Below are 134,291 nucleotides of genomic sequence, written 5' to 3'. Positions count from 1 at the left end.
TCGTCGTCGAAATGTCAAATTGAATCTTTAAAGGATTAGCTAATTTTATGGCACTCTAGTGGTGATTAGACAAAATATCATATCAGATCTAAAACACTAAATCAGGTAGGTGATCTTCGCTGTTGAAAAGCCTATATTAGTATGTACTTTGATTTTCATTGATTATTATTTCATATTATTGATTCAAGTTATTTGATTTTAAGCGCACGTAAAATAAAATGCATTTTTTTATTATTAATATGTAAAATTAATTCAATTGATTATTGCCACATTCTTTTAAATATGATTAAGTTATGGTTACTTTGCATGCCCTAGAAAGGATTATGTTGTTATGGGTGCTCTACCCTAGAAAGGATCATGTTGTTATGGGTGCTTTGTTGAAAATTAATGGTTTTTCAAAATAAAAAATTTAAAATTCAAAATTTTCAAAATTTCAGGATTTTCCCTTCAAAACGTTTTTTGAAATTTTTTAAATTAAAAGTGCGGTGTATGCTTTGTCCCACATCGGAAATGCTTGAAATCCTTTTGTGGTTTATATGAGATATTGTGAAGAGTATTTTTACGTGGAGCTTTTGGAGGAGGTGATACACGGGTTGTACACACTGGAGCATATGCACGCATGCGCGCGCTCGCACTCGGGCACGAGCGTGAGCATGGGCAGTGAGGCAGTGTGGCTGTAGTAGCGCCAGATGGCGCACTTTGCACTTCGCACCTGTGCATCGTGTCGCAGAGTGGTCGGTCCCTCGCGACCTTACCCAAACCGGCGCGAGACGGTGCGACCTCGGTGTGATCGCGGTGCGATGGGTCTAGTGCGATGAGTCTGGTCAACGCCTTAAGGCGGTGTGGATCTGAAATAGCATGGGTCTTTATAAGTGACTGAGAACGGTCGGATCTTAAATCCGAAATGTTCTGCAGTTTCAAAAAACGGCTCTATTCCTTGAAAGCCAAACGATCCGAAAACGGATGGATCATGATGATCCAACGGTCAAATCCTTTGATCCGATGACCAGAAATGTCTGTGATTAATGGACAACGGCCAGAAACGTTTTTCAAACGTTCTAGACCATTGATAGCAGTCCTAGTAAAGGTCCACTACCTGATGCATATATAAACTGGACCATTACAGTCCGATTCAATCATCTCAACTCACCCCTCTCTTTCATCAAATCAGATACAATCCATAAGCTCCATTCTAAAATATTTAGAATATCTCCACCGTCTAAGTTTGCCAGAAGAAATCTACTGCGTTAAAATTGTTCCCAGTGGACTTATCGTGATTGCTGCACGCTGGATCTAGAAGGCTCTTGTCTTATCCTGGAAGCAATTCGCCTGTAACCCATCAGCAGTTGACAAGGGGGCGAATCACACTTTAAGGACAGCGTATTTATACGTGATTCAGCCTAGTGAAACATTTGATTTTTGAATTAATTTTTTATATTTTCGGTGTATCCAAACTCACAGGATAACATGCTCTGCTCGGGTTATTCTCAAAAAGGATGTTTATTTTGTGCTGAATTTTAAATTTTAACAATTGTGGACATTCGGCCCCTGGCGCATGTTCCAGGATGTGTCATATCTAAATATTCAATCCCTGATCCGTGTTCCAAGAATTGTTATATCTAAATATTCAATCCCTGACCTGTGTTATAGGTTGAAAGTTGTATTTTCGTTATTTAAGATTAAGTGAATGTACACGTAGGTGCTCTGCCCGGACTCCCAAAAATGTTGAATGCACGATACCCTGCCCTGGGAGGTCCAAAATGGTCACGGTGCTCTGCCTTGGATTAATCCCTAAAATGGGTGCATAGGTGCTCTGTCCTGGTAAAGTCCAAAAATAGATCAAAAGCTATTTTGTTTTATTTGAATTTATTTTCAGAATTTTATTTATTATTTGTGGACTATTTATGTCCTGTTATATTCAAGTTGTGGATGCATAAATATAATTTTGTTGCATACATTCGTGAGCCATGATCCCCAATAGGTACGAGACTATTCGGGATCAGGAGTCTATCATCCTGGAATTAATTCTCACGTTAAGTATGGGACTAATGTGAGTTATGACCCTTGGTGCGAGGTCCCAACCAGCATGCGATATTATGCACTACGACTTGAATTTTTATTCTCTATTCTTCATTATATGCTGATGTAGAAATTTTAAATTTGGGAATGATGTGACCCTATGAGCTGTCACGCTCACATCCTTATATATCGTTTTGCAGGATCTTAGTATGAAGAACCAATTGGACAAGATCAATGTGCTAATTGTTTATTTGAATATTAATTAAAATTCAATGTATTTTGTTATTATTTATTTTTCAATATTAATGTAAGTAAAATTTCAAAGATTGATTAATAGTATTCTTTTAGTTGTTCTGATTGCCTTGAAAATAAATGATTATAACATGGGTTGCGATGTATATTTTATTTAAATACAACTCACAATCCCAAAATTCGGATTCGGGCCTAGCCAACTCGGGTTCCGAATTTTGGGGCGTGACAAATAGAGGTTTGATTTTTTTTTTTTTTTTTGAGTGGCACTGACTTCTACTTACATTTGACATAGACAGAATAATAGATATGGCTACCTTACGAACCTATACACTGACACTTCTTTAAGTGGATGAAAATGTATGGGCGTTTAAAACTGGATATCAGACATGGCTTCCTTGGGAACCTAGACTTTGAGACTTCGTAATATAGTATGCCTCATGCGTAAAAATGTATTGACATGTATTCAAATCTCTCTCTCTGTCTCTCTCTCTTCATTAAATAGTGTGACATGGCCACTTCTACCATTCCGGCTTTTGCCGTGCCAGCACTTGGCGATGCTTGAACACTACCACCTTTTGAGTGCTGGCACTTTGGAACACTTCAAAGTCTGTACAGCATCTCTCACTACCACCTTTTGAGTGCTGGCAATTTGGAACACTTCAAAGTCTGTACAGCATCTCTCTCTCTCTCTCTCTCTCTCTCTCTCTCTCTCTATATATATATATATATATATATATATGTAAGGGCTGAAAGTTGGGCAGGTTCAACCCGACTGACCCGTGAGCCGACCGACCCGACATTGGATTTGGATCGGGCTGGATGTATCGAGTTTCGTCACAGGCTTGGGCTATATAAACACCAACTTGATAAAACTTGGGTCAAGCTCGGGGTTCAGGTATCGGGTTGCTTGACTCAACCCGAACATTATCAATCTTCGCGGTATCGATAAAACTTGGGTCGAGCTCGGGGTTCCCGGGGTGGATTTCTCACAAACATCACAATGGGTCCCATCTGAATTCCCAGCAGAGGAACTTCCTGCCAGAGGCTTTCTCAGAAATCCACACCCGAAGCAAACGCCCCTCCCAATAAATCTTCGCCCCTCTCTCCCAATAAATGCCCAGCTAGTTGGACCAAAATGCACGGTCCAACTAGTTGTGTGTGAGCATCTCTCTCTCTCTCTCTCTCTCTCTCTCTCTCTCTCACACACACACACACACACACACACACGAGTGTGGTAACCTTTTAAAAAAGGATGGACGGTATGGATTAGGGCTGAAAGTTGGGCGGGTTCAACCCGATTGACCGGTGACTGACCCAACATTGGGTTGGGCTCGGGCAAGATATATCAGGTCCAATCTTAAGCTTTGGCTATACAAACACCAACTCGACAAAACTTGGGTTGGGCTTGGGTTGAGGTCTCAGGTTGCCCAACCTAACCCCAACCCGATCAATATATAAGTTACTTATAAATTATAATTGAGTGTGGATCGTTTGTGTCGAAGGCACACTAGTGATGTCGAGTCTCATTTGTCCACGTCATTTCCAAAGACTCAAGCTAACAAGATATGCCAGATTTCTCTCTCGCAAATAGACTTCGTGCCATGCTACATGACTTTCAAAGGAGTGGTTGTCTTATATTTTAGCTTGTAATTTTTAAAGGAAAAAAATAAAGTTCTTTATAATGAATAATCTCTCTCTCTCTCTCACACACACATATATATATATATAAAATAAAATTATAAATGCAAAAAATAAGTCCTATATTAAAATATAATAAACTAAAAATATTAACACGTATATACTTGATCAACCCGGTCAACCAGACCGAGCCCCGCTTGGGTTGTGCGGTTCGGTTGGGTTGGGGTTGGGGTTAGGGTTTACCAGCAACCTGGCCCAACCCCCCAACTTTCCGCCCTAGTGTGGATATAAGGCGCATACATCAAAGTGGGGCCCACAGTCCGGGATCCACCCACCTCGGTGATCCGGCGATCCACCGAAGCCGCCCCCAATCTCGGTGGTTCCCTGGATCCACCGAAGCCACGTCGGATTAGAGCTTTCTGGTGCAATTCTAGTTTAGTCACCAACCACATGAGTAGGTGGGCCTGGGACAAGTGAAATCACAGCCACAGACCCCTTCTGGGTGTTTTTATCAGGAAAAATACTCACATCCAACCAGATAGACAGTAAGTTATCTCATCCGTCGAGTAGATAACTTTCTCAATGCCTTGTGCCTGAAAGATCCAACCCGTCTAATATGTTGACCCCATCATAACAGTCATATCCTTAAAAAATGAACCCCATCCACTCATCAGGTTAGATAAATAACGAGATACAAGTAATGAGTGGATGTAAATGATTTGTTATTTATCACAGCTCTACTTGTATCATATTTCAATTGGTATTCATCAAGTGGTCCACTTGTATCTAGTTATTCATTAATGGCCATACATTATTTTCTATGATGTGGCCCACCTGCTAAGTAAATGTAGCTAATTTTTACAGAAGCTAATCCTCATTATACAGAAAACCTAATGGACGGTTGGATTCTGCAGAGACATTAAATACTGGAAGTTAACAACTGGGTGGACGGTGCTTATGGTCCAACAGGTTGGACGTGAGACCTTCCTTTCATCATCATCTCCTCTGTTTCAGATGACGTTGTAAGAAATTCGAAACAAAATGCTGAGGGAGATGCTTGCCTGTTGCAAGCTCTACATCTCAGAAACCCGCAACGCTGCAGCGCTGGAATCGATCGAGCGAGCTTCCAAGCTCTTCCCAGAAGCACCCATCATCAACAAATTCCAAGACGAATCCTACAACCGAGTCGGGTACACGCTCGTCTCCCGTTTCCCCCCAGACCCGTCGGGTCCTTCTTCACTGAGAAATGCCGTGTTTTCTATGGTCGAAGCGGCTCTCGATGCCATCGATCTTGAATTGCACTCTGGGACTCATCCACGGCTAGGAGTCGTTGATCACATCTGCTTCCACCCTCTCTCTCAGGCTTCGCTGGACCAAACGGCCCACCTTGCTAAGTACGTCGCAGCTGATATAGGACATAAGCTTCGAGGTATGTGTTTGGTGTTGGGATTGAAATTCAAATTGAATTGCACTTCTCAAATTTCTGATAATGGGTTTGTTTGGATGCACTATCTAATTGGATTGGAGTTTTTATTTTTCCCTGAAAAGTGAAATTACCATGTTTTTATTTATTTGAATGGGATACATATCAAAGAGCTAAAAGGACTAGAAAATTGCCATTTGAGGGATACTTCATATTATGAATATTAGGAAATGTGAGAGTTTCACAATTCATGTCACTTGTGCATCCAAGCACTGTTTTGATGTTTGGGATGTTGTGGAAAACAGAACCTGCCAAAAATCACAAGCGAAAAGAAAAGGGCCTGAAAATGAGTAATTTGCAGGTGTAAATCATTTACAGCTTATCCTGTTTAGCTTTAAGCTGTAATTTGTTTATAATTAAATAATTCTCTATGTGAGGATAGCCTGTAAATTGTTTAGAGGGATTTCATTTGCAGCTAAAAGTTCAAAATCAGCAGTTGTTAGTCTGTAAATGAAATCACAGCTTTCGGAAGGATTTCATTAGTAGCTAAAAGCTGTAAATGATTTACAAGCATTTTTCAGCATCCAAACACTGCCCATAAATCATTTACCTGTGTTTCCTTTACAGGTAGCCCTATTTACAAGCATCCAAGCGACCCCAATGTAATTGTGTATTAGGGATCATATTTATTTTTTGGTAAGGATTAAGATTAGTCTTGATAACCAACAACAGTCATCTCTTATATGTACTTATGATTAGCTAAAATGAGATGAACTCATTTTTTTACTGGCACCCAAATGGGCCCTTGAAATGAAAGTTGAAATTCAGTTCTGAAATTTTTATACGTTGTTACTTTTGGCAGTTTTTGGGAATATGGTGAAATCTTGGTTGGCCTTCTTAGTACATTTGGTTTGTTTGGATGCACTATCCAATTGAATTGAGTTATTATTCCAGGAAAGTGGAATGACCATATTGTTATTTCTTTGAATAGCATATATATCAAGGACTGGGCTCCAATTTGCAATTAAGTGAAATGACCATATTGTTATTTTGTTGAATAGCATATATATCAAGGACTGGGATTCAATTTGCAATTAAGTATGACTCAAAAATTGCAATTTGAGGTTACTGACACATTATGAATACTAGGACACCTATTAATTCCTGCTATTTTTTCTTGATTAAATAGATTGTTTGCAATTCAATTCACTTGTGCATCCAAACACGACTTTGATGTTTGGGTATGTCAGGAAAACAAAACCCACCAAAATTCCCAAGCAAGATAAGAAGAGGAAGTTCCTGTTTTTATCTTAACAATTGTGTGGCGGTAGCAATGCATCCTATCAGCCTTGTGATTGAGAAACACCTAAACATTTAAAATGTCTGTAACCATTTGTTTTTAATATATTATACAATGCTCGGCCAAGGGATTGTACAAGTGAGGCCCATTGTTCAGTTATCTGAACTGTTGATAACATAGGCCAAACTGTGTTGGTCCATGCACCAAAAGTCTGCTGGATGGAAAATCTTATTGCTGTTTTGATTGGTAAGATTTTCAAAGAAGTGGTTGAGTGGCCTTTGTAGTTGAAGATCCCAGGTATAATACCCTTGTAGCTGAAGATCTTATCCTCCTAAAATTCAAGGGCATGTTTGGTAGACACCTGAAAAAATGAGTTAATCTCGTTTCGGTTAATCATAATTATGCATTAGAGATCATGATCTCTAATACATAATTCCATGTAGTTACTTATAATTGTGCATTATAGATCATGAGCTCTCTAACACATATTTATGATTAACTAAAATGAGATGAACCATTTTCAGGCTTCTACCAAACAGGCCCTAAATGTTAACTTGCACAATGTGTCAGCACTATTGTCAAAATAAGGAATTATTGGGTGCAGATGCATCAGTATATGGATGGTGTCCTTGGCCCTTGGGAAAGCCCCAAAAAATCTTCCTAGCCATCTGATCTCCTACTGGCCTCTGGAACTGTTGCTGAAACAATTTTAACTGTATATTTATCTTCCAATCTGGACAGATCAGGCACTATTCGTGTACCGATACATAGGATCTGATAATTCCTCCAAAATGATTAGATCAATATAACAACAGAGCCATAGGCAATGGGCCTCCCTTTCGGGAAATCTCCAATTCTTCTGTTTCTGTGCTCTCCAGAGCTGAAGGGTTAATTTTTGAATGGGCCTCCCTTATGGAAGTCATGTCTGAGACTGATCTGTTGTTTCTTGTTTCTTAGCTTTGGCTGCTATCTCAGCAGTCTCGGCCTCTGTTTTCCTGTTTTCTTCTTTTTAATGATATTTCCGTTATCTTTCAAAAAAAACAAAAAAACAGAGCCATAGGCAATGAACTGTCAAACAACGTTAAAAGAAAAAAAAAAAATACAATAGCTTTGCAAGATTCTGAATATCCAAGAGCTTAACGTTGCCAATCTTTTCAATAAAAATCAGCTGCATTTTGCAAAATATCAATGCTTTTTTTCTTTTTTTTTGTTTTTTTAATTGTTTCTTTCCAAATCTTGAAATGTTGCATTCTTGATTTTCTGATTTTGCATGCTATGATTGAGACATTCTGAATCCTGTTTTACTACCAATTTCTTTAGATCTTTTTTCCACTTGCTAATGTTCCTTACACAAAAGCATGCAGTCCTTACATTTCTATATGGAGCAGCACATGAGCAAGGGAGGACCCTTGATTTAATCCAAAGAGGGGTTACTTCAAGACCAATGCCATTGGAAACCAATGGTCAGGTGGGGCCCAACCCAATATAGGCAATGAACTGCCATGCAATGTTAAAAGAAAAAGAAAAAGAAAATACAATAGCTTTGCAAGATTCTGAATATCCAAGAGCTTAACATTGTCAATCTTTTCAATAAAAATCAGCTGCATTTTGCAAAATACCAATGCTTTTGTTTTTTAAATTGTTTCTTTCCAAATCTTGAAATGTTGCATTCTTGATTTTCTGATTTGTCATGCTATGATTGAGATATTCTGAATCCTGTTTTCCTACTCAGTTTCTTTAGACCTTTTTTCCACTTGCTAATGTTCCTTGATACAAAAGCGCGCAGTCCCTACATTTCTATATGGAGCAGCCCATGAGCAAGGGAGGACCCTTGATTCAATCAGAAGAGAATTGGGTTACTTCAAGCCCAATGCCATTGGAAACCAATGGTCAGGTGGGCCCCAACCTAAGTCCTTGCAGCTGAAGCCAGATGCAGGCCCCTCTCAAGCCACTCAATCCACAGGTGTTGTGGTAGTTGGTGCAACACGATGGGTTGACAATTACAATGTGCCTGTTTCATCGACTGACATTTCTGGTGTCCGTAGGATTGCGAGACGGGTGAGTGGTCGGGGAGGAGGGCTTGCGTCAGTGCAAGCCATGGCACTCACCCACGGTGAGGACACGATTGAGGTGGCGTGTAATCTGTTGGATCCAAGTCAAGTGGGAGCTGATCAAGTTCAGCTTGAAGTTGAGCGGCTCGCAAGGGAAGAGAGAATGAATGTAGGGAAGGGTTATTTTACTGATCTATCACAGGAAGAGATCATTGAAAATTATTTGAAATTGGGCTTTGTTGATTAAGCAACATGGCAATTGGAGAAATTCAATTGAGGATTTTATTTTTATTTTTATTTTATTGTGAGAAGATTTTTCACATACTTCTGTCATTTGATTAGAGTATACATTTAGTAGGTAACATTTGGTTTCCATGGTAGTTATGGTACTCTAATTTAGATTGTCTGACATCGAACATCTCCACCATACACATGACATGGCACCAATTTGCCCCAATTCAGACCGTTTTCTTTGATGGGCCATCATGTGGCTTGCCATGGCGCAAAACTTTAGGTGACCGTTCTGTGGTACTCATCCTGTTAGTGGCCATGCAAAGTAAATTTTAGCTAAAATGAGCAACAGCCGCATTCAGTAGACAGCATTGACAAAAGGACCATGCAATCACTGAAATTTTTAGTCTATGAACCATTTACAAGGTGTCCCAATCAACAATCCAACCAAATGTACCAACAGCATCTCTTTGACGAAAGGCAGATATCTATCTCTAAAATGTGAATGCTTGCGTTGTTTACCAAATCCAGGATTGATACAGCTTTTTACACTTGAAATTGAGGTAGCATTTGCAAGCACCTCCAAGTCGACTCTTGGTTGAATTTTTTGTTGTGGAGGCTTCATTTCAACTGAGTATGCATTTGGGGTGGTACTGAAACAAGACCTGAATGGACTCAGTTCTCATGGTTATGCTTTTCTGTGCTCGAAATGATATTTTGTTTGTTTAAAGTAGTTGAAAAAAACAATTATTTCCATGGAAAAGCATTCTGCTTGAAATTTTTTAAACAAGTCTCTTCCATAAATATAGCTTTAGTACAAATTTTAGAAAAGCTGGTATGTCTTTGTCATTTTATTAAAATGACATCTATCTGAATGCATGGAATTAGGTATTTCAATCATTTTACTTGTTTTCCTTTCAGCAATCTGTATGCCACCAATGTTCATTAGGTGGCCACAAGCTAAAAATGCTTTGATCCCATGATTTGGAAGGTTTATGTGAGTTACATGAATGACAAGTGAACGGTATTTAAATCCGTCTGTATGAATCATCACACTCTGCCAGAACATCAAAGGAGTCCTCTTTTCTTCTTCTTCTTCTTTTTTTTCGTTTTGTTTTTCAGTCTATGTGAATGGTTTTTCACATTCTTTACATGTAACCAGAGTAGATTTTGGGTATTTTTGCCCCTCCAATTAGTTTTAAGAGGACGCCAGACGTTGAATAAAGTTAAGGGTATTTCAGGAATTTGAAAATGTGGTCATTGTCCAATCAATGGCTCAGATTTTATCCGCAAATTGCAGGCTTAGATTTTACCTGTAAATAGCTAGTGGCTGCCTGTTTTTTCTCCCTCCTTTCTTATTCATTTCTCCCGTATTTCTTCCTCCTTGGCACAATTTCTCCCTGATTTCGTGGAGCCTGCTTCCTACCATCTCTTCCCCACCCAGACTGCTCTCTCCATGTGTTTTGCACGTGCTATGCCCCATAGTACAAGATAAAATGAGAAGATTGTATTTGTTTCTATATTCATTTGATCTGTCATATCCATACCAATCAAGAAAGAGCATCCATCTTGTCCCAAATTTTGTTTTTGATTTGTTTATTTTATTGTATTTTCATTTTGTTTGTATGTGGTTATTACAACCTAATTCGCATTCCCTTCTTAAGAGATAAGCAACTGTAGTTATAATAATAATTATTAATTTTCTCTCTTAAGAGAGCTGCTCTCCGTTTTTGTTTTTGGCAATGGTAAGTTGTGGCAACGCATCCCCCATACATGGGGCATACTGCATGTTACTTGCCAATCCGGTCTGTAATTGTGGGTCCCGATATGCATGTGGAATGGCCCAAAAATCACAACCATAGGATAGCGTTAAGTGTTTGACTTTGCCTTCTGAATTTGGACCTCCGGACATGTTATTTTAACATGGTGAACATTAGATAGTAGGTCATACAATCAATTCAATTTTCAGGATGTGCTCAATCATCAATGGGGCCCATAGTTTGGATGGGCTGGATCAGCATGCGTTTACACCACATTGAACCCATTGGTTTTAGCTAATTTTTGTTTGGATAGAAAATGGAAGTGCTTCTGCATTTCTTTCTTTATTCATATGGGCTGTTTCGCTCGTGACAATCTCAGAATTAGAGAAATAACTTGTGATTTTTGAATGTGTACTCTTAGCAAAATTTTTTGAAACAGTATAATACGGCTCTCTTGTTTCACATTGGAAGAAAAAGCTCTTTCACATCCATACGAGCACTGTTTCATGAATTTTGAGAATTATACTATAGAAAATTCCAAAAACCACATTGTTTTCCTCGCGGTGGCTGGGCCAAACGCTCTTTGTAAAGTGACCCGAATTATTTAGAAGTAAAAATATGAATAAATAATTACTGTTCTCCACCAATCACATGTGATTCTTCTTGGTTCAATAATATGAGCATCCATTAGTTGGTCCTAATTATGCAAGGTCCACAAAAAGAAATAATAACACTGCTTTTTCCTGTTGAATGTCCATGTATGAATGCATTTATGTACTTGCCCAAAACGACCGGTAACACATCTAATGGCACCATCAGGGCTTCCGCTATCTCATGGTTTGGAATGTATTGTCTCTAGATTAATGAAATCCTCGAAAGAGATTTTTGGGTAGAACTTACCTCATTTACAAAGAAAACAAAATAAAACAAACTGAAGACAATTTTGTAAAACAATAGATTAGCTCTTGCATACAAAAACCTTGATTATAACTTGCATTGTATTCTAATGATGCAAATTCCTTAATAGTCATATTTGCGCACCATCAGACCTTTGTGGAAGCAGAGAAGTGAGCCCTTGAGGTCAATTGCTAGTTCAAATCATAGGCCAATGGTTTCAAATCAAATTGTCGATAGCAAACATGGCCAGTATGCATTTTGTCACATTACAATAGGATATATCGGGACTATACCTTCAATCGGAGTCCTTTGCAATGACAATCCATTTATACGACATGCCTCAATGGGCCTCATCAACGGGGTATACCCAAAAGAATCAGTGATCTAATCAAAGCATCTTATTAGTATGGTTTGAGAAGTAGCAGTGGAAGTATGTTGAATAAAGAATAGACAGCAAGCATTTTTATTATGATTGTTATGAACTGCATGAAATTGGCTTCTACTAATCAAGAAAAATGATAATAGATGTGCAAGAAGAAAAGGGACTGAATGTAATGCTGTGGATTATGAACATTTTTAGCGTTAGTACATCACATTCATTCCAGTATCTTCAATTACAAGGGGTAAAAAGAAGAAGAAGAAAAAAACTGTAAAATACAATTCAAATGGGGGAAAAAAACTAAATGAAAACTGACAATTTACATCACTTAAGACAATAATCTACAACATTATATTTATCAAATCTTACCTCTGAGCTGAACAGCTCTTGCTACGAAATTCTTCAGACATTACCTTTTGAAATAGTTCTCGAAGCCTCTCAGTGCCCGGACCAGGTCGGAATACTGTATCGTCCCCTCTTGAGGAACAAGGGTCGGAACCATCATCCGAGCTCCCAACACACCATGCACCGGGAGCAAACCTACCTACAGATCGACCCAAGAGTTCTCGGTCAATCTTGTCTAATACTGGGTCATCCTTCTCGAATTTCCGAGCAAAGGGAGCTCCGCTTTTGACCATTTCATCAAAGTTCTTGATGGACAATATAAGGGGGTGTTGCTTGGGAGGACTGTCCCAAGCGATGTAGTGTAGGTCATGGCTAACAGTGGAGTTGCGGAAGCCATCAGAGTTGCAGATGACGGTGTGGAAGTAGCCTTCGGGTGAGGACACGAAGTTGGTGTAGTACATAAGAAGAGTCCGGGGGAGGTTATCCCACCCCCATATACAGTACTCAAGGAATGACCGAGTCAGCATAACCCATGCTGATCCTGTAAATGGGGAAAAAAAGTGAGATCCGAAATCATCAATTGAAGCATGTCAGTGATTAGACCGGTTCCATGTTTGGAAGAACAATCAGAATCAGAAAACAGAAGGAGAGAACTAATATGGGACACGAAGTGTCCAGAAACACATTGAACTGTTTACCTACACATGAACACCTACTAACAGAAAAAAGGAAGCGAGGAACAATCATACAGGTATTATGAAGGGGTCAAACCAATCAACTAGTGTGGAAAATGGGCTGGGACTTGATCAAGAAAAGTCAATTGTTTTAGTAATCAAGAGAAATCAATTTTTTTAGTAGAGTCAGTTCCATCAATTCAAAATTCAGGACCAAAACAACTCTGGCCAGCCTGTTTGCAACCCTAAAATCAATACATCTGAAGCGAGAATATGGAACAAATGTGGGCTTGAAAAAGAATTTTTCTGAGTCACATTGATTTGACCAAGATGAGTTTAGGGTATTAGCTTAGATTTTATGACTCTGGAAAACTCAACCAAGAATCAAGCTTTTAAACCTTGAACTGTTGTGAACCGCTATGATGAATAATTCGCACTTCCAAAGACTCGTATGAGATGGACCACCATAAAAAGAGATGAAAATTGTTAAGCATCCCTATGTAATGCTGCCAAAAAAGTGGCATACATCCATATATTGAAAAAAAAAAAAAAACGAAAAAGGAAAAAAGAACAGAAATAAAATGAGGTACCACAAAAAGCAACGTTCTGAGCATTTCATTATGCTTACTTCTGATCTGTTTAGATTGAGGTTTCAAATTTCAAGACATTTTGCATCACAAAAATGTTTGGAGATCTTCTCTGAGAAACCTAAACCAATATAACTAACCATAATAGATTGATGTACAACTAGAAGTTACTAATATATCATGAAAAAAGTGACATTACGTAGTAAATAGAGCATACCTGTGAATAACTTGAAAGATGTTGGCAGTGATCGACGTGCAGTAGTCCAGAAAACATCACACTTTTTAGACAAGTAAAGACCAGGATCGACAATGATTGGTTTTGCTCTCTGGTTCCTGCGTAATATGTGGCGTGACCTTTAGAAGTAGTAAACCAAAACAGAAAACTTGTGCATGTTGCATATTCATGACACAATGAACTTACACTTTCCACCCAACAACACGTGTATGTTCAATGAAATTGAGATCCCTTGGCAAATGCAAAAGACTGTGGAGAAGATCTGCAGATAAACTCAAATTTAGATTCTTCCACAGGCAGAAAAATCCCAAATAAAAATACTTTATGTAAAAAAATAATAATCATTCTTCGATGTATTATAAATGATATACAAGTAGATAGGAATATGACAACAGTCAAATAACAAATTGTGCAATGGATATGCTTGGAAATGGGACAGGTCTTTGTATACCAGGCAGAGGGAGTCACAGGGTCCACCGGAATTTGTATGATCATATGGGGGACCACATAAGATGATGCATTTGCATGGCTTGTGAGGAGCATAGTCCTTAGGGTGACAACTTGAAAAAGAGGCACATGATTATTCCGAATGTATGTATTATGTATATGAGGAATGCATGTTGGTTGATCATTTCTTTATGCATTAACCTTTCGCCAAAACAGGCTGGGACTGGGAGTGTTTTTTTTTTCGATCTCTTTCAACGTTTCTGGGTGATGCCAGATTCAATCAGCTCCTTTGTTCTAGCATGACATAGGCTGTTGTTGGCCAAAAAGGAAAGAATTTGTGGAAGTTATCCCTTCTAGCAGGGTTGTGGTCCATTTGGGCAACGAGAAATGATAGATGCTTTCAAAACCAACATAGGTTGCTAGATGAGGTGTTTAGAAAGGCAAATTTGGTATAGATTGTGATGTAGGACAATTAACCACTTGCTCTAAAAGCTCGAACTGATAGAGCATGGCGAATTAATCCCTTTATCTCATAGTCTAGGCCCCACGTTCATGGGTTAGGTCCTCGGCCGAACCCTCCTCGTGGGCCCCAAATCCATGGGTTCCGCCTCACACGAGCCACTTGCCTCACACGGGCCCCAAATCCATGGGTTATGTGGGCTGCCCACTCCGAGTGTGCCCCTGCATCCCACGGGTCACCCCGCTCAAGCCTGGTGTGAAAATGCCCTCACATTAGATTGGGCATCCTATATTAAGGTTCTAGCAACTTGGGCATTGGATTCTTTGTTGCTTTGGTCTTTGGCTATGTAATTCTGGTGTAGAGGTCTATGCTTTCTTTATTAATTTTTTTTTGTTTTTGAGGGATTTTTTTTTTTTTTTTTTGAAGATTGGAGAGATAAAATGCTTTCTTTATTAATAAAATCGTTACCTTTCAAAAGGAAAGGAAAAAAAAAAATACAATGATGCAGAAACAAAAACAGAGGTAGCTGAAACGGTTGAAAGTAACAGGAGTATTCTCAAGTTCAAACCGCGGAAAAACAGTTGTTAATCTATGCATGTTAGAAATCAATGCCTAACTGCCTCCATTGTCCAAAGAAAGTTTGCCTAACTGACTCCATCGTCCAAAGTAAATTTTCCTAACAAAGATGCAAATGATGGATACAAATTACTAGAGTTAGACCTTTCCCATGATGATGCCCAAAAGGCAGTAGTGCGCGCAGAACAAAAGGAGAATTAAGTATAAGGTCATGGCTCTAAATGAAAAAAGATGCAGGAAAATTCAACTTCTCACTTTGTCATCTCTCCTATGCAAGGGAACCAAAAGAAAGCTTATCCTACAAAGCATCATGCCAGAATCACGGAAAAAGGTAAAGACTTATCCTACAAAGCATCATGCCAGAATCACGGAAAAAGGTAAAGAACCTCTCTCCAGCACTAAGAGATGAGTAGTGTAAGGATAATTCATCACAGGGCTACATTAATTGTAATCTTACCGCAAGATTTTGAATTGCCATGCTTGGTAAACCATGGTGGAGGATCCCTAGTTTCAACTCTGAGCTTAGGTGTTGGTCCTCATTCAACTCTGAGCTTAGTTAGGTGTTGGTCCTCAAAGCTCACAACTAGAACTTATGCACTTTCCCGTGGAAAGAGGTTCGAAGATCTGTTTTAGCTACTAAAAGCATAGAGGTTTGTAATTAAAATGGATGTTGGTTCCTTTTCAAGCTAGATAATGCAGGTGGAAGACACCCGTCTCTCATTCCATGTCCTAATTTAGAAGGGGCCCGGTGACCAAAGCTATGTCAGGAGAGTTGGATGTGGTAAAACCAGTGTTCGAATTATCTCCGATATTATCTTTATCTCTAGCTCAGCAATACCGATAATGCTGGTAGTATCAGAAATTCTAGGTATTAGCAATCTATCGCTAAGTATCGCCAGTGTATCAATATTGCTAATGTAATCGCCAATATTTTCAACTATGTAAATTCTAGGTGTCACTTGTATTGCCAATGCATCAATATCGCCAATATTTTCGACTATGTAAATTCTAGGTAATGCTTGTATCATAAGTGTATCGACGATATTTCAATAGTAAATTTTTATTTCATTTTTTTATCATGGGTACATGGTTGTATGTAATGTTCAATTTGTCATTGAGAATATCTTGATATTATTAATATCGCAACATGCACGATATTGAGACCACAATCTTTCATTTCCTTTATAATTATTAATGATTTCTTGGTGAAATATCATGTGTTGTTGATATTTTGCAATATCAATGGATGTTTGGATGGAAGGTTGGATAGTTAAATAGGCCAGATGGGATGGTTGGACTGATTTCTTACCAAAACACATACTTTTAAGGCTCCATTAAATGGAAACTTGTTATGTATGCATTCTTTTTGCAATTTTTTTTTTCTTCTAAATATGCAAATATGCACATTTTAACATATCCTAAACTTTCGCTGAAAATTCTACCATTTTCCCCATGTTTCTCCGCATTTCCGGTTATCAGCGATATTATTGGCGATATCGATATTGTTTCTGTATCCTTGGCTAGCGAAACTTGTAGCGATACCGATACTTCGAACACTGGGTAAAACATGCTCTGAAATGTCTCGTCTTTCCAACAACACATGCAGTATCTTGGTTCTACACAAAGGGAAATGTGGTGATGCAGTCTAAGGCAGAGAGCATAGCAGAATCTCAACCTTGAACCCAGGCCTCTTTTGGCATGTTTCGGTCATTCTGAAGATAGTCTGCCAAATTGAAGCTCCTAAAGGAAAATCTTAAACAATGGAAAAAAGACCACCGTGGAAGAGTGAAGAAGAAAGTATTCTTTAGAACATCCATATGATTGATATGAAAAATAAAGTGGAGATTTTGATCGAGGAAAAGAAAAGGCAGTCCAATTTCATTTTTGAGTATAAAACAAACTAAAGTAAGAGGGAATTCTTCATCGCTATTTGCCTGGCAAGTAGTTGTGGAGGTTTAGGTTGGAAGGAAGGTTATGGAGAGAGGTTATTGTATGCAAATATGGAATTCGGGATGGGGGGTGAGTCAGGGTTGTGGAGGGGGGTCATGGGTCTAGCGATAAGTTTAAAGAGGGGATCCATTTCTTATGTGATGGTAGGAAAAGGATTCACTTTTGGAAGGATCTGTGGCTTCGGGAGAGCTCATTCCTCTCCACTCTTCTAAGGTGAGCCAGGGTTGCATGAAACATGGAGGTGACCATTGACCATTGTTTCTCACTCATGGGTGATGGGGTTGTTCAGTCTGCCCCTTGCCAAAGGAATTTATCAGAAGTAGAGGTGAAGGACTACGCTTGGCTATTGGAGCATCTTCGTTGCCTTAACCGCCTAGTGGTAGGAAAGATTCTATGGTGTGGGCCTAGGAGAAATTGGGCAATCCTCGGTCCGTTCTTTCTATAAACTGTTGAACTTCTTTACAAAGGAAGAAAATAGTGGGCAGCCATCCTTCATTCGGTCAGTTGGTGCTCCTCCCAAAGTGGTGGCGTTCCTTTGATTAGCGGGTAGCAACAGAATCCTCACAATTGATAACCTTCAGAAATGATTGCTTGCAATTCCCAATTGCTATGGGATTTGTTTAAGGGGGGCGGAGACAGTGGATTACTTATTCATCCATTGCCCATTTGTTCGAAGGGTGTGAGGGAAATTCTTTGCAGTCTTTGTTGTGCCTTGGGTGATGCTGAGGTCCATTGTTGGCCTCTTTCTAGCATTGCATGGGGGTGGATATGAGAAAAAAGAAAATGTAGTGTGGAGGCTAGTTTTGAAGGCTGCTATTTGGACTGCTTAGAGGGAGAAAAATGGTTGGTGTCTTCAAAATATCAGCGGGTCAGAGGTGGATTTTTTTTTTTAATTTTTTTTTTTGAAAGATAAGGATTTTATTGATAAACAAAATACAGGGAAAACAACTAGAGAAGAAAACAAACTGACTACAAAAAGACCAGCGCGCACAAAAACTGTCCCACAACAGAGCACCCCTCGAAAACCCGACAAGCTCCTAAGGAGCCTAGTCCCTGAAAAGGACAAGAACACGCAAGAACACCCCTGCTACAGAAACACTAGAATTTCTAAAACATCGATTATTCCTTTCCACCCAAATCGCCCACAAGACATCCAGGAACAAGATTCTCCACTTTCTTTTCCCCATCGTCCCTCTCGAATCTACATGCCACCCACAAAGGAGATAGTCCATTGATTTAGGCATGACCCACACTACCCTGGACATTCTAAGAATGCTCCACCAGATATTAGAAGAGAAAGGACAGTGGATGAAGAGGTGGCCTACTATTTCTTCGAAGCGGTAGCACAGAAGGCAGATGAATCATGAATGTAATAAGATAGGTTTCTTGCTCCAAGGCATTCTACCAAATTGATTGGTCTTTCCTATCTGGGATTGTAGCTTTGTTGTTTTGAGTCTTTCATGCTTGTTTTAATAAAGTATTGTTACCTTTAAAAAAGAGAGTAAAAAAGAGGAATTCAAATAAAGGCAATGGTATAGCATGGTTTGGCTCAAAGAAGGGAAAGATAAAAGTAATCACTTAATGGTTTGGCTGCAGTATACGGGCCATATTGGCTGATACGATCCCCATGTTAGCCAATATGGCTTAGTTCTTTGGGAAAAAAAAAATCTCAATTTTTATTGGTAAAATTCTAAAAAAATGTGAGGATCCTAAATATGTATATTTTGGTTTTGTGCATAGATTTGATGGTGTAATTGACTGTTCTATGCTAAGAATGTTGTCTGTTTGGAAGTTTTAGCTTGAACTGCTGAATGTCGAACACAAATTAAGCATGATTTGTTGATTGGGGTCTGTTAGATATAAATCCAACAAAAAGGAGATGGAAAAAATGAAAGGACACGATGGTTTAACTTTGCTTCCAATATTTCCCAAGATGGTCCAATTAAACTTCACTTCAACTCACTCAATCCTACTCAAAATTTGTGTTTTGATCCTCAAAATAAGCTTAGATCTGGTTTAAAATTAGTTTCAGACGTTCCTTCATGGTTGAAATGAATAAAGAAGTAGAAAAAAAAAAAAAAATATATATATATATATATATATATATATATATATATATAAAATAAAAATAAAAATATTCAAAATGAGCAATTTATGGACGTATCAGTCTGTAATAGCCGTATCTGCCCTCATAAGGTGTCAATACGGGGTGCATAAGCTCATATTGGCCAATATGGGTCAATATGGCCCTTGTTTTTTCATAGTGCATAATTTGCCCCATATCTCGTAATGGGGTGACCATTTCCCTTATGTATCGGGCAATACGTGACCGTTTTTTAATACCATGACAAGAATAAGAAATTCTTCCACGGTATTGCTAGTGCTAGGCTTAGAAACAACAACATTCACAACTTAATGGTAGAAGAGGAAAGGCTAGAGGATAAAGAACAACTTCAGCGGGATCCTTACTCTTGCTCCGATGGTAGACTCTATGGAGTTTCAACACCCGGTCAAGGGTTCAAGTATCAATAGGTGGTGAAATCCCACTATGGCATGAGTGTCGGGGGGTGTGTGTGTGTGTTAAAAAATTTATATAAAAAAAAAGAAAAAAAAGAAAAAAAAAAAAAAAAAAACTTCAGCGATGCAGTTGTGAAGTTCTATGCAGATATTCTTGGGGAAGAGGGTGGAAGCATCGAAAGTTAGATAATTTACTTTTATTTTTTTATTTTTTTATCAATGTTTAAATGCAAATGTAGATAGCCTAGAAAAGCTGATTGATGAAGCGGAAGTTAAAGAGGCAATAAACTCTTTGGGTAGGGATAAGGCCTCAAGGCTCAAGGTTGGATGCATATCCTATTGCTTTCTTTCGGACATTTTGGGGGGAAGTGAAGAACGACTTGATCGCATTTATATCGGAGTATGTCAATAAATGGTGACTATCAGAGCTGACGGGAGACTAATTTATTGCTCTTATCTGATTATCAGAACAACTTTGGCGATGCAGTCGTGAAGTTCTATGCAAATCTTCTTAGGGAATAGGGTGGAAGCATCCAAAGTTAGATAATTTACTCTTCTCTTTTTTTTATTTTTTTTTAAATCAACGTTTAAATGCAGATGTAGATAGCCTAGAAAAGCTGATTGATGAAGCAGAAGTTAAAGAGGCAATAAACTCTTTGGGTAGGGCTAAGGCCTCAAGGTTGGATGCATATCCTATTGCTTTCTTTCGGACATTTTGGGGGGAAGTGAAGAACGACTTGATCGCATTTATATCGGAGTATGTCAATAAATGGTGACTATCAGAGCTGACGGGAGACTAATTCATTGCTCTCGTCTGACAAAAAGAAGGGACCAAATGCATGAAGGATTTTAGGCCAACTAGTTTAATCTGGCCTACAAAATTTTGGCGTTTAGGTTTTGGAAAGTGGTAAGGATTATTTTCTCTGAGGCACAAGGAGCTTTCGTGTTCAGCAGGCAAATTCCTTATGGTGCATTAATAGCACATGAATGCATCAACTTGCGGTTGATTGTCTCTCATCGAAGGAAGTGGGAATCTCGGCAAAAGTCTTTGGTTGCAAAGTTGGTTGTCTCTCATCCAGATACCTAGGTCTCCCATTAGGTATTGGTAAACCAACGAAGCACTTATGGCACAAGCTGATAGAAAGAATTGAAAGGAAACTATTGAGATGGAAGAGTAAACATCTTTCATTAGGGGGAAGAACAACCAGAATTAACAGGTTCGGCAGACAGAGTGTATTTCAACATTGTGGTCATGGGTTCGAGCCACGTTGCCTTTCAAAAAAAAAAAAAAACGAGTTAAGGCGACAATGTCAAATATGCCGTTGTATCGCATGTCACTATTCCCTTGCCCAGCTTCACTGTTTAACAGTTGGGTGTGAGTTTCTATGGCGTGGGATGGGGGAAAAAATAGATTTCACCTCGTGCCTTGAAACGACGTGTACAAGTAGGTAAGAGAAGGAGAAGATAAAGGGGCTGAGATCAATGAATTTAGCTCTTTTAATAAATGGTTGTGGATATTCGATTAGGAAGAAAATGGCCTGTGGAAAGAGGTGGTTGCTGCAACTATAGAGCCAAGTAGGGTGTGTGGTACGAAATGGAGTAAACCTTTAATGGAGCTTCGTCATTTTGAAGGTGATAATGAGGGTTGTAGCACGTTTAAGAATGTAAGAGGATTCTCATTGGGTGTTGGGTGTATTCACTTCTGGGAGGATGCTTGGGGTGGTGATAGCTTGTAGCATGAATTTTTCTAGCTTGGCTAGATTAGCTCTTGAGCTAGGCATCCTTGTCTCTTGAGGCATCATGGTCTCCTTCCTGTTATAGGAATCTTTTGGAGGAGATGGAAGATATGATCCGCTTGCATCAGCCACTTTCTATCCATGGCCAAGAGCAATTATTGGGTGAGGAAGTGGGATAGGTCTACAAGGTCTTTTGTCAAGTCCTTCTACAAGGCTATCCACAATTCTGGGTGAGAACATCGATAGTTCCAATCGAGTTTATTTTGTCTTATTGGGGCCGCCTAACATCATAGCCTTCGCTTGGATGGCAAGTAGGAACATGATCCTTGTGGTAGACAACTTACAGAAAAGGCACATGATCATCCACATCAACCACCTATTTACACATCACGCATTTGCCTAGGATGTCTTGGATCACTTTTTCAAATTATTCCAATATCATTGGGTGGGGCAGAATCAATTGGGAACTTGTTTCTTACATGGCACGGGGGTGGTAACATGGTTCTGAATATCGGTATCGGGGGGCATATCGGCTCGGCCAAAAAAGGATACGATATGGGCGTAGAGTATTGATATCGGTCCGTATCAGACAATATCGGCCTGTATCGGTAAAAAATATTAAGTCGAAGAATTAAGGAAAATAAGATATTCAAGATTTTTTATTTTTTATTTTTATTTTTTACATGCATATGATGGTGCATCGGACCATTCTTTGATGAAAGTGTTGTATGTAGGTTTGTCTTGTTGAAGGTTAACTAAATGGGTCCTAATTGAACACAAAGTAGGCACGATTTGGTGAACTAAGGCCCATTACATTGAACTACAACAAAAAGAAGATGAAAATATCAAAAAGAATGTGAGGGTTTACCGTTCTTTCCGATTTTTCCCATAATGGTCCACTTCACTTTGATTTGTCAAATCCCATTCAAATCATTTATTTTGATTCCAAAATAGGTCTAGATCTAGATCTAGCCTAAAATGAGTTTTTAAGCTTCTTCTATGGTTTAAATGAAAAATAAAGGAAGAGGAGGAGAAATGAGCAAAAAAAAAAAGAAAAAAGAGGCTTTTATGGGCGTATCAGCTTGTATTGGCGTTGTATCGGTGCCGATGCACCCCGTATCAGCCGATACAGGCCGTTACATGTTAGTTTTTTCATATCGGGCTGATACAACCTTGTATCATATATCGTCTCGTGCTGATACGGATACGATATGGCCGTATCAGCCAATATGATATCGATATTCATATCTATGGGTGGTAATAGTCATAAAGAAAGCTATGGAAGCTCTTTCCGTTTGTCAGTCTTTGTCCTATTTGTGAGAAAAGGAATGATAAATGTTTTAGAAACCAGTGGAAGGCACTGGTCGAGCTGTTTATAATGGTGAAGTTCGATGTGGTATTGGGCCAAATCTATCAATTTGCCTGCCAACTGTGCTTTAGCCTCTTCAGCTGTTTGGTCTTGACCCTTGAGTTTTGTATTCATAGTGTACACATCTCATATATGCCTTTTTATCAATTATAAAAACATGGTAGAAAACAATTCAGCCACATCTGGATTGTGGCAATAACGACAACAAAGACTCAAAGATATCATGTGATTTACATCTATCATTTAATTTCCATCTAAACATATCAGTGCCATAACCCCATAACTATAATCTTGCATCATCCACTACAATTTTTGCATTGATACAGTGTGACTGATTTGATGAGTGGTAGACTCACAAGAGTGCATCTACCTAACAAGAAATTCTGATAGCAGCACATGCGATGAGGAAAAGTTTTAGAACTGTTAAATGAAATCACATTGAACCATTTCCTAAAGAAAATTAGATAACTGCAACAACCAGAAAGATAACCAAGCAGTGTGTGTGTGTGTGTGTGTGTGTGTGTGTGTGTGTAAGAAAGGTGAAAGGTGTTACTGACCATCTTGCGTAACAAGAGGATAATCAGAAGCACTAAGGTTTATAAACCAGTCCCAGTTCGCACTCTCCTTTAGCAAAATTGCCACAGCTTGAAGCGTACAAGCAATCATTGTAGGGCCCTTATAAGTCACCAGGTTGGCTTGCGCCATTACGTGCACATTCTCCACCTCACGAAACGTGGGATCATTCTTCACAAACATGGTCAGCTCTATCCTTTCCCTTGGAGGAGCCTCAAGATCCATATGCAGAATATACCGATTTCTAGGATGATAAACAGCCTGCAATGTCCGCCTCATTCTTTGGCTATCACCCTTCGTCCCCGAAATGAGATAAGCCAGTCGAGGTGGGCCTTTCAGTTGGGAAACCCCAGGTGGGTTGAGAGGCATCTTGAGATCCGATTCAACAAAGTACCCGCTAGAGTCTTCCCTTCGAGAAAAGGAGATAAAATCAAAGGACAATGAATCTCCGCCATAAGGAGAAGAAAAAATCCCGAGAATGGTTGCCAAAAACAGAGTAACAGATACGAGCAAACTTGCTAAAAAGGGAAGAAGCCACCCTCTGTCACTGAATGAGGCCCGCCCCGAGTGAGAATTCCCATTTTTCCTCATACTCACAGCTCTGAATCTCTAAATGGGCTGTCACAGTCTTCCGAAGAAACAAAAGAAATCCAGAAAGAGGCCGATAGCAGAATGAAAAGAAGCAAGGAGCTTCGGTAACAATACCAAAGCTGCAGTCTCTTCCGAATGACGAATAATAGCATTTAACCCACCCAAAGACTGCGTCTTTCAGATAATCATCGATCTTCCGATAAAAATCAACAGATTTGAAGTAAATGCAAACTTCACATCACATTACAAGCTGTTTCCATCGAAATTCAATAACAATGGCAGTAAAATTCAGCAAGATCATCAAAACGATAAAAATCATTCATTTCAGTTCGATCACTAGATTTTGAGTTCGAATCCAAAGCTTACAATGAGAAAAAGAAAATAGAAAAAAAAAAAAAAAAAAAAAACCCCGCAAATCTATACATATGAAGTCTTTAAATCTTTCTCACGATTGTGAATTCTCCTTCTTCCATGAAAAAGAAGGAAAAGAAGAAATTCGTGGTTTCTTTTTTCTTATTTTTTGCAGAAAAAACATCGGCGAAAAGCAGTGAAAGGGAGAAATTTCGCAGAAATGCACAAAGATTGGATCTTGCTTTCGTTTCAAGCTGCCGATCCACCGATTAGATCAATTACTTCCAATGAAAATATTCAGATCTTTCAGATTCAAAGCGGAATGACGAAATCTTATTATGAAATTCTTCAAAATGGACGAAAATAAAGACGATCAAAATGGGAGAGAAATTCAAATAAAATGAGCTCCAGATCTTGTTTAAAAGAAAACAAAAGAAGAGAAAATGAAAAAAGCCGAAGAAGAAATGATTACCGGAGAAATATCGATTCCCACAGAAATTGCTTGCAATGGAATAATAATCCTTCAATATTTCAAGCTCTGAAGACTGAAATCGTCGGTTTCCTTCTTCTTCTTCTCAGAGATTACGATTCCTCTAGATGGAATTTAGGGCAATAAACCGATGCTTGAAGCGGAAGAAAATCGAAGAAGTGAGGAACAGTCCATCAGTACAGATGGTTGCAAGTACAGTCGCGAGCGTCTGATACACGTGCAGATGTGTCAAAGAACACGTGCTGAATGTACATCAACTGTACAGCTGAATGTACATAAATAAATAAAAAAAAAAAAACAGTGGGCATGATCCCAGAAACGAAGCTGGCTCAAATCTTAGGTGGACCATACCACACGGAACAGTCCTGGTTGAATCGACACCATTAAAAACTTCATGGTTCCAAATGGAATGTTTATTTGCCATCCAACCTGTTGATAAGGTCACAAACACCTGAAAGAAGAGACCACACAAGTATCACCTTGATCCAAATCTCTTGCAGCCCATAAAAAAATTTTAATGGTCAATCACCACTGTTTCTGTACTATGGAATGGAACTGCTTCAATTTTTTAGATCATGCTCTAAAATAAGTTTTTAATATAGATGAACGGTGTGGATGTAGTCACATGCATCACAATGGCCCCACAGTCTGAGTTCTACCCACCTCGGTGGTGGACGGTGCGTCTGTTCCTAAAGTCACGTAAAATTGGATGAAGGGAAAACATAAAATCAAGTTGATCTAAAACTTATGTGGTTTGGTTCACTTGAGCCCATGCCTTAAAATCAGCTGTCAAAATGAATATACATTATGGTGAGCCTTGCAGAGCTTCAACCAATACAGACCAGTACCCAGCTTGCTAGTGGAGGAGTAAATACACAATCCATGTCCTCACCCACCCACTAACACCAAATGAGCACTGGATCCTTGGTTTCAATGTTGAAACAAAGTCCATCTACCATTGAGCCATGGAGCCACTTCAATGGGGCATGAACTAAAATTCAAATTGATTAGGCCATTGAGCCTTCTACTAATGAATTTTCATGAGCCAAATCCCTGTCTTCTCTTGGCACCCTTGCTACTAATGTTATCAATCTCTGTGACAAAATGTGAATAATTTTCAGTCCAAGAAATTTATATTGCATTTGGTTGCACTATTTATTTGAATGGCAGTAATGAGTTTGATATGGGAAATGACAAAACTATTTTAAATTCTCAATGAGGTGATCCTCAAAATTGAATTCATTTTAGGTCTACTTGAAAGTAAAAATATTATGTTTTGAAGTATGGTTTTTCGACTCGGTGAATCATTGCGGTTCATTTGGGTTTGAGTCAAGTCACAACTCATTCGCCAAGTTGGGAGCGAATTGGCCTGAATCGTCCAATTAGTCAGGAGTGAACGTGCAAACTACAAATGGTGTCCAACGAAATTGGTTTGGACCGAATTTGAGTTGACTTAGGCAAGTCGAATTTGACTCATCTGAGTCCTCAAGATTTATTTTGGACCTACTCCCTTGCCATGGATGCTAAGGAAAGCCATTGCAATTTGGTTATTAATTCAAAGCAATGTTGCATCTGAAGTCAATTTTAACAAGGCAGCCGATTGTTACTGGCTTTCCTGCCTGGCTAATAGCTTCAATCGCCATCTCTTGTAATGATTCAATAAAAATATAAGAACCCTTCTAGCTAATAGCTTCAATCGCCATCTCTTGTAATAATTCAATAAAAATATAAGAACCCTTCTGTTGTTGGAGATTAACTGCAAATGGTCAAGTTGATCCCTCGACTCAACCTGTCCCAACTGCACATCAAGTTGACTATCAGAGTTTTTAAACAGAAAACAGTTCAAGGCAACGCGGTTTTGGAGTGCGCCACTCACCAGGGACCAAAATTGGTAGGATTAATCTTTGCGTGTGTCTGTTTATTTCTGATTTGTTATGGTGATTTGCTTCGTTTGAACTGAAATGGATAAGATTAGGATGGTATTGAGTCATATCAGACAAGAATAAACCCATGCTTCAAGGTCAGGTCTTCTTTGCCACCACATAGCAGACTACAACGTCCATCCTCCAAATGCACATACATGAAGAGGGCAGTAGCTCATGAAAGATGTGTTTTATTCACAAACGAATCAGGCCCATCACTCTTCAAGAACAAACCATGGCTTCCATTGACATGGTCGACCTGAACATGCTTGGGCCCATTTGTCATCAAGTTGTGTTAACCACGAGAGACTATATGTAGAAACCGTAATACACATTTATTCCATTAACAACGGCAAGAATATATAGAGAGATGCTAAGTTCTGGCAGACATTTGTGGAAATCTTAAGAGATATCTTAATAAAATAAAAAAGGAAATGCCTTAATCTAGAAGGTTACCCCAAACAACTCTAACAAATCAAAACCATAACTTTAGGTCCACAACATAGATGGTTAACTTTAAATGGTACTACTTGAGGATCCATCCGTGTACCTGCCACAAAGTAAAAGAAAAGAATAATTAAATTGTAGAATTTACCAAAAAGCTGTCCTAAAACTCTATCAAATGGAAGTTCCCAGCTATGGAATATGTTCCTTTTTATGGCACTTGCTGAATTATCTTGTAAAAATTTATTTCTATGATACTAATCAGAGGGTTAGGATCTTCCATCCTGAGAGATTAGTGTTGGAATCTCCATCCACAATTTGTCCATTTGTTCATCTAGTTAGGACACCATTCATCAAAGCCATGGTTAAAAGATTCTATGACTCGGATCGACTCATTTGGCCCTGATTGACCCGAATGAGAGGTGACTTGGTGGGTGATTCACATTTATTGGGAGTTCCCAAGTCTGAGTTGTGAGTCTTAAAACTATGATCAAGACCAGTAACCTCACATCCTCTTACATTTCCTTTTGTTGAATGCAACTTTTTCATACATTTGGCGCATTGGAATGGTATGGCAAAAGTACTAATCTAGAAGCAACAATAGGAGTACTGGTCCATAAATGATTTTTATTTTTATTTATTGTTTTGTTTATGTAAATATCATTTCTCAACAACAACAACAACAACAACAAGAATGATGATGATAAATAGTAGTAACTTTAAGCATTTAATATTAATACTCTAAATCTATATTACAATGCAAGTAGTGGAGAACATTTTTGCCCCTGCATTTAGTTTCCAACAGTGAATAACTCTGTGCATTCAAAGGAAACGGAGAGAAATTTTATAAAGTCATGAGCATATTAGAAATTCAAAAATGTGTGTTGTACAATATGCAGTTAATATTTCACCTGCAAATGCCACTAGAGTGTTTGTATTTTCTGAAAAAAAAGCTAAAAACCTTGATGAGCCTCAACTTCTCTCTAGCCAATAGTTGGTAACCCATAGCTAAGTGCCACGCAGGTGAACTTTTATGAGATCCATGTTGTCCATCAGGTCACTGTTGCATTCTAACCATTAAACCCAAAAATCGTGATAATCCAAAACTTAGGCAGTCCACACCATTGGAAACATTTAGAAAGGAACTCTCACCATTAGTTTTGCGCCTAGCTTAGTGTTAGTGTGTCATCCAATCCATTCATCTGGTGTTCCTTGTCATGATAAAAGAATTATGCAATAGTTACAGTACTAAAAGATTTGGGTTATACCACATAAATTTAGAGGTTTTAGGTGTGAGTTTACAAAGTGGCCCATTTGACGGTTGAATCAGCCTGATTTTTCAAATCATGACAACCAAGGTAAACAAACAGTTAAATCAGCCTAATTTTTCAAATCATAACAACCAAGGTATGTTTACCTAATAAACAGCGTAGATTTTAAGCACATTAGGTTGTAGGTCCTTAAAAGTACCCAAGTGTTTTGGACCTTCCAATCCATCTCTCTTCATTTTCATCCAGCGTGTGTGTGTGTCTATAATATATATATATATATATAAGAATGGATCAATTGAAACTGTTGAATGAAATATATCTACACATGTATATATGTATGCATATGTATATGTACATGTGCATATGTATACGTGTATCTATACACACATGTGCATAATAATAAGAGGTCGAGTTTCCTTGTTGTGACTTGCATGGAATTTTCTTATCATCCACCTAGTTTGTAACATGGGTGGCCCACGGGTTTTTAAATCCAAGCCATTGATCTGTGGACGTGTGCAGAAAACAAATCTCCAAAAGGGGAAGATCCTAACCATCGACTCTTTGGTCTTTCTGTGGATTTCTTCTCAACAATACATTGCATGCCAACAATGGAAAGGTTAGAGCTGACCAATTGCAAATACTTCATCGATCGATCCATTATAGGTACGATCAGATCAATGGCTTGGATGAAAGAGCCATGGCCTCACGTACACAAACTAAGTGCACATCAGGAAAATTCATGGTCCATCACAAACCGCAGATTTGGCCTCATCTGATAACATTAACAAAACCCTAATTGGATAAATAAGATCGAATTGACCTGAGCATTTCATCCGACAGGCAGACTCTTCTGTCTATGTCATGTATATCCCTAGCACGAAAAAAAGCACACACGCCGTTGAATGGTCTGAGCCATCTGATTGCTAGACTTTTCCCCTTCAAACATCACTCCATCTCGCATAACCTTCTTATTTTGCCATCTGTTCATTTGTCAGCCATGAAAGAGAAGAATAAGCAGGATTGTCCAAACCTTTAATTTTTATTTTAAGTAAGAAAGGCCCATGCAACTCACAGGGCAAAACGTGTGAAGATCGAGATTGTCGATCCGGAGGGCCAATGCTTCAATCAAAATAGGCAGTTATTAGAGAACTTTGAGCATCCAGTCCTAGTGCCATTTTCTAATTGAATGTGCACCATTTCTCTATCTTGATCTAACCACTCGGGCCCTACTTGATAGAGACTATCAAAGTGGTGTCCCACCAGTCGACAGTCCTGATCAGCATGCATGTTTGTCATGTTTACTACGTACCAGGGGCTACAGTAGTATGCTAGCCATAGGAATTTATATTGGTAGCACTCACGGAAATATAAATGAGAAATGATCCAACATTAATAAAGTACTGTAAATTATTGTGTGGGATGACACTTGAATGGTCTATTTAATTGGTTCAACATGCATTTTAAGGGAAAAAAGAATATTGATGAGAGCGAAAAAATAATATTGAGAAGAGCGATCGGCATGGATGGGATGTTTAGGATTACTTGGAAAATGTAAATATTTTAGAACCATACGTAATGCCCAATGGCCCTGCAAATAGATTATTCAAATTATTCATAGGACCTATTTTTTTGTAAGAGATTTTGACTATCCATTTATATGATGTTTAGGATCACTTGATCACTGTGACGCTTGCATGGCAGCCTATGGAATGTGTACAGGACCTAATGAATAGTTGAGATTGATTAATTAGATTATTAGAACTCATCCCAATGTAGGTAAGATAAATAGTTTATAATGTGTTTTTTTTTTTTTTTTTTCGGTTGGATCATTTCCAAAATATAAATAAAAGAAATGGCAGCAGCCATGTAAGAGAGTGGAATCTATATAAGAATAGGGTGGGGATATGACACCTTCTATTTTGTTGAAATGGTTGATTCTTCTTTCTCATATTCAACATCATCATCAGATTCTTCCTTTTCATATGCTTCATCATCATCATTAGATTCTTCATCATCCTCATCATGGTCGTGGTCGTCTCCTTCTCCTTCTCCTTCTCCTTCTTCTACATCATTATCATCGATGTCGGTATCATCTTCATCATCATCATCATTGTTGTTGTTGTTATTGTCCTTGTCATTATCATCAGCATCATCGTTTCCTTTCACTTCTTTGAAAAGGGGGAGGAGGAGAGGTTTAGTGGCAGGATCGTCCCATTGCAATTTATCCCACCACTTTCCTGTTCCCCTAATCTCTCCTTTAAAAGCCACAGATGAAGTGCCGATGGAGAAAGGGATCTTCTGCAGCTTAGGACAACCTTTGATTGTAATGAAGACCGTAGAAGTGGACACAAGTACCTTGCCACAAATCTTCTTCAATTTATTTACATTTGAAACACAGAGATTCTTTAACATAGGCAATGTGATGGGAATGTCATTATTGCTGCTGTATGCTGCTGCAGTTATCTCTTCTTCTTTCTCCTCGGCCACCAACTCTTCCATCGCATTGCATTCTTCGATGTAAATTATTTCAAGGTTCTGGAGGTTCTTCAACCACCCAGCTGAAAAGAGACTCTTCAGCCTGTGGCATTCACCGATGATTATGGTCTTCAAGCTTTGAAAGGTGCCAGGTGTTGCAACTCCTTGACAAACAGTTCTCAGATTTGGTAGTTCTCCAAGGAGTAAGTGCTCTAAGGTGGTGAGGAAAGAGACATTATCTTTGGCTGACAAAACAGACTTCACGCAGCTGCACTCATTAATGACGCAATACTTCAATCCCCCAACATTCGATAAGGAGAGAAGCGAGAGTCGAGAGAAATTTGTGCATTTGAAAATGATCAATTCCACTGTGTTGGCAGGCAGAAAGAGAGGACTTCTTTTAGTGCCAACTGGCAGCTTTCTGAGCATTACCACACGCTCCAACTCATATAAATAGTTGATTTCATCTATTTCATGGTAAGAACGCATCAAATCCAATGACTCGGGCACAACTCCTACCGTGAAAGTGAATTTCTTCAACTTTCGCCACTGCCTAGATTGGACATAGTGTGAGAAGGCGACTAGGTTAGGAAAGGAGAGTTTAAGATGAACCAACTGAGTTAGACTTGCCATCTCATCTAATACCTTTCTTTCTTGGGGCTTTAATGCCTGAATAAATTTGTTGTGCAATGCCATAAACTGTTCAAGATGAAGAAGCTTAGATATTACTCCTGCCTCAATCCGTACCAAATATTCCATTTTCGATATGTCAAGGAATCTTAAGTTTGCTAACCCTTCCAATCCGTGCGGAAGTACCTTGATTTCTGTGGAAGAGAGGTCCAACAGCCTCAGCTCTTTCAGTTTTGCTAGTGAAGGAACTGTGGATAAATTGCTACAGTCTCTTAGTACCAACACACGAAGGCTCACCGAATCAAAAAGTGAGTCAGGCAGGCACTCTATGTAAGAATCGGATAGATCAAGAACTCTGAGGCTACACATATGCTGAAACAAAGATGGAATGATATGACCATCAAGAGGATTACCTTGCAAAAACAAGGTAGTGAGTTTATAGCAGTTGGGCGTTGCTGAGAGGCTGTGGATTCTATTCCTCATCAATGAAACCCTTTCAACATCTCCTAACCATTCCTCATCTTTCAAAGGCTCTTCCATTCCATTTCCAGCCTTGACTATGAAGCGATGGTTATGCTTGGTTATACCAATTGCCATATCTCTAAGTAAATCGTGCATCTTTACAAACTTAAAGCCATCATTGATGTCCCTTTCTAGCATGCAAGCACGTATGAATCTGTTCACTATGGAATGCCCGTGGTCAATTTCGGCTTCAATATCCCCCACTTCATTTATCAACCCCTCACAAATCCAGTATTTAATCACCTCTTCTACAGAGATCTTGGAATCTTCTGCATACAATGAGCAGTACAAGAAACAAACACGACTCTCGACACTCAAGCGATCGTAACTGAACTTTAGCCGCCCAAAGACTTCGTCCTGCATGCCTTCGATTTCAGCCGTTGAGCCTTTCAATTGATACAATGCATCCCTCCATTCATGCACATCCTTAATTTCTCTAAGAGCCCCAGCAACTGTGATGAGCGCCAGTGGTAGACCTCCACATTCTTTAGCCACAAGCATTGCTTTTTCTTGTACATCTGAAGCCAATACCACGTCACTCCCAATATGTTCTTTGAATAGACCCCATGCTTCCTCTTCAGAAAGCACTTCTACTCTAATGGCTTTGTCCGTCTTCATCCCACGACAAACATCCCATGACCGAGTCGTCAATGCTATCTTGCAACCATTTTCTTCATTAGGTTTAGGAATTCCAACTTTTTCTAGCGAAAAAGCCTTCCACATATCATCTAGGATGAGCAAAAACTTCTGCCTCTTCATTAACGCTTCATATAATGCTGCTGCTCTGCTCACTTCATCATCACCCTCTTGCAAGTCCAATTCAACTTTCTTGGCAATATTTGCTTGTAGCCTATTCAAATTAAGATCTTAGGATACAGTCACCCAGATAATACTATGAAAAAGCTTGGCATCCTTGAGACGATTGTTAATGTTCATCATGATGGTCGTCAACCGACCCCTCCCATTCCATATACACCAATCATTCCTATCTTTGAATCCTTAATTCAATCCAAAATCTGCTCTAAAGTTTCTTCCGCTGATGTTTTACCTTCTAGAGATGTTGTGGGTAAAGTATGTACTGTTGCTGGTAGCTGATCGACTGCAACTCCACCCTCAAATAAACTTTTTTGCTTGAGCTCGTGCACATCAGAAGCTTTTTCCAAAGCTCTTTTGCTTAGTTTTCGACTTGTGTAACAATTGGGCACACATCCATTGTAGCATCTCTCAAGTTCATCAAATTCTTTCTCAATGACCGTCACTTCGTTTTTAACATTTTCGACATCTTTCAACCAGTTGTTCACTTCTTCCAGGGGAACCCTCCCTTGCAACTTAGCCCTCTCAATTTCATTAGTTACATAATTTTCTTTACTAGTTAGTTCATCCATCTTCTTTCTCAAATCCTCCACATTTTTATTCAGATTCTTCACATAAATTATTTGCCGAGCAAGAGGATCCCACAAAAACTTCATGACTTCAAGAACAACCTTAAAACAATCCATAGTCACTGCAACACACAATAGAGGTGGACATATCATACCTTGAAAGTTGGAACAACTCAGAATAAATGAAAGAAAAAAAAGCCCAACAATTCAAATTAGAAAGAAAAAGACAAAGATAAAAGAAATGAGTTTGATTGTAAGTTATTTGTAGCAATTGACATAATAAGTTATCAAATAGAATCATTTTCATTTCATATAGACATAAATTTATCATAATGCATATATATACTGTCAGGCCGTGTTTTGAGTCCAACTAAAAATGAGTTCATCTCATTTTATTTGACATTAATTTCATATTAATTAGAGATTATAATTTATATAAATTGTTGGTTATATTTTTAATCCCTGTAACATTATCTTTAATACATAACTAGCACTAAATAAAATCAGACGAACTCATTTTTAAGTGGAATCCGAACAGGCCCATAGGCCCTTAATTCTTAATTTTTAAAATAATAATTTTATTGATTAAAATTTCATTTTGTTTTTATGAAATTACGAAAGCCAACAACATGTTTAGAATATTGTCCACTCTTTACCATCTTAGGTACTTGCCTGCATCTTCATGTCTAAATGAACAAGAGTATAGGCCATGGATAGAATGATTAGGGTTATCAAATCAGAATGATTCTTTAGAGGAATGGAGGACAGAGGTGGGGCCTAGAAGATGAACTATCTGGATCCATGATTTAGATGTTTTCATAAACTATTAGAGCATCCGTTTTGTTGGCTGTTGATCTAATGGCTAACGATCATCATATTGAAGTGATTCTTGAGACAAACAATGGAATTAGAGGTGGGGCCATAAGATTAATGGTCTAATCCCAGCATTTGGTAGTGTTGAGCTCATACTGGTCAAAGCTCCGCGGACCAATATGTTTTTTTTTTTTTTTCAAGTCCATCCATTTTTCTAGATCATTTTAGGGCATGGCCAAAAAGGAAGCAGATCCAAAGCTCTTTTGGATCACACCACAGGAAGTAGTAGAGATTCAACACCCACTGTTGAAAACTTGTGAACTATAAAGGTTTTTGATCAAGCTGATTTTTGGGTGTTCCCCTTCATCCAAGTTTATGTGATTTTATGAACAGGTTAGATGTCAAATAAACATCACGGTGGGCCCTACGAAGTTTCAGTAGTGGGACTCATCATCGCCACTTACTATGGTGAGGTCCATGAAGTTTCAGTGGTGGGACTCATCATTGCCACTTGCTATGGTGAGGTCCACTTGAGCTTTGGATCTGCCACTTTTTTAGGTTCATGTTGTAAAATGAGATGGAAAAATAAATGGATGGCATAGATAAAACACATATATCATGGTGAGGCTCACAGAGCTTTTCTAGTACTGACCAGTATGGAACTCGGTACTAGGGGTCACTACCAAATACGAGCCCCTATTCAACACTCAAATGACTTTTTATCGTAAATGATTGGGAATTTAAAAAAACTACCTACTTAATGTAGAATTTATGTTCTGGAATACTTTTGGGAAAGGTTTTCAACTAGCTACACCATTAATTAATGTAATTAACATTGGTCTAGTTTCCATTAGATTTTGTTTCTGGAAGTTGGCAAGGGGTTGGCAGCTCAGGTGGTCCCCAACCATAATGTTTATGTAAAATCCACTTGGACCACCAGTTATCTCACCCCATATTTTACGTACGTCCCAAAATCCAGCCCCAACCATGATTTAAGTGGATGGCATGATTGGAAAAAGTGTATAGGGCAACACTCACCCTCCAAACTGTTTCCTTCCGTAGGCCACACCTAAATCATGGATGGGTATGATTTTTAGGCCTCATGCCTAAGTTTTGATGTGGCATCTAATGGCTGGAATGGACTTTATATAATCATCACAGTGAGCCCTTTAAAAAGTAATGGTGGATGTTGTTGTCACTGGTCATCCTGATATTTTAGCCCTACGCCTAATGTGTGATATTATAAATCTAATGGTTACTTACTGCATTTTAGGCCCAAAAAATAAAAATAAAAATCAAGTGTGGGCTTCCCTACCCAACTTCTAAGAGATCACCACTAATATAGTAAAAACATTATAGGATATGCACTTGGGATTTTTGAGGAGGCCCACCATTATGCATGTGAGATCCATCCTGACAAATAGATGTGTGTAATCACATGTTAGGCCTAGGGCCGAAAAATCAGGCTGGCCTGTGATTTAGGTAGGCCACACCATAGAAAGCAGTTGGGAGAGAGACGTCCACCCTTGATTTTTATCCGGCCCACCATGACGATTATAAAAAATCCAACCCAACCATTATATGCCATACCAAAATTTAGGCTTGGGGTCCAAAAATCAGGCCCATCTGTAGTTCAAGTTATACATTGTTTCTAATTGTATGGTCTAATTGAATCACCGGTGGGGCTGATATTTGAGGCCTGAACCTGACACAGGGTGACACACTTGGTGGTTGAGGTGAATTTCACATAAACATCATGATGAACCTTACCAAAGCCACCCAAGCTGCCGACCCCTTTGATAGAAGTACCCCATTGACAACTATATAATTTAATGGGATAGATTATTGAGAACCCTTGAAAAAGGTAATTGAACTTAAATTATATATTAAATAGGCAGTATTTTATTATTATTTTTTTTTTTCTTGTAAAATTCCCTAAATGCTTTGTTCATTTTGCAGGGCAATTGATTCAAGGGCTAAGAACATCAAATCAATGTTTAAATATTTTCTTATAAATGATATATATGGACCATTCATTTTGATGGCCATTGATTGTATGACTAGGATAAGCAGGTTAAAGTGATTCTTGGGAGGAATGGGAAGTAGAGGTAGGGCCCATATGATTAATACTCAAATACATGATAAGACACTAGGGCCCGTAGGATTAATAGTGGAATCCATGATCAGACACTATTTATCATGATTGATCTGGACCATCCACTTTGTTAGCCACTGATCAGATGTTTAGATCATCGGATTGATGTTATTCTTGAGAGGAAAGGGAACTATAGATTAGCCCACAAGCAGGATCCTCGAAATCCAAGAACAGAGCTTTTTTGTAATGCTTTGGACCGTCCATTTTGTTGGAGATTGACCATGGCTTGCATGGTCATATCAAAATGATTCTTTAGAGCTGCCTAGTGGATGGGCCACATCCATGTTCGAACCATTTTTTGCCAAAAGTGGTCTGAGCCATCCATTTCATTGGCCATTGATTAGATAAATAGGATCAACAAATCATAGCAATCATTGGGAGGTAGGAGGAAGTAGAGGTGCACTCACATGATTGACGACCTAGATCCATATTTGTCATGGGTAGGAAGACTTCTACTTTCCTAACAAACGTGGTGAGTTTAAAACTCTGTCCCCTTTTTAACTTATATTTAGAAAGAATAGTTGAACTATGTAAGTGATTGGGCTCATGTAACCAAGAGTTACATTGAATGGGCTCAACAAACCTTCCTTAAGAGCGCCTTTTTCTAATGACTTGGCCGAATTACGAAATCTCTTATTACTTGGCTAAATTATGAATTATGAAACGTGTCAGAGAATTTTACAGCTATTTTGTGGAGCATGAAATGTTTCACATTTTTTTTCTTGAGAAAGGTAGGATTTTTTATTTTTTTTTCTTTGGATAATGTCCTACAAATAGAAAGTTTTTTTTTTTTAATAGTTAATTTACGTTATTGTTTGAACGCTAGCAACTCCTAATCAGAGTTCCTATTTAAATTGTCAAAGGAAATATCAATCTACACAGCAGATTTACAACTTTACAGATTTACAGATTTACAGCTTTACAGATTTACAGATTTACAGATTTACAGCTAATATCTACAGCTTTGACTGATATGACAGTTATACAGATTTATTCCTTCCTTAATTAGTGATATGACAGTTATACAGATTTATTCCTTCCTTAATTAGGATATATTAGCTGTACAGTATATTTAGATAGATGTATATATGGTAGGGGCTGAAGATCAGCTTGTATTTCTTCCCTAAATAGCTTGTAATCTACCTATATAATGGGCAATTGTCAATAAAGAAAGGCAGACTTTTTCAAAAGGACTCTAAACTGTCATAAATGATCTACTACAAAGTAACATTCAACACCGAAAGTTACAAAACAATTTTAACGACAATCCACATGTAACACGCTCGAAACATTATTCAATATGCAGTGCTATCCAAATGTTGAACATGCTTCATTGAATTAGTTTTAGGTCTACCTCAACTTCCTGTAGGCTGTAGCAGAGCACTGGCAGGGGCGTCGTTGACTGTTGATGTGAAAATTTGTAACACCCCGGGTTTTCAGGGGCCGTGTAAGAACTCGGCTCCCAAATTCCCGGGTGTCATGGGTGCCCTAATGGGCTTCATATTTTAATTACATTTGGATGATCTCATAGGCAATGAATGGATTTAGCAAGGCATGAAGCAGAAGTACGTCATAAGCAGTATCAATTGCTACTAATTATAAAAATATGCAGACAATGAATCCAAAGTCATCTAAATAGGGAATTAGTCCCACCCATACACGACCCAAAGTGACTAGGGCCTTGGTCCATACCCTGCGGTAGCCCGAACTCAACTAAATGAACCCGTCGAAAGTCTGGAAGCAGAGAAGCTCTTCTTCCCTATCCTTGCTCACCTCGCTCGGATCATCGAGCTCCGCCTCACCTGCATCTAGAAAAGGGTCTGGTTGGTATTTTAAAACACCGTCCCAGAGTGGGAGTGAGTGATCAACTCAGTGGGTGCTATTAATCTTAAGTTATCACAGGCATCAATTATAATATGACCTTAATGAAAAGCGGTCAGGCATAAACATCTAACTAATCTTATTAATGCGCATGCATGCAGGATGATATGATGCATGCCCTCGCTATAACGCTCCCTCGAGCGACTTCATCTAACAATCACGTATGACAACACTCCCTTAGTGCGTCCTCGACTGCCGAGTCGCCACCCTAACTAGTGCGATGCAATGCAATCGTGTTAGCCGAGTTATTAGTTAGGTCCATTCATCCAGCAGATTGGGGAATCGGGTATACCCCATGTATTAATGCCCTAAACTGGGTGTGAGGCCAAGACCCCCCAATGCATGAGGCCGAGACCCCACTGTCCGTGATCTCGTCGGGTTCCTCATCCCCGACTTCAAATACATGAGAAGTGCCAAGAGAAAGGGATCGCTCACGGTCACTACGGGGAGACACAGTACCCCAGCGTAGGCCGATAGCTCGGACACAGTATCTCATTCCACCATGCCTGGCTCACGAGGTTGTGGACCAATTTTAAGTGAGTTATTGATGAGCTACAACGGTCGTAAGGTGTTCCAGGTTTCATACATGTGTAGCAAACAGGGTTAACAAACAAGGTTGGTCAGACAGTAGGCTAGACCGCATGAGTCAGGCGAGCGTGAAACGAGTGACATCGGGCACAAGGGACCCATGTAGTCGAACTACAGCCACCTGAACACACCCGCCCAAACCCCCGGGTCTAGCCATAGCATAGTCCTACCGATGGAACTACCATCTCTCTTCATGTTCCTAATCAACCCAAGAGGGTGAGGTGATCCATAACATGTCAACTATCCAAGTTATCAACAAGCATAACATTATCATATTCTCAGGCATCTCAACCATACAAAACGGACATTCCTGCAACTAAGCAACATTATTAAGAAATAAAGTGCGTGTGTGAGTGTGGGTTCGTGAGGAAGTTAAACACTTCCTCCATCTTAAGAAATCATATGCACAAGGGTAATGAATCATACATCCTACGAAGCAACAACACATGGAAAAATCAAATAAGCATGAACTTGTAATAATCCATACACAAATCATGTGAGAGGCAAGAACAATCATCATAAGAGTCAAACCTACAATTTCATACTATTTCAACAAACATACAATTCCTAGGGTTCCTCTAGTTTCTCCTAATATGGCATCCAAGCAATCAAAATCATTAATCTCGTACTATAATTGGTACTAGACCACCTAAGAGCAATTGTCCGCACCTATGGATCGTTGGAGACTTGGAAAACGACCTAGGAATGAGGCTTTTGGGGTCGGACGGCCGGATTTCCAAAAATAACCATTTGCATGTTAGAAATCCATGAAATCCCTTCTCATCACAAGGGTTTTAAGGAAAAGGGGGTGAGGGATTTACCTACATAATCAACGGAAGCGGTTCTTGCGGTTGTGGTGGAGGGTTTCCTTGGAGAAGAGGTAGAGAGTTGCAAGGTTGAGCTTCCTTGGGCCCCACCATCAACAACACCCTCCTTCACTGTCTTCTCTCTCTCTTTCTCTTTCTTCTCTTCTCCCCTTTCTCTATTCTCTCTTTTCTAGGGCAAAATCGTATGGGGAGAGGGGGTGCCTAAATGAGGCCCTTTTATAATGCCAGATTTGGTGGAAATGGCCCCAAGTGTTGGGTTTTTACTATACTAGACCCATGAGAGGGTCTTTCTAAGCTCTAGGGCCCACTATGGGGTGTACTTATTGATATACACCGTAGGATAGTTATCCCTAATGATGATCTACGTATGAACATGATCGGCCCGCCATTTGGATGCACCGATCGACAGATATGATTAGAAGTCTGTTCAACGGTCACCGATGGTCGATCAGGGCCACGACTATACGGATATGAGCAGAAAAATATCCTTACTCCACGTGTGAAGTTTGGTCACAAACCGACGGTCCGAAATCCTCAACTCTGCATAAGAGTGGATGACTCAATTCACTTAAGTTCCAGCTCCTTTCTTTAGGGTATTTGCGCTTCTCATGCACTCGTCCTTCTGCTCAAGTTGAGCGATTCTGGACACTACCCAGGTCCGACTCCCGCGATGGACGTCGAGCCCAGTAAGACGAACATTACTCTATAATTTTGGAACTAATGGCCCACCAACAAGCGGTCTAGAGCTTGTTTGGAAAATCGGGGCATTTCTGAAATGAAGTAGTTATTGAGATTTCTCATAGGCAATGATCAGGGTTTGGATTAACTATATTTATAAGGTAGCCTACTTATAACTAGTGGAAGTGGAGATTTGGTCATGATCACTCTAAACCGTCGGTTTTAGGCTAAAAGAGTAATGGGGTTCATTTGGTCTATTAGCCAAGATCCGGGCCTTGTCTGACTCAGCTTCGGTTGGATCTTTAATTTAGTTATGATTGTCTTGATTTATTAGCAATGGATCAGTTAGATTTGGGCCCCCCGTGAGTGAATCATGGGGTTAAACTTGATGTTCAGGTGATCGGGCGGATTCGTTGGCTTCATACGGTTGATTAAACGGACTTGTGCGGTTCTTTACTGGTTCCACCCGTGTTTAAACTATCATTGAGTGCTAATGGTCATTAAGTAATATTATAAGTTAATTAATTAAAAAAATTTCAAAGATTTTTTGGAAATCCAGAACAGTGAAAATCCAGGATGTTACAAAATTATATATTGATTAACAATGGTGAAATCCGATGGGGTCAGACAATTTGCATGCGCATGAGAAATTTTGCAGATAATTTATCTTTTCACCAACAACAATGATGATGGACGGAGACTGCTGGATTTAAAAATAATTTAGAAAAAAAAAAAGTTATGTCAAGCATGCAAGAAATAAGCCAAGAACTTGAAAAAGGACTTGGAGTCTAAAACAACTAAATGGAGATGGCTCCAGTACATGGAAGTGAAGATATTTTGAATAATGGATCTCTCGAGGGCCTGGCTTGTGCTTAAAGTTTAGTACCATTTCAATTGAGCTGGGTGGTTTAGACCGTGTACTACAGCCAGTCTGCGGCCTGAGTCCAGCAAGCGCAGTTTTGTAATATATACAATATCTAAAAATTCTCATTTACTCCTGTTGTTAATCTTTTAACTTACACCCAATCTTGCTCTATGCGTATGTTGTGGTCGCTATCACAATAAAATTGCTTATTGCAAAGAAAAGGGTGGTTGGCTCTGGTGGGCCCCACCTTAATGTGTTTCTAAAATTCACCCCAACCAACAGATGCATCCACAGGTCATGTAGATCCATTATTGGAACTATTCTCTGTTGGGGGATTGCAAAAGTACACATATGAATCAAGCGAAGTATTCCAATTGTAAAACCAAGTTCAATTACAAACACTCTAAATTTAATATGAAAAACTCCTTTTAGAAAAAAAGAAAAAAGAAACCATGGCACCAACCGACGATAACACAATATGAAAGTAGCAAATTACAAGAGAGAGATTATCCGATTTGAACAAGCTTTGAATCTCCCTTACAAGCCCTTGAAATCCTTTAGAACGAATTAAAAAGCTCTGAGACACACCTTATTCCTGATTACACCCATGTATATAGCTTTAATTATGAGAATCACAATCGAAATAGGGCTTTCTAATTCGTTGCTAAGGGTTTAAAGGGCATAGCTAGGGCTTGTGAAGTGGATTCGAAGTTTGTTCGAGTCGGTAACACTCAATCTCTTGTAATTTTTTCTTTCATAGTGCGTACTTGTCGCTTTGCACCGTGGTTTTTTCCCTAAAGTGTTTTTCCACATAAATTTGAATTGTGTTTGGTCTTAGTTGTGCGATTGTGTGTTCTTTCTTGATTCGTCTCTATGTCCTTCAATGGTTGCCCAACATACCCTGTCAAATCACACCAACCCAACAAACTAGCCATCTAATCAGTAGCCTTTGATATGGACTGATACAAGAAAAATAGTCAATCAACAACTTAAATGGTTTGTTTTTTGGGGGCCATCATGGACTACTTCCTATCATCAAAAATTACTTTCAGTAAGGAAACCATAACCATCCCAATCCATGTCTTGGAAAAAAGGATTCCCACAAGAACAAGACTAAATCAAGGATGGCTTGGATCACCCTATCAATATGAGCTATATAAAATATGTTCTGGACTTAATGTATAGTTCAGATTGAGTGGACAATGAAGTAACCTAATCCAACCAAGAGAATTATAATTTAAAGTGTTCTTGGAGCACTAGGGCATTTCTAATATGTACACATGGATACACATGTCTTACAAAAGAAAAAATTACATTGCAATGTATTGAGGGTCAAATATTGCATATTAGACCCCAGTTATTACTTGATTTTATGAACATGATACTGTTTAACACCCGATTTTAATCGTGTTTATATTGCAAGGTGAAATTAGGAGTCGAGACTGAAAAAGGGTACTAAAAGCATGAAATTAATGCTTAGAAGTCACCAAAGCAAGGGACGGACCCCAAGGGACCGAGATTGAAGAATTTACACGCCAGAGATCCGAGAAAATTAAGTCATTCGCGTTGAAGAGGCCTAAAAATCGTCCAGAATGCAAGATCACAGGGTTCCCACCATCCGTTCGGCTCAAAACTTTATATCTAGCCTGAGGACCATAAATTAACCGTACACATCAAATTTCAGTCATTGGATCCTTGTGGAAGTGGCCCAACGAACAGATCAGCACACAAATCGTCATTCTGGGGCCTACCTGATATCTGTATATGCTTCAATATTGGTCTCAGCCCCTCAAATAAGGTGACAAAACGGATGGACGGAGCGGATTTCATATATAGATCACGAGCGGACCCCACTGGCAACGCCAGTGCACAGTGCATAAGTGCACTTGACGAGCACTGGATCGAGACCACCAATCAACGGAAGGAAACTCGTCTCCTTCTCCTTCTCCAGCACAGACGACTAGCGGATGCACCACGTCGTCCGATTTTTGGCTAGTGGGCCCCACCCATCATTCATATGGACGATCTGAACCATTCATTCACTCCCGGGGGTGGGGACGACCCTAGCCAAGACTTCCTTTTGGCCCCTTGCAAACGTGTGCACGTGGATTATCAGAAAACGCAGGTTGAACGACAGCTTGAGTTGACAAAGTGGGCCACACCAAAACCCGATAAAAATCACTCCTTCACGACTGGTTTTTTTCCAGGAATCCAATGGACTGGGTGGATTCTTCCGAAAACAACACCATGGGCCCCACCGATCATCGCAACGTGCCCTGTTTTCCGCAGGGACGTGCGTCCGCATGTCCGGCCCTCCGTGGGCCGTTCGATGATCTTAATCGTGGTCGGATGCATGATCCAAACCGTCCAATCTCTTGAAATGGTGGCCCTAACCCTGTCCATGACGTCAGTTTCGAAAGATTTGGAAGAATAGACGAGCAAACTTGGGCAAAATGTAGTTGCGTTCGCGTTTCCTGCGCACGTGGTTGCGAAACAGAGTCGGTTCTCCACTGACCGACTTCACCAACCGACCTAGCTTCCTCTGTCTATAAAAGAGACGAGAGAGAGAGAGAGAGAGAGAGAGGCATCATCCAATCAGCCGTGGAGCAAAAGAGAAGAGAGAGAGAGATCGTAGAGACGGCAACAAGAGTTTTTCTTCCTTCCTTGGTTTGTTTCTTTGATGTTTTCCTATAAGAGATTTGAGTTCACCATGTGTATGATGAGCTAAACCTCTTAGCTAGGGCTAAGAGGTGAAGCTTGTAGTGAGATGAGAGATTTTTCTTTATGCCTTTTGATTCAGGTTTAAGATGAACTGCTGTTGATTCTAGTTTGATTATAAGGAATGCTTTTAGTTTTTTATGGTTTGTTGTGACTTAAATTACAATAGATATGCGATAGCTTTGAGCAAGTCCTTTTCATTATTATGATTATGAAGTTAGGAGGCCCTGTTGTTCACCATCGCCTTATGGGCATGGTTGGATAATGGAACCCTTCCTAACGTTCATAACTCTTTTAGATTGTTTGTAGATTGATTCAATTTTGTTGTTTGTTTTGTCTCATGGGCATGGTTTTGTGATAGAATCAATTCTAATTCTCATACCTCTCATCTCTTGAGAACTGGATCAAAGGATGTTCAGATTGGTTTTTAATGAAATATCTTCCAACTGGATGAAGATAGGACTTTGTTTCTAGTTGTGTTCGTGAATCAAGCATAGATCTCCTTGATCTTTACAAGTGGATCCTTGACACCCTAATTTCCCACCTTTGAAATTTACAAGTTTTAGTCTAATATTTCACCATTATTTCTCTTATAATTTCTTGATTTAGATTACATCTTCGCCTAGTTCTAGTTCGAGTTGCTTTCATATTACGTACAAGGTTCAGTCCCTGTGGATTCGACCTCGGTGTTACCGAGATTATTACTACATCAGAACCCTATACTTGGGGTGTGAACACAATGTAAAAGTGTTTTTATTAAACTACCTCATTGATTACAATTATTTTCACTAAAATACCTTCAGGTAGAGAAATCATATATTTAGGTGGGTTATTTTTTGTAAATGATGAAACTGGCATTTTAATTCATTTTTACTACGTGAATGGCTTGTGCAAGTAGTACATACTAAAATTGTCACACACATGAAATTGCACTAAAGGTGACTAATTTTTAGTGCATGTGTATTAATTCAGATGGGCACTTTTATCATTTAGAAAAAATAACTCACCTAATCTGGCTTCCATTAGATTTCTCTAACCGATGATGTCGTGGCAAAACTAACCAAATTAAAAAGGTAACTTAATAAAAACCTTTTCCAAAATAACTGAATTAATGAGGTAGCTTAATAAAACAACCTTTTCTAAAAAAGTACGAAGATGTAATTTCTATAATAATTAGGTAGCAATTCGTTAGAATCCCAATGAAAAACCAAGCTTTAATGTAACTGAGACATTCTTATCATTTAATATGCAAGGGTACTGAAAATGAAAGCAAGCTCGATTGAATTAGTTGGCTGGCGTACCTCAAACTCCAAACAGCGTGTAGTAGTCCCGTGCTTATTGGCTGACTGTTGATGGGTGAAAGTGTCAATAAATATTTAAGGTGAGATCAAACAGTTTGTCCTTAGTGTTATAAAGGAACTAATGAGCAATCCTGTAGCACCGACGGATAGATGGATGAATGGACAGACAGCAGAACAAGATCAGAGGAAATAGCGTGCAAAACTGAGGCCCAAAACTCCAATGGTGATATAAAGCTCACCGTAACCAAACAAGAGCAGATCGCTGAGGTATAAGAAAGAAAGAAAAAAAAAATTTATTTGTCAAACAAGCACTTCCTTGACAATATTTAAACCAAGAGAGCTCTCCCAATACACCTCCATCAATGTTTTATTAATTGAAGCAAATGGTCTTAAAATAAGGGGGAGTTATTTGATACTTTGGCAGAGTAAGATGCATGATTTGTTCACCAGCAGTCAGAAATTGTACATATGAGTTAACTCAGATCAAACCTACTAAATTGTGGAACTTAGTACCATCTGATCAGATTGGTTGGACAATCCCTGCCTCTGTTTCGTGGAACACTTATTGGCTGAAATAGGACAAATACATATTCATATTTTTAACCATTTAATAAATGTCCATTGATCCAATATTCAGTTAAAGAAATAAGCGTAATTATAGGTTCATGATACATGTAAACTGGGACACATAAGTTGGACAGTTTAATTTGAATTAGTTATATGACAAGTATACAGTTTCATTCGCAAAAGGAGAGAGATTTTGGAAGGCTAGATTCCCTTCACTAAAGAGAGGGAAAAAATTGTCCTGTGCCATGTTCCGAGAGAGATTAATGTTGCGGCAGATGCTTTGGCACGTTGGCAAGCAGATAGCAGATCAGGAGGCTATTCTCGGAGCCTCCCATCGTCTGTCAAAGGTTTCTTTTCCCTTGATTGAATGGGCCCAGGGAAACCGAGGACGAGAACCAGTTGTGTAATGGCTAGAATCTGTATGTTCCTCGTTATATAGTTCCCTATTTTATGAATGAAATTTTTTTTTTTACAAGGAAAAAAAGAAAGAAGAAGAAGAAGAAGAAGAAAGAAGAAGAAGAGTATGCAGTTTGTATTGAGACACTTAGGCAGTTGATTAATTAATTTAGACTGTCCATCAGGTTCAACATACATTTCATGGACTACCATATGCATGTCATACACAAAAACAGGTAAATTAACCATTCCATCAGCTAATTAGTTGGGGACCCGGCATCATGGACTGTTTATGCTCATCAACTCGGAAAAATGATGGCTAGGAAAAGCAAGACTAAATCAAGGTCAGGGATGGATTGAATCATCATATCTCTGTGATTTTTGCATGGTCTAGCCTATAAAAATCTGTTTTGGACTTAAGATCAGTACTCATAATTACTTGTTTAGCAGTGTCTACTTGAATTTACAGCCCCTTAAAAAAGTGAGTTAAAAGAGTAGTTTGGTAGTTTATAAAAAATAACCTCACTTAGTTTTACTTCTGTTAGATTCCTCTAAGAGAAAATATCTTCTGTCTGGGATCGTGGATTTGGAACCCAGTATATTCAGAATATCCTATATTTGAAATCATCCTGTTGTCTTTGGCACCCTGAATCCATAATTCCATATAATCCAAAAGTAGCTATGCATAGTATATTTATAGGCACTGAATTTAATTACTAAATCAACCTTAATATCTTTAATTAATGTACGTATTTAATGTTTGACACAATGATTGTAATAAGCCTATTGAAATATATATTTTGCCCGAAAATAATGAAATATCGAGTCTCAAATGGGCCACAGGCAAGAGTTCACATCCCAATGACTAACCAACAATTTTTAACCATTAATTTAAATGGACAATGTTTGGTCGACACAAATCATCATATTAAAGTAATTATAATAATGCAATTGATAATCTAATTATTTTGGGATATGATCAGTAGGCCATGTGCCCAATAGATTAATAGTCTTCTGACACACGTTACACATACAACTTTTGGAAGGATTCTAGACGTGATCTAAGCTTTCACCGTAGATTTCAAACCCCCTCCTTCAGGGGATTTCAAACCCCCATTTACTCTATGTTGCCAAAGATATCAGGGGATTTGAATTCCCCTCAAATCTCCTCAAACCTTCTCAAATCCATGGTAAAAACAATCAAAGTCGTGAGGTAGATTAACGAAAGCATTTCTCAAGATGTAATTTATATAAAAAGTAGATAGTAATAAGTAAAAATGCTAAAAGAAATTAAAACCAAGCTTTAATGTAAACGGAAACATTTTTCTATGCGGGGGGGACTCAAAATGCAAGCATGCTCTATTGAATCAGTTGTCTAAGCATACCTCACCCTCCAAACAGTCGTATAACAGTGCGGCATTCGTTTGGCCTACCGTTGATGTGCAAAAATGGCAAGAAATAGAAAGGTGAGATGGAACGGTTTGTCCACGGTGTTGTAAAGGCACTGATGAGAAATCTATAGCAACAATGGACAGACGGCCGATGGAGGGAAATCAGAGGAAATAGCGGGTACAAAAGAGGCCGGGAACTTCAATAGTCTCTCAAAGCTTCCAAAGACCATTGACCAAACAACGTTGATGAAGTTCCTGCGCCAGAAATCTAGTTGGGACCCACCGTTATGTTTGTGAGACATCCACCCCGTCCATCCGTTTTTTGAGCTCATTTTAGGAATTAAGTTTAAAGTGAGCAGGATCCAATACTCAAGTGGGACGCACTGAAGGAAAAGGTGGGTAGGGAAATGCCTACCGTTGAAACCTCCCTGGGGTTGACGGTGATGTTTGCATGCCATCCATACCGTTCATAACGTCATTCCTACTGGGATGAACTGAAAACATTAATATTATCCTGATTCAAAGCTTCTCTGGCCCCACGAATATTTTAACTGTATACGTTCAATCCTTGCGTTTTGCGCCCACTTGAGTATTGGATCCTGCTAATTTTTGGCTTTAATCCTAAAATGATCTCACAAAACGGATAGACGGTGTGGATTTCTCACAAACATCACGGTGGGCCCCAGATAGGCTCCCAGCGCAGGAACTTGGTGCCAAAGCCTTGCGCAGGAAATCCGCGTCCCGTTGATGGCTGTGGGATAAGACAGAAAATGTATATTTAAACCATGTCAGCTCACGTAATACAGCTGGACTGTTGTTTTATTGATTGCAAATAGTCTTTAAAAATATTTGATACCCTGTCAGAGTACGTCACTTGATATATACATCCACAGGCGGTCAGGAAATTATTCTGGTGACATACATTAACTCACATCAAACCAACTAAATTGTAAGTATTGTTTGGTGGTAGTCCCATAGTCAGATTGGTTGGACAATCCCTACCTTTGATTCCTCAGGACAACTGGATATTTATATTCTTAACCGTCCAATAAATTTCCATCCATCTGATTGTCATGTAATCAAATATACTTAAATTAAATTTTTTGTTCACAATACATATATAGGAGACCCATAATTTGGACAGTTTAATGTGAATTAGTTGTATGCTAAGTATTCAGTTTCTGCAAGTGCCTGCGGATCATCCATCACATTCCGTCAGAGTATCAAAGTTTTTCTTTAAACAAAGTGATTAGATGATCTATGTAATGACTGCAATATCAAAGTCTTGCAACTTGTTAATAAATTAACGAGAAATTTACGACTGCGGACCCCACCTTTTATTCATTGGATATTCTTGAAACAATACAAACTTAGCATACGCGCTTGGACCTCTTCGTACGGACGACAAATTCCAGGACGAAAATACCCCTCCTTTTCACGGAAAGGGATTGGGTACGCCTCCTGCCACCCGCCCATGGCCGATAGTCAGTGGTATGTGGGCCTCACCATGATGTTTGCTTTTCATCCATGCCGTCCATATATTTTTTCAGATCATTTTATGATATGAGATAAAAAATGAGGTATATCCAAGTCTCAAGTGTACTACATTGCAGGAAACAGTGTTGAATGAGCGTCAACCAGCGTCAACCATTAGAAACTCAGGTGGAGCCCACTGTGATGTTTGCGAGAAATCCTCCCCATCTAAGTTCATTCATAGGGTCACAAAGACCTGGATGAAGAGTTAAAATAAATTTCATAATGATCAAAAACTTTTGTAACCCCTGAAAGGGTTTCAATGGTAGACGTTCAATTTCCCACTGCCTTTTACAGTGTGATAGCTAGATCTATCTTATCTTTCGTCTCAAGCCTTAATATGAGCTCGCCAAATAGATGAACGGTTTGGATATAACACAAACCTCATGATTGGACCCACACATGCAACACAGTAAAAAAAAAAAAAAAAAAAAACCACAGATAGCCTTGCAGAAGTCCGGCAGATTTTTTTATTATTTTATTTTATTTTTTTACTGGGAGAACTTTTTCTCCCTTACATTTTTCTCTAATACATAATTATATAAATATGTATATATAAGTATATAAAAATATTTTTTTATCTTTTAATTCATTTCTTTGTCCATGTATTCAATAAGCATATCTCCTAAATTAAAATGATTTTTTTTTTTTTACACATGCACACACACCCCCACACACTCACACTAGTGGATTTTTACCACCTATAGATACTCAAATGCTTGACCGGGTGTTGAAACTCCTAAGAGTCTACCACCCGAGGGAGAGTAAGGATCTAAACTAGAATGATTTGCTTAACGTACTATATATGATTTTAGGGTAGGAGAAGTTAATTTAGCGAGGCAAGCATGAAATTCAGCGGGGCAAACATGAAATTCAACGGTGCAACATGAAAATGAGAGGGCAAGCATGAAAATTAGCGGGGCAAACATGAAAATGAGAGGGGCAAACATAAAAATGAGCGAGGCAAGCATGAAAAAGAGTAGGGCAAACATGAAAACGAGCGGGGTAAACTAGAAAATCAGCGAGGGAAACATGAAAAGCAGCGGAGCAAACTAAAATATGAGCGGGGCAAACTAAAAAATCAGCGGGGGAAACATGAAAATCAGCGGGGGAAACATGAAATGCAGCGGGGCAAACTAAAAAATCAGCAGGGGAAACATGAAAAGCAGTGGGGGAAACTAGAAAATCAGCGAGGGAAACATAAAAAGCAGCGGGGCAAACTGAAATATGAGCGGGGCAAACTAGAAAAACAGCAGGGCAAACTAGAAAATCAGCGGGGAAAACATGAAAAGCAGCGGGGCAAACTAGAAAAACAGCTGGGCAAACTGAAATATGAGCAGGGCAAACTAGAAAATCAGCAAGGGAAACATGAAAAGCAGCGGGGCAAACTAGAAAACCAGCAGGGCAAACATGAAAAGCAGCGGGGCAAACTAGAAAACCAGCGGGGTAATCTGAAATATGAGCGGGGCAAACTAGAAAATCAACGAGGGAAACATGAAAATCAGTGGGAGAAACATGAAAAGCAGCGGGGCAAACTAGAAAATCAGCAGGGGAAACATAAAAAGCAGCGGGGTAAATTAGAAAATTAGCGGGGGAACATGAAACGCAGCGGGGCAAACTAAAATATGAGCGGGGCAAACTAGAAAATCAGCGGGGGAAACATAAAAAACAGCGGGGCAAATAGATTTAGTGTGGATTGTTTGTGTAGAACGTACACTAGTGACGTTGGGTCTCATTTGTCCACGTCATTTCCAAGGATTCAAGCTAACAAGATATGTCGGATTTCTCTCTCCCAAATAGATTGCGTGCTATGCTACATGACTTTTTAAAGGGGTAGTCCTATATTTTAGCTTGGTTTTTTAAAGAAAAAAATGAAGTTCTTTATGATGAATAATCACGTATATAATTAATAAAATCATAGATACAAAAAATAAGTCCTATATTGAAATATAATAAACTAATATAATAATGAAAATATTATCATGCATACACCCGACCAACCCAATCAACCCGTCGAACCCTCTTGTGCAACCCAAGATTGGGTTGGGTTAGGTCAAGGTTTAGGTATAGGAACCTTAGGTTGGGTTAGGGTTGAGCACCAACCCGAACCAACCGGCCCGACTTTCAGCCCTAATTTCATGTTTGCCTTACTCAATTTCATGTTTTACCCGCTAAATTTCTAGTTTTCCCCACTCAATTTCATGTTTGCCTCACTTAATTTCATGTTTGCCCCGTTGAATTTCCAGTTTGACCGCGAAGTGATTGAAATTGACCACGAACTGAATGAAATGGATTTTCGACCATCGACCCGATGGAATCTTGGAAAATTGGTTGGCTAAATTAGCTTCTCCTACCCCAAAATCATATGTGGTACATTAAGTAAATCATTCTAGTTTAGGCGATATACTTGTTAAATAAATAGACAAAGAAATGAATTGAAAGATAGAAAAATATTTTTATATACTTATATATACATATTTACTTAATTATGTATTAGAGAAAAATGTAAGGGAGAAAAAGTTCTCCATGTAAAATGAAATAAAAAAAGTCGGACTGTCGCGGCACTCCCCTGTCAAACTCTACGCATTGAATCGTGAGAAATTTACGACTGTAGACCCCACCTTTTAGGAAAACAACCAGTACATTACACATGAGAGGATCTAACAGAGCCTAGCCATCAACGTTTAACTTCACCATAGGCTCCCCATTGAAAAGGACTGAGAACCAGCAATTTTCCCAGCATGCCTCCATCAAGAAAATCCATCTGTCACTAAAACCAAATCGCCTCATCACCTTCTTGAGAAAAACCCAATCCACCCTGTCATAGGCTTTCTCAAAGTCAAGCTTGAGAATGAGATTGCCGCCTCTAGCTTTCCTGTCAATGTTGCACACTGCCTCAAGCGTCATAGCAACATTCTCTGTAATAGACCAGCCTTTCACAAAAGCCCCTTGCCCCATGGAAATAAGCCTAGAAAGGATCTTACTCAAGCAGGAAGCTAGGATCTTTGAGAAGATTTTGTAAATAACATTGCAAAGGCTAATTGGTCGGTAGTCTACAAACCCTTTAGCGGCCGAATTCTTTGTGAGAAGACTGATCAACGATGCCGTAAACGCTCTAAGCATCTGACCTCCTTCCATGAAGAAACACGCTGCCTTATGAATATCATCCCCCGCTGAATTTCTACTTTCCCCCACTCAATTTCATGTTTCCCCCACTCAATTTCTAGTTTTCCCCGCTCATATTTCAGTTTGCCCCACTGTTTTTCTAATTTGCCCTGCCCATACTTCAGTTTGCCTCGCTGTTTTTCTAGTTTGCCCCGCTCATATTTCACTTTGCCCCACTCATACTGCAGTTTACCTCGCTGTTTTTCTTGTTTACCCCGCTCATACTTCAGTTTGCCCCATTATTTTTCTAATTTGCCCCGCTGTTTTTCTAGTTTGCCCCGCTCTTATTTCATGACTTAAGCCGATAAATCTAAACGTATCCAATGTTCAAATGGACCACACCAAATGAGCCCACAGTTAGTTAGTACGCTCCCATTGTACTAAGTAAACTCAGTTGGGCCCACATTGAATGTATGTAGTATATACACTCCGTCCTATTTTAGCCTGCCCCGCTCATTTTCATGTTTCCCCCGCTCATTTTCTAGTTTGCCTCGCTCATTTTTATGTTTCCCCTGTATGAACAAAAAATTTCAGGACGAAAATACCCCTCCTTTTCACAGAAATAGATTCGCTACTCCGCCTACCACCCGCCAATGGCGGATCTTCGGTGGTCTGTGGGCCCCACCATGATGTATGCTTTTCATCCATGCGGTCCTATTTTTACAGATCATTTTATGGTATGAGACAAAAAATGAGTATATCCAAATCTTAGTGTACCACATTACTGGAAACAGTGTTGAATAAGCGTCAAACATTAGAAATCCTCCCCCGTCTAAGTTGGGGCCCACTGTGATGTTTGTGAGAAATCCTCCCTGTCTAAGTTCATTCATAGGGTCACAAAGACTTGGATGAAGAAGAAAAACAAATTTCATAATGATCCAAAACTTTTGTAACCCCTAAAAGGGTTTCAATGGTAAACGTTCAATTCCCCACGGCCTTTTATAGTGTGGTCCACTGGATAGTTAGATCTATCTTATTTTTCGTCTCAATCCTTAATATGAGCTCACCAAATAGATGGACGGTTTGGATATAACATAGACCTCATGATGGGACCCATAAAAGCACAAAAAAAAAAAACAAAAACAAACATATAGGTAGCCACGGCAGTGCCGCAGAAGTCTGGCAGATTTTTTTTTTTTTGGGGGGGAGAACTTTTTCTCCTTTACATTTTTCTCTAATACATAATTATGTAAATATGTATATATAAGTATATAAAAATATTTTTCTATCTTTTAATTCATTTCTTTATCTATGTATTTAACAAGCATATCTCCTAAATTAGAATGAAATTTTTTTTTTTACACACGCACACACACCCCCACACACTCACACTAGTGGAATTTCACCACCGATGGATACTCAAACGCTTGACCGGGTGTTGAAACTCGTAAGAGTCTACCACTCGAGCAAGAGTAAGGATCCAAACTAAAATGATTTACTTAACGTACCACATATGATATTGGGGTAGGAGAAGCTAATTTAGCCAACCAACCTAGTTATTTTCCAAGATTTCCTCGGGTCAATGGTTGAAAATCTAGCGGGGCAAACTAGAAAAACAGCGGGGCAAATAAGAAAAACAGCAGGGCAAACTGAAATATAAGCGGGGCAAAGTAGAAAAACAGCGGGGCAAACTGAAATATGAGTGGGGCAAACTAGAAAAACAGCGAGGCAAACTAAAATAGGCCTACACTCATGCTCTATATAGCCCACTATGCAATATGTGTGAAACCACCTCCCTCTATCAGGTCAAAACACTTATTTTCACCATTAGCTATAGGGTCCCACTGACCCTAATTCACTAGCTTCTTTTTCTTTTTCTTTTTTCGTTATAATTCCTACGGCATTTTGTAGGTCCCATTATAAGGTACGTGTTATATCCAAACCGTCCATCTATTTGACAAGCTCGTATTAAGGCTTGAGACGAAAAATAAGACAGATCTAGCTATCACCTAGATCCATAGCTCAACTGGCAGACTAAGTGGAAATACCTCGTTTCAACACTTGAGGTCTTGTTATCGATCCTAAGAGTGGGGTAAGCATGAAAAAGAGCGGGGCAAACATGAAAATGAGCAAGGTAAGCATGAAATATGAGTGGGGCAAACTAGAAAAACAACGGGGCAAACTGAAGTATGAGTGGGGCAAACTAAAAAAACAACAAGGTAAACTAGAAAAGCAACGGGGGAAACATGAAAAACAGCGGGGCAAATTAGAAAAACAGCAGGGAAAACATGAAAAACAGCGGGGGAAACATGAAAAACAGCGGGACAAAATAGAAAAACAGTGGGGGAAACATGAAAAACAACGAGGGAAACATGAAAAACAGTGGGGGAAACATGAAAAACAGCGGAAAAAATATGAAAAACATGAAAAATAGTGGGGGAAACATGAAAAACAACGGGGGAAACATGAAAAACAGCGGAGCTCATGTTTCCAACTCCTAGTAAAAACAAATCCTAGAAACTAGCACTATCAATAATAATAGTCCAACTCTATCATCTCTTTTCAAAATAATAACATCATTCTCAATAAATTCTTCTCCTAAAACCTAGGACCACAACTACCTACTTTATTGCTAATTAAGTTCTCAAAAAATTAAATTCTAAGCCTTATTTTTATGACTTGCCTAAGGCCCCCAAAAATGTTGAGTTGCACTTGTTTAGACATGCATCACTTTCATGCTCGTACTCTAAAATGAGCTGGTACAATGGACAGCCACCTAGCATGGATAAAACACATCTATCATGATGGGCCCATAGAGTTTTCATGTTTTCCCCACTGTTTTTCATGTTTTCCCTACTGTTTTTCTAGTTTCCCCTGCTGTTTTTCATATTTCCCTCGTTGTTTTTCTTATTTTTCATGTTTTTCATATTTTTCTCACTGTTTTTCATGTTTCCCCCGTTGTTTTTCTTGTTTTCCCCGCTGTTTTTTATGTTTCCTCTGCTGTTTTTCTAGTTTGGCTGGCTGTTTTTCATGTTTCCCCCACTGTTTTTCATGTTTCCTTCGCTATTTTTCTAGTTTGCCCCGTTGTTTTTCTAGTTTCCCCCGCTGTTTTTCATGTTTCCCCCACTATTTTTCATGCTGTTTTTCATGTTTCCCCCGCTGTTTTTCATGTTTGCCCCACTGTTTTTCATGTTTCCCCCGCTACTTTTTTAATTTGTCCCACTGTTTTTCTAATTTGCCCCGCTTATACTTCAGTTTGCCCCACTGTTTTTCTAGCTTGCCCCACTCATATTTCAGTTTGTCCCACCATTTTTCTAGTTTGTCCCACTATTTTTCACGAAAATACCCCTCCTTTTCACAGAAACGGATTAGGTACTCCTCCTGCCACCCGCCAATGGCGGATCGTCGCTAGTCTGTGGGCCCCATCATGATGTATGATTTTCATCCATGCCGTCCATATATTTTTCCAGATCATTTTATGGTATGATACCAAAAATGAGGTATATCCAAATCTCAACTATACCACATTACAGGAAACAGTGTTGAATGAGCGTTAACCATTAGAAACTCAGGTGGGGCCAACTGTGATGTTTGTGAGAAATCCTCCTCATCTGAGTTCATTCATAGGGTCGCAAAGACCTGACGAAGAGGAAAAACAAATTTCATAATGATACAAAACTTCTGTAACCCCTAAAAGGGTTTCAATGGTAGACGTTCAATTCCCCACTGCATTGGGTTGGGCTTGGGTAGGATATATCGGGTCTAATCTCAAGCTTGGGTTATACAAACACCAACCCGATAAAACTTCAGTTGGGCTTGGGTTGAGGTCTCAAGTTATCCGACCTAACCCGAACCCGATCAATATATTAGTTACTTATAAATTATAATTGAGTGTGGATTGTTTGTGTAGAAGGTACACTAGTGATGTCGGGTCTCATTTGTCCACGTCATTTCCAAGGGATCACACCACGGGAAACAATGGGCATAATGATTTCCACCGTTGAAACCATAATGGGCCCAATAGTGATGCTTGTTTGTTATCAAGCCTATTCATAAGATCATACAGACATGGATTAATAGAAAAAACAATTATAAGCTTGATCCAAAACTTCTATAGCCCCTAAGAAATGATCAACAATAGAAGTTCAATTAAAAATTTCATTTGGTGTTGTAACACCCCATACTTTTCAGTACTCGGGTGTTGCCACATTACCTAACTTAGTATAAACACCAGTCTAATTAAATTAAATGTCCCCATGTCCTAGCCTAAAACCTGAACGTAAAGACCGCTACATCATCAAATAAATCTTGTATTAAAATTTCAATCACTTGATAGATAAATCAAACCGTCCAGACATTAGATGATACTTCATAAGTACATTAATTTGTGCAAAGATAGATCAAACTTTATAGATGTATTTTAATAATTTACTTGAAAAAGTATGGAATATGGTGATATGTATATATTTAATGTATATGAAATATTTTGAAAATAATATTATGTTAAATAAACATAATGAGTGGTAATTTCACAATGTATAATTGAATTATAATATTAGTTTAGCATTAAATATCCTTCATAAATATGCAAACAAAAATTGTTAGATATTTTAAATAAAATCGAGTATTTAACAATGTGATTTCAAATATGATATTGCGCCATTTTCAATTTATATGTAGGTATAATATGATATTGTGTATTATGAATTTTATATTAATAAATAGGTGATCAATAGCATGTATATGTTAGTATGTTCATGTTAAAATATATATATACATATATATATATATGTATGTATGAGATTCTAATTATTTTAATTTCTAGTAATATGCCAAAGTAATGAAATCTATATTGATACTAGTATTGGTTAGTAATATAGGATGAAAACCTTACAAATGGCCCCTTGGACCTTTTCAACCATTGACGTTCAGTTTCAGGGTGATCCGACCATTGGATCGATGTAACAGACACTTAAGGATCTTGATTCGATTGGTATGGCCCACCCGAGCCTTGGATCCGCCTAATTTGGCCAAGAGGCCCTGAATAGGACCTTCCCGGATGAATGGGCGGATTGGATTTCTCAAAATCATCTGTGGGCCCCACTTTTGATGTGCGTGCTCGGCCCATGTGTGCACTCGCTGTGCACTGGTCCATGAGACCCAGTCAAATCGGGTCTGACCGATCTTCCAAAATAGGAGAGATTTCTCCCTCCCTTCTCCCGCGCCAGGCGCGTGTTTGAACGAACGCAGGACCGTCCGTTTGCAACCGTTGTGGCCCACCATCTTAGACCCCACACTCAATCTAAACCGTCCATCGTGTGCGTCCCTCAGCCCTGACCAAACCTTAGGTGGTTTCACCTGATGGCGTGCACCCACATGCACATAGGAACCGGCGCAAACAGGGCCTGGAAGCACATTGTTTCCAAAAAATGGAAACTGCTCTCCCAGCCAGCTCAGCGATCCGCGTGAGCTGCTCCTGCGCCATCTCAGCCCTCCGTTGCCAGACGGATCCCAGCCATCCGTTGTTACTCACGTGAGCTAGGGTTTCTGGTGGAAGACCGAAGCCAAAAACCGCCATTCCGCTGACTGTTTTCCAGAAAACCGGATAGCGGGATTCAATCTCGGCCTTCCAGTCTCATCCAACGGCCCTGAGGGAGTTCAGGGCCCGATTTAAGTCCAAGAGATGGGAATTGCAATGGGTTTCTCTCTCACTCCCTTGCCTCAACTCGAAAATGGCTGTTTCTTCATTCCTTCAAAACCACCAAACAAACCTTCTTCAAGCTCCGTTTTCTTCATCCTAGAAGCTTCCTAGGACTGGTCATGACCCTCCAGAAGCTCCGCTTTGGAGAAATATCAGTCGGGTCCAGATCTGCCATTAATGGCGATCATCTTCCTCGGCAATCCATGATCACGGATCTGCTGCTGGCGGCGTTTTGGGTGTAGCAGAAAAGTAAAGAAGGAAAATGGAAGAAGAAGGGGAAATGAATGAGAAAAAGAGAACATGAAGAAAGGAAGTAAGAAAGAAAAAAAAATATGTAGTGGTGCAGTTGTTGCACCGCACCCGACCAAGTTCAGGGTGAGCTGGCCAAGTTGGAGCCACGGTCAGACCGACTTCAGCTCGGGTCTGGTTCATTCCAGGCCTCCTGGAAGACCAGGAAGAAAGTGGAAGAAAGGACCGAAAGAGAGAGGGCGTTGCTGATCGAGTTCGGGCCAAGTTGAGGGGCCATTCTGGACGAGTCGGGTTGCTGTCCAGCTGGTCCATGGCTGCTGTTGTTGAGCTTGAGGAATTGCTGGAAGTTTCAGCAATAGGGATTGCAGGAAGAAGAGGAAGAAAAGAAAGAAAAAGAGAAGAAGAAGAAGGAAGAATCAGAGAGAGGAAGAGAAAGAGAGTTGGTAGCTGAGTCAACTCACTGCCGGGTTCCGAGTCAGGCTCAGTTCGGCTGGGTCCATTGCTGGACACCTTCAGCGGAAATGGTAGGAAAGAAATGAGGAAGAAAGTGAGAAAAGAAAAGGAGAAGGAAGGAAAGAGAAGGAATGATGGAAGAGAGTGGTGGTGGCGTTGCACCACACGTCGAGTCGAACCGAGTTGACTCAGCTGACTTGTGAAGGTGCTGCGCTACTCTGTCTCAACTCGCTGATGAGTTGAGTTGAGCCTTAACTGAGTTAGAAAGAAAGGAAAGGAAGAAAAGATAGGAAGAAAGAAAGAGAAGGTGAGGCCGTGAGGGTTGAGCCGAGCCAACTCGGACGTCGAGATGTTGATTCAAGTCAAATTAACTAGAGGTGCGTTTTCTCTAAAAATGTTGTATTGGAATTTTAATTAGCATATTGGTAGGCTATTTATGCTATAACTAGCTATTAAAATCAAAAGGTTGTAATTGTCAAATCTTAGTAATTATTATCATCATTAATGTGGCTATAATTATTGCGATTATTAAATACGGCTAACCATTAATAAGTTAATTCTGCTAGTGTTAGTTATTATGAGCGTTAGATATTAACATTCATCATGCTATACTTATTTTGTCATTGTAGGTTATTGACAATAGGTCTAGCATCGTTAGTGTTAATAGACAATTATTATTTACTTTTACTTCATCCTAATATTATTATGGATTAATTGTATGAGTTAGGTTTCAAACTCTAAACCAAAGCCTAAAGTTAGATTGGTGAATGAAACCCTGAGTCTAAGTAACCTAAACCATAAGTTATGATCATAATTATATAAATTGATAAGTTGTTCTTTAAGATATCACTATAGGTTTCTTTTACCGTTGTTATTACTATCATGAGTCACTATTAGTATCTTTATTCGTGTGTTGTTAGATAATTTAATATAATATTAGCCATTGTAATATTCTCAAAATTAATAACTAAATTATTTATGAACTTTACTCATTCATTACTCTCATTAACAATACCATTGATGGCCACACGAAATAGAGTTCAAATTCCATAATCTAAACCTAGAACTAAATCCTACAATGAAGCCCTAAACTTTACATTAAAATCCTAAAATCTAAGTATGGGACTAGACTCTAGAATAAAACTCTAAAAATAAGTAATCTAAACCCTAGGTTATATTAACCTTGACCTTAAATACTTTGAAGAAACCTGATCTCACGTACAACTTCACAATCCATGGTAGGATTCAATCCTGAGGGTGCACGTGCTTCGCTAGTAACACCAGTTGGTGATTCAAAGTGTAAGGTGATGATTCTTCCCCTTGAGTTTTCCATCTTCTCATTAGCTTAAGTTATAGTTTTTATTAAAAATTATAATTGATATCTCTCTCTTATAATCACATGTATTAGCTGGTGGAAATTGAATTGCTATATTGCCTGCTTAATGTTCATCCTGTGTATTTGTTCATGCTTGTGGATTATTTGTGTATTGCTTATGGACTTTAAACTGGTACATTAGTGGGAAACCCCCACCTATAAATATACACCCATACTTGGGATGTAACCCGACTGGTTGTGATTAAAATGGACCTTCGACTTAGTGGTTATTGAGTAGTGGTCTAAATGGATCATTGATGTGGGCCTACCATCCAAGGTTATCGTGTCCAAATGGTTTTTAAGGATGGTCTTTTATCGCATGGTTTTGATACTCGCCCTATGAGGCCTATTTTGATAATCGCCCTATGTGGCTTGTTTGATATCGTCCTATGTGGCTTTGTTCTGGTATTTTTCCTATATGGTTTCAATGTTTTATACCGTGCAACCACGCGATGGTAAGCCCCATAATCGTAATATGATTGGCCACTAGTTGACGGGTTTCCATTAAACATCCTAAGATGGTAGCCTCATGAGCCGGGGATGGTGGTAATGGGACACTATGCCCGAGCTGTCGGCCTACGCTGGGCCATGTGCTCCCCGTAGTGACCTTTGAGCTTATCTAAATTGGCTGGTTGTAAATGGACTAATAATGACTTGGCTAATCATGCATGCATGGCATACTACGACGGCTTGGATCATTATGCCCATGCGATTATGCTGCGAGTTGCGCTAATGACCAGCCGATCGATTTATGATGATGACTTGGATCACTCATGCCCATACGATTACGCTGCGTGTTGCGCTGATGACCACTCACATCTTTGGGTAACGACCCCATTGCCTGTCTGGATGTTTTTCCTGGGGCTCCGACCGTCCGGATGATTTACCCGGGTCGATGATTGTATTCATGCATCCATGCACCTAATAAGACTGCATTTACTCTGTTTTTGGTTGTCTGGATGTTTTATACTATCTCTTACCTAATGCGGCGGTGTGTAATCTTGAGGGGAATTCACATTGAGTTGGTCACTCATCCATCAAATATACAACCGTACAGGTGGCTTTAGTGATATATATATTCAGACTTGATGAGGAGCAGGGTACGATTGCCAGGGATGCATGACTGTATTTACCTGGAGGAGCTGCGTGATCTTACGGCTTATATTTATATGCTTTCCGCTATTCTCCATGTATTAAATTCTTATATATCTTGTACTTGTTAAATTCAGAGACATTGGTTTGTATAAGTCATTATGGGCAACTTCTTATAAATTTGAATGATAATAAAATTTTCCTTTATGTCGATTTGTCCACACTACGCTCATTTGCTTACTCTGATGATGGAAGAAAAAAAAATATACACTCGAATTTGACTATCCTTTAAAGTTAAAACCTTTAAGAAATAATCAACAATAGAAGTTCAATTAAAAATTTCATTTAGTGTGGTCCATTTGAACATTGAATAAGTTTAGATTTATCGGCTTAAGCAATGAAAATATCTGTTAAGTTCGCCCCACTGATTGTTTAATTTACCCCGTTGAATTTCATGTTTGCCCTGCTCAATTTCATGTTTGCCCTGCTGATTTCCTAGTTTGCCTCGCTGATTTTGTAGTTTACCCCGCTGATTTTGTAGTTTGCCCCGCTGATTTTCTAATTTGCCTCGCTGATTTCATAGTTTGCCCCGCTGATTTTCTAGTTTGCCCCGCTGATTTTCATATTTGCCTCGCTGATTTTCTAATTTGTCCCGCTGATTTTCTAGTTTGCCCTGCTGATTTCATAGTTTGCCCCACTGATTTTTTAGTTTGCCTCGCTGATTTTTTTGTTTGGCCCGCTGATTTTCTAATTTGCCTCACTGATTTTCTAGTTTGCCCAGCTGATTTTATAGTTTCCTCCGCTCAATTTCAAGTTTGCCCCTCTGAATTTCTAGTTTGCCCCCCTCAATTTCATGTACGACTGAAAGTTGGGCCGGTTCAACCCGACCGACCTGTGACCGACCCGACATTGGGTTAGGCTCGGGCAGGATATATCAGGTCCGATCTCAAGCTTGGGATATACAAATACCAACCCAATAAAACTTAGGTTGGGTTTGGGTTGAGGTCTTAGGTTGCCTGACCCAACCCGAACCCAATCAATATATTAGTTACTTATAAATTATAATTGAGTGTGGATTGTATGTGTAGAAGGTACACTAATGATGTCGGGTCTCATTTGTCCATGTCATTTCCAAGGACTTAAGCTAACAAGATATATCGGATTTCTCTCTCCCAAATAGACATGTATACACTCGACCAACCTAATTAACCCGTCGAGCTCTCTTGGGTTGGGCTTGGGTTGAGAATTCCCAACCCAACATTGAGTTGGGTTAGGTCAAGGTTTAGGTATAAGAACCTTGGGTTGGGTTAGGGTTGAGCACCAACCCGAACCAACCGGCCCGACTTTCAGCCCTAATTTCATGTTTGCCCTGCTCAATTTCATGTTTTACCCAGTAAATTTCTAATTTTCCCCACTCAATTTCATGTTTGCTTCGCTTAATTTCATGTTTGCCTCATTGAATTTCTAGTTTGACCGCGAAGTGATTGAAATTGACCAATGAAATGGATTTTCGACCATCGACCCGATGGAATCTTGGAAAATAACTAGGTTGGTTGGCTTAATTAGCTTCTACTACCCCAAAATCATATGTGGTACGTTAAGTAAATCATTCTAGTTTAAGAGATATGCTTGTTAAATAAATAGACAAAGAAATGAATTGAAAGACAGAAAAATATTTTTACATACTTATATATACATATTTACTTAATTATGTATTAGAGAAAAATGTAAGGGAGAAAAAGCTTTCCATGTAATAAAAAAAAATAAAAAATGAAGAAAAATGTCGGACTGCGGCGGCACTACCGCCGGTTCGGCGGCACTGCCGCCGAACCTGCCGCCAAACCAGCGGTAGTGCCGCGGTCTTCTGTGATTTTTTTTTTTTTTTTACAATGTTACTTTTGTATGTCCCATCATGGTCTGTGTTATATTCAAACCGTCCATCTATTTGGCGAGCTCATATTAAAGCTTGAGACTAAAAATAAGTTAGATCTAACTATCAAGTGGACCACACTGTAAAAAGCAGTGGAGAATTGAACGTCTACCATTGAAACCCTTTTAGGGGTTACAGAATTTTGGATCATTATGAAATTTGTTTTTCCTCTTCATAAAGACCTTTGTGGCCTTATGAATAGATTGGATGGAAAATAAATGTCATGGTGGGCCCTACAAAATTTTTAACGGTGAAAATCAATTTTCCCGCTGCTCTACGTGGTGTGGTCCAGTTGATCTTTGGATATGATTTTTTTTTTTTTTTGGGATAATGCTCCGAAATGATCTCGAAATATGGATGAACGTTGTGGATATAATAAATACATGGCTGTGGGGCCATGTAACTTTGATCTCTTTTGGGCCGTTCGTACAACTCTCGGTTGGAGGAGCGTCAGCGCTCGTCTTCGAAAGGAAGGTGGGGGTATTTTCATCCTGAAATTCCGATTCCGTACGAGTAGGTCCAACTGCGTATTCTAAAAGTTTGTATTGCTTACAAAAAACCACCGGATAAAAGGTGGGGTCCACAGTCGTAAATTTCTCCTAATTAACAGGTTTTAATGTATTCTATGGTTTAATTACATATTATCCCATGTGCCTCACTAGCAGAGATAGGTGTTGGTTCGGAACCGTCCATCTTCTAGGTGTCATTGTGGCCCGGCCAGTTTATGATAACCATACTTAAAAGAATTATTCTGACCTTCGATGTATGGATTTCCATGTGAACAGTTAATATTTTTCTATCGCAATTTTTAACGGCAATAATCATTCCGAAGCAGATTGCCTGTGGCTGCGTGGGGTCGACAGAAATGTCTGTATCAAATCCACGCCGTCCGTATGTTTTGAAAGACCACATTAGGACAGGATTATAAAAATCAGGAAGATCTGAAACTCAGGTGGGCTACATCTATAAAACAGTGGTAACAGCAACTTGCACCATTGAAACCTTCCTGGAGTTGACCGTGTTGTTTATATACCATCCAAGCCGTTCATAGAATTATTACCGCTCAGATAAACGGTAGGAACAAATATCATCCTGATACAAACCTTCTTTCATTGCCAAGTGATCAAACCACGCTATTTCGTGTGGTATAGCCCACATGAGCCTACTTTTTAAAACCCTGTTCGACCGTGCTCTTTCAAACCCTGGTTTAGACTGATAGTTGACATAGGCAAGTCGTATTTCACTTGTCTGATTCCTCAATCAATGTTTTGAACCTACTCCCTTGTAATGGATCTAAGGAACACCATTGCAATTTGGTTATTAATTCCAAGCAATGTTGCATCTGAAGTCAGTTGCTTCAATCGCCATCTCTAGTTATAATTCAATAAAAATATATGAACCCTTCAGTTGTTGGAGATTAACTGCTAATGGTCAAGTTGATCCCTCCACTCAACCTGACCCAACTGCACATCAAGTTGAGTAATTCAGAGTTTTTAAACGGAACACAGTTCAAGGCAATACGGTTTTGGAGTGCGCCACTCACCAGGGACCAAAATTGGTAGGATTCATCTTTGCATCTGTCTTTTTTATTTCTGATTTGTTATGTTGATTTGCTTCGTTTGAAGTGAAATGGATAAGATTAGGATGGTATTGAGACATATCAGACGAGAATAAACCCATGCTTCCAGGTTGGGTCTTCTTTGCCACCACATAGCAGAATACAACACCTATCCTCCAACATACATGAAGAGAGCAGCAGCTCATGAAGGATGTGTTTCATTCACATTTCAATCAGGCCCATCACTCTTCAAGGACAAGCCATGGCTTCCATTGACATGGTTGACCTGAACATGCTTGGGCCCATTTGTCATTAAGTCGTGTTAACCACGAGAGACCATATGGTAGAAACCGTAATACATGTTTATTCCATTAACAACTGCGAGAATATATAGAGAGATGCTAGGTTCTGGCAGACATTTGTAGAAATCTTAAGAGATACACATCTTAATAAAATAAAAAAGGAAAGGCCTTAATCTAGAAGGTTACCCCAAACAACTCTAACAAATCAAAACCATAACTTTAGGTCCACAACATGGATAGTTAACTTTAAATGGTACCACATGAGGATCCATCGGTGTACCTGCCACAGAGTAAAAGAAAAGAATAATTAAATTGTAGAATATACCAAAAAGATATCATTGAATATGTTCCTTTTTATGGTACTTGCTGAATTATCCTGTAACCATTTATTTCTGTGATAATAATAAGAGGGTTAGGATCTACCATCTTGAGAGATTAGTTTTGGAATCTCCATCCACAATTTGTCCATTCGTTCATTTAGTTAGGACACCATTCATCAGAGCCATGGATAAAAGACTATGACTGGGATTGACTCATTTGGCCCTGATTGACCTGAATGAGAGGTGACTTGGTGGGGTGATTCACATTCATTGGGAGTTCCCAAGTCTGAGTTGTGAGTCTAAAAACTATGATCCAAGCCAGCAATCTCACATCCTCTTACATTGCCGTCTGTTGAATGCACCCTTTTCCTACATTTGGCGCAGTGGAATGGTATGGCAAAAGTACTAATCTAGATGCAACAGTACTAGTCCATAAATGATTTTTATTTTTATTTATTGTTTGGGTTTATGTAAATATCATTTCTCAACAGCAGCAGCAGCAGCAGCAACAACAACAACAATAACAATGATGATGATAAATAGTAGTAACTTTAAGCATTTAATATTAATACTCTAAATCTATATTACAATGCAAGTAGTGGAGAACATTTTTTGCGACTGCAATTAGTTTCCAACAATGAATAACTTGGTGCATTCAAGGGATATGAAGAGAAATTTTATAAAGTCATGAGCATATTAGAAATAAAAAAATATGTGTTATACATTATGCAGTTAATATTTCACCTGCAAATGCCACTGGAGTGTTTGTATTTTCTGAAAAAAGCTAAAAACCTTGATGAGCCTCAACTTCTCTCTAACCAAAAGTGACTTCTCTCAATAATAGCTGGTAACTCATATATAGCTAAGTGCCACGTGGGGGAACTTTCATGAGATCCATGCTGTCCATCAGGTCACCGGCGCATTCTAACTATTAAAACCAAAAATCGTGATAATCCAAAACTTAGGTGGTCCACATCATAAGGAACATTTAAAAAGGAGCTCTCACCATTACTTTTGCGCCTAGCTTAGTGTTAGTGTGTCATCCAATCCATTCATTTGGTGTCCCTTGTCATGATAAAAGAATTATGCAAGAGTTACAGTACTTAAAGATCTGGGTTATATATACCACATAAATTTAGACGTTTTAGGTGTGAGTTTACAAAGTGGCCCATTTGACAGTTAAATCAGCCTGATTTTTCAAATCATGACAACCAAGGTAAACAAACAGTTAAATCAGCCTAATTTTTCAAATCATAACAACCAAGGTATGTTTACCTAATAAACAACATAGATTTTAAGCACATTAGGTTGTAGGTACTTTAAGGTACCCAAGTGTTTTGGACCTTCCCATCCATCTCTTCATTTTCATCCAGCGCGCGTGTATATATAGGTGCAAGAATGGATCAATTGAAACTGTTCAATGAAATATATGAACATATATACATATGTATATATGTATGCATGTGTATATGTATATGTACAAATGTATATGTGTATCTATACATAAGAGCTCGATCGGGTTTCCTCGTTGTGACTAACATGGTTCTTATCATCCACCTAGTTTGTAATGGGTGGCCCACGGTTTTTTTAATCCAAGCCATTGATCTGTGGACGTGTGCAGAAAACAAATCTCCAAAAGGGGAAGATCCTAACCATTGACTTTTTGATCTTGGGGTGGATTTCTTCTCAACCATACATTGCATGCCAACAATGGAAAGGTTAGAGCTGACCAATTGCAAATACTTCATCGATCGATCCATTATAGGTGCGATCAGATCAATGGCTTGGATAAAACAGCCATGGCCTCACGTACACAAACTAAGTGCACATCAGGAAAATTCATGGTTCATCACAAACAGCAGATTTGGCCTCATCTGATAACATTAATAAAACCCTAATTGGATAAATAAGATCGAATTGACCTGAGCATTTCATCCTACAGGTGGACTCTTCCATCTGTGTCATGTATGTCCCTGGTACGAAAAAAAGCACACGCCATTGAATGATCCAAGCCATCTGATTGCTAGACTCTTCCACTCGAAATCATCACTCCATCTCGCATAACCTTCTTATTTTGCCATGTTCGTTTGTCAGCCATGAAAGAGAAGAATAAGCATTTTGAACTTGTATTGGTAGACCTCTTGGAAATATAAATGAGAAATGATCCAACTTTAAAAAAAGTACTCTTTAAGTTATTGTGTTAGCTCCTTGTTGCATTGGGACGATACTGGAATGGTCTATTTAATTGGTTCAACATGCATTTTGCGCGCAAAAATAATATTGATAAGAGCGATCGGCATGGATGTGATGTTTAGGATTACATGGAAAATGTGAATATTTTAGAACCATACGTGATGCCCAATGGCCCTGCAAATAGATTATTCAAATTATTCATGGAACCTATTCTTTTGTAAGCTATTTGGACTATCCATTTATATGATGTTTAGGATCACTTGATCACTGTGATGCTTGCATGGCAGCCTATGAAATGCGTACAGGACCTAATGAATCGTTGAGATTGATCAATTAGATTATTAGAACTCATCCCAATGCAGGTAAGATAGATAGTTTATAATGTGTGGGTTTTTTTTTTTTTTTTGGTTGGGTCATTTTCAAAATATAAATAAAAGAAATGGCAGCAGCCATGTAAGAGAGTGGTATCTAAATAAGAATAGGGTGGGAACACGACACCTTCTATTTTGTTGAAATGGTTGATTCTTTTTTCTCAGCTTCATCATCATCATCGGATTCTTCTTTTTCAGATTCATTATCATCATCATCAGATTCTTCTTTTTCAGATTCTTCATCATCATCATCGTGGTCGTGGTCGTGGTCGTCTCCTTCTCCTTCTTCTTCTCTTTCTTCTACATCATTATCATCGATGTCAGTGTCATCTTCATCATCATCATTGTTGTTGTTATTGTCCTTGTCGTTGTCATCAGCATCATCGTTTCCTTTCACTTCTTTGAAAAGGGGGAGTAGGAGAGGTTTAGTGGAAGGATCGTCCCATTGCAATTTATCCCACCACTTTCCTGTTCCCCTAATCTCTCCTTTAAAAGTCACAGATGAAGTGCCGATGGAGAAAGGGATCTTCTGCAGCTTAGGACAACCTTTTATTATAATGGAGACCATAGAAGTGCACATAATTACCTTGCTGCAAATCTTCTTTAATTTATTTACATCTGAAATATAGAGATTCTTTAACATAGGCAATGTGATGGGAATGTCATTATTGCTGCCGTATGCTATTGCAGTTATCTCTTCTTCTTTCTCCTCGGCTACCAACTCTTCCATCCCATTGCATTCTTCGATGCAAATTTTTTCAAGGTTCCAAAGGTTCTTCAACCACCCAGCCGAAAAGAGACTCTTCAGCCTGTGGCATTCAGCGATCATTATGGTCTTTAAGCTTTGAAAAGTGCCAGGTGTCGCAACTCCCGAACAAACAGTTCGCAGATTTGGTAGGTCTCCAAGGCTTAAGTGCTCTACAGTGGTGAGGAAATAGACATTATCTTTGGCTGACAAAACGGACTTCACGCAGCTGCACTCAACAATAATGCAGTATTTCAATCCCCCTACATTCGGTAAAGAGAGAAGCGAGAGTCGGGAGAAATTTGTGCATTTGTTAATGGCCAACTCAACTGTGTTGGCAGGCAGAAAGAGAGGACTTCTTTTAGTGCCAACTGACAGCTTTCTGAGCACTACCATATGCTTTGACTCATAAAAAAAGTCGATTTCATCTACTTTATGGTAAGAAGACCACCTATTATTACTAATCGACAGGCTCACAACTCCTACAATCAAAGTGAATTTCTTCAACGTTCGCCAGTGCCCAAATTGAAGATAGTGTGAGAAAGTGACCCGGTTAGGAAAGGAGAGTCTAAGATGAACCAACCGAGTTAGACTTGCCATCTCATCTAATACATTTTTTTCTCGGGGCATTAATGCTTGAATAAATTTGTTGCCCACTGCCATAAACTGTTCAAGACGGAGAAGCTTAGATATTACTCCTGTCTCAATGCGTTCCAAACTGTACATATCTGATAAGTCAAGGAATCTTAGGTTTGTTAATCCTTCCATTCCGTGCGGAAGTACCTTGATGTATGTGGAAGAGAGGTCCAACAACCTCAGCTCTTTTAGTTTTGCTAGTGAAGGAACTATGGATAAATTGCGGCATCTTCTTAGTACCAGCGCACGGAGGTTCACCAAATCAGAAAGCGAGTCGGGCAGGCACTCGATGTCAGAATAGGAGAGATCAAGAACTCTGAGGCCACACATATGCTGAAACAAAAATGGAGAGATATCACCTTGAAGAGGATTACCTTGCAAAAACAAAGTAGTGAGTTTACGACAGTTCGGGGTTGCTAAGAGGCTGTGGATTCTGTTCCTCATCAATGAAACCCTCTCAACATCTTCTAACCATTCCTCATCTTTCAGAGGCTCTTCCATTCTATTCCCAGCCTTGACTATGAAGCAAGGTTTTTGCTTGGTTATTCCGATTGCCATATCCCTAAGTAAGTCGTGCATCTTTATACACTTAACCGAATCATCATTGATGAAAGTTTCTAGCATGCAAGCACGTACGAGTCTGTTCACCATGGAATGCCCGTTGTCAAACTCAACTTCAATATTTCTTTCTTCATCTATTAATCTCTCACAAATCCAATATTTAATCACTTCTTCTACAGGGATATCATAATCTTCTGAATACAATGAGCAGTACAAGAAACAACCACGACTCTTGTCATTGCTCAAGCGGTCATAACTGAACTTTAGACGCCTAAAGACATCATCCTCCATACCTTCGATTTCAATCGCTGATCCTTTCAATTGCTTCAATGCATTCCTCCATTCATGAATATCATCAACATCTCTAAGAGCCCCACCAACCGCGATGAGTGCCAGTGGTAGACCTCCACATTCTTTAGCCACAAGCTTCGCGAGAGCTTGTGCTTCTAATGCTAGCACCACGTTGTTACCAATATGTTCTTTGAATAAAACCCATGCTTGTTCTTCAGAAAGTACTTCTACTTTAATGTTTTTATCCGTCTTCATTCGACGACAAACATCCAATGACCGACTTGTCAATACTATCTTGCAACCATTTTCTTTACCAGGTTTAGGAATTCCAACTTTTTCTAGTGAAAAATCATTCCACATATCATCTAGGATGAGCAAAAACTTCTGCCTCTTCATTAACGCTTCATATAATGTTGTTGCTCTGCTCATTTCATCATCACCCTCTTGCAAGTCCAATTCAACTTTCTTGGAAATATCTGCTTGTAGCCTATTCAAATTAAGATCTTGAGACACAGTCACCCAGATAATACTATGAAAAAGCTTGGCATCCTTGAGACGATTGTTAATGTTCATCACGATGGTCGTCTTCCCGACCCCTCCCATTCCATATATGCCAATCATTCCTATTTTTGCATCCATTATACAATCCAAAATCTGCTCTAAAGTTTTTTGGGCTGATGTTTTACCTTCTAGAGATGTTGTGGGTAGGGTATGTACTGTTGCCGGTAGCTGATCGACTGCAACTCCACCCTGAAATAAACTTTTTTGCTTGAGCTCGTGCACTTTAGAAGCTTTTTCCAAAGCTCTTTTGCTTAATTTTCCACCTGTGTAACAATTGGGCACACATCCATTGCAGCATCTCTCACATTCAGCAAATTCTTTCTCAATGGCCGTCACTTCCTTTTTAACATTTTCGACATCTTTCAACCAGTTGTTCACTTCTTCCAAGGGAACCCTCCTTTGCAACGTAGCTCTCTCAATTTCATTAGTCACATCATTTTCTTTACTAATTAATTCATCCATCTTCTTTCTCAAATCCTCCACATTTTTATTCAGATTCTTCACATAACTTATCTGTCGAGCAAGAGGATCCCACAAAAACTTCACGACTTCAAGAACAACCTTAAAAAAATCCATAGTCACTGCAACACACAATAGAGGTGGACATATCATACCTTGAAAGTTGCAACAACTAAGAATAAATGAAAGGTAAAAAGTGCAACAATTCAAATTAGAAAGAAAAAGAAAAAGATAAAATAAATGAGTTTGATTGAGTTATTTGTAGCAATTGACATAATAAGTTATCAAATAGAATCATTTTCAATTCATATAGACAAAAATTTATCATAATGTATATATATATATATATATATATATATATACTATCAGGCCGTGTTTTGAGTCCAACTAAAAATGAGTTCATCTCATTTTATTTGACATCAATTTCATATTAATTAGAGGTTATAATTTATATAAATTGTTGGCTATATTTTTAATCCCTGTAACATGATCTTTAATACATAACTAGCACTAAATAAAATCAGATGAACTCATTTTTAAGTGGCATCCAAACAGGCCCATAGGTCCTTAATTATTAATTTTTAAAATAATAATTTTATAGATTAAAATTTCATTTTATTTTTTATGAAATAAGCAAAGCCAACAACATGTTTAGAATATTGTCCACTCTTTACCATCTTAGGTTTTTGCCTGCATCTTTGTGTCTAAATGAACAAGCGTACAATCTCCATTTTGTAGGCCATGGATAGGATGATTAGGTTTATCAAATCAGAATGATTCTTTAGAGGAATGGAGGACAAAGAGGTGCCACAAGATGGTCTAATCCTGGGCCAAGCTCATACTGGTCAAAGCTCTGCGGACCCCACCATGATGTATGTTTTTTTAATGTCCATCCATTTTTTAGATCATTTTAGGGCATGGCCCCAAAAAATGAGGTATATCCAAAGCTCAAGTGGATCACACCACAGGAAGTAGTAGAGATTGAACACCACTTACTGCATGTGGGCTATAAAAGTTTTCGATCAAGTTGATTTTTGTGTGTTCCCTTCATCCAAATTTATGTGACTTTATGAATAGGGTAGATGTCAAATAAACATCATGGTGGGCACTATGAAGTTTCAGTGGTGGGACTCATCATCGCCACTTGCTATGGTGAGCTTCGCGAAGTTTCAGTGGTTGGACTCATCATTGCCACTTGCTATGGTGAGGTCCACTTGAGCTTTGGGTTCATGCTGTAAAATAAGATAGAAAAATAAATGGACGGCGTGGATAAAACACATAAATCATGGTGAGGCACACAAAGCTTTTCTAGTACTGACCGGTACTGAGCTCGGTACCAGAGTCACTACCCAAGACAAGTCCCTAATCGATTCTTAAATGACATTTTCTCATAAGTGACCGGGAATTATAAAAAAATAAATTTGCCTACTTAATAAAGGATTTACATTATGTACCTGGGTCCATACTCTTGCCCAGGTGGTAGACTCTGGGGAGTTTCAACTCCCGGTCAAGGGGTCAAGGGTCAAGGGTTTGAGTACCCATAGGTGATGAAATTTCACCAGGACAGGGGGAGGCTCTCAGGGCAACTGAGAGTCCACCGTGGTGTTTGAATTTTATCAACGATATTTGTTTTTCAATTCACCAGGTGTATATGACTGTATCAACAGGTTGGATGGCAAGTGGACCCTAAGAAGGTTTCAATGGTGGGCATCCTTAGCACCACTGCTTCCTGTGGTGTGGTCCAATTGAGCGTTGGATATGTCTTATTTTTGGCTCAGTACTCTAAAATGATATGGAAAAATGTACGAAGGGTTTGAATAAAATTAAAACATCACGGTAGACCCTCAGTAGCCCGCAGAGCCTCCGTCTGTCTCAAGCTCAAAACAGGCAGGGGAAGGAAGTAATCCGTGCCCGTTTTTAACCAGCTACCCCATTAATTAAAGTAATTACCATTGGTCTAGTTTCCATTAGATTTTATTTATGAAAGTTGGTAAGAGGTGGGCAGCTCAAGTGGTCCCCAACTGTGATGTTTATGTAAATTCCACATGGACCACCAGGTGTATCACCCCATGTTTTGCGTGGGTCCCAAAAACCAGCCCCAACCATGATTCAAGTGGACGACATGATTGGAAAAAGTATATAAAGCAACGCTTACCCTCTAAATTGTTTCCTTCTGTGTGGCCCACCTAAATCATGGATGAGTATGATTTTTAGGTCTCATGCCTATATTTTGGTGTGACATCTAATGGTTGGAATGAATTTTATATAATCATCATAGTGGGCCCTTTAAAGATTAATGGTGGATGCCTCTCTATTGACTATTTCCTTTGGTGTGGCATACTTGAATCATTGTTAGCCTGCTATTTTGGCCCTAGGCCTAATATGGGATTATACATCTAATGGTCAGAGTGGAGTTTACTTAGGGGGTTGAGGGGATTTCAAATCCCTTGGTTGTTTGGCACCATAAAGTAAACGGGGGTTTCAAATTGGGTTTCGGATACATTCAAAGAGGGGGTTTGAAATCCACAGTGAGAGCTTGGATTACATCAAAAATCCTTATTAGAGTTGCATGTGTAACATGTATGTCACCGGACTACTATTCTATTGTGCACATGGCCCACTTCCCAAAACAATAAGATTATCAACTGCATCATGATAATTACTTTAATGTGATGATCAACATTATCCAAACATTGTCCATGTAAATCAACGGTTAAAACTTGTTGGTTAGTCACTCGGACATGATTTTGTGCTTGTGGCCCATCTGAGACTTGTAATTTCGTCGTTTTAGGCAAAGTATATATTTCAGTGGGCTTATTTCAACCATTGTGTTAAACATTTGATACATTTACTAATTAGAGATATTAAAGTTGATTTTGTAATTAAATTCAAGCCCATGTAAATATACCATGCACATCTACTTTTGGATTAAAGTTGATTCCTAATCCAGGGTGCCAAACACAATATGAGGATTTCAAATACATGGGGTTCCAAATCCATGCTCCCAAACAAGGCCTTAGTGCATCTTGGGCCCAAAAAATAATAAAAATCAAGTGTGGGCTTCCCCACCCTTCTAATTGATCACCACTAATATAGTAAAAACATTATAGGACATGCACTCATGATTTTTGAGGAGGCCCACCATTATGCATGTAAGATCCATCCTGACTAATTAATAGATGTGTGTAATCACACATTAGGCCTAGGGCCAAAAAATAAGGGTGACTTGTGATTAAGGTAGGCCACACCAAAGAAAGCAGTTGGGATAGAGACATCCACCCTTGACTTTTATTGGGCCTACCATGATGATTATATAAAATCCACTCCAACCATTATATGCCACACCAAAATTTAGGCATGGAGTCCAAAAATCAGGCCCATCCATAATCCAAGTTATACATTGATAATTGAGGCTTAATCTTGACATAGGGTGACACACTTGGTGGTCGATGTGGATTTCACATAAACATCATGATAGGCCCAAGCCCCCCCGCCCCCCAAAGCTTCGATAGAAGGTACTCCAATGACAATTACATAGTTTAATTGTGTAGCTTATTGAGAACGTTTTCGAAAAAGGCACCAGAATTTAAATTATATATTAAGTAGGCAGTTTATTTTATTTATTTATTTATTTATTTGTAAAATTCCCTAAATGCTTTGTTCATTTTGTTGGCCATTGATTCGAGGGCTAAGAACATCAAATCATTGTGATCATTATGAGTAACAGAGATAATAGAGATTGGGTCTACAAGATGAACGGATCAAATCCATGTTTAAATATTTTCTTATAAATGATGTGAACCATTCATTTTGATGGCCATTGATTGTATGACTAGGATATTCAGGTTAAAGTGACTATTGGGACGAATGGGAAGTAGAGGTAGGGCCCATAGGATTAATAGTTGAATCCATGATCAGACACTATTTCTCATGATTGATCTGGACCGTCCACTTTGTTGGCCACTGATGAGATGTTTAGATCATCAGATTGATGTTATTCTTGAGAGGAAAGGGAAGCATAGATTAGCCCACAAGAAGGATCCTCCAAATCCAAGAACAGGGCTTTTCTATCATAAATCCTTTGGACCATCCATTTTGTTGGAGATTGACCATGTCTTGCATTGTCACATCAAAGTGATTCTTTAGAGCTGCCTGGCGGATGGTCCACATCCATGTTCAGGCCATTGTTGCCAAAAGTGATCTGAGCCATCCATTTCATTGGCCATTGATTAGATAAACATATCGTAGCAATTATTGGGAGGTAGGAGAAAGCAGAGGTGGGACCCACATGATTGACGGCCTAGATCCATAGTCGTCATAGGTAGGAAGACTCCTACTTTCCTAGCAAACTCGGCGAGTTTGAAAGTGTCCCCCTTTTTACTTATATTTAGAAAAAATACTTTAACTATGCGAGTGATTGGGTTTATGTAACCAAGAGTTACATTGGATGTAGTCAGCAAATCTTGCTAAAGAGGGCCTTTTCCAATGCCTTAGATGAATTACGAAACCTCCAATCACTCGACTGAATTATGAATTATGAAACTAGTGAGAGAATTTTACAGCTATTTTGTGGAGTATGGGATGTTTCACTTTCTTTTTTTTCTTGAGAAAGGCAGGATTTAATTTTTTTTATTTGGATAATGTCCTACAAATAGAAATTTTTATTGGGCCCACCGTGATGATTGTGAAATCCACTCCAACCATCAGCTACCTCATTAAAAGTTATGACCTGGGCCACCCTAATTAAGCCTGTGCATGATTTATGATGGCGGGACCAAGGGAAACAGTTTGGAGGGTGGTCTTCCCATGCACACAGTTCCACTCTATGGCCCACCTGAATCATGAATGTCAATGAGTTTTGGACCTTGGGCCTAACATGGGCTGACGCTTCTGATGGTCAGAGCAGATTTTAGAAAAAACATCACAGTGGGGCTCACCCAAGCTTACCACTGCACACACACTAGACAAACACTCCAACCGAACCAACCCTTCAGCTTGGGCTCAGGCTCACCCCAGTATATACATTTTGGGCTGGGTTTGAGCTCAAGCTTTCACCCAACATAAACATTTTGAATGGGGCTCTAGCTGAACTATTTGTGCTCATCACTGCTAGGGCCTCGCTCAGGCCTATATCGAACCTTGTGGTCTAAGATTGGACTAGGTCGGCCCGGCCGTATGTAACTTGGGCCGCTGAGCAGGACATTCGACTACAACGAATATAGTTTTTAACAATTCATAAATAATAAAAAAATCCATAAGGCCCATGTCATCAACCAAGACTGTTGGATGGGAGGAATCAACCATTGGTTAGATCGAGAGAGAGTCGAAGACAGTTGAAAAGGGAGGTCCAATATATTGCCTCTCTTGATATGAAGAGGTTCACCAGATGCGAAAGTGTGGAAGGTAAGGTAAGTGCAATATCTAAGCCATGCATCAGGTGGCTTCAACTGTATAGATATTCTTACTCAGAAATAAAGGCAATCCACTCATCAGGTGGGCCACTACATTGGAAACAAGTGGACCTGTTAGAAAACATTGGCCAGGTAACCATACATTTGTTTCGTAAGATTAGCGGACCAAACTCTCTTGGGCGAGGCCATCTACATATATACTGGTACCTCGCTGTCGAAGCAAAGGAAGGGGACATCTCATCGCAACCGTGAAAATCCATCTCTTATGCGGTTTAAAAAGGAGAGCGCTCTAATGGTATCATACAAAGCATATGCAGGATCCAAGTGGTGTACTCAAGACTTCCAACTTATCCATCAGATGCATTGTCTATATGGGGAGCCCATCATGTTGTCTATATGGAATCTGGGCCGTCCAGACCCTTCATCTGCCCTGGATGAAAAGTCAGGGGAAGAATCAATCTGTTCTGCAACTCATATGGTCCCAGATGAAAATAGAGGGTGGGTGTTCCATCCCACCTTGTTGCCTGTTTGGTGGCTCACCACAGTTTTGGATCGAGCTGATTTCGTAATCATTTTCAAACCTGAAAAGATGCATCTAATGGATGGGTTGGATCTGATCCATACACCACGTAGGCCTCACTTCTAGCTTGTTTAGGTTACCTGGGCTAACATCGTTAAAGACTCTTTAGATTTACCTGTGATTATGCTTAAAAGGAGAGGCATAAGCTCCAGAAGAGGCAACGATATATAGAGAAATGATCACATGTAGTTTACCCATCCAAATTTTAACCCATTGTGTGATGTACGTTGAATATCTTATCCGTGCAAAAGGTGGTCCACACCACGATGATCACATCAGTTGTAGTAGTCATGCCGACATGAAAAGAGCTTCGAAAAATTAGGAGAATAACCTGGTTAGTCCAAATTGGATATTTATTATTTTTGGCTGAAAACCATGATTTGTAGTAGGAATGAATATTGTCTATAATTAGTAAGTTTATTATTTATAGTAAGTCACATTTTTATAGTGTTTGAGTCTAAAACTCCCTCACAAGTTTGAGGTCATTATTTAAAGGATTGTAATTTTATTATTATTATTATTATTATTTTTTTATCAATTAATTTATTTTTTAATTGATTAGAAATTATTTTTATTTTATCGCTCGTGGATTCAAAGAAATTCTATGAGGAGTTCAGAGAGCTCTGTGGATTCGGAGTAGTTATTCCCTAAGGAAGACAATGATTGACCTCATCACGTCCCTCGGTGCATCGCATACTCGCTAGATGTGAGTTTCACAGTGAAAATGATAAAAATGTTATTTCTCTTGGGTAATATTTACTTTTTAATGTGGGGGTCGCATTTGATAAACGCACATGAAATTCTTTTATCAAACAACATCAAGGCTGCAAGCACTCTAATTCATTACGCCACAACTGGTTCAAGGAATCTTCTCGTAGCCTTCAATTGTAGGCAAGCTATGTATCATGACAATCTACTAATCTAGATCATCCAAGTCATTAGAAAATATTATGTATGGATCACAACTCAAAAGCCATAGTGACTAAATGATCTTATCCAACTAATTGACTATTATAAAATGGTGGATTTAAAATCATACAGTCCACGTGCCAAATTAGACTAATTAAATTTGATGCTTAGATGTTCAATGAGTGGGCAACTTTGCCTACTATATATGTCCACAATGCAACCTCAAACTGAAATGGCAATATGTATCAGTCATGCTCTATCTACAATGTAAGATAAAATAGGGGATGGTATAAATAACAATACATATAAATCATGCATAGATGGTGGATGAGGCATCACAACTTAAGAGGTGGAGGGGAACGATCACATTAGTTTCCACACTCTTTACCACCCTTGACGGGGGGTCACTCTTCATTTTTAATTTTAGCAAGATTGTTTGCCATTATATACTTTTTCAAAGGAAGAAAAGAAAAAAGAAAGCACCAAAGTACTCTTCCAATCTGGTAAAGTTTAGGGAATTTCTAATCATGACAATCTGAGTTACCAAGTAGAATAAAATTATTTTGTGAAGCATGGGATGTCAGATATTTTGTTTGTTGAGAGAGCTAGGATTTTTCTTTAAGAGAATGTATTATAAAAATGATAAGTTTTAGTTAATTTCTTTCATTGTTTGCGTGCTACCTACCAATCATGAGGATTTTCAACTGAATAACTACTATTTATTTATTTATTTTTCCAACTGAATGAACTACTATGAAGCAACGTTCAATACCAAAAGTTACATAATAGCATAAGAACAATCAACCTGTAATATAATGAAACATTAGTAGTCAAGTGATACCCACATGTTGAACATGCTCCATTAAATGAGTTCTAGAGTCTACCTCAACTTTCCTGTAGCAGTGCACTGGCACGTGGGTAAGTCTTCGATTGTTGATGTGGAAACCTTTTATTAGAAATGGTGAAATATGATGGAGTCACATGGTTTTTAATGAAATATCTTCCAACTGGATGAAGACAGGACTCTGTTTCTAGTTGTGTTTGTGAATCAAGCATAGATCTCCTTGATCTCTACAAGTGGATCCTTGACACCCTAGTTTCCAACCTTTGAATGTTACAAGTTTTAGTTTAATATTTCACCATTATTTCTCTTACAATTTCTTGATTTAGATTACATCTTCGCCTAGTTCTAATTCGAGTTACTTTCAGACTACGTACAAAGTTCAGTCCCTATGGATTCGACCTCAATCTTACCGAGATTATTACTACATCACAACCCTATACTTGGAGTGTGAACACAATGTAAAAGTGTTTTTATTAAACTACCTCATTGATTACAATTATTTTCACAAAAATACCTTCAGTTAGAGAAATCACATATTTAGGTGGGTTATTTTTTGTAAATGATGAAACTGGCATTTTAATTCATTTTTACTACATGAATGGCTTGTGCAAGCAGTACATACTAAAATTGTCACACACAAGAAATTGCACTAAAGGTGACTAATTTTTAGTGCATGTGTATTAATTTAGATGGGCACTTTATCATTTAGAAAAAATAACCCACCTAATCTAGCTTCCATTAGATTTATCTAACCGATGATGTGGGGGCAAAACTAACCAAATTAAAAAGGTAACTTAATAAAAACCTTTTCCAAAATAACTGAATTAATGAGGTAGCTTGATATAAAAAACAAATAAAAATAAAAATAAAAAAACCTTTTCTAAAAAAATTAGGAAGATGTAATTTCTATAATAATTAGGTAGCAATTCGTTAGAATTCCAATGAAAAACCAAACTTTAATGTAACTGAGACATTCTTATCATTTAATATGCAAGGGTACTGAAAATGAAAGCAAGCTCTATTGAATTAGTTGGCTGGCGTACCTTATACTCCAAACAGCTTGTAATAGTCCCGTGCTTATCGGCTGACTGTTGATGGGTGAAAGTCAATAAATATATAAGGTGAGATCAAACAGTTTGTCCTTAGTGTTATAAAGGAACTAATGAGCAATCCTGTAGCAGCGTCAGATAGATGGATGAATGGATGGACAGCAGAACAAGATCAGAGGAAATAGCGTGCAAAACTGAGGCCCAAAACTCCAATGGTGATTCAAAGCTCACCACAACCAAACAAGAGCAGATCGCTGTGGGATAAGAAAGAAAGAAAAAAAAATTATTTGTCAAACAAGCACTTCTTTGACATTATTTAAACCAAGAGAGCTCTCCCAATACACCTCCATCAATGTTTTATTAATTGAAGCAAATGGTCTTAAAATAAGGGGGAGTTATCTGATACTTTGGCAGAGTAAGATGCATGATTTGTTCACCAGCAGTCAGAAATTGTACATGTGACGTGAGTTAACTCAGATCGTACCTACTAAATTGTGGAAGTTAGTACCATTCGATCAGATTGGTTGGACAATCCCTGCCTCTGTTTCGTGGAACACTTATTGGCTGAAATAGGACAAATACATATTTATATTTTTAACTGTTTAATAAATGTCCATTGATCCGATATTCAGCTAAAGAAATAAGCGTAATTATAGGTTCATGACACATGCAAACTGGGACACATAATTTGGACAGTTTAATTTGAATTAGTTATATGACAAGTATACAGTTTCATTCACAAAAGGAGAGTGAGACTTTGGAAGGCCCAATTCCCTATTTTATGAATGAATTTTTCTTTTTAACAAAAAACCAAAAAAGAAAAAAGAAAAAGAAAAGAAGAAGAAAAAGCAGAAGAGTATGCAGTTTGTAAGTACATGCAGATCATCCATTACACTTCGTCAGAATATCAAAGTTCTTATTAAAAATAAGGTATTTAGGTTGTCTATTTAAAGAATGAAAAAAAAAAAGAAAAAGGATTCTCTTAACAAAAAAAAAGAGGTTATTTAATGGCTGCAATTTCAATGTCTTGCAACATGTTAATAAATTAACAGGCTTTAATATCTTCTACAGTTTAATTATGTATTACCCCATGTGCCTCATCACATGCAGAGATGGCAGATCGTCGAAACCGTTCATCTTCTAGTTGTTATTGTGGATGGGCCACTTGACAATAACCATACGTAAAAGAATCATTCTGACATTCGATGTATAGAGTTCCATGTGAACAGTTGATAGTTTTCCATCATAGGTTCGCAATTGTAAACAGTCAAAATCATTCAGTGAGTGTGAATCATGCACTGTAACAGATAGCGAACCATTTGAACTTCTGGGTATGTGGGCCTCATGGTGAAAATCATGATGGGTAAGCATGAGTCACATCTTAACCAATCCCAAGATGATACGATAGCGTCCAAATTACATTGATAAGGGAGGACCATCACCACACAATACACGTGGCAGGGCTATGAATCAATCAAGACTGGCCATCTGATGGGACCAACCATCAATGGCCAGTATTCCCACAACAACCCCATCAGTCAATCCTCACTTCATTTTTTGTTAAATTTTTGGCAGTTAATGAAGAAGACTAATCAATTTTGTTTCCTACCACTGATTTAAAAGCCATTGTAATTCGTAGGAGAATATGATAAGTGTCTATCCTTTAATACTTGGCTAGAGCTGTGCACGAGTTGAACCGAATTGAGCTTGGCACAGCTCGGCTCGACTTAGCCAGTAGCTAACCCCAACTTGAACTCGACTCGGCTCCGTCCTCAAGCCTGATTGGCCAGCTCAGCTCAATTCGGTCAGTAGCTCAGGCAGTTCGAGCCAAGTTCGAGCCTCTGCAACATTTTTTCAAACACATAGAAGGCATCTTCATATTCTCACAGCATACAAAACAATAACAATACAGGTATTTCATCAAACACTCTGTAAGTAGCATCAAAATCAAGATATGAGGAGAATGTATGCACCCAAAACATAGTGATTTATTTCGTATTCATTCTTTCCTCGCCACCAGCTGATCCTGTGGAGAATGTATCTACCCGAAACAACAATTCGTTGAGTCATTTCATCAAACACTTCATGAGTAGCATCAATATATAAAAAAACCTAGTCACTGAGTCGATTCAATCCGAGTCGATTTGAGTTGAGGTTCAATCCAAGTCGAGTCAAGCTCGGGCAAGCTCGAACTTAGCTCGAAATGTTTTCGAGCTCCAAAAATCAGCTCGATTCGGTCTGAATTCAATTTCAAGGCGAGGCGAGTCAAGCTTTTCCAAGTCCAGTCGAGGGAGCTGACCGAGCTAACTGAACTCATGTACAACTCTATACTTAGCATCTATGGAAGAACCCACCACATGGAAGGCCATCCTAGATGCATTGACCTACTAAGTGTATGATGTAGAACCTGTCACAGACACGTTCCTAGCATGGTTGAGCCAAAAGAAGATGGACCGTGAATTGACTATAACTTTTGATCCGGGTATTGTTACGGGGCGCACAACCTATCAATCTTTATTGAAATGGGCCATCCGAGGTGAACCGACCCACAAAGTGGGTCGCATCTGTCCGTTTCGTCAGAAAAGGCGCGCTTTCAGCTCAAAAACGAATATTTAGGAAAATTTTACTATTTTTAGTAATTCCGATTTTTTTAATATTTTTTAGAGTTTTAGATTTTCTTTCCTTTTAGAAATAAATTTTAGTTATACTAGGACTCTTCTAGAGAAAGTTTATTTGCAATTTTTATTTTTAGAAATTAGGCCTTAGAAGAGTTTTATTAGAATTAGGATTTTTTATTAGAGTTAGAATTTTGCTATTTTTGGTAATTACGAATTTTAGTTTATTTTTTTCCTATATTAATGGTGTAAGGAGACACATTAGGAAATCATCAATTATTCATCAATCAATTTCGAATTTATTAGAATTTATTTTTATTTTCTGCTTTCTTTCCTCGTGGATTCGAGAAGTCTCTGTGAGGAGTCCAGAGAAGTTCCGTGGATTCGGAATAGTTATCCTCTTGAGGAAGACGGTGCTCGACCTCACGTCCTCCCCTGCGTCAGTGTAATGTGGAGAGACGGTTTCGGTTATTCCATTTTCACACAGTATCTCCATAACTTAAGATGAGGAAGATGAATAATTTATATTGTGTCTATCTCACTCTATGATTAAGTAAAATAATTTGGAGATGGCCAGTAGGATTCACTTGCGGCCAACTATTAGTAGATGACATTTACACTTTTGTTTTTCCCTAAATCTTTTTTCAAATTTCTCTCAAATTTTAAATAAAAATACGAATAAGATATAGGAGAGAGACAAGATGTGATAGGGATAGTCTTGTTATAGCCAAAGTCCTTTCATATCCTCTCTATCCATCATTTTATAAAAATGAGGTAAACTCTCGTTAATTAATTATATTTTCCTAGGGCGAAGATTGGGATGAAATGATAACAATTTATTTGTCTATCAAGCCTACCTATGAACAATCAAAACTATTGTTCTTTATTCAATTTATTGTTCTTTATTTGTCTATCAAGCCTACCTATCAATTGTAAACGCGCGGTCGGAATCATGATGGGTGAGAGAGAGAGAGAGAGAGAGAGAGAGAGCAATCCTGCGGTTTACACATGCGTACGGTGGTAATGATATCATTGGTTTCTACATTGGACTACAATGAGTATAGTTTTTAACATTTCATAAATAAATAAATAAATCCCTTAAAGGCCCGTGTCATCAACCAAGACTGTTGGACAGGAGGAATCAACCATTGGTTAGAGAGAGAGAGAGAGAGAGTATCAAAGACCTCAGGTACCTTCAACTATATAGATATTCTTACTCAGAAATAAAGGCAGTCCACTCATCAGGTGGGCCACTACATTGGAAACACGTAGACCTGTTAGAAAACTTTGGCCAGGTAACCATACATTTGTTTCGTAAGATTAGTGGACCAAACTCTCTTGGGCGAGGGCATCTACATACTGCTACCTCTCTCTCGAAGCAAAGGAAGGGGACATCTCATCGCAACCATGAAAATCCATCTCTTATGCGGTTTAAAAAGGAGAGCGCTCCAATGGTCTCATACAAAGTAGATGCGGGATCCAGGTGATGTACTCGAGACATCCAACTTATCCATCAGATGCATCACCTCACAGAATCACTAGGCCCCAGAAATTAGCCATTGTGTGATGTATGTTGAATATCCTATAAGTGCAAAAGGTGGTCCAAATCATGATGACCACATGAGTTGTAGTAGTTGTGCCCGGCGTAAAAAGGGCTTAGAAAAAGTAGGAGAATAACGTGGTTAGGCCAAATTGGATATTATTTTTGGCTGAAAACCATGAAGTCTAGTAGGAATGTATATAGTTTACAATTAGTAAGTTTACTATTTATAATAAGTCACAATTTTACAGTGTTTGAGTTGGAGTTTGAGTCTAAAACTCCGTTAGAGATTTGAGGTCATTATTTAAAGGATTGAAATTTTATTTTATTTTTTATTAACAATCAATTTATTTTTAAATTTATTAGAAATTATTTTTATTTTATCAATGGTGGATTCAAGAAAACTATGTGAGGAGTTCAGAGAGATCCATAGATTCGGAGTAGTTATTCCCTGAGGAAGACAGTGATTGACCTCATCACATCCCTCCAATACATACTCGTTGAACGTCGGTTCCACAGTGAAAAGGATAAAAATGTTATTTCTCTAGCGCAATATTTACTTTTTAATGTGGGGCCCACATCGGATAGACACATGAAGTTCTTTCATTGGGCAACATCAAGGCTACAAGCACTTTTTCATTGCATCACATTAGGCTTCAGAAATCTTCTTGTAGCCCTTAATTGTAGTCAGTATATGTCTCATGCCAATCTACTGATCTAGATCATCTAAGTCATTAGAGAACATTATGTATGGATCACAACTCAAAAGCCATAGTGACTAAAAGATCTTATCCAATTAATTGGCTATTATAAAATGATGGATTTAAAATCATATCGTACGTCCACGAGCCAAATTAAACTAATTAAATTTGATGCATAGATGTTCAATGAGTGGGCAACTTTGCCTACTATATATATCCACAATGCAACCTCAAACTGGAATGGCAATATGTATCAGTCATGATCTATCCACAATGTAAGATAAAACAGGGGATGGTATAAATAACAATACATGTAAATCATGAATGGATGATGGATGGGGCATCACAATCTAAGAGGTGGAGGGGAACTGATCACCTTAGTTTCCACTCTTTACCACCCTTGATTGTGGGTCACTATTCCTTTTTAATTTTATCAAGTTCGTTTGCCATTATATACTTTTTCAAATGTAAAAAGAAAAAGAAAAGCACCGAAGTACCCTTCCAATTTCTAGTAAAGTTTGGAGAATTTCTCATCATGACAATCTGAGTTACCAAGTAATAGAATCTTTTAGTAATAAAATTATTTTGTGAAGGATGGGATGTCAGCTATTTCGTTTCTTGAGAAAGCTAGGAATTTTCTTTCAAAGAATGTACTACAAGAATTATTAGTTTTGGTTAATTTCTTTGATTGTTTGCATGCTACCAACCCATCATCAGGATTTTCAACCGAATGAACTACTATTTATTTATTTATTTTCCAACCGAATAAACTACTATGAAGCAACATTCAGTACCAAAGTTACATAATAGCGTAAGAACAATCAACCTGTAATATAATGAAACATTAGTCAAGTGATACCCACATGTTGAACATGCTCCATTAAATAAGTTCTAGAGTCTAACTCAACTTCCTATAGCAGTGCCCTAGCATGTGGGTAAGTCTTCAATTGTTGATGTGGAAACCTTTGATTAGAAATGGTGAAATCTGATGAAGTCACGCGATTTGCATGCTCAAAAGAAATGTCACAGGTGACTTGTTTCTTGTCGTCAGCAAAAAAGGCAATGAATTAGTGACCATTGTGTAAAAGAAAAAATATTTTAGAAAGAAGAAGTTACTTCTAATAGGCAATGAATAAATTAAGAACTTGAAAAATAACCTTGAGTAAAAACCAACTAAATGTTGATGGCTCTCGTACATAAAAGTGAAGATAGCAAGAGTAATGGATCTCCTATCACCATCATCATGTTTCTTTATTTATTTAAATAAGTCATCTTAAAATAATTGATTAGTTTATTTATTTACAATGTTTCATATTAAACACCTACTCACAACTAGTACCACTAATATTCCCTTTAAACTTAAAGAAAAAATAAATAAATTTACAAGTAGACTAGTAAACTGGATCTGACATGGATTGTCTGTTTGTTTAGTGCCGCCCGTTTGCCAGTTTTGATGCAAAATTCACATAAATCTAATCAATAGCTTGAACATAAAAAAAAAAAACAGGCAAGATGAAGCACATAAGAAAATATGGTAGATCGCTTTCTTGAAACATCATCTGATCATTGCAATAACATGGACTGAACATCACCATTCAGTAGGCCCCAACTTATTGTTTATGATTACATAGGTACTCTTTGGTTAGTATTAACCATCGGATTTGTGGCTTTTAAAAACAAGTTTTTATAGCAAAATGTCTAAGATTAAAATAGTAAAAGTCATTTTTTATATCACGTTCTCCCCGTAGTGGTTTCACACGGATGGGGTATTACCCCCACCAGGACCTAGCTCGAAACGGACATTCTGTAAGGGGCTTTATGGGACTCACTATGATATATGCATTTTATCCAAGCCATTAATCCGTTTTGAAATATCATTTTAGTGCATGAGCCCGAAAAGGAGGTAGATTGAAGGCTCAAGTAGACCACACTACAGGAAGCAGTGATGATAATGACCCCCACCATTGAAACCTTCCGATGGCCGACCGTGATGTTTATTTTCCATCCAATCTGTTCATAAGGTCACATAGACCTGGATGAAGGGTAAAAATAAATATCAGGTTAATCCAAAACTTCTATGGCCCCAAGAGGTTTTTAGCGGTAGGCATTCAATCTCCTTCCTGTGGTGTGGTCCACTTGAGCATTCGATCTGCCTCATTTTAAGCACATCACCTAAAATGATTTGTAAAAAATGGATGGGCAGTGTGGATAAAATACATACATCATGGTGGGCCCCACAGAGCCACTGACAGAACCGTCCATCTCTAGTACCCAATCCGGGTCCAGTGGTTTGGAGTGAATGGACAGTCCCATCTTGTGCATCATATGAAAGCTTTGGGATGGTTGCTAACTTCCACGGGGAACTAGGGATATTAGCATAACCCATATCAGCCATCTCATATTTGAACATTTAAAGGGTCAGGATCATCTGATCGACATGATTTTTGCATCTTTGCCTGCCCCATCATCCTGGTGGGTCCCATATAATGAATTGATTGGATGACATGTACTGTCCCATCGTGAGTATTCCCTGAGGCGTACTTAAGTTCCAGATCAGCCTAATTTTTGGGCTTCACGCCAAACATGGAGGGCACACCTGGTCGGTGGAGTAGATATCACGCATCCGGGCCGTTAAGAATTAAGATGATCTGCAACTCAGATGAGCCCCAGTGAAAATGAAGGGTGAGCATACGTATAACCTTATTACCTGTTTGGTAGCCCCATCAGAGTTTTGAATGGAGCCAATTTTCAGACTTTAGGTTAACCTAAGTGAATGCATCTGATGGAGAGGTTGGATGTGATACATAGACCACGTTGGCCCTACTTCAGCCTGGTACCACGGTATGTGCCACTGTAGCACACCTCGTTAATGATTTCGGACATTTACCAGTGATTATGCTCAGCAAATATGCTTGATTGGAGCTTATATTTGAATCATTGACATCAGGCAGATAGGGAATCGGATATATGCATCTTGGTGATGCAGCTCATGAATAACTACTCTGAATCCATTGAACTATCTGGATTCCTCACTGGATAAAACAGAAATAGTTTCTAATAAATTTGAAAATAAATTGATTGATGATAAAAAAAAATAAAAATAAAAATTAAATTCCGTTAAATAATGAGTTCAAACCTAGGATAGAGTTTTAGACTCAAATTATTCTAAAAAACATAACTTACTACAAATAAGAAATTTATAGTAAGTCATTATTTCTACAAGACTTTATAGTTTTTGGCAAAATATAGTAAGTGTCGAATTTGGCCTAACCACATGATTCTCCTAATTTTTCTAAGCTTTTTTTTTTTTTTTTTTTTTCATGTTGGGCACTGATACTCAAAGGATAAAAAGTTATGATCAAATTAAAACTTATTATAGTAAAAATAAAATAAAATGAACTTTTGACCATCAATCTATAGAATCTCGCAAATCCACAACCCAGTTGGCTAAAGTAGCTTCTCTTACCCAAAATCATACATGATATGTCGGAAAACTCATTCCAATTTGCAAGATAGGACTGTTTTAAGGTTACAAGTCTTATCATCTCTGCCTCCGATCGGCCTGTCTTTGGTCCATCTTTGCTATGAAAGTATCCGACCCACTCTACATCAATTGGGCTCTCATTCTGGATGACCTCAGTTGACAGATGATCCCAGCCATCATTTCTGTTGTTGAGTCAAATATTCATTTTTGACCCTTCATTTGAAAAACACCAATTTATAAAGATGGAATCATCTCTTCTCAGTGGTTTACATCCATGGGCCAACCATTAACATGGCCATTTAGACAGACTGAGTGGATCGACCTCTCCCAATTAGCCACATCTCCAGTAACCAAACGTAACAAAGGCAAAACCTCGAATCTTAAAAACAATTAAGAAGGAAAAGAAATAAAAATCCAAACGTTAGAAACTAAATAAGCCAAACCTGAGGTTGAAAAAGGCGCAACAAGCAAAGACGCAAGCAAGAGAAGGTCGGTATGCTCAAAGAAGATGCCGATTCATGATATGCAGTGGGTTCGAGTGTGAGTGTGGGAAAAAGCAAAAATGCTTTGGAATCTCTTTATCCAGAAAAGCATACTGTGATAGTTCACCACCACCCCGTGGCCCGGCCACATAGATATTCCTTTACCCAGGTCTGTGTACGACCTATAGGGATATTTGTGACAAATCCACTCCGTCCATCTGTTTTTTAATACCTCCAAATGTCAGGATTCTAAAAATCAGACAGATACAAAACTCATGTGGACCATACCACACAAAACAGTAGGGATTGAACACCCGTGGGTTACAAATTTTTTTTTATCAGGATGATATTTTTTTTATGAAGTTTATCTCAGTGGTAATAACCCTATGAATGGCTTGGATGGTATATAAATATCATGGTCAGGTTCGGGAAGATTCCAATGATACACGTTTTCATCCCCACTGTTTTGTTTGGCGTAGTCTACATGTGTTGTGTTTTGGACGTGGTTCGTTTAGAATCCTACACTACTGTAATCTTTTGAACGAGATGATTGAAATGTATTTGCGCACATGTATACCTCTTGCCACACATCCGCTTTTGGAAAAGTAATGCAACCCTCTCCTCTCAATCCTCATCTGTATCGTCCAACTCAGCAAGCATTGAAGAGTAAGGCAACGTCCAATTCAATTCCTGTCCGTACGATCCAGCTAAGCAAGGCATCCACCTTTTGAAGGACGCAGGTTTATGCTGAAGCATCGACCTTTTGAAAAGATATAGTTTAGTTTACAAGACTTTTAAAGTTCATGGGCTACCGTAAGTGCTGTACACGAGTCGAACCGAGTCCAGCCTCGGCACGGCACGGCTCGGCTCCACCAATACCTAACCCTAGCTAAAATTCAACTTGGCTCGGCCTTGTAGTGAAATCACAAAAAACCTACCTCGATACTAAGCTTTTGTGTCTAAAAAATAATTCAATGGTGGTCATTGAATCTCCAATGTTTCCTCTAGTGTGTCACACTTAAGTTTTGGATCCATCGTTTTTTTTTTTCCATATGTTCTAAAATGGTTTTACAAAACGGATGAATGGGGTGGATTTATCACAAACATCATGGTGGCCCCCATTAGCATCCTAGCACAAAAGCCTGTGGCAGAAAGTTACCGCGCCAGGATGCAAAGTGGTACACCATTATATTTGTTGGAAATCCACCCGTCCATCCGTTTGACAATATCATTTTATTAGGCGGATCCAAAAATCAAGTAGACCATGCGAGAGAGGAAAAACTGTAGAAATTGTTTCTTATTATTGAATCCCTATCTATTGGTTCATGGTCATCGAAGCACGGACGAGTGGAACAACCTCAGACAAGTGGAGCAACCTCGTCCACTCAATCCTTATCTGCACGGTGAGCGGGTTAGGTGAGACCCGGACACTAAAAAGGTTGTGGCCCTTACTGTGGGGGCCACTTTGGTGTATGAATTCTGTATCCACACCACTCATGCATCCACGCCGCCGTCCATTCATTTCTCTATTTCAAGTCATAGGCAAAACAAAATAAAATAAAATGCAGCACATACGTGCGAGGTAAACCATATCATTAATGGGCCACAAAAGTTTTAGATTAAACTGATATTTGTTTTTTTTTCCCCTTCATCCAGCTTATGTGACCTTATTATTTGAATGGATGGATACACCATACAGATATTGATGTGCACCTAAGAAGTTTTTAAAGGCTGGCGTTTAATCACCACTGTTTCCCATGATATGGTTCACCTGGTAATTGTATCATTTTTTGGATGATGCCCTAAAATGATCTAAAAAACCAATGGACTACATGGATACAAAATACAGACATCAAGGTTGGCCCACAGTAAGGACCACCCACACCATATCTTGGGTGAGTACGTGGTCTTACCTAGTTCGCTCTCCTATAGGCTTGATTTTTTGGCCCCATGCCTAATTTGGTTTGACATATGATGGTTTAAGTGGATTTCACGGTTCTATAAAATTCAACCCTGAACATCTCTTTCATTGTTGGCGTGGCCCACTCAAATAAAAAATTAGCATTTTTTTTTCCTAGTATCTAATGTGGGATGATAATTGTAATGGTTGGATTAGATTTCATGCAAATATGGCGGTGGTCCCATTAAAAACTAAGCTGCGTGCTGGAGCCGTGTGAGGAAGAGGAGTGTCTACCGAGGAATCAAGGATTTAAAGAAAATGAGAGATGTAGAGCTCAGTTTCGGTGTGCTAATGAGAGGGCTCCCGTTTGGATTTGCAAATTGGTGGATTTTTCTTGTATATTTGCAGGCCAGTTTGTGTAGTGTCTGCTATGACTCAGGATCTAGCGTTTATCTCTGCCAAGCTCAACTCGGTTTGACTCGGAAACAGATTGGATACTCCCCCTGCAACCGGCCCTTGGCTGGTGGTCGGTGCTCTGTGAGCCTTACCATGACGTATGTGTTTCATCCACTCCGTTCATCCACTTTTACAGATCATTTTAGGGTTTGATCCCAAAAATGAGAGGGATATAAATTTCAGGTGGACCACACCGAGGGAAAACAATAGTGATTGGATATCCACCATTAAAATCCTCCTAAGGCCCAATGTACTGTTTATTTGACATCCAATCTGTTGATTAGGTCATACAGGCCCTGAAGGTTAAAAAAAAAAAAAAAAATTTATGGCCTCCACAATGTTTTTTAATGGTTAACACTCATTCAACACTGTTTCTGTAATGTGGTCAACTTGAGATTGGTACATACCTCATTTTGGTCTCATCTAATAAAATGATCTGCAAAAATAGATGAACGGCATGGATGAAACACATACATCATGGTGGGGCCCACAGGTATCCGTTTGACTCATGTACAGCTCCAAACACAATGCACGCTTGAAAGGTGTTACACCCGGTATGTACTCGGCTAGGGGCTGACTCAATTAAATCTCAACACGTCAGGGCTTCATGGCCTCAACATATTCACTCCCCTTGGATCAACAACTTGCCAAAGCTTGCTGTCACTCATTTGAGTACACCCAGACTCATCGAGTCCGATTTAGTTTGACATTGTGAGCCCAGGTTGGCCTGATCTCAGCCCTATACTATTAAGCCCTTAGTTGTGATAGGAGGGCCTAGCCCTGTCCCTCCCAAGAGAAAAACAAAATGACTAAGGGTTGGAACTTATTTAATTTATGAATATTTTGGTATCTCACTTCATATAGTTGGTTTAGATTATTGAAGCATAAGCATAAATCCAACAGAATTTCAAACTACACAAGCACATTCAAGGAAATCCACTCGCAAGAATCCTCAAAGTCTCTACATTATTATTTGCGTCTTGGTGACATGCGTTTGAATCATTTACATCAGGCAGATAGTGAATTGGACATATGCGTCTTGGTGATATTTGCGTCTTGGTGACACAGGGAAGGACCTGATTAGGTGAATCAATGTCTTCCCCATGGATAACTATTTCGAGCTCTCTGGATTCGTCACCGGATAAATTAGAAATAATTTATAATACATTTGAAAATAAATTAATGGATGATAATAAAAAAAAAAAAAAAGAAATTACATTCCTTTAAATAATGAGTTCAAACATAGAGACTTTCCTAAAAAACATAACTTTCTATAAATAGTAAATTTATAGACAATCATCATTTCTACGTGATTTCATGGTTTTTGGCAACTAGTTGGCTAAAGTAGCTTCTCCTACCTCAAGCGACGATAACACACTATGAAAGTAGCAAATTACAATAGAGAGATTATCCGATTTGAACAAGCTTCGAATCTCCCTTACAAGCCCTTGAAATCCTTTAGAACGAATTAAAAAGCTCTGAGACACACCTTATTCCTGATTACACCTATGTATATATCTTTAATTATAAGAATCACAATCGAAATAGGGCTTTCTAATTCGTTGCTAAGGGTTTAAAGGGCATAGCTAGGACTTGTGAAGTGGATTCAAAGTTTGTTCGAGTTGGTACACTCAATCTCTTGTAATTTTTTCTCTTGTGGTAGACTCCTAGGAGTTTCAACAGCTGGCCAAGGGTTCAAGTACCCATAGGTGGTGAAATCCCACCGGCATGAGTGTGTGGGGGTGAGTGTGCGTGTGTTAAAAAAAAAAAAAATCTCTTGTAATTTTTTCTTTCATAGTGCGTACTTGTCGCTTTGCACCATAGTTTTTTTATCCCTAAAGTGTTTTCCCACATAAATTCGAATTGTGTTTGGTCTTGGTTGTGCGATTGTGTGTTCTTTCTTGATTCGTCTCTATGTCCTTCAATGGTTGCCCAACATACCATGTCAAATCACACCGACCCAACAATCTAACCATCTAATCAGTGCCTTTGATATGGACGGTCAAGATTGTGTATACAGGAAAAATAGTCAATCAACAACTTAAATGGTTTATTTTTTGGGGGCCATCATGGACTACTTCCTATCATCAAAAATTACTTTCAGTAAGGAAACCATAACCATCCCAATCCATGTCTTGGAAAAAAGGATTGCTACAAGAACAAGACTAAATCAAGGATGGCTTGGATAACCCTATCAGTATGAGCTATATAAAATATGTTCTGGACTTAATGGACAGTTCAGATCGAGTGGACTATGAAGTAACCTAATCCAACCAGGAGAATTATAACTTAAAGTGTTGGAGCACTAGGGCATTTCTAATATGTACACATAGATACACATGTCTTACAAAAGAAAAAATTACATTGCAATGTGTTGAGGGTCAAATATTGCATATTAGACCCTAGTTATTATTTGATTTTATGAACATGATACGGTTTAATGCCCGATTTTAATCGTGTTTATAATGCAAGGTGAAATTAGGAGCCGGGACTGAAAAAGGGTACTAAAAGCATGAAATTAACGCTCAGAAGTCACCAAGGTAAGGGATGGACCCTAGGGGACGGACATTGAAGAATTTACATGCCAAAGATCTGAGAAAATCAAACCATTCGCGTTGAAGAGGCTTGAAAATCGTCCAGAATGCAAGATCATAGAGTTTTCATCCGTTCGGTTCGAAACTTTATATCTGGCCTGAGGACTATAAATTCACTATACATATCAAATTTCAGCCATTGGATCCTTATGGAAGTGGCCCAACGGATAGATCAGCCCATAAATCGTTAATCTGGGGCCCACCTGATATCTGGACATGCTTCAATTTTGGTCTCAGCCTCTTAAATAAGGTGACAAAACGGATGGACGGAGCGGATTTCATATATAGATCATGAGTGGACCCCACTGGCAGCGCCAGTGCACAGTGCGTAAGTGCACTTGATGAGCACTGGACCAAGACTACCAGTCAACAGAAAGAGGCCCGTCTCTTTCTCCTTCTCCAGCACGAATGACCAGCGAATGCACCACGTCGTTCGATTTTTGGCTAATGGGACCCACCCATCATTCATATGGACGATCTGAACCATTCATTCACTCCCAGGGGTGGGGACGACCCTAGCTAAGACTTCCTTTTGGTTCCTTGCAAACGTTTGCACGTGGATCGTTAGAAAACGCAAGATGAACAGCAGCTTGAGTTGATACAGTAGGCCGCACCAAAACCCGATAAAAACCAGTTGCCAGGGATCCAATGGACGGGGTGGATTCTTCTGAAAACAACACCATGGGGCCCACCGATCATCGCAGCGTGCCCTGTTTTTTGCAGGGACGTGCGTCCGCACGTCCGGCCCTCCGTGGGCCGTTTTGTGATCTTGATCATGGTCGGATGCATGATCTAGACCGTCCAATCTCTTAAAATGGTGGCCCTAACCCTGTCCATGCCGTCAGTTTCGAAAGATTTGGAAGAACAGCCGAGCGAACTAGGGCCAAATGCAGTTGCGCCAGTGTTTCCTGCGCATGTGGTTGCGAAACAGAGTCGGTTCTCCACTGACCGACTTCACCAGCCGACCTAGCTTCCTCTGTCTATAAAAGGAGACGAGAGAGAGAGAGAGAGAGAGAGAGAGAGAGAGAGAGAGGCATCATCCAATCAGCCGTGGAGCAAAAGAGGAGAGAGAGAGATAGTAGAGATGACAACAAGAGTTTTTCTTTCCTTGGTTTGTTTCTTTGATGTTTTCCTTTAAGAGATTTGAGTTCACCATGTCCATGATGGCTAAACCTCTTAGCTAGGGCTAAGAGGTGAAGCATGTAGTGAGATGAGAGATTTTTCTTTACACATTTTGATTCAGGTTTAAGATGAACTGATGTTGATTCTAGTTTGATTATAAAAAATGCTTTTAGTTTTTAATGGTTTGTTGTGACCTAAATTACAATAGATCTCAATAGCTTTGAGCATGTCCTTTTCATTATTATGATTATGAAGTTAGGAGGCCCTGTTGTTCACTATCATCTCATGGGCATGGTTGGATGATGGAAGCCTTCCTAACGTTCATAACTCTTTTAGATTGTTTGTGGAATGGTTCAATTCTGTTGTTTGCTTTGTCTCATGGGCACGATTTTGTGATGGCATCAATTCTAATTCTCATACCTCTCATCTCTTGATAACTGGATCAAAGGATGTTTAGATTGGTTTTTAATGAAATATCTTCCAACTGGATGAAGACAGGACTCTGTTTCTAGTTGTGTTTGTGAATCAAGCATAGATCTCATTGATCTCTACAAGTGGATCCTTGACACCTTAGTTTCCAACATTTGAATTTTACAAGTTTTAGTTAATATTTCAACATTATTTCTCTTATAATTTTTTTATTTAGATTACATCTTCGCCTAGTTTTAATTCGAGTTACTTTCAGACTACGTACAAGGTTCAGCCCCTATGGATTCGACTTCAATCTTACCGAGATTATTACTACATCACAACACTAGGGGTGCGAACACAATGTAAAAGTGTTTTTATTAAACTACCTCATTGATTACAATTATTTTCACAAAAATACCTTCAGTTAGAGAAATCATATATTTAGGTGGGTTATTTTTTGCAAATGATGAAACTGACATTTTAATTCATTTTTACTACGTGAATGGCTTGTGCAAGCAGTACATACTAAAATTGTCACACACATGAAATTGCACTAAAGGTGACTAATTTTTAGTGCATGTGTATTAATTCAGATGGGCACTTTATCATTTAGAAAAAATAACCCACCTAATCTAGCTTCCATTAGGGGCAAAACTAAACCAAATTAAAAAGGTAACTTAATAAAAACCTTTTCCAAAATAACTGAATTAATGAGGTAGCTTGATATAAATAAATAAATAAATAAAAATAAAAATAAAAAAACCTTTTCTTAAAAAATTAGGAAGATGTAATTTCTATAATCATTAGGTAGCAATTCGTTAGAATCCCAATGAAAAACCAGGCTTTAATGTAACTGAGACATTCTTATCATTTAATATGCAAGGGTACTGAAAATGAAAGCAAGCTCTATTGAATTAGTTGGCTGGCGTACCTCAAACTCCAAACAGCGTGTAGTAGTCCCGTGCTTATCGGCTGACTGTTGATGGGTGAAAGCGTCAATATATATATAAGGTGAGATCAAACAGTTTGTCCTTGGTGTTAAAAAGGAACTGATGAGCAATCCTGTAGCACTGACGGATAGATGGATGAATGGATATTGGACAGCGGAACGAGATCAGAGGAAATAGCGTGCAAAACTGAGGCCCAAAACTCCAATGGTGATTCAAAGCTCACCGTAACCAAACAAGAGCAGATGGCTGTGGGATAAGAAAGAAAGAAAAAAAATTTATTTGTCAAACAAGCACTTCTTTGACATTATTTAAACCAAGAGAGCTCTCCCAATACACCTCCATCAATGTTTTATTAATTGAAGTAAATGGTCTTAAAATAAGGGGGAGTTATTTGATACTTTGGCAGAGTAAGATGCATGATTTGTTCACCAGCAGTCAGAAATTGTACATATGACGGGAGTTAACTCAGATCAAACCTACTAAATTGTGGAAGTTAGTACCATTCGATCAGATTGGTTGGACAATCCCTGCCTCTGTTTCGTGGAACACTTATTGGCTGAAATAGGACAAATACGTATTTATATTTTTAACCGTTTAATAAATGTCCATTGATCCGATATTCAGCTAAAGAAATAAGCATAATTATAGGTTCATGATACATGTAAACTGGGACACATAATTTGGACAGTTTAATTTGAATTAGTTATATGACAAGTATGCAGTTTCATTCACAAAAGAGTGTGAGATTTTTGAAGGCCCAATTCCCTATTTTATGAATGAATTTTTCTTTTTAACAAAAAACCAAAAAAGAAAAAAGAAAAAGAAAGGAAGAAGAAAAAGCAGAAGAGTATGCAGTTTGTAAGTACATGCAGATCATCCATTACACTTCGTCTATCAAAGTTCTTATTAAAAATAAGGTATTTAGGTTATCTATTTAAAGAATGACAAAAAAAAAAAAAAAAGGACTCTCTTAACAAAAAAAAAAGGTTATTTAATGGCTGCAATTTCAATGTCTTGCAACATGTTAATAAATTAACAGGCTTTAATATCTTCTACAGTTTAATTATGTGTTACCCCATGTGCCTCATCACATGCAGAGATGGCAGATGGTCGGAACCGTTCATCTTCTAGTTGTTATTGTGGATGGGCCACTTGACAATAACCATACGTAAAAGAATCATTCTGACCTTCGATGTATAGAGTTCCATGTGAACGGTTGATAGTTTTCCATCGTATGTTCGCAATTGTAAACAGTCAAAATCATTCAGTGAGTGTGAATCATGCGCTGTAACAGATAGCGAACCATTTGAACTTCTGGGTATGCGGGCCTCATGGTGAAAATCATGATGGGTAAGCATGAGTCACATCTTAACCAATCCCAAGATGATACGATAGCGTCCAAATTACATTGATAAGGGAGGACCATCACCACACAATACACGTGGCAGGGTTATGAATCAATCAAGACTGGCCATCTGATGGGACCAACCATCAATGGCCAGTATTCCCACAACAACCCCATCAGTCAATCCTCACTTCATTTTTTGTTAAATTTTTGGCAGTTAATGAAGAAGACTAATCCATTTTGTTTCCTACCACTGATTTAAAAGCCATTGTCCAGGTAATTCGTAGGAGAATATGATAAGTGTCTATCCTTTAATACTTGGCTAGAACTGTGCACGAGTTGAACCGAATCCAGCTTGGCACAGCTCGGCTTGACTTGGCCAATAGCTAACCCCAACTTGAACTCGACTCGGCTTAGTCCTCAAGCTTGATTGGCCAGCTCAGCTCAATTCGGTCAGTAGCTTAGGCCAGTTCGAGCCGAGTTTGAGCCTCTGCAACATTTTCTCAAACACATAAAAGGCTTCTTCATATTCTCACAGCATACAAAACAGTAACAATACTTTACAGGTATTTCATCAAACACTCCGTGAGTAGCATCAAAATCAAGATATGAGGAGAATGTATGCACCCAAAATATAGTGATTTATTTCGTAACCATTCTTTTCTCACCACCAGCAGATCTTGTGGAGAATATATGTACCCGAAACAACAATTCGTTGAGTCATTTCATCAAACACTTCGCGAGCAGCATCAATATATATAAAAAATAAAACCTAGTCATTGAGTCGATTCAATCTGAGTCGATTTGAGTTGAGGTTCAATCCAAGTCGAGTCGAGCTCGGCCAAGCTCGAACTTAGCTTGAAATGTTTTCGAGCTCCAAAAATCAACTTGATTCGGTCCGAATTCAATTTCAAGCTGAGGCGAGTCAAGCTTTTCCAAGTCGAGTCGAGCGAGCTGACCGAGCTAACTCGACTCTTGTACAACTCTATACTTAGCATCTATGGAAGAACCCACCACATGGAAGGCCTTCCTAGATGCATTGACCTACTAAGTGTAATGTGGAGAGATGGTTTCAGTTATTCCATTTTCACACAGTATCTCCATAACTTAAGATGAGTAAGTTGAACAATTTATATTGTGTCTATCTCACACTATGATTAAGTAAAATAATTTGGAGATGGCCAGTAGGATTCACTTGTGGCCAACTATTAGTAGATGACATTTACACTTTTGTTTTTCCCTAAATCTTTTTTCAAATTTCTCTCCAATTTTAAATAAAAATACGAATAAGATATAGGAGAGAGACAAGATGTGATAGGGATAGTCTTGTTATAGCCAAACTCCTTTCATATCCTCTCTATCCATCATTTTATAAAAATGAGGTAAACTCTCGTTAATTAATTATATTTTCCTAGGGCGGAGATTGGGATGAAATGATTACAATTTATTTGTCTATCAAGCCTACCTATGAACAATCAAAACTATTATTCTTTATTCAATTTATTATATATATATATATATTAAATTCGGAGTTCATCTGTAACTATATAATCAGATGAAGGAATAGATCCCCATATCCCATAATGGTTAGGCTGACTGTTGGACATAAACTAGATATCGTCGATATTGTGCGAAGGTATACAAGATTGTGTAGATATTGTTACATCCTACGGACAACAGCCATTTGAACCATTCAACACAAGGAGCATAGAATGAGGGCCCACCATGTTGTGTATATATAATAAGTCTGCTCATACCATTCATCTAATCAAGATGAAGCATCAGGCCAAAACTCAAGATCTTTTGTGATTTAGGTGTGGCCCTGTGAAATGTAAGGGTGGTGCTCCCTCACAGCTTGTTTCCTTCAGATTGGGTAGAGTTTTTGGTCATAGATTGTTTATTTTTTTCAAAAAAATTAATATTATTCGTTTTGATGTGCATCCTTCAAAAATTATTCTTTTTGATGTGACATAGTTGATAGAAAGGTTGGACGAGCATGGCCCCTATTAGCCCAGTACTACCATAGTTGATAGAAAGGTTGGAGAAGCTTTGGAGGAGCTGCTAACATCCACACCGAGGTGGAGACATTTAGTACCAGTGGCTTTCATAATTTAAAATATCAATCTTAGGTATTTTTGAAAAGCCTAAGAGGAAGAGAGGGCCATGCAAATTATGATGCAAGTATTAAAGATGTTGTTCGAAATGGTATATATATATGACTACTGATGGGAAGCCATTTTTTCCCGCATGCTACATGTTAGAATATTCAATTAATGAAAAAGATTAGACACAACATGATGGTCACCTAAAATGAAAATCAGGCCAATGCATTTATCAAGCAGAACTGAACATCAAAATCATTGGGCAGCCAATGATATGACTTGGTATACTGGTGTGGCCTATTTTTGGGACGTCCCTTCAGTGCAGTGTCATGTGTCTCAGAAATGGATTGGACAGCATGTGTAAACTAATTAATGTGCCCCCCATAAACATTCTGGAAGGTATTAATGTGTTCATTTCCATTCCAACAGTTACCGGTGGTGTAGCCCTTGACCTTATTTTTGGGCTCTCCAAGTATGGAAGCGCACTAATGATGCTAAGATGGGATGTCATGCACATATTATAAAAGGCCAAATTTTACTCAACACCACCTTAGCATAGGATTGTTTCTCATAGATGTATAGAAAATCATTAGTTATAGTGCTCGTATTGGGACACTTAGGCAGTTGACTAATTAATTTAGACTGTCCATTAGGATCAACATTCATTTCATGAACTACCATATCCATATCGTACACAAAAACAGGTCAATTAATCATTCCATCCGCTAATTAGTAGGGGACCGGGCATCATGGACTGCTTATGCTCATCAATTCGGAAAAATGATGGCTACTAAAAGCAAGACTAAATCAAGGTCAAGGATCCATATCCCCATGATTTTTGCATGGTGTAGCCCATAAAATCTGTTCTGGACTTAATGGATAGTTGAGCGAGTAAAGATGTTCACAAGTATTTTTTTGAAAGTGTCATTTAAAGTCTGTGGGCCCCACCATGATGTATGTGTTTCATCTACACAGCCAATTCATTTTATCATATTATTTTAGGACATGAGTAAAAAAAAAAAGAGAGGTAGATCCGAAACTACTATAGCCTACAAGAAATTTTCAATGGTAGGTCTGTAGTGTGGTTGACTTGAGATTTGGAGTTTCCTCAATTTCGGGCTCCTTCCCCAATATGTTGTGATGAAATGATTGGACAGTGTGGATATAAAATATACATCATGGTGGGCCCACCTATTACAATGTTGAGTTCTATTTGATTTTCAAAATAAAATTAATTTCCATGCTGATGCTAAACCAAACAAAGATCATTAATCATAATTATTTGTTTATCAGTGTCTACACGAATTTACAGCCCCCTAAAAAAGTGAGTTAAAAGAGCAGTTTGGTTGTTTATAAAAAATAACCTCACCTGGTTTAACTTCTCTTAGATTTCTCTAAGAGAAAATGTCTTATGTTGGAGAGCATTTGGAACCCCCTTAGATTTAGAATTCCCTCTATTTGAAATCGTTCTGTTGTGTTTGGAACCCTGATTCATAATCTCATGTAATCTAAAAGTAGCTATGCATAATATATTTACAGGAGTTGAATTTAATTACTAAATCAACTTTAATATCTCTAATTAGTGTATGTATATAATGTTTGACACAATGGTTGTAAGAAGCCTGTTGAAATATATACTTCGCCTAAAAATGATGAAATTCCAAGTATCAATGGGCCACAAGCACAAGTTTACATCTGAGTGACTAACCAATGACTTTTAACCATTGTTTTACATGGACAATTAATATTTGGACAACACAAATGATCATATTAAAGTAATTATAATGATGCAATTGATAATCTAATTATTTTGGGATATGATCAGTAGGCTATGTGCCCAATAGATTAATAGTCTTCTTACACATGTTACACATACAACTCTTGAAAGGATTTTAGACAAAATCTAAGCTTTCACAGTAGATTTCAAACCCCCTCTTTCAGGGGATTTCAAACCCCTAGTTACTCTATGTCGCCAAAGATATTGGGGATTTGAAATCCCATCAAATCTCCTCAAACCCTCTCAAATCCATGGTAAAAACAATCAAAGTAGTGAGGTAGATTAATGAAAGCATTTCTCAAGATGTGATTTATATAAAAAGTAGATTGTAATATGTAAAACTGCTAAAAGAAATTAAAACCAAGCTTTAATTTAAATGGAAACAATTTTTCTATGCAGGGGGGACTCAAAATGCAAGCATGCTCTATTGAATCAGTTGTCTAAGCAGACCTCACCCTCCAAACAGTCGTATAACAGTGCGGCACTCGTTTGGCCTACCGTTGATGTGCAAAAATGGCAAGAAATAGAAAGGTGAGATCGAACGGTTTGTCCAGGGTGTTGTAAAGGCACTGATGAGAAATCTGTAGCAACGATGGACAGACGGCCGATGGAAGGACAGCAGAAAAAATAGCAGGCACAAAAGAGGCCCCGAACTTCAATAATCACTCAAAGCTTACGAAGACCATTGACCAAACAAAGAGAAATTTACGACTGTGGACCCCACCTTTTATCCAGTGGTTTTTACGAAGCAATACAAACTTAATATACGCACCAAGACCTCCTCGTACGGACACCGAATTTGAGGACGAAAATACCCCTGCCTTCCTCGTGCAGGCATGCAGAGACGAGCGCTGACGGACGGTCGGGCGATGGGAACTCAGGTGGGGCTCACTGTGATGTTTGGGAGAAATCCTCTCCGTCTAAGTTCATTCATGGGGTCACAAAGACCTGTACGGAGAGGAAAAACAAATTTCATAATGATCCAAAACTTCTGCAACCCCTAAAAGGGTTTCAATGGTAGAGGTTCAATTCCTCACTGCCTTTTACAGTGTGGTCCCCTTGCTAGCTAGATCTGTCTTATTTTTCATCTCAAGCCTTAATATGAGTTCGTCAAATAGATGAACGGTTTGGATATAACATATAGCTCATAATGAGACCCACAAAAATCAGTGGGGATTACATAGGGAAAAAAACAAAAAGAAGAAGAAGAAGAAAAGAAGCCAGCGAGTTGGGGTCGACCGGGCTGGGACCCGGATGACCGGGTCAGAGCTTGGCCTATGGCTACAGATTATAACCGTAGCCATAACTATAATGCTTACAGTTTTTCTCTCTTTTTAAAATTTTTTTTTTTTTTTATTTTTTACATGGAGAACTTTTTCCCCCTTATATTTTTCTCTAATACATAATTATGTAAATATATATATATATGTATATAAAAATATTTTTCTATCTTTTAATTCATTTCTTTGTCTATTTATTTAACAAGCATATCTCCTAAACTAGGATGATTTACTTAACTTACCACATATAATTTTGGGGTAGGAGAAGCTAATTTAGTCAACCAACCTAGTTATTTTCTAATATTCCATCAGATTGGAAAATCTCTTTTGACTCTTCTTTTCAACTATAAACGATGTAATTCTCCATTGCGATATATAAAAAACGATCGCTTTGAGAAAACATTGAGTGGGACAAATTAGAAAATTAATCGAGGGAAACATGAAATTTAGCAGGGGAAACATGAACACACACCCCCACACACTCACACTAGTGGAATTTCACGACCTACGGATACTCGAACGCTTGACCGGGTGTTGAAACTTCTAAGAGTCTACCACCCGAGCGGGGCAAACTGAAATATGAGTAGGGCAAACTAGAAAAACAGCGGGACAAGCTGAAGTATGAGCGAGAAAAATTAGAAAAATAGCAGGGCAAACTGCATTATGAGCAGAGCAAACTAGAAAAACAACGGGGCAAAAATAGAAGATCAAACTAGAAAAACAGTGGGGCAAACCGAAATACGAGCAAAACTAATCAGTAAAGCGGGGCAAACTTAAATATGAACGGGGCAAACTAGAAAAATAGCGGGGCAAACTGAAATATGAGTGGGGCAAACTAGAAAAACAGCAGGGCAAACTGAATTATGAGCGGGGTAAACTGAAATATGAGCGGGGCAAACTAGAAAAACAGCGGGGCAAACTTAAGTATGAGCGTGGTAAACTAGAAAAACAGCGGGGCAAACTAGAAAAACAACGGGGCAAACGAATTATGAGCGGGGTAAACTAGAAAAACAGCGGGGCAAACTGCATTATGAGCGGGGCAAACTAGAAAAACAGCGGGGCAAACTGAATTATGAGCGGGGCAAATTAGAAAAACAGTGGGGCAAACTGCATTATGAGGGGGGCAAACTAGAAAAATATCAATCAAACGAAAGGAAAAACTCACCATCAGTCAGTAGGAGCAACTGCAAGATTGTGTCTCTTGAAATGACTACGTGATATTGAATAAAGATCAAATCCAACGTATGAGTGTATATTTGGATTACAACTAAATATTATAACTAAGAATTATCGCTGTTGGATTATTGTTATTTCTAAGATAAGCTGGAATAAAAGTAAATGGATAGATTGGTTGGTTTTTTTATTGTATTGTGTTTGGATATTGCATTTTTTTCTCTGTTGGATTCCTCTGCTATTTATAGAGTTTTCTTGTAGCTTGTTCTTTCCAAATCCTTCTCTCATTACTACAGTGATTTGTTCATTAGACTTTTGAATAACTCAGCCATATCACTTTGTTGACCATTTACTAATATGTAAAATTGAACTTACGTCAGCTATGATTCTACAAAAAGCGCTCCACATATCTTGAAGATCTTTTCATCCATATCCTATTTCTCATACAATGCCACATGTTGCTCTCCTATTGGATTTTTCCAAAATGGCCAGAAATAGGCTACATCATTTTCCCCAAGTCAGTTCACCTTTGGTAAAAAGGTGAAAGCGACGTTTTTCCATTGTCCGATACAATAAATGTAATCGATCGTTGTTCCACATATTGTCTGCCCATTCATTCTACCTGACTGAAACTATACCGAAAGATATCCTTTGCTTCATCCTTTTGAGTTGTACATGTGACACATCATATAAAATCGTATCGTACGAGGAGTCATGATCATCCTTTCATTAATGCACACGTATTGTCGCCGATACATAAACAAGACTAAATTTGTGCGCCTCTTCTTTTACCTTTGCTTCTTCTCTCTTACATCAAAAATTTCCAATTTCCTTATCTCAATGGTCACATCTTCTTCTTCATCTGCTCTAGCTTTCCATCTAGAGTCATTCATCAAAGATCTAGATGTGCTGTTGTCGGGACTAGTCAATGACCTCATGTTCAACACTCCGATCTAATTAGACAAGGCACTGTTGACACTCGGTCGAACTTTTCATCCTACGGTCACTCATGAACAATTGCATGAAATCGAACCAAGTTTTTCAAAGTGTCCTGATGAAGTCCATTTGGTTCAATCCAACACATTTCTAGATCTCTCTAACGCATTTAAATCTCCAATTGCATGTATGTTTGGCTATGGTTTTTTTACTGATTTTTTATTCCTTTTCTTTTATAAACTTCCAAAGATATTGAAAAGTATAAGTTGGGAGACTTTAAATCTTTTCTCTATCTTAACTAATCGAATTGCTACGAGCTTGTTGGTGTATCAACTATAAAACAGGAAAAATATCAGTTGAACAGGCCATATCATGAGTTAATCTATATCTACTTAAAGAGTTACCACAACATCATGAATACTCAAAATTCCAAAACCACTAACATTGGCATAAAGACGCCTATGTTGAGTGTGGGGTGTCTTTTGTTTTGGGCCAGAAACTATTACCTGAAAGGGTCAAGATGGTCATTTTTTTACTTAAATATTGTTGATTTTGTTTTCTATTGGAAAAGAAGTCTGATGGTTGGATGGCTGGGATTCTTTTATGGGGGAGATTTTTGATCCATCACCAATCCATGAAGAGGCACATGAGATAAACTATCTAGAACACTTAAAGATTCTTTTTCGGGAATTCATGCTTGTTGTTGGAAGCAAGAGAATTTCATTCTTTATATCAAAACATGCCTAATGTTATTCTCTGATATTCGATTTTGTTAGATTCTATGTGTGAGTGTTTAGAGCTTTTGTTTTTCTACAGTATTTTGAGATATTGCTTCTGAAAAAAATGCTATTTTGTGATAATTCAGTTTACCTCGCTCATAATTCAATTTGCCCCGCTATTTTTCTAGTTTGCCTCGCTCATAATTTAGTTTGCCCCGCTGTTTCTCTAGTTTGCCCCACTGTTTTTCTAGTTTGCCCCGCTCATAATGCAGTTTACTCCGCTCATAATTCAGTTTGCCCCACTGTTTCTCTAGTTTGCCCCGCTGTTTTTCTAGTTTGCCCCGCTCATAATGTAGTTTGCCCTGCTGTTTTTCTAATTTGCCCCGCTATTTCTCTAGTTTGCCCCGCTGTTTTTCTAGTTTGCGCCGCTGTTTTTCTAGTTTACCCCACATATAATTCAGTTTGCCTCGCTGTTTCTCTAGTTTGTCCCGCTATTTTTCTAGTTTGCCGCGCTCATAATGTAGTTTGCCCCGCTCATAATTCAGTTTGCCCCGCTGTTTTTCTAATTTGCCCCGCTCATAATGCAGTTTGCTCCGCTATTTTTTTTAGTTTGCCCCGCTCATTATTCTGTTTGCCCTATTGTTTCTCTAGTTTGCCTCGCTATTTTTCTAGTTTGCCCCGCTCATAATTCAGTTTGCCCTGCTATTTTTCTAGTTTGCTCCGCTTATACTTAAGTTTGCCCCGCTATTTTTTTAGTTTGCCCCGCTCATACTTAAGTTTGCCCGCTGTTTTTCTAGTTTGCCCCGCTTATATTTCAGTTTGCCCCGCTGTTTTTTTAGTTTGCCCTGCAATTTGGATGCTCTACATAGTAAAAAGGGCCCTTAATGACACGTGAAGGGCTACCTACATGTGCGAAGGGCTACCTACGTGAAGGGCTATACAAACACCAACCCGATAAAACTTACGTTGGGCTTGGGTTGAGGTCTCAGGTTGCCCGACCCAACCCGAACCCGATCAATATATTAGTTACTTATAAATTATAATTGAGTGTGGATTGTTTGTGTAGAAGGTACGCTAGTGATGTCGGGTCTTATTTGTCCAAGTCATTTCCAAGGACTTACACTAACAATATATGCCGGATTTCTCTCTCCCAAATAGATTGCGTGCTATGCTACATGACTTTTTAAAGGAGTAGTCCTATATTTTAGCTTGGTTTTTAAAATAAAAAAATGAAGTTCTTTATGATGAATAATCACGTATATAATTAATAAAATCATAGATACAAAAAATAAGTCCTATATTGAAATATAATAAACTAATGTAATAACAAAAATATTAGCACATATACACCCGACCAACCCAATCAACTTGTCGAGCCCTCTTGGGTTGGGCTTGGGTTGAGAATTTCCAACCCAAGATTGAGTTGGGTTGGGTTAGGGTTGAGCACTAACCCGAACCAACCCACTTGACTTTCAACTCGATCCAACCCGACCGCGAAGTGATTGAAATTGACCACGAAATGAATGAAATAGATTTTTGACCATCGACCCAATGGAATCTTGGAAAATAACTAGGTTGGTTGGCTAAATTAGATTCTCCTACCCCAAAATCATATGCGGTAAGTTAAGTAAATCACTCTGGTTTAGGAGATATGCTTGTTAAATAAATAGACAAAGAAATGAATTAAAAGATAGAAAAATATTTTTATGTACTTATATATACATATTTACATAATTATGTATTATAGAAAAATGTAAGGGGGAAAATGTTCTCCATGTAAAAAATAAAAAAATAAAAATAAAAAGAGAAAATAGAAAAAAGTGCATAGCACTATAGTTATGACTACGGTTATAATCCGTAGCGATAGGCCAAGCTCTAACCCGGTCGACCGGGTCAAGTCAAAACAGTGAGTTGGGGTCGACCGGGTCGACCGGGTCAATGGCCATTACAGCCAGATGGGGTCGACCGGGTCAAGTCACAACAGTGAGTTTATAATATGTTTTTAGTTTTTTTCCTTCACAATAATCCTGATGGCATTTTTCTTTTTTGTCAACCTCACTTAGCAAAACCAAGTTTGAACTTATTTTGTCAACCATACTTAGCAAGTAATGTTATTATCAGGCCCACACAGGCATTTCGTCGAACACAATACACATCAGTGGGTTTGCATATTTTTATAATCCTCAAATATAACATATGTATAGCATTTTTACGGATATTTGGAAAGAGAAAAGTCGATTAAATGCTTCAACCTAGGGTTTGGGTCAAGGGTTGTCAGAACCTATCCAACACACGAAGTTTATAAGGATAGTTGGAAAGAGAAAATCCAATTAACCTAGGATTTGGGTCAAGGGTCGGATCTCACCTTTTGTTTGATTCTAGCGAACAACAAAGGAGTTCTTAGCCTATGATTCTAGCGAGGCACATGCATGAATCATAGCCTAAGACTTTAGTGCTGAAATTCCCCGAACGGTTTGTCTTCCGGTTCTCTTTGTGTTAGTTGTGTCAGGACACATGTAAGCGGTCATAGCTACGAAAATTGGAAGAGAGCTCGAATTTGTTACCTTTTATCAGCCACACTTCGCATCTACTACGGTAGGACCGATCAGGTTGGGACCTGACATCACTAGTGTACCTTCTACACGTACAATCCACACTCAATTATAATTTATAAGTAATTAATATATTGATTGGGTTCAGGTTGGGTCAGGCAACCTGAGACCTCAACCCAAACCCAACCTAAGTTTTATCAGGTTGGTGTTTGTATAGCCCAAGCTTGAGATCAGACCTGATATATCCTGCCCGAGCCTAACCTAATGTCGGGTCGGTCACAGGTCGGTCGGGTTGAACTCGCCTAACTTTCAGTCGTACATGAAATTAAGGGGGGCAAACTAGAAATTCAGAGGGGCAAACATGAAATTGAGCGGAGGAAACTATAAAATCAGCGGGGAAAACTAAAAAATTAGTGAGGCAAATTAGAAAATCAGCGGGGCAAACTAAAAAATCAGCGGGGCAAACTAGAAAATCAGCGGGGCAAACATGAAATTGAGCAGGGCAAGCATGAAATTCAATGGGGCAAACTAGACAATCAGTGGGGCGAACTTAACAGATTTTTTCATTGCTTAAGCCGATAAATCTAAACTTATTCAATGTTCAAATGGACCACACGAAATGAAATTTTTAATTGAACTTCTATTGTTGATCTTTTCTTGGGGGCTATAGAAGTTTTGGATCAAGCTTATAATTGTTTTTTCTATTAATCCATGTTTATATGATCTTATGAATAGGTTTGATAACAAACAAACATCACTATTGGGCCCATTATGGTTTCAACGGTGGAAATCATTATGTCCATTGTTTCCCATGGTGTGATCCCTTGGAAATGACGTGGACAAATGAGACCTAACATCACTAGTGTACCTTCTACACAAACAATCCACACTCAATTATAATTTATAAGTAACTAATATATTGATCGAGTTTGGGTTAGGTCGGATAACCTGAGGCCTCAACCCAAGCCCAACCTAAGTTTTATCGGGTTTCTCACAAACATCACAGTTGGCCCCACCTGAGTTTCTAATGGTTGACGCTCATTCAACACTGTTTCCTGTAATGTTGTATAGTTGAGATTTGGATATACCTCATTTTTGGTATCATACCATAAAATGATTTAGAAAAATATATGGACGGCATGGATGAAAATCATACATCATGATGGGGCCCACAGACCAGCGACGATCCGCTATTGGCGGGTGGTAGGAGGAGTACCCAATCCGTTTCTGTGAAAAGGAGGGGTATTTCTGTGAAAAACAGCGGAGCAAACTCGAAAAATGGCGGGGCAAACTGAAATATGAGTGGGGCAAGATAGAAAAACGCAGGGCAAACTGAAGTATAAGCGGGTAAACTAGAAAAACAGTGGGGCAAACTAGAAAAGTAGCGAGGGAAACATGAAAAACAGCGGGGAAAACATGAAAAACAGCGGGGGAAACTAGAAAAATAGCGGGTCAAACTAGAAAAACAGCGGGGGAAACATGAAAAACAGCGAGGCAAACTAGAAAACAATGGGCAAACTAGAAAAATGGAAAACATGAAAAACCTATACGGATACGAAATACCCCAGCTGTGGAAAACTACAGGAAAACTAGAAAACAAAAGGAAAACATGAAAAACATGCCCACTGCTTTTCATGTTTTTCCCATTGATTTCATGTGTTTCCCCACTGCTTTTCATGTTTCCTCGTTATTTTTCATGTTTCCCTGCTTTTTCTAGTTTGCATGCTTTTCATGTTTCCGCTATTTTTCTAGTGTCCCCCGTTGTTTTTCATGTTTTCCCATGCTTTTCTAGTTTGCCCTACTGCTTTTCATGTTTCTCTCACTGCTTTTTTTCAATCCCCCGCTGTTTTTTTAGTTTGCCCCGCTCATACTTTAGTTTGCTCCGTTATTTTTCTAGTTTGCCCCGCTCATATTTCATGCTTACCTTGCTCATTTTTATGTTTGCCCCGCTCTTTTTCATGCTTGCCCCGCTCTTAGGATCGATACCAAGACCTCAAGTGTTGAAACGAGGTATTTTCACTCAGTCTGCCAGTTGAGCTATGGATCTAGGTGATAGCTAGATCTGTCTTATTTTTCATCTCAAGCCTTAAAACGAGCTCGTCAAATAGATGGACGGTTTGGATATAACACGTACCTTATAATGGGACCCACAAAATGCCGCAGGAATTATAACGAAAAAAGAAAAAGAAAAAGAAGCTAGTGAATTAGGGTCAGTGGGACCCTATAACTAATGGTGAAAATAAGTGTTTTGACCTGATAGATGGAGGTGGTTTCACACATACTGCATAGTGGGCTATATAATTAAGTAAATATGTATATATAAGTATATAAAAATATTTTTCTATCTTTCAATTCATTTCTTTGTCTATTTATTTAACAAGCATATCTCCTAAACTAGAATGATTTACTTAACGTACCACATATGATTTTGGGATAGGAGAAGCTAATTTAGCCAACCAACCTAGTTATTTTCCAAGATTCCATCGGGTCGATGGTCAAAAATCCATTTCATTCAGTTTGTGGTCAATTTCAATCACTTCGCGGTCAAACTGAAAATTCAACGGGACAAACATGAAATGAAGTGAGGCAAACATGAAATTGAGTGGGGAAAACTAGAAATTTAGCGGGTAAAACATGAAACTGAGTAAGGCAAACATGAAATTAGGGTTGAAAGTCGGGCCAGTTGGTTCGGGTTGGTGCTCAACCCTAACCCAACCCAAGGTTCCTATACCTAAACCTTGACCTAACCCAACCCAATCTTGGGTTGGGAATTTTCAACCCAAGCCCAACACAAGAGGGCTCGATGGGTTGATTGGGTTGGTCGGGTGTATGCATGCTAATATTTTCATTATTATATTAGTTTATTATATTTCAATATAGGACTTATTTTTTGTATCTATGATTTTATTAATTATATACGTGATTATTTATCATAAAGAACTTCATTTTTTTTTCTTTAAAAAACCAAGCTAAAATATAGGACTACCCCTTTAAAAAGTCATGTAGCATAGAACGTAATCTATTTGGGAGAGAGAAATCCGACATATCTTGTTAGCTTGAGTCCTTGGAAATGACGTGGACAAATGAGACCCAACGTTACTAGTGTACGTTCTACACAAACAATCCACACTCAATCTATTTGCCCCGCTGCTTTTCATGTTTTCTCCGCTGATTTTCTAGTTTGCCCCGCTCATATTTCAGTTTGCTCCGCTGCGTTTCATGTTTCCCCCGCTGATTTTCTAGTTTACCCCACTCATATTTCAGTTTGCCTCGCTGTTTTTCTAGTTTGCCCCGCTGTTTTTCATATTTCCCCGTTGATTTTCTAGTTTGCCCCGCTACTTTTTATGTTTCCCCCACTGATTTTCTAGTTTGCCCCGCTGTTTTTCTAGTTTGCCCCGCTCATGTTTCAGTTTGCCCCGCTGCTTTTCATGTTTCCCCTGCTGATTTTCTAGTTTGCCCCGCTTCTTTTCATGTTTCCCCCGCTGATTTTCTAATTTGCCCCGCTGCATTTCATGTTTGCCCTGCTGCATTTCATGTTTCCCCCGCTGATTTTCATGTTTCCCCCGCTGATTTTCTAGTTTGCCCCGCTCATATTTTAGTTTGCCCCGCTGTTTTTCTAGTTTGCCCCGCTGCTTTTCATGTTTCCCCCGCTGATTTTCTAGTTTACCCCGCTCTTTTTCATGTTTGCCCTGCTCTTTTTCATGCTTGCCCTGCTCATTTTCATGTTTGACCCTCTCATTTTCATGTTTGCCTCGCTAATTTTCATGCTTGCCCTCTCATTTTCATGTTTGCCCCGTTGAATTTCATATTTGCCCCACTGAATTTCATGCTTGCTCCGCTAAATTAACTTCTCCTACCCCAAAATCATATATAGTACATTAAGTATATCATTCTAGTTTGGATCCTTACTCTCCCTTGGGTGGTAGACTCTTAGGAGTTTCAACACCCGGTCAAGCGTTTGAGTATCCATAGGTGGTAAATTTCCACTAGTGTGAGTGTGTGGGGGTGTGTAAAAAAAAAAAAAAAAACAAATCATTTTAATTTAGGAGATATGCTTGTTGAATACATGGACAAAGAAATGAATTAAAAGATAAAAAAATATTTTTATATACTTATATATACATATTTATATAATTATGTATTAGAGAAAAATGTAAGGGAGAAAAAGTTCTCCAGAAATATTTTTTTATCTCCAGACTGTCTGTAGTTTTTTTTTTTTTACTGTGTTGCATGTGTGGGTCCAATCATGAGGTTTGTGTTATATCCAAACTGTTCATCTATTTGGCGAGCTCATATTAGGGCTTGAGACGAAAAATAAGATAGATCTAGCTATCAAGTGGACCACACTGTAAAAGGCAGTGGGGAATTGAACGTCTACCATTGAAACCCTTTCAGGGATTACAAAAGTTTTTGATCATTCTGAAATTTGTTTTTCCTCTTCATCCGGGACTTTGTGACCCTATGAATGAACTTAGATGGGGAGGATTTCTCGCAAACATCACAGTGGGCTCCACCTGAGTTTCCAATGGTTGACGCTCATTCAACACGGTTTCCTGTAATGTGGTACACTTGAGATTTGGATATACCTCATTTTTGGTGGCCCACGTACCACTGACTATCCGTCATGGGCGGGTGGCAGGAGGCGTACCCAATCCGTTTCCGTGAAAACGAGGGGTATTTTCGTCCTGAAATTTGTCGTCCGTACGAGGAGGTCCAGCTGCGTATTCTAAGTTTGTATTGTCCCAAGAATATCCAATGGATAAAAGGTAGGGCCCACAGTCGTAAATTTCTCCCAAACAAACGTTGATGAAGTTCCTGCGCTGGAAATATAGTTGGTACCCACCATTATTTTTGTGAGACATCCACCCCGTCCATCCGTTTTGTGAGCTCATTTTAGGAATCGAATTTGCAAGTGAGCAGGATCCAAGACTCAAGTGGGCCGCACTAAAGGAAAAGGTGGGTAGAGAAATTCCTACCGTTGAAACCTCCCTGGGATTGACATTGATGTTTGCATGCCATCCATACTGTTCATAACATCATTCCTACTAGGATGAACTGAAAAAATAAATATTATCCTGATTCAAAACTTTTCTGGCCCCACGAATATTTTAACTGTGGAAGTTTAATCCTCGCATTTTTGGCCCACTCGAGTATTGGATCCGGTTTATTTTTGGCATTATATCCTAAAATGATCTCACAAAACGGATAGATGGGGTGGATTTCTCACAAACATCACGATGTGCCACATATAGGTTCCTAGCGCACGAAATTCATGCCAAAGCCCTACGCGGGAAATCCGCGTCCGTTGATGGCTGTGGGATAAGACAGAAGAAGTATATTTAAACCAAGTTAGCCCCCTAATACAGCTGGATTGCAAATGGTCTTTAAAAATATTTGATACTCTGGCAGAGTATGTCACTTGATAGATGCATTCACAGGCGGTCAGGAAATTATTCAGGTGACATACATTAACTTAAATCAAACCAACTAATTTGTAAGTATTGTTTGGTTGTAGTCCCAAAATCAGATCGGTTGGACAATGCCTACCTTTGATTCCTCAGGACAACTGGATATTTATATTTTTAACCGTCCAATAAATTTCTATCCATCTGATTATCAGGTAATTGAATATGCATAAATTTTTTGTTCACAATATATCTAAAGGAGACCCATAATTTGGACTGTTTAATTTGAATTAGTTGCATGCCAAGTATGCAGTTTCTGCGAGTGCCTGTGCATCATCCATCACATTCTGTCAGAGTATCAAAGTTTTTCTTCAAACAAAGTGATTAGATAATCTATTTAATGACTGCAATTTCAAAGTCTTGCAACTTGTTAATAAATTAACAGGTTTTAATGTATTCTATGGTTTAACATATTATCCCATGTGCCTCACAAGTAGAGATAGGTGATGGTTCGGAACCGTCCATCTTCTAGGTGTCATTGTGGCCTGGCCAGTTTACAATAACCATAAAAGGATTATTCTGACCTTCGATGTATGGATTTCCATGTGAACAGTTAATACTTTTCTATCGCAATTTTAAACTGCTATAATCATTCAGGAACAGATTGCCTGTGGCTGCGTGGGGTCGACAGAAATGTCTGTATCTAATCCACTCCGTCCATATGTTTTCAAAGACCCCATTAGGATAGGATTATAAAAATCAGGAAGATCTGATACTCAGGTGGGCTACATCTATAAAACAGTGGTAACAGCAACTTCCACCATTGAAACCTTCCTAGAGCTGACCGTGTTGTTTATATACCATTCAAACCGTTCATAAAATTATTGCCACTCAGATAAATAGTAGGAACAAATATTGTCCTGATACGAAACTTCCATCACCGTCAAGTGTTTAATCGATGCTCTTTCATGTGGTATGGCTCACATTAGTTTTGGATGTGCCTTATTTTTAAAATCATATCCTTTCAAAACAGAGGAACAAAGTGGATTTTTCAAGGCATATAGATATTTTTGTGCCCATACGGATTCCTGACGTTGCAGGAAGTTCCGTTTCAAACAGCGGTAACTGAATTGCTACTGTTTCCTCTAATATGACACCCCCTGAACTACAAGCATGAAAATCCTGCTTTCCCCGCGTCGTGATTGTCCCATGTCATTACTGATGTTGTCTGCACTTGCCACAAGCATGGAATGCCCACCATTAAAATGGTCGTGCTGCCTAATTTTAGTGTTTATTTTCCATCAAACTCGTTGACTATGTCATACGTTCTTGGATGAAGGTATAACACTAATATAAGCTTGATTTAAAATTATGTGGCCCTGAAGAAGCTTTCAATGGTGAATGTTCAATCACCACTATTTCATGTGGTGTGGTCCACTTGAGATTTATTTAAATCTACCTCATTGTTTGGCTCATGCCTTAAAATAAGCAGGCAAAATGAATGGTTGGTGCGGATAAAATGCACCCATTATTGTGGGTCTCACGGTGCACTGTCAGGCTACTGGCATTTGTCAGTATGCGATCCTGTCAGAAAGTGATTAGATTGATCATGTATGGGCTGACCTCACATATGGGGCTAGCACAATAAAATCAAATTCACTCCTCTTGGATCATCAACTTGTAACAGGGACGAGTCAATCTCGTTTGACTCCGTGACTAGCCCAGGTTGGCAATGGGTGGGTCCAGCCCCATACCAATTAAGCTCTCAGGCCTTAGTTGGGCTAAGACAGCCTTGCCGACGCCCTTCAAGGAAAAACAAAAAGACTAGGGGTTGGAATTAATATAATTAATGAATATTTTTGTCATTTCCTATTATGTGATTGGTTTAGATTATATTGAATTATGAGTATGAATGGGACAGTATTTCTAACTACATGTGTACATTCAATGAAATCCAATCGCACATATCCTTAAAGTCTCTCTCTCTCTTTATTTTTTATTTAATTTTTTTTTTTTATGAGAGCCATCCACTTGATAATTGGACAGGGGCTATTCACCATGAGGCAGATTAGCTACTAAACGCTTCAATAGCGAGTTACATCACCAAGTTGTGTGGGCCCACCATAATGTATGTGTTATATTCACACTTTCCAGAGAGATCATTTTATGGAATGAGCCAAGGAATGAGGTAGATCCAAAGCTCAAGCGAACCCTACCATAGAAAACAGTGGGGACAGTAATGCCCACCATTAAAACCATCTGATGATATTTGTGTTTCCTGTAATCCAGGTCTGTGTGATATTATGCACAGGTTGGATGGTGAATAAACATCATGGCCCCTGGAAAGGTCTCAATAATAAGCATCATTGTCCCCATTGCTTTCTATGTTGTGGCCCACTTAAGCTTTTGATCTACCTCATTATTTGGCTCGTGCTCTATAATAATCTGGAAAAAAGAATGGATGATGTGGATATAGTACATACATCATGATAATTAAGGCCCACAGAACTATTCCACGTCAACAGATTACAACTTCGGTTTGTGTTATATACTTTGCCATGGGAGTTTGTATTTAAAATCTGATGGGTATTTTTGTCATTTTATGAAAAAACATGACCGAAACTCAAGAAAACTACCAGAAAGTACTCCTTTGACAATTATCTTTATCGATGAGGTAGCTTAATAACAAGTTAATTTTGAAAGGTATAGGGATACACATGAGAAATAAATAAGATAGTATTTTCTAAAATTCCCTTTTAGAAAAGCCCACACCTTTCACTGTATTGGTTTTACATTTTAGAAATTGCCTAAACAGCTTAACTGAATGAAATTTAATAATAGGTTCAAGATTGGATCCTCAAGGATATGTTGGCTTTATTTTTGGCTGATACAAATTCATTGAAGATAGGTTAAAGGTGGGTCCAGACTGGTTTAAAAGTTTCTACACAAATCATGTTCTGCCAAATTCACTCCATTGAGGATTATAATCTGCAGTTAAAATATAGATGTTAAGGTCTTTTCTTGCTACAAATGGTTCGTTTGATAGTTGGAGTGATGTTTTGGACTGAGATCTAATATTGGTTCTAGATCGAAGCTAGTTTATCATTGGTTTGGGTCCAATATCTATTTCTTCTCATGGCACCCTTGCTACAAATGTTATTATTCTTTGTGACAAAATGTGAATAATTTTCTGTCCAAGAAATTTATATTGCATTTGGTTGCACTATTTATTTGAATGGCAGTAATAAGTTTGATATGGGAAATGACAAAACTATTTTACATTCTGAATGAGGTGATCCTCAAAATTGAATTCATTTTAGGTCTACTTGAAGGTAAAAATATTATGTTTTGAAGTATGGTTTTTAGACTCGGTGACTCATTGCGGTTCATTTGGGTTTGAGTTAAGTCACAACTCATTCACCGAGTTGGGAGTGAATTGGCCTGAATAGTCCAATTAGTCGGGAGTGAACGTGGGAGCTACTAATGGTGTCCAACTAGATTGGTTTAGACCGATAGTTGACATAGGCAAGTCGTATTTGACTCATCTGATTCCTCAATCAATGTTTTGGACCTACTCCCTTGCCATGGATCTAAGGAACACCATTGCAATTTGGTTATTAATTCCAAGCAATGTTGCATCTGAAGTCAGTTGCTTCAATCGCCATCTCTAGTTATAATACAATAAAAATATAAGAACGCTTCTGTTGTGGAGATTAACTGCTAATGGTCAGGTTGATCCCTCCACTCAACCTGACCCAACTCACATCAAGTTGAGTAATTCAGAGTTTTTGAACGGAACACAGTTCTAGGCAATACCGTTTTGGAGTGCGCCACTTGCCAGGGACCAAAATTGGTAGGATTAATCTTTGCATCTGTCTTTTTATTTCTGATTTTTTATGGTGATTTGCTTTGTTTGAAGTGAAATGGATAAGATTAGGATGGTATTGAGTCATATCAGCCGAGAATAAACCCATGCTTCAAGGTTGGGTCATCTTTGCCACCACATAGCAGACTACGACACCCGTCCTCCAGATGCACATACATGAAGAGAGCCGCAGCTTATGAAAGATGTGTTTCATTCACAAACCAATCAGGCCCATCACTCTTCAAGGACAAGCCATGGCTTCCATTGACATGGTCGACCTGAACACGCTTGGGCCCATTTGTCATTAAGTCGTGTTAACCACGAGAGACCATAAGGTAGAAACCGTAATACATGTTTATTCCATTAACAACGGCGAGAATATACAGGGAGATGCTAGTTTCTGGAAGACATTTGTAGAAATCTTAAGAGATACACATTTTAATAAAATAAAAAAGGAAATGCTTTAATCTGAAAGGTTACCCCCAAACAACTCTAACAAATCAAAACCATAACTTTAGGTCCACAACATAGATACTTAACTTTAAATGGTACCACATGAGGATTGATCTGTGTACCCGCCACAGAGTAAAAGAAAAGAATAATTAAATTGTGGAATGTACCAAAAAGATATCATCGAATATTAGGGCCGTTCACAAGTTGAGCTAGCTCGAAAAACTCGCTCGACTCGGCTCAAGTCAGCTCGGATTGACTCGGCTTGAATGACCGATTCGAGCCAAGTCAAGTTAATTATTTGAAGCTCGAGTTAAGTTCAAGCCGAGTTCGATCAGGGGGCATTTCAACTCGACTCGACTCGAACTCAACTCGACTAGAAGCTTGAACTCGAGCTCGACTTGGCTCGATTAATACATATATTAAATATTATATTATATATTATATATATATATATATAATATTAATATAAGTTTTAAGTTTTAACTTTTAAAAAAAAAAAAGAAAAAAAAAAGAAAGAAAAGAAAACAAACCCTAGAATCTCTACCTGACCGCACACACCCCTTTTCCCTTTCTCTTTCCCTTTCTTCTCTTTCTCTACCCGTTGTCAGCCGCACGCATGCCCGGACCACCACCACCAGTTTTCATTTCAGCTCCACAATAGTATGATTTCAATCTCTTGAGATCTACTTCTTGGGCGAGAAACCCAAGAAATCCGAGATGGGTTCTTCTCAGATTTGTTAGAGCTTCAAGGAAATCCAAGGATCTGATTGGCTAGAGCTCTTTACTTGGATTTTTAATCTGTGTTTTGCTCTGTTTCTTTTTTAGTACTTGGATTTCTGCTGGTGGAAGAAGATCAAGAACAGATCGGTTCTTACAGGTTTTCTCATCCAATTCGAAGTTTTGTTTAGTTTTTTCATCAGGTTTTGCTTTGATTCTCCTAAGATTTTTAAATTTTCATCAATGAGGGAGGATTAAGAACAGAATCCATTACTCTCTCACCCAATAAGCTCAAGCTCGACTCGAGGTAAACTTGACTCGACTCGAACCACTAGCTCGACTTGAACTCGACTCGACAGCTTTGGCAAACAAGCCAAGCTTCAATGTTGAGCTCGAGGCCGAGCTCGAACTCGAGTACAACATGGACAAGCAGAGCCGAGCTTGGCCCACCTCGATTCGACCAACTCAGCTTGATGCCCACCTCTATCGAATATGGTCCTTTTTATGGCACTTGCTGAATTATCTTGTAACCATTTATTTCTATGATAATAATCAGAGGGTTAGGATCTACCATCTTGAGAGATTAGTGTTGGAATCTCCATCCACGATTTGTCCATTCGTTCATCTAGTTAGGACACCATTCATCAGAGCCATGGGTAAAAGACTATGACTCGATCAACTCATTTGGCCCTGCTTGACGAATGAGAGGTGACTTGGTGGGTGATTCACATTCATTGGGAGTTACCAAGTCTAAGTTGTGAGTTTAAAAACTAGGATCCAAGCCAGTAACCTCACATCCTCTTACATTTCCTTTTGTTGAATGCACCCTTTTCCTACATTTGGCGCATTGGAATGGTATGGCAAAAGTACTAATCTAGATGCAACAATAGGAGTATTGTTCCAAGAATGATTTTTATTTTTATTTATTATTTTGGTTTATGTAAATATCATTTCTCAACAGCAGCAGCAGTAGTAACAACAACAACAATAATGATGATGATGATAAACAGTAGTAACTTTAAGCATTTAATATTAATACTCTAAATCTATATTAGAATGCAAGTAGTGGAGAACATTTTCGCGCCTGCAATTAGTTTCCAACAGTGAATAACTGGGTGCATTCAAGGGATAAGAAGAGAAATTTTATAAAGTAATGAGCATCTTAGAAATTTGAAAATCTGTATTGTGCAAGATGCAGTTAATATTTAACTGCAAAGGCCACTGAGTGTTTGTATTTTCTGAAAAAAGCTTAAAACCTTGATGAGCCTCAACTTCTCTCTAACCAAAGCTGACTTTCTCTGATAATAGTTGGAAACTCGTAGCTAAGTGCCATATGGGGGAACTTTTGTTGTCAGAATGTCTTAAATCTGACATTTTCTGGGCTGCTCGACCAGTCGAGTGCCTGGCTCGACCAATCGAGGGTCCACTCGACCGGTTGAGGGCCGCTCGACTCGAAGTCCAGCGAGAACAGGTTTTGGGTGTCCGGGCCGCTCGACCAATCGAGGCCTCGGCTCGACCAGTTGAGGTTACACAGATCTTGCGCGGACTGCGTAAATTTGATGCGATTTCCGGACTTTTCTGGACTAGGTGCATAAATGGAGTTTCCTAAACTATAAATAGGAATCCCTAAGGCTATTCTAATGTATTCTAAGGCTTTCTAAAAGTTTTACAAGGGTTCCTAAAAGGGTTTTAGAGTTATCAAAGGGTGTAGCAAGGGTGAGATTCGAGGTTGTTCGAATCGGGTAAGTCCTCTCTCTTGTAATTTCTATTTCATAGTGGATTTCTGTCACTTTGTGCCGTGGTTTCTTCCCGCAAGAGTTTTCCACGTTAAACCTTTGTGTTCTCTTGTGAATACTTGATGTTATTAGATTGTTATCTTAGATCTAGATCTGTGTGATTCCACAGCATAAATCCCTAACAAGTGGTATCAGAGCAATCGTTGGGACACAGATCTGAATGTGCAGGATTAGTAATAATGGAAAACGGCAAGTTTGATATTGAGAAGTGCTCAGACAAAAATAATTTTGAGTTATGGAAGGTTAAGATGATTAGCATGTTAACCAAGTAAGGCAAGATTAAAGCTCTTGAGGAGCGGAAATCTACCATGAAAGATGATGAATGGGAAAACCTTAATAGTAATGCTTTAGCTTCTATCCGTTTATGTCTCACGGATGAGGTTCTCTAAAATGTTTTGAGGGAGAAAACTGTGACTAGTTTGTGGGCGAAGTTAGAGAACATCTATACAAAGAAGTCATCTGAAGATCACCTATACTTGAAGCTACAGTGTTATACCTTCAAGATGGCAGACGGTGGAGATCTAGAAGCCCATAACAGCAACTTTAATAAATTGATGTGCAAATTGCTAGATATAGAGGAAGTAGTCAAAGATGGGGAACATGCATGTATATATTGTTGAATTCTCTTCCTGCATCATATGACTCTTTCAGGGACACGATGTGCACCGCAAATAAAACCCCAAGTGTTGACACCGTTATCTCAGTCTTTTAAGGGAAACCTATGAGAAAGCTAAAAGACGAGATAGGGGCATCTTCCGATGTACTGATTACAAGGGATAGAGATTCTGAGCGAGGTAGATGATCTTCAAGACCTAGATCTAAATCCAAGGGCAAAGACAAAGGAAAATTAAAGTATTTGAATTATGAATTGTCTAGACACATGAAAAAGGATTGTAAAAATCCTAAAACGAATAAAGAAAATTCAGCAGCTTCTTCCAAAGAGGCCAATGTGGTCACATCTGATGAAAAATCAAGTGGTAGTGATGTTGTATATGTTTCCATGATTGGTCACTTACACGACAATAATAAAGACGAGTGGATACTTGACACAGCAGCATCTTATCACATGACTCCTCATCGGAGTTGGTTTAACAGTTATAAGGAATGCGATGGTGGACAGGTTTTTATGGGCAATGACAATGCCTATAATGTTGTGGCTATTTATATGATGAGCATAAAGATGTTTGATGGGATGGAGCGTACCTTGACTGACGTCAGGCATGTTCCTGATATGAAAAAAAATCTAATTTCTCTTGGTGCACTCGAGGCTATATAGTACAAGTTTACCGGTACTGATGGTGTCCTTAAAGTTTCAAAAGGGATACTCGTGGTTATGAAAGCGCAAAGGCACGAAAACCTTTACAGGCTGATTGGGGGCACTTCATCAAGTGGAGCGACAACAGCTATTGTAGACTCCACGTCTCTACGTATGTGGCATGCTCATCTGGGCCACATGAGCGAGCGGGGCATGAAGGTACTTTCTGATCGATGTTTGATTCCAGCTTTTAAAAATTCTGATTTAGATATATGCGAGCATTGTATATATGGTAAACAATCTAGATTATCTTTTAAATCTGAAAAACATGTTTGTAAGGGAGTGCTTAATTATGTGCACTTTGACGTATGGGGGCTATCGCTAGAAGTTTCCATTGGATGGTCGTCATGGTTTGTTTCATTCATTGACGACTACTCCAGGAAAGTTTGAGTTTACTTCATGAAACATAAATCTGAAGTTTTCACCATATTCAAACAATAGAAGACAATGGTCGAAAAATAGTCAAGGTGAAAAATAAAAGTTTTAAGGACTGGCAATGGTGGAGAATTTACTTCCACTGAGTTTAATGAGTATTGTAAGGATGAAGGGATCATTAGGCACAATACAGTGCACCACACGCTTGAGCAAAATGGTGTGGCTGAGGAATGAATCGGACTCTCTTGGAGAGAGCCAGATGCATGTTAAGTAATGCTGCGTTGGCAAGGACCTATGGACAGAGGCCGTTAATACGGCTTGTTATTTAGTGAACCGATCTCCTTCAATGGTAATTGAATGTAAAATCCCAGAAGAAGTATAGAGTGGTCAGAAAATCGACTACTCAGATCTACGCTTATTTGGTTGTGAAGCTTACTCTCATGTATCGTAAGTTGAGAGAGATAAGATAGACCATAAAGTAAAAAAGTACATCGCTGTTGGCTATGACATTGGTGTGAAAGGTTACAGGTTATTTGACAAGATCAAACGTAAGGTCATCACTAATCGTGACGTCAGATTCGATGAAAGCTCTTTATTCTGTAAGAATGATCAAGAGGAGCAAAATGAACCAGAAAGGTTGATCATAAACGTACAGATTAACTCAGATGATACTCAAGCAGAGACAGATGCGTAGACATAGGAACAAGATCAGGTGGAGTAGCCACCTATGAGAAAGAACCTACCGCGTGATCGTAGGTTACCGGCAAGATACAAGGACGACTCTAATATTGCATATGCCCTCATTACAGATGAGGGAGACTCGTCTATTATTCAAGAGGCTTTTAATGAGCCTGATGCAGAAAAGTGGAAGGCATCTATAGGCGATGAGATGGACTCGTTACACAAAAATCACACATGTGAACTAGTGGAGTTTTACGTGGGCCGAAAAGTGATCAAATGTAAGTGATTATTCAAAAGGAAACAATATAGATACAAAGCAAGGTTGGTGGTGAAGGGTTATACTCAAAGAGAAGGAATCGACTTCACAGAGATATTTGCATCGATGGTTAAGCAAGTATCTATCAGATTCGTGTTGGCACTAGTTGTTCAATACAATCTCGAGCTGGAATAGATAGATGTGAAGACTGCATTCCTGCATGGAAAACTAGAAGAGCAGATCTACATGAAGCAACCAGATGACTACGAAGTTAAAGGGGTAGAGAAAAAGGTTTACAGGTTAATGAGGTCGTTGTACAGCCTGAAACAGTCGCCTAAGCAGTGGTATAAAAAATTTGATTCTTTCATGGCGAGTCAGAGATTTACTCGAAGTGAATACGATCACTATGTCTATTACAAGACACTGAGTGATGAAAAATTCATCATCCTAGTACTGTATGTTGATGATATGTTGATCGCCTATCATGATATGTTTGAAATCAACATACTGAAGACTCAGTTATCAGGGACATTCGCGATGAAAGATCTGGGGCTGCAAAGAGGGTTATCGGCATGGATATTAATAGAGACAGGAAGAAGAGCAAGCTTTGGTTATTACAGGGAGAATACATTGAAAAGGTGTTGATCAAGTATAGGATGAACCAAGAAAAGCCGGTGAGCATTCCCCATCCGACTCACTTTAAGCTTTCCTCATAACAATGTCCTAAATCAAATGAGGAAAAGCAAGTTATGTTTCATGTGCCTTATTTGAATGCGGTTGACAGTTTAATGTATGTCATGGTCTGTACGAGACCAGATATTTCACAAGCATTCAGTGTTATGAGCAGATACATGTCAAATCCCGGCAAGCAACATTGAGAAGCGGTGAAATGACTACTTTGATACATTCGAGATACGAAAGACTACGTCTTAACTTTTGAGAAGACATGGACAAAGTTGGTAGGGTATGTGGATTCCGACTACGCAGGCAATGTGGATTCCAAAAAGTCTACTTCAAGATGCTCGCTTGTACTAGCAGGTGGAGCAATTAGTTGGATATTGAAGCAGGTGGACCGTGAAATGCACGAAAATGACCGTGAAGTGAAGAGGCATGACCGTGAAATGCACCGAAATGACCATAAATCAACACAGAATAGGCGGGAATGACCGTGATATGCATGGAAATGACCGTGAAGTGAGGTGATTGGACCGTGAAATGCACGAAAATGACCATGAAGTGAAGGGGCATGACCGTAAAATGCACTGAAATGATCGTGAATCAACACGGAATAGGCGGGAATGACCATGATATGCATGGAAATGTCCGTGAAGTGAGGCGATTGGACCGTGAAATGCGCGAAAATGACCGTGAAGTGAAGGGGCATGACCGTGAAATGCACCGAAATGACCATGAATCAACACAGAATAGGCGGGAATGACCGTGATATGCATGAAAATGACCGTGAAGTGTAGTGATTGGACCATGAAATGCGCAAAAATGACCGTGAAGTGAAGGGACATGACCATGAAATGTGCCGAAATGACTGTGAATTAACACGAAATAGGCGGGAATGACCGTGGTATGCATGAAAATGACCGTAAATCTTGGCGAATGGACCGTGAAATTGGCAGAAATGATCGTGAAGTGAAGGGGCATGACAGTGAAATGCGCCGAAATGACCATGAATCAACACGGAATAGGCGGGAATGACCGTGATATGCATGGAAATGACCGTAAAGTGAGGCGATTGGACTGTGAAATGCGCGAAAATGACCGTGAAGTGAAGGGGCATGACCGTGAAATGCACCAAAATGACCGTGAATCAACACGGGATAGGCTGGAATGATCGTGATATACATGGAAATGACCGTGAAGTGTAGCGATTGGACCGTGAAATGCACAAAAATGACAGCGAAGTGAAGGGGCATGACTGTGAAATGCGTCAAAATGACCGTGAATCAACACGGAATAGGTGGGAATGACCGTGGTATGCATGAAAATGACTGTGAAGTGAGGCGATTAGACCTTGAAATGCGCGTAAATAACCATGAAGTGAAGGGACATGACCATAAAATGCGTCGAAATAACCATGAATCAACACGGAATCGCCGGGAATGAGCGTGATATGCATGAAAATGACCGTGAAGTGAAGGGGCATGACCGTGAAATGCGCCGAAATGACCATGAATCAACACGGAATAGGCAGTGATCGTGAAGTGTAGCGATTGGAACGTGAAATACGTGGAAATGACCGTGAAGTGAAGGAGCATGACCGTGAATCAGCACGGAATAGGCAAGAATGACCGTGATATGCATGAAAATGACCGTGAAGTGTACATTCACGGTCATTTCGGCGTATTTTACAGTCATGCCCCTTCACTTCACGGTCATTTTCGCACATTTCACGGTCCAATCGCCTCACTTCACGGTCATTTTCATGCATATCATGGTCATTCTCGCCTATTCCGTGTTGATTCACGGTCATTTCGACGCATTTCATAGACATGCCCCTTCACTTCACACTCATTTTCGCGCATTTCACGGTCCAATCGCTACACTTCACGGTCATTTCCATGCATATCACGGTCATTCCTGCCTATTCCGTGTTGATTCACGGTTATTTCGGCGCATTTCACGGTCATGCCCCTTCACTTCACGGTCATTTTCGCACATTTCACGGTCCAATCGCCTCACTTTACGGTCATTTTCATGCATATCACGGTCATTCTCGCCTATTCCGTGTTGATTCACGGTCATTTCGGCGCATTTCACGGTCATGCCCCTTCACTTCATGGTCATTTCTGCGCATTTCACGGTCCATTCGCCTCACTTCACGGTCATTTCCATGCATATCACGGTCATTTCCATGCATATCACGGTCATTCCAGCCTATTCCGTGTTGATTCACGGTCATTTCGGCGCATTTCACGGTCATGCCCCTTCACTTCATGTCATTTACGCACATTTCAAGGTCCAATCGCCTCACTTCACGGTCATTTCCATGCATACCATGATCATTCCCGCCTATTCCGTGTTGATTCACGGTCATGCCCCTTCACTTCACAGTCATTTTCGCGCATTTCACTGTCTAATCACTACACTTCACGGTCATTTCCATGCATATCACGATCATTCTTGCCTATTCCGGGTTGATTTACGGTCATTTCGGCGCATTTCACAGTCATGCCTCTTCACTTCACGGTCATTTTCGAGCATTTCATGGTCCATTCGCCAAGATTCACGGTCATTTTCATGCATATCACGCTCATTCTCGGCGATTCCGTGTTGATTCACGGTCATTTCGACGCATTTCACGGTCATGCCCCTTCACTTCACAGTCATTTCCGCGCATTTCACGGACCATTCGCCTCACTTCACTGTCATTTCTATGCATATCACGGTCATTTCGGTCATGCCCCTTCACTTCACGGTCATTTCTGCGCATTTCACAGTCCATTCGTTACGATTCACGGTCATTTCCATGCATACCACGGTCATTCCCGCCAATTTCGTGTTAATTCACGGTCATTTCGGCGCATTTCAAAACGGAATGCGTGGATTGACCATGAAATGCATGAAAATTACCGTGAATCAAAACGGAATCGGCGGGATTGACCGTGAAATGCATGGAAATGACCATGAAGTGTAGGGAAATGGCCATGAAATGCATGGAAATGACCGTGAAGTGAAGGGAATTGACTGTGAAATGCATGGAAATGACCATGAAATGAAAGGGAATTCTCCTTCACAGTCATTTTCGGGTGGTTCCATTTCATTTCACGGTCATTTCCATGCACTTCATGATCAATTCCATTCACTTCACGGTCATTTCCATGCATTTCACGATTAAATCGCTTGACTTCACAGTTATTTTCATGCATTTCACGGTCATTTTCGGCGATTTTGTTTTATTTCACGGTCATTTCCATGTATTTCATGGTCAATTCCCTTCACGGTCATCGACCTAATGGAATCTTGGAAAGTAACCAGGTTGGTTGGCTAAAGTAGCTTCTCCTACACCAAAATCATATAAGGTTCATCGCATAACTATTTTTGGTTTAGAAGATATACTTTTTAAATGAATAAAGAAAGAACTGAAAAAAAGAGAGGAAAATTTTTTTATATGCTTATATTATATATACATATTTATATAAATGTGTTTGAGAAAATTGTAGGTAGAATAAAGTTCTCCATGTAAAAAATAAAATTAAAAAAAAATAAGGAAAAAATTGGATGGACAACTTTGGCTACGGTTATAATCCGTAGCTATAGGGGCGCTAGATTGGCGTGGCCCTGCCAGATAAGTCAACAACTGGCGCAGGGTGCGCTAGTTCAACGCGCCCACCCCAGACAGTCCTCTATAGCTATGGATTTTTGTAGCTATGGCTACGGTTATAATCCGTATCTAAATCTCCTTGTATAAAAAAATAAAAAATAAATAATCTACTTAAAAAATAAAAAATAAATAAAATTTAGGTCGAATCTTTGTTGTTTTTGTGGTCCCATAATGAGGTCTATGTTATATCCAAACCGTCCATCTATTTTGAGAGATCATTTTAAGGCTTGTGATGGAAAATATGACAAATCTAACTATCAAGTGGACCACACTGTAAAAGGCAGTGGGGATTTGAATGTCTACCGTTGAAACCCTTTTAGGGGTTACCGAAGTTTTGGATCATTATGAAATTTGTTTTTCCTCTTCATCCAGGTCTTTGTGACCTTATGAATAGATTGGATGGAAAATAAATGTTATGGTGGCCCTACAAAATTTTTAACGGTGAAAATCAATTTTCACGCTGCTCTTTGTGGTGTGGTCCAGCTGATCTTTGGATATGATTTTTTTTTTTTAGATAATGCTCCGAAATGATCTCGAAATATGGGTGAACGTTGTGGATATAATAAATACATAACTGTGGGGCCCATGTAACGTTGATCTCTTTTGAACCGTTCGTATAACTCGGAGTTCGAGGAGCGTCAGCGCTGTCTTCCCGTAAAAGGAAAAAGCAGGGGCATTTCCGACCTTTGGGAAGGCGTCCGTACAGCTGGGGCTTATTCTTGTAAGGTAAAATGAGGTGAGCTTCATCTCGTAAATGGGCCATAAATGGGTCGTACTCTTATTTACCTGTTTTAAAATATAATTCCATGACATGCAACCAAAACTCAGCTGATCAAAATCCCCAGTGGATTCGAGAGACAGAATTGATAAAAGAGTCTAAACTTTTATGTGCTCCGCCTTGATGTTTATATTTATAATGTAATTTCTACCTGTATGCAGTGACATCACAAAAAACTAGCTTGATACCAAACTTTCGTGTCTGTGTGAATAATTCAATGGTGGTCATTGAATCTCCAATGTTTCCTCTAGCGTGTCACACTTAAGTTTTGGATCCATCTCATTTTTTCTCACATGTTCTAAAATGATCTTACAAAACGGATGAACGGGGTGGATTTATCACAAACATCACGACGGCCCCAATTAACATCTTGGCACAAAGGGGATGCGATTTACTGGAAAGCCAATGGCAGAAAGTTACAGCGCCGGGATGAACCATGATATTTGTTAGAAATCCACCCGCCCATCAGTTTGACAATATCATTTTAGGAAATGTAATAAAATAAAATTAGGTGGATCCAAGAATCAAGTAAAAACTATAGGAATAGTTTCTTGTTATTGAATCCCTTGTTGGAAATTGGATTTTGGAAAACTATTAAAATTATATAAAATTAAAATAAAAAAGTTAAAAAACTTATCAATTTGTATAAGTCGAGGCGTGACGTGAGTCACTCGGCTTGAAATCGAATTTGCTCCCCTTGGACAGCGTCCCAAGTGCAACAGGTTTCCAGAGCAATCGACCTCCAGGATATAACGACTATGACCCGGTCCCAGCGGTGTACTCACTGTACACGGGCTCGAACCACTTGTAGTCTTAACCCGAACTAGAAAATACTTGAACACATTTTTAAGAGGAAATCTGATTTTGCTAATCCATTTAAAAACTTAAAATCAGAAGTCTATTTATAGACTTTGTGAAGACACCCTTTCACAAGGGTTGTGACTATTGGGTTTAAACCCAAGTGGTGCGACCCTTAGTCTTCAAAAGACACAACTTTTCAAAACAAAAATTGAAAGGATATAACATTCCAGTGAAAAGACACATTCGTAGGATATTTTGAAACACTAAATTATTTTAAAATAATTTAAAATACAACAATCCCCCACATGTTTCAAAATTTTTGACATTTCAGGTTAAGATGGAAGAGTGACACCATAGTCTTGAACCTGATTCTTTTTGATGTAGATCGCAAGTACATGCCACTCACACAACTTTTCCGCTACAAGTGATTTTGCGGTTCGGTGCGTTTCGCCATGCACCATTACCTGAATTTCATGAGTGCTTTAGAAAATTCGCCTAGATTCTCATAGGAAGCGGCCTCCACCTCCACACCCATATAGGTGAATTCCATCAAGTGTATGCATCAACTGTATACACCACCAAATATATGGGTATGGATTCATTAAGAGTTCTAAAAACTCATCCTTCTGCGTTGCTGCTCGCACTGTACACCATAGAAGGGGCTCATTTACATCAGTGCAATCATCTACCTTGTGTTTTGTTGTTTGCCCATTGAACCTATCTAATAGGATATCTACTCGTATAGGTTGGGTTGCCAACACTGGTAGCTCATATATTAAGCTCAGCCTCATTCCCTTCGATGTATCATTAACTAATCTTTTAGATAATCACTTGGTCAGAGGATTTATGACCCGTAGGCCTTTTACCTCCACCCGTCATTGTTCCATCAGGCTTTCTTCTCATACGAGTTTGGCCATGTCTTAGTCTCATTGTGGCTAATCATTCTTTCAGATCAGCTAGGGATCATCGTATTGGCAAGCTATTGCCTCACCAACTAGTTATTCATAAATGAGCCTCTGTCAAGGCTGATTCCTCATTTTGCTCCTCAATCAATTCTTTGACAGTCAGTTGCAGTCTCTTTGATTATTCATATCTTAAGCCAAAGCATACTGAACTCATTTTCAACCTCACAGAGTCAACAATTATGACTCCATCAAGTAACAGATACTGAGCATCACTTTTATTATGATAGTTGTTGTATCACTGGCTCTGAATACAACCAACTTTCTTAGCCTTGAATGTACTCTTACAATTCAAACAATTTCACTAGCCCACCATTCAACTAACTGGTGGTAAAGTCAATCGACCTTATTGTATCTGCAATATAAAGAAGCTGGAGTAATCTGTCATGCATAGACATATGACAACTAAATTAGATTATAACTTTCATGTAATCATATCGCAACATTATCATGTTATCATATGTTCCCTAACACATGAAACGTTGGCCAATTTATCAATTAGTGATTAGAATTCAATATAATCAATGGATATCTGGTAACTGAATATGGAGGAGAAATGTCTAAGTTCATTATCAAGTATCTTGATCGATGGATTGAACAATGGGCTCCATGTGCATAAATTTGACCAATAAATACATTTGTTCATGATAAAACAACACAGTTCATTACAAACTTATAGTCTCATATGAATACCAATCCCAAATGTCTAAATCTAGCCTCCAATGAGAATAGAATATAGCCTAAAAATCTCATTGATCCAACAATCATCTTATGAATTTAGATCGCTACCAATATTCTTTCTATCATTCATTTGATGGCTACCAATTTGATCATTAAAATATGCAATATATTTAATTCCAGACACCTTGTCTCAAAGACCCACACATCAACGTAAAACATGTGCATATTGATCCATAACATTCAACATATATTTTTCTTAGTGTAAATCTTTAATTTTATGTCAACCCATTTATCAAATACATATTGACTAAACTTGGATTCCATGCGTTAAGTGGGTTATGCATCCGAGTGCACCCCCACAATTTCAAATTTAGCCTTGATAGATATATCTATGACCCACCAATCAATCTATTAAGAAAAATCTTTCGTAGGAACCATCATATGAATTGACTAACACATGTCTTAGATTGGCACATGATTGGATAGAATTAATATTGAATTAATGCACATTTACTACTAGTCCACTTGAGAAACTCAAGTCACCATTTGCTTCATGGTAAGTGAAATTTCAGAAAGACAATTATTTATTTAATGTGAGTTTCAAGTACTTAATATTCATAAAAGTAATACACATGCAAGATCTAGACCTTTTATCTATTGGGCATGCAAAATGTAATATTTTAAAAATACACCAGCCCAATCATCCCACATGGGCAAATATAATATTTGTATGGATTTATAATTTTGGACCCTTGTAATGCATCTAAATATATAACCCCCACAATTTAAAATCTTTATAAATGAAATCTTTTCCACATATGTACAATTTCTAAGTGTCTATGTATCAAGTGTCATACATTGTCTAATGTTTCATATTATAATGAGAATAATATATTTTGTACATGTAACACATGAATACAAGACTTGATAGATTTAGCCATTGATTTGATCAAGTTTAATATAACATACTCATTTATTCCTTGTGTATACTCATTATCATAAAGGTCATTCATACCAATAGTTAGTTTACGTTATAACTTAATTTTTAAGTCACTATAAATACAAAGAATAACCTACTAATGAACTATTCGTGTTACAAACATGTGCAGTAAAACCTTAGTATGTAACCGTGTATTCTATTGCATTTCTAAATATCAATATTAATTTAACTATTCATTTTATGTATATCAATCACACAAAAATCAACTCTTTAACATGCACTTGATCAAAATGATATATTATATTTGTTCTAGCACCATTGATATAGTAGGCCCCATTTTTTCACAATTCAGACCATGTACTCTTGTGCTATCCACCATCAGTCGCCATCAAATATCTTCCCAAAATCTCCTATCATAAAGTAGACGGTAAACCATCCACTTGCAGTTTATAAGTTGGACATGTAAGATTGTCCAATGGAAGAATATTTTGGTAACACACATTATACATAGTCTAGCACATTAGTTAAATAATCTTGATCATCAAAATTGGGCCTGGATTAGATTATCCAATGACATATATCATATAGAATTATAGATTGCATTTGTATGAATGACGGTGCTTTGCTAAAGTAGTAAAATGTTACCTACGAGAGCAAACTCACAAGAGAATAAACCCATGTGCAGTTAGGATAAATGATTCTAACCGGTATTTAAAAAATAACCCACAAATATCTTTTTCATCTTTCCATTGTCCTCTTTGCGCCACATCCACCATTATTATTAGAGATTGAAATAAATTCATAATTGGAGATGTAATATAATGGCCACAACTTGACTCGAACATTGGATCATACTATGTATAGAACCTTTGGAGGATGATAGGATTGGCAAAAGACGTTGTGATCAAAATAGCAGATAATTGCAAATGGGGCAACAGATTAAGATCTTATAAATCATATTCAACAACTTCCATATCACAACATGATTATCCAGAATATTCATTTAACAATTCCCACCATAAACAAGACATATCAATATTTATGATACCGTAAATCACAACATGCCATAAAAGAGCTAAAAACTACAGGTTGAAAAGAACTTTCAAATGCAATTTCACATGAAAGTTATGCATGCTGAGGGTATTTGATCAGTCAGATTTTTTTCTCTGTGTGTTGCACTTAATGAAGATAGTGTTCGTATGTACAATACCATCATTGGTTCACATGGTTCCCACCATTTATGTTTTAAAGATTTTCTGTAAAAGTGGCTCTCCTTTGTTTATACATGTATGGTGGTTGAAAAAGTTCCTCATACTTGTGTCTCACCCTAATATCTTAGTTTTAAATGAATCCAGGATCAATCCTCATTGTTCACAAATGGTGAATATTAGTGGATACCTACTTGGTGTGACACTACATATGACTTGAACTTGTTGTGTGTGATAGACTGACATTGTCAGTGACATAAACATAAAAACAATCAATAGGCTATAGCATCAGTGCATAACTTTAAGCCTTTTAGATGATTTGCACAGGTGGTCCAAAAAATATGTACACCAAATATGTATAAGATCCTAACTATTAGATGGTATATGATGGTTCCAGATTATATGGGTTGATCTTTATTGTACAGGGATTTTAAGATCAATGTATATCCTACTTAGTCGGTGCATACGTTCACTTTTGTACATGTGGTTCAAAGAACTTACATAATAAGTATCTACAAGATCTTGACCATTATGTGAGATATGACAACTCTAGATTATATGAATCATGGCCCGCAAATCGGGTTGGTGTGATTTCATTTTGGGCTATTCCAACCAAATAAATGCAACCATAATTCTTAAATAGTTTTCCAAACCAAAATTCGATTTCAAGATTGTTGAAAATTGAATTTTGAAAAACTATTTAAATTATATAAAATTAAAATAGGAAAGTAAAAAAATTTATCAATTTGTATAAGTCGAGGCGTGATGTGAGTCACTCGGCTTGAAATCGAATTTGCTCCCCTTGGACAGCGTCCCAAGTGCAACAGGTTTCTAGAGCAATCGACCTCCAAGATACAACGACTATGACCCGGTCCCAGCGGTGCACTCACTGTACACGGGCTTGAACCACTTGTAGTTTTAACCCGAACTAGAAAATACTTAAACACATTTTTAAGAGGAAATCTGATTTTGCTAATCCATTTATTAACTTAAAATCAGAAGTCTATTTGAAGACACCCTTTCACAAGGGTTGTGATTATTGGGTTTAAACCCAAGTGGTGCGGACCCTTAGTCTTCAAAAGACACAACTTTTCAAAACAAAAATTGAAAGGATATAACCTTTCAATGAAAAGATACATCCGTAGGATATTTCGAAACACTAAATTATTTTAAAATAATTTAAAATACAACATCCCTATCTATTGGTTCATGGTCATCGAAGCAGGGACGAGTGGAACAACCTCATACAAGTGGAGCAACCTCGTCCATTCAATCCTTATCTGCACGGTCAGTGGGTCAGGTGAGACACGGACACCGAAAAGGATGTGGCCGTTACTGTGGGGGCAACGTTGGTGTATGAATTCTGTATCCACACCGCCATGCATCCTCGCCGTCCATCTATTTTTCTATTTCAGGTCGTTAGCCAGAACAAAAAAATTACAGCAGATACCTGCCAGGTAAACCATATCATTAAGGGGCCACAAAAGTTTTAGATTAAACTGATATTTGTTTTTTTTTTCCCCCCTTCATCCAGCGTATGTGACCTTATTATTTGAATGGATGAATAAACGTTACAGATATTGATGTGCACCTAAGAAGTTTTTAATGGCTGGCGTTTAATCACCACTGTTTCCCATGATATGGTCCACCTGGTAATTGTATCATTTTTTTGGATGAT

The 134,291-nt window shown here is 38.6% G+C and overlaps 3 protein-coding genes across 16 annotated transcripts; 1 reads left to right on the top strand and 2 right to left on the bottom strand.

Moving 5' to 3' along the window:
- Positions 1-4,857: 4,857 nt before the first annotated feature.
- On the top strand, positions 4,858-9,003 carry LOC131234579 (uncharacterized). 3 transcript variants are annotated; one of them, XM_058231635.1, is made up of 4 exons: positions 4,858-5,338; positions 7,997-8,100; positions 8,412-8,595; positions 8,678-8,812. In XM_058231635.1, the coding sequence occupies exons 1-4, from the start codon at positions 4,951-4,953 to the stop codon at positions 8,692-8,694; spliced, it is 693 nt and encodes a 230-aa protein (XP_058087618.1). In that variant the 5' UTR covers positions 4,858-4,950; the 3' UTR covers positions 8,695-8,812. The 3 variants fall into 3 exon arrangements, with proteins under 3 accessions (XP_058087618.1, XP_058087517.1, XP_058087559.1); XM_058231534.1 differs by having other exon boundaries at positions 4,877-5,338; positions 8,412-9,003; XM_058231576.1 differs by lacking the exon at positions 7,997-8,100 and having other exon boundaries at positions 4,886-5,338; positions 8,419-9,003.
- Positions 9,004-12,100: 3,097 nt separating this feature from the next.
- Positions 12,101-25,010, bottom strand: LOC131234368 (beta-glucuronosyltransferase GlcAT14A-like). 2 transcript variants are annotated; one of them, XM_058231230.1, is made up of 5 exons: positions 24,834-25,010; positions 23,404-24,260; positions 13,978-14,053; positions 13,774-13,889; positions 12,101-12,836 (listed from the first exon to the last, which is right to left on the bottom strand). In XM_058231230.1, the coding sequence occupies exons 2-5, from the start codon at positions 24,008-24,010 to the stop codon at positions 12,316-12,318; spliced, it is 1,320 nt and encodes a 439-aa protein (XP_058087213.1). In that variant the 5' UTR covers positions 24,011-24,260; positions 24,834-25,010; the 3' UTR covers positions 12,101-12,315. The 2 variants fall into 2 exon arrangements, with proteins under 2 accessions (XP_058087213.1, XP_058087294.1); XM_058231311.1 differs by having other exon boundaries at positions 23,404-24,178.
- Positions 25,011-27,091: 2,081 nt separating this feature from the next.
- On the bottom strand, positions 27,092-102,024 carry LOC131233529 (disease resistance protein At4g27190-like). Of its 11 annotated transcripts, XM_058230793.1 has the most exons (6): positions 47,672-47,861; positions 45,324-45,585; positions 37,820-37,867; positions 30,400-33,619; positions 29,309-29,468; positions 27,092-27,323 (listed from the first exon to the last, which is right to left on the bottom strand). In XM_058230793.1, the coding sequence occupies exon 4, from the start codon at positions 32,872-32,874 to the stop codon at positions 30,403-30,405; it is 2,472 nt and encodes an 823-aa protein (XP_058086776.1). In that variant the 5' UTR covers positions 32,875-33,619; positions 37,820-37,867; positions 45,324-45,585; positions 47,672-47,861; the 3' UTR covers positions 27,092-27,323; positions 29,309-29,468; positions 30,400-30,402. The 11 variants fall into 11 exon arrangements, 10 of the variants coding, with proteins under 10 accessions (XP_058086776.1, XP_058086938.1, XP_058086858.1 ...); XR_009165472.1 differs by lacking the exon at positions 30,400-33,619 and having other exon boundaries at positions 47,672-47,866; XM_058230955.1 differs by lacking the exon at positions 37,820-37,867.
- Between the last annotated feature and the right edge of the window lie 32,267 nt (positions 102,025-134,291).

Source organism: Magnolia sinica, chromosome 1 (genome assembly GCF_029962835.1).
Source record: "Magnolia sinica isolate HGM2019 chromosome 1, MsV1, whole genome shotgun sequence".
NCBI classification, from domain to species: Eukaryota; Viridiplantae; Streptophyta; class Magnoliopsida; order Magnoliales; family Magnoliaceae; genus Magnolia; species Magnolia sinica.
Note: the sequence above shows the minus strand (reverse complement) of the source record. Positions and strands in the feature narration are given on the sequence as shown.

Bases quoted from the DNA above. Each gene is read 5' to 3' on its own strand.
- LOC131234579 (XM_058231534.1), top strand. From the start codon at position 4,951: ATGCTGAGGGAGATGCTTGCCTGTTGCAAGCTCTACATCTCAGAAACC. The intron at 5,339-7,996 runs GTATGTGTTTGG...AAAAGCATGCAG, and splicing joins TATAGGACATAAGCTTCGAG to TCCTTACATTTCTATATGGA. The intron at 8,101-8,411 runs GTGGGGCCCAAC...TTGATACAAAAG, and splicing joins CATTGGAAACCAATGGTCAG to CGCGCAGTCCCTACATTTCT.
- LOC131234368 (XM_058231230.1), bottom strand. From the start codon at position 24,010: ATGAGGAAAAATGGGAATTCTCACTCGGGGCGGGCCTCATTCAGTGAC. The intron at 14,054-23,403 runs GTCAGTAACACC...GTTTATCTGCAG, and splicing joins TCCTCTTGTTACGCAAGATG to ATCTTCTCCACAGTCTTTTG. The intron at 12,837-13,773 runs GTATGCTCTATT...CCCCATTTACAG, and splicing joins ATCTTTCAAGTTATTCACAG to GATCAGCATGGGTTATGCTG.
- LOC131233529 (XM_058230387.1), bottom strand. From the start codon at position 71,265: ATGATATGTCCACCTCTATTGTGTGTTGCAGTGACTATGGATTTTTTT.